The sequence below is a fragment of the Astatotilapia calliptera genome, chromosome 2, assembly GCF_964374335.1.
Source record: "Astatotilapia calliptera chromosome 2, fAstCal68.1, whole genome shotgun sequence".
NCBI lineage: Eukaryota > Metazoa > Chordata > Actinopteri > Cichliformes > Cichlidae > Astatotilapia > Astatotilapia calliptera.
In genome coordinates, this window is record NC_137423.1 from 7,123,262 (window position 1) to 7,267,440 (window position 144,179).

General features: G+C 38.9%; 3 protein-coding genes and 2 long non-coding RNA genes across 17 annotated transcripts; 3 read left to right on the forward strand and 2 right to left on the reverse strand.

The window, feature by feature from the left end:
- The first annotated feature begins 13,920 nt into the window (after positions 1–13,920).
- On the forward strand, positions 13,921–17,247 carry phox2bb (paired like homeobox 2Bb). The gene is made up of 3 exons (XM_026179189.2): positions 13,921–14,388; positions 15,025–15,212; positions 15,549–17,247. The coding sequence occupies exons 1-3, from the start codon at positions 14,148–14,150 to the stop codon at positions 15,975–15,977; spliced, it is 858 nt and encodes a 285-aa protein (XP_026034974.1). The 5' UTR covers positions 13,921–14,147; the 3' UTR covers positions 15,978–17,247.
- Positions 17,248–18,498: 1,251 nt separating this feature from the next.
- Positions 18,499–102,504, reverse strand: LOC113031261 (LIM and calponin homology domains-containing protein 1). Of its 13 annotated transcripts, none has more exons than XM_080304915.1 (29): positions 102,172–102,493; positions 66,739–66,809; positions 64,388–64,457; positions 57,784–57,890; positions 53,447–53,477; positions 50,214–50,324; positions 48,625–48,823; positions 42,274–42,532; positions 40,762–41,034; positions 37,992–38,384; positions 36,679–36,714; positions 34,402–34,528; positions 33,986–34,143; positions 33,048–33,534; positions 31,081–31,410; positions 30,645–30,750; positions 30,436–30,527; positions 29,949–30,054; positions 29,275–29,349; positions 27,781–27,809; positions 27,061–27,174; positions 25,413–25,505; positions 25,062–25,229; positions 24,509–24,603; positions 23,920–24,072; positions 23,104–23,199; positions 22,086–22,194; positions 21,352–21,454; positions 18,499–20,446 (listed from the first exon to the last, which is right to left on the reverse strand). In XM_080304915.1, exons 1-29 carry the CDS (start codon positions 102,271–102,273, stop codon positions 20,421–20,423), a joined length of 4,119 nt encoding a protein of 1,372 aa, XP_080161041.1. In that variant the 5' UTR covers positions 102,274–102,493; the 3' UTR covers positions 18,499–20,420. The 13 variants fall into 13 exon arrangements, with proteins under 13 accessions (XP_080161041.1, XP_026039087.2, XP_080161065.1 ...); XM_026183302.2 differs by having other exon boundaries at positions 30,642–30,750; positions 102,172–102,468; XM_080304939.1 differs by lacking the exon at positions 23,104–23,199 and having other exon boundaries at positions 30,642–30,750; positions 102,172–102,504.
- On the forward strand, positions 85,228–86,232 carry LOC145420456 (uncharacterized). Its single transcript, XR_013901768.1, has 2 exons — positions 85,228–85,370; positions 85,583–86,232. It is a non-coding gene; the product is annotated as an uncharacterized LOC145420456 (long non-coding RNA).
- A 1,780-nt stretch (positions 102,505–104,284) lies between the features above and the next one.
- LOC113028769 (catechol O-methyltransferase-like) lies at positions 104,285–106,761 on the forward strand. The gene is made up of 5 exons (XM_080289965.1): positions 104,285–104,375; positions 104,506–104,567; positions 104,653–104,749; positions 106,032–106,228; positions 106,314–106,761. Exons 1-5 carry the CDS (start codon positions 104,285–104,287, stop codon positions 106,338–106,340), a joined length of 474 nt encoding a protein of 157 aa, XP_080146091.1. The 3' UTR covers positions 106,341–106,761.
- Positions 106,762–138,989: 32,228 nt separating this feature from the next.
- On the reverse strand, positions 138,990–139,415 carry LOC145430251 (uncharacterized). The gene is made up of 2 exons (XR_013910720.1): positions 139,275–139,415; positions 138,990–139,071 (listed from the first exon to the last, which is right to left on the reverse strand). It is a non-coding gene; the product is annotated as an uncharacterized LOC145430251 (long non-coding RNA).
- Between the last annotated feature and the right edge of the window lie 4,764 nt (positions 139,416–144,179).

The following is a 144,179-nucleotide window of genomic DNA, read 5'->3' on the forward strand; positions in this document are numbered from 1 at the left end:
ATTCCCCATCAAATTGTACATCAATGCAAACACAACCAGCAAAGACACTTCAGTCATGCTAATAAATGCCTGTAGGAGTGGCCTTGGTTTGCTGACTGATTGGCTTTGCTGAAGACATGGTAAACACATTTATGGCTATAATGTTGACAGTACTGAGCAAATAAGGCCAGATATTTTCATGAGAATTTGGAATTGGAATCAGGAAGTCCTTTCACCTACACAGCAGAGTTGGTCGATTGCCTGTGGTGCCCAGAACAGCTAATATTAGTTTGCAGATTTGCTCATGCCTCATTAGGATGGACAGTCAGTTGAGGTAGAATAAGAAGCAACTAAGTCCTCGTTTAAAGCAAGCAAAAGTGTTGAGGGACCGATACAGTCCGAAGAGAACTTTCATCTAGGAGACTGACGTTTGTATCCAGTGCGTGACCATTATATTTAAAGTGTAGGTTTTTACATTTAAACTGCTTGGTTAGGTTTAGAAAAAGACAGTGTAGGTTGTGGCTAAAATCCACCATGATACGTTTTTAATCACATGTTCGAACCTTTTCCACCCCACCTAATATATAACTGCCAAAAAGAATGAATAGACTCCATAGCTTTCCTAAAAAAGTTATTTTTATTGATGCAAGACGTAAACTTAAACCTCCATAAAACCCCAACCAGGATTGTTTTACTTGTTAAGATTTACAGCTGTTTTCTGAATTCTACCTGAGAATTCATGCAGAATATTAAGATTAGCTTAAAGTAAAGACTGGAATTAAAGGGAGAAAGTTAAAATCCATCTGAACTTGATTAGTTAGTCCTTGCTAGCACTGGATTGAACCTAAAAAGAATAAGGAACATTTTTCCAGTCCTCTATTGTCAAATTTTGTAGAGCCCATACAATTTGCGGCCTAAATTTCCTGTTATTACCCCACAGGAGTGGGACCCAGAGTGGTCTTCTGATGCTGTAGCGCTTCTGCTTCAAGGTTGCGCAATCAGAGATGCTCTTTTGCATACTTTGGTTAAAACAAGTGGCTATTTTTGTTCTTATTACCTTCTTATCAGCTCACAGCAGCCTGGTTATTCTCCTCTGAGAACCACGGAGAACATGTCCACAGATTTTCTTTCCACGTTTATAACAGAGCATGAAAAACAACATTAACAACCCTCAGCTGAAACTAGTGAAACCTGCTTTTTAACTGAATTCACTTCAAATGCATCAACCAACCATTAAGAAATTCAGTTAAAGTTTGTGTCAACTTTGCTAGTGTCTGGGATGTTATTCATATATAAGCCTATCTCAGCAAGTCTGCCAATGCAATTTACCTCATGAACACATATTGCCTATCAATTTCATATCCAACACATGAGTAGTAGTGGTTTAGGGCTACTTTGCTTCTGCTCTCAGAAAATCCAATAGAAACTTCATCATGCTGTCACCTCTACCAGGGCCTGCAAACCCAGATTTCAGGGGTATGGCTTTCATTCCACCTCTATTCAGAGAGCCATTTTCTTTGATCACATTAGCTTTATTGCTCTTCTTATGGTTCCCTCTGTCTTCTCACTGCTACTCTATATCAGCCCAGGGCTATTGGTTTTCATTCTGTGGCTTCAATCTGGACCTGGACCAGGCCAAGCTAGACCAGCTTACAGTGACGTTAATTCATATAAAAGCTATATGAACAGCCAAGTTCAACTCCTGACTTCCCAAGCTCACTCCATCAATGGGGCATTACAACTGACAGAGTACATTAAAAGGTAAATATACAGTAATAGTAATTTGTTGATGAATGTAGCTTTTCTCAAATCCCTCAAAGCAATAAGGGTAAATTGATGTTCTTCCTCTGGTACTTTTTTATATTAAGGTTTGCTTGATGTCATATTCATTTCTATAAAATGCCAAAACATACAAAAAATCTGATCACAATACCATGTAGAAAAAAGATGGTTGTTTTCAGTGATGCTCTGCATCGATCTTTATTTATCTCAGAGCTACTGTGCAGTTTATTTGTGTCTAATCTCACCTTTGTTTTTACCAAATGAGCTGAAAAGCTCTAATTTCTCTGTAAACTATCTGCAAACCCCAGCTGATTAAAGAGGAGTCATCATTTGCTCTCTTTGACAAGGTTTCCTGGAACCCATGGGATCCAGGAAGAAGGCTCAATTCATCGCCAGTCAGTGGAATCCCAGACCAGAGATTTGTCTGAGAGGCAATTTACTGTCATTTGCCAGAGAGCGCTGGGCTGATGCATAAACATCGTTCCTAATATGCCAATTCATCATCAGGCAGCCAGGGGATTCTGGGTGTGTTCTGATCAAATTTGCACCCAGCGATGATGAGGGGCATGTTGGTTTTGCTGCAGAAAAGTGCAGATCCAGCTATTTGTCACGTCAAGCTACCAAAGGGGAGGCAGAGGAGGGAAGATGCACTGCACAGAAATAATATACTGCAAAAGGGAAGGAAGCTCAAAGGTGTATCACGGCACTCTGTTTATACTCAGCTAACATATGCATTTTTAGCCTTGTAGTTTGGGCTGATCTAACACTTTAGTCTAAAATAAAAACGGTAGATTGTCTGAAATGTTTTACAGGCCTACTGACATTAGTGATCCCTTTACATGATGCCTTTCAACTATAGTTGAGACTATAGGCCAAATTACTTATTATACAGGATACCTCATTCAAAACGTTCTCGTCTGTGTTGGGCATTGTTTACAAATGTAGATACATTTTTAAATCTAACAATAATAATAATAATAATAATAATAATAATAATAATAATACATCACCGTATGACAATAGCCAGTGGTTTCAAGATTTCATTTTGGAAACTGTGTTCCCTCTCTTGCACATCACAGGAGGTCTTTACTCACAACTGGCTCCAAAAATAATGGATATTCCCTACAAATCATTATCATTTTGTAATGTATACTCATATGTCACTAGATTGTCTGTGACTGGGGTAGGGATTTCTTTGCATCTATTGAATATTTGATATGAAATTGGGTACAAATATATTCACACATTCTCAGCATGCTTTTAAATAAGTAACATTGACATTTGACTATATGATTTCTTTTTTCAGTACTTGGTTATATAAAAAAAAGTAAAATCACAGTACCTGTATTTAGCAGGCATTATGAACAGTGAGGTCCCAGTTTTTGCTAAACATGACAATGTAATCATTTTCCAAAAGCAGTGCTGCAGTAGTCTCACAGAGAGCCTAGACTTCTCTATCTCTATCATACCTTCATAATATGGCCCCAAAGATCACCTGGGAAAGCTATTATTACAGTCTAGTTATGCATTAAAGTAAAGCAAACAGCAGGGGGCTGTGTTACTAAGTTCATGTAAAATGAGAGCTGTTGTCATCACCCTAATGTTAAAAATGAGCTTTCTGAGATGTGTCTTGTGTTGCAAGGTGTCTCTTTCAAACCAGTAATGTTTGGGTTTTGGTGCCTTAAATCAAAATGCAAATGAAAGAAAAGCTAACGACAGTAACAAAATATTCAAATTCCAGCCATCTGGTCAAATTCTGATATGCTACCTGCCTCTTAACATGAACTTTGTCACTCTAAGAGTAAAGTGGATGATTTCCAGCTCACTTCTAGCTCCCTGTGTTTATTCTTGAACTGGTGTAGCTTTGCATCATTACCCATTCAGAATAACTCTTACTTATCCTATAGTGGGCTTTGACATGACTCCTACTGCTAAATACAGGCACTATGAACATTGAGGTCCCAGTTTTTGCTAAACATGACAATGTAATCATTTTCCAAAAGCAGTGCTGCAGTAGTCTCACAGAGAGCCTAGACTTCTCTATCTCTATGAAACCTTCATAATATGGTGCCTTAAATTACAAAAAAAGAAGGAAAAAGAAAGAATATGATCAATTAGCAGTTTTCATTTGTGTAAATTTTACTATATCTGGCATTTTTGTGCAGTTGACTGCGTAAAATGCATTGTGCCATTTTTTAAAGCTTTGGGTAAATAAAATTAAAAAAAATCACAGTGATGATGCACATGTTCTTATAAATCCACAAGAATATGTATCATATATAATACAGTTTGTGTTAAAGGGTTAGTGCATGCTCAGTTGGTACTAAGGAGTCCAAAATCTGCCGCAAAGATTTTCCCCAATGCCATTACACCACCCTCAGCCTGAACTGTTTCATGTTGTTTACACCAAATTTGGACCCCACCATTCAGATGTTACAGCATCACTCATCAGACCAGGCAAGGTTTTTTCCAGTCTTCTGTTGTCCAATTGTGATGAGCACATGTGAATTAGCCTTAGTTTCCTGTTCTTATCTTTTAATCATTCTCTGTAAACCCTGGAGATGGTTGTATAGGACAGCCCCAGTAGGTCAGCAGTTTCTGAAAGACTCAGACAAACTTATCTGACAACAACATTCAAAGCCACTAAAATTATCCCCATTCTGATGCTCTGAACTTCAGTAGGTTATTTGTCTAAGATAATGCCATGGCTTATTGAACAGGTGTAGCCGAACTCACAAAGTGGCTGTTGAGTGTATTATAGCACGTTATTTCTGGACAATCTATGGATTGTCTCAGGCAGGCTTATTTGGCAGACTTGTTGTTCCATACAAAGTCATATATTTGATCATTTTTTCATGAGGTCCCTTTATATTTTTCTTACCCGCTTCATGTAGTGATTAGTTTGGTGTGCATGTGTTTTTTTTAAAGTTCTTTACCAACAAACAAACAAACTACAACAAAACTGCTGCTGAAAAGTCATTTAAAAAATAAAGCTGGTGTTATGGGTTTTGTTTTGTTTTTTCTCTGAGAAAATTTCATGAAAATTGCAAAAGCATCAACAGTAAATGGGTGAAAAATGTGTTTTTAAAAAGGCTGAAGCATTTCTTAAAATGATCAGGCATCATTATTAGTCAAGCTGGAGTAAATAGTGCATTTGCTATGGACTATTTTCAAATGCTGATCAATACACATTTTGTGCTTTACTATTTCCAGAAGCGGGAATGTTGGATGGACTCTAAACACCGCATCTATCCATCCTAATGAAGCAACAGGGTGGCTTTGCAATATTTTTAATTTGACAAAACAAATGAACAAGATTTTGGCTACAGAGAACATATCATAATGATCAAATCGTTGTGTTCTTTTGATTTGTTCATATTATGAAAAATACATAAGAAATTATGCCTGTATCTTCTAGTGACTTGATATGGGCTCTAATGATGAAGCCCACTAACAAGAGCCTCTGTGAAAACATTAGAAAACATTATAAATCAAAGCACCCTTTTTGTTTACCGACCAATTTGCCATCCGCATCTATTGATTTCAGCCAGAATGCCGAATCTTTGTCTTCCAGTTCTGTAGTGCAGCATCATCCTTCAGAGCCCAGACAGTGGCCTTCTGGGAACAGGAAGTGAATCAGAGTCTGCAGTGGACAGACTGACTCTGATGGCTCCCATCTGGCTGTTCTTTAAGGATTCCATCCAATCAAATTAGCTTTGATTGATCAACAAGTGCTGCCATTGGATGGTAGTCATGGCAATATAAATCACCCTCTCCCATCAATACGGATGGCTTCATTGAAGATGAGCAGTGGTGACAAAGTGTGCATGAATTTCGAGGAAGTTGACTTCCTCTTGTACAGTTTAGTAAATTTGAGGTTGCTGCTGGAGAGAAGAGAGATGATGGTATCAGGATCTTGCTGTTCAAAGATGGATGTGATTCAACATGAACTCTGGATTTACGCATGAAAAACTCATCACAGTTATCTTATAAAATGATTTTCTAGCATGCAAATGAGTGCGCTAATCATTACTTATTAACTGATTATAAAATTTCAAATACTATGCACTTACCAAGATACACGTACAACAAACACAGCTATACATTTTGTTTGGGAAGAAACCAAGGTTTGTTCAATTTAGCATCCATCTGGTATTCAACAATTAATTCACTAACAACTTTTTTTTAATGAGGAAACATTGCCAAATAGAGCTTCACAAATTGGATGTGGGACTCAATACCACTAAAATATTCAAAGTAATGCACAAACAGCAGTTGGAGTAGTAAGTGCTAGACTGAAACATGTCAAATCAACAAAAAATGAACAAGCAAATCAGTTAAAATGGTGGCATGGTCAATTAAAATAGATTTTATTCACTTCTCTAAATATCTTATCAATAGCTGTAGCCAAAAGCTCTAAACAGAGGCAGTTTAACTTATCAGTCACGACTGTACTGTACTGTTCTACTACCTAGCATTATGAAGCACAAGCGGTATGCTATGTGCTGCAGAATGCACCTCCATTGGTGAGTTTCTTGTTGTTTCAGCTTCTAAAGCCACTGAAAACAGTGACTTCAAATTTGGGCCTGGCAATTTTGTGCTAGCCATCCCAGTGCAAGCTTTTCGCCACTGCGTGTCAATGGAAAAGCATGGAACCAGTTTTAGATTGGGCTCTGGAACTGCTTTAGTGGAAAATAGATAGTGTGGTTATCTAATCTAAATCTAAAGTGAACTGAAGTTAAGTAACTTCTAGTGAAGAAGTAGCTCACAGGAGGAATGATGGTGGGCATGACAATGGAAAATAAATTAGAGCGCTAATTAACTAAAGTGATATGATCCTACTCCTTATTTATCATAATAGATTTTCATGTATTGAGAATTATAAAACTGCTATATCGTGATACCATCTTTATTATGGGTGATACTAATGGGAGCTACTGTAATGTCCACCCCATGTGGTAAACTTCTTCAACTGAGTAATTATAAAAAAATGTGGAAACAAACCATTGAGCACAGCTTCTTCAATATTTCCGCTGTTATGTTTAGCTTTCTTTGCATATAAGTTTAGATCTATTTGTTTTATTGTTATTTCAAAGCTTTTGTTTTAAAACTGAAAAAAAGGACTTTGTAAAATTAAAACTATATAGTACCTCATCTCAGTGGAAAAAGTGGAGAGAAACTTGCTTAAAAACACCAGCCATGGTAGATTTAGACTTTTTACTTTGCAGTAATAAACTTCAAACACTATTTGTGTATGAATGAATTGTAAAGTAGCCATTATAATTTAACCTACATGACTGTGGGGGTTTATAAGTATGGTGTCCATTAGTTGTTAATAAGGGTTGACTGAAGCTGTTCAGATTTCAGTCAAACACACCTGCACAATAAACTACCTCAAATCATCTGCATGATCAGGTGATGGCTGTACATCAGAGATGGGCAGTAACGCGTTACTTGTAATGCGTTACTGTAATCTGATTACTTTTTTCAAGTAACGAGTAAAGTAAGGGATTACTATTGCAAAAACGGTAATTAGATTACCGTTACTTTCCCGTAGGAACGCTGCGTTACTAAAACCGTGATTTTTTTGCGAGAATGTCTCTGTGTGCAGATCAACAATGGATCATATATCGATTGTGGGAGAGAGTATGTGCATGCAGCGTTTAAAGCGTGGAAGTACTGACCTTACTTTGAGTTTGATTCCATAAAAAGTGACAAAAACATTAGTGTCCTTGTGCGTGGGAAGAAAACTTATTTTTACAGTGAAAAAAAACCCTAAACAAGCACCGAGTGCGCAACTATGTAATGGGAATTTCACAGAGAAACTCGCGGATTCTTCAACTGACCGCGGCACACCTGCACCAGGGTAAACCTCCGCCTACCGCAGTCCTGCTTTACAGGTGAAAATAGAGCAAAAGGACCCAGTGTCTTTGACTTTCTTTATTTTCTGCTGTGTTTTACTTGCATCTATTTGAAAGACTGAGTGTAAACACAAAAAATATTTTATTTTATTTGCTGGAATGTGTAGAAAATAGGTTTAAATGTTAAACTAATTTATTCAAGTCAGAGAATGTTGCGTATAATTAAATTTTTGCTTGATGCATAAAGTTAAAAGATTAAAACTGATAAAACAAGTTAAAAAAAGAGACTTTTCCATTTGATTACATTTTGTATGATGGATTATGCAGAAAAAGTAGAATTGGGCTGAAAGATCTATCGCTTTAGTACCTATTCAGGTTGTAAATCGTGTTTTTAAAAAGTAACTAAGTAACTAAGTAATTAATTACTTTTGAAAATAAGTAATCAGTAAAGTAACGGGATTACTTTTTTGGGGAAGTCATCAGTAATTAGTTACGGATTACTTTTTTCAAGTAACTTGACCAACACTGCTGTACATCAGCTTAAATAAATGGTTATTTAATCTGTCTTACAAAATGTTTGTGAGAGACACTGTTTGAAGTTTTGTTACAGCAGTTCTGTTACAGCAGTAACAATATAGCACCCTGACAGCTTGTGATATTGATAAGTTCATTACCATTTGTACCATTTATACCAGATGTACAAGAAACAATAGATTTGAGAAGACCTGTTTTTGTGCATGCAGGGTTATTGTCTCTTGTTGGGACTCTTTTGACTATATGGAAATAATAATTCATATGAGCTGCCTGGTGATTTATGCAGATGGAGTCTGGGGGCAAAATAAAGAGTCTAATGTACAACTGGGGCCACGTGTTTAGTCTGAGCGCATCAAAAGAATATGAAATTGAGAACGGGGCACGAGGCTAAACAAATGAGCAGCTTTAGAAATTGATAGCAGGTGTTTACATGCGGCATTTTTGCATATTGTAATGTCGAAGCAGGGGTGTGTAATAAACATTACAAAGCGTTGTATAGTCTAATAATCAATATAACTCACAATGACCTTGACGTTTTATGATGGATTGGGAGACACGGCCTACTGTAATTGCTGCCCAGCCCTCCCTCCCTCTTTCCTTCCTTTCACCCTGCCGCCTCCGCTCCTTCTCTCTTCCCTTTTTTGACATTAAAAACCGCTCCATCATCCTCGATGCGCCGCCTTGTCGCCTGCCGCTCAGATGACCATTAATCGCTTAATTCCAGTAAACCTACGTGCGCACAAAAGGCCCCTGTCTGCTGCTTAATGCATGTGTGATTAAGCTTTTAGGCCGACCACACGGCATTATTAGCAAGCAGGTCCTTGTATAGAGAGCCAAATGCCTTCAGGGGGCCCGAGGGTGGTGTAGGATAGAGGAGGGGTGGGTGCGGAGGGTGAGAGGGGAGGCAAGTTAATGACACTGACCCTCACTTCCCCAACAGCTATTCAATTCAACAATAATAACGGGTCACGCAGCTGATTTATGAGGCTCAGGCTAATAATTGTCAATTGCTAATGCGGGGGTTGGAAGGGGGTTAATGCCAGTAGACTATGCTAAATAAAATATGCTTTGACCCCACTGGGGGGAAAAGCAGGAGGCCAGAAAAAAAATGACAGATGATTTTTCAGATTGCCCCCCTCCCCAAAAAAGCTTGTTGCAGTTTAACTGAGTCTAAATCATAACGTGGTTCGGCGTCTGTGACTTAAAACATTTATCTGGGACCTGACTCTGACTCTAAGCCTGACTCCGGCCTGCATACCCCATCCGTCCGCCTGCATGGCTGCAATAAATTAATAACAACCAAACAATGTGTCGTGGAGAGGCGGATTCAATTACCAAGTTTATTTACAGGGAAAATCTCATGAAGGCCATTGACCAACGTTAAACAGCGCGGGATGAAACGATGACAAGAGCTCCGATAAGAATTTAATTCCATCTCATTTCAGACGATTTTATGAATCAAATTCTTGAACACTGGCAAGAGATTTAATGATCACATCTTTGCGAAATCTTATTTCAGGACCGGTCGATGGCATTTCTCTGCGTTAATGTCGACTTAGAGGTTGGAGTAATTTAGTAATTGATTCCTTGCCTGGCTCTCGCCCGTGCCAAGGCCGCGTTTGAGGGTAATATGTTTCCTAATCTTATCCACTGGAATAAGATTTTTATGTTAATCCACTGGCTGGTCTCTTGGTCACTTGGGAAGAGCAGATAAAGGCTCAGAGGGGCCAGAGAGGCCAGAGGAGACGAGCTGTGCTCTGCTGGAGCTGGCTGCAGCATCTGGAAGACAGTTAACGTAAGATAAGAGGGAAAAATTACACACAACACAACCTGTAGTCCACGAATTCAAAACAGTTACATTCACAATTTATTACGTGATCATTATAAACCCATAAAGGCGAGATGAAATGGCGCTAAGTTGATTTTTCCCCCTCCCTTCTTCTCCTTTACTGTATCTGACGATCACCGTGACCTCTGGTGATCTTATTTCATAGATTTTAACAAGCTGTAAATGCACATAATATTTTCTCCATAAAAATACAAAATACACAAACAACAACACGAGACTGAGCCTGCTCGCAGCAGGCTGTATCCCTGGCGTCTTTTGTGCTGGCTGAACGTTTTTTTCTGCAGACATGGAGAAAGACACCAGCTTCTAATTGAATTTTGCCTCTTTCCCAGATGTCACTTTCCATCTGTGCGCTTGGAAACGCGATGCGCCTTTTACGCACCAGCCTGGAACACCTTAAAGTCTGATGTTTGATCCCCCCACTCCCCCCACCCCAACCCATCCTTTTGAGTTAACATATTTTGCGATGTTCAGTTTTACATGGTGAAAATATAGTACACCTAGACAAAATATCCAACACGAATGTGATTTATTACAGAATAATTGCCGCCCATTAATAATAACCCGAATTATTAGTGTAAAGATGTAGCAAAGCCTCCTTTCTCATCTTGTAATCGTTTTTCTCAGATATTTTTCACGCATTTTGCAACTAGAGGGAGACCTTCTATCCATCCCGTCAAATTGAGACATCAGACTAAATTGCCATGAGAAATCGTCCCCAAAATGAATTTTTTATCTGCTCCAGAGCCCCTCCCCTGCAACACGCGGCCTTATTAATAACCGTTTTGATAAGCGTAGGATTTCCTCGGGCGGAGGAGTGAGACATTGTAGGTGAAATGTGACAGCGGGATCCTCCCATCTTTCTCTCTCTCTCTTTATCCTCCTCTGTTACTTTGCCTTTTCAGGGGAGTGGATCCATCCAATCCATCCAGAGACAATGGCATTTTGTTCCACTTTTTGTCCCTCCTGTCGACCCGCATTCCTATATTGCTGAGCAACGATAGTGTGCACTAAATGGAGAGGAGTTCCTCCCATATCCCTTCTATTGTCCGGCACTTGCCAAGGGAATTTAAGGTCTTGCACACATCGCGTTTTCCTGATTTATTTAAGTGAATACATATGGTTGAGGCCCTTTATTTGCACCGTAATTACGAATTAAAGGACAATTATGTTAGTGTAAATCACTGTTTCTTCCTCACTCACGGTGTTTGGAAAAGGTGCTTTGTATGGAGAGTGTTTCAACCTGCAGCCAACAGACCCTGTGCATCCACATAAAAGCTGACTGCACGTCTTGCATCGTGCAAAATCTTTTCAAAAGTCATTGAAGTCAACTCACATTGCAGATTTTCTCCTTTCAGATTTTATATTCTCACATCAAAACAAAATCAAACTGCGGCTTTGGGTGCCAGCCGAACCAGCTGAAAGAATTAAAAGATGTTGAAACTATAAAAAAGGAGGCGTTTCAATAGCTGGTCTATGGCGGAGGGACTATAGACCACAAGAATAAAGAGCAGCTTCAGTGAAAGAAACCGATGGCTAAAAGCTATAATTGTATTTGCCTCGGCGAAATATCAGAAAAGACTTCTCGTTCCTTTGAGCGTTATTAGATTAATTCCCAGAGATGGTTTCTTTTCTCGCTGCCAGACGCGTGGAGGGAGGACGGTGAACCATTTGGCTCTTTGGTTTCAATAATCAAATTAACCATTTGGTACAACTTTTGGGTCCCAGCTCGTGTGTAGAAAGAGAAAATAAAAAAAGAAAACATTTACATAATAGGGACGGTTGTGTCAAGAAAGAATTAACTTTTTTCTGTTCTCATTGATCCCTGGGAAGACAATGTACACAAGGAAGAAAAGGGAGAAACACACTGCAACACGTCAGCAATTGTGGAGAAAAATAATTGATGGCAGAATGCAAGCAGGTTTTCTATTTTATTTTTTTATTTTTTTATTTAGCGGGAGCTGCACCTTGTTGTGTTCGGTGCCACATTCAGCCTCATATTCCCCCCTGTTTCAGTTTAAATAACAAAGCAAGTCAATATTTTTACTAAAAGGCAACAATTAAAAAAATAAAATCGTATATTTTATGTCATGGGGCTATAAATGGTGCACAGTCTATATATAGCTATAGAATATATAGGTAATATATCTTATTTTATTTAGTGCCGCTATTTAGAATATGAAATCTTTATGTCTGCTAGCATTTTTCCAGTAAACGTCTACATTGTTTTTATATCAGCCTACAAAAATTATTGTATATAAAACTCAATATTATGACAAAATCAAATATCTCCGAGGTACTACAGTTACAAGAAACAAAGATCCATAAAAATCTTATGATGACGTTTTATAGGTTTTAGATATTACAAAATTTTGTCTTAATGTCCAAGCTGATAGCCTCAATATAATAATAATAATAGAAAATACTAACATACTCTAGTCATCATTTTATCCTCAGATTATTATAAGAATATTATTGTAACACTTCGATGTAGGGCCACTACTCATATCAATCACCCAAACATGAACAGAATAATAAATTCAATAATCAAACACTTATGTGCTAAATTTAATAAATGCACCGTAATTGCTTTTTCTTCTTTTTGTGTTTCGATCATTTGAAAGGGAAAACTCGCTGCTTCAACAGAGGACTTGAACTCGGTCCAGTGGAAAAAAAAGAGGAAGAAGAAACGCATCGAGAGTGTAAGCGCCATACAAAATGGTTCACCTTATTACGCAAACCAAATTAACCACTCAGCCAATATTGTGAGCCTAAGAGGTCCGATGACTGCCTCGCCAGTTCGTTACTTTCATTAGAAAGATGTTATTTGCCAAATAAACGGAATAATGAAAGTAATAAAGACAATTACAAACTCATTTGAATCATAAAAATACACCCGGAAGTTTCGGGGAGATTATACTGCAGCTGAGCAGGAAAAGATTTGGAAAAATGTTGGCAGAAAAGGCAAAATTTAGTATGAAATCGAAGCCGGAAAATACGTTTATTACCGCGCATAAATTCCAACACGTTGGGCTTTGAGCCCATGGAGACAATTTCCACCTTTCTTTCTACCTCCCCCTTAATAACAGCAACAAAGTCGTGAACCACAAATGATACTGTCCGGATTTAAAATCGAGCTGTGTCTAAGAGTTTCGTGTTAAATAAAACCCGAAGAAATCCAGACAGGCGATACTGCGTGCAGGTAGCACACATTCGGTTTAAAAATCATATACGTGAATGCATATCTCGTTTCTTTTTCTCTAAAGTTGATACAAACAGGTAATTAAAAAATTAAACCAGGTGCTTTTGTAACAAATTGTTTACCCCCAATAAAAATATAGATGGTTATAAGAGATAAAAGCCGACACGTTTGGCTTCACTGCAGAAGACCAGAGTCAGGATCAGTGAAAATAGTCGGAGCAGACGGGCAGAAAGAAGAGGTAGAGGGGGAATACTATGTGAAATCCTGCCCAAGGTATACGGTCGCTTAAAAGGCTTAAAAGCTTGGAGAAAATTGGATCAGGGAGAATCGTCACCCAACTTTCATTATTTCCAAGTGGTGTGATTGAATTAAAGGGCAAGATGGTGGTTGGAGAGGAGTGGGGTGGATGGGTAGAGGGGTGGGCGGCGGCGGCGGTGGTGGTGGAGGGGTGCGTAATGGCGAGGTATTAAATTCTAATTAGAGATGCAGGGGATCAATGATAGGGAGGTTGGACAGCCCGGGCCCCCAGTGCCAGCCCAATAGACTGATGAGTTATTGTCATGTAAAAAAGCGCTAGCAATAAGACCAAACGCTTTGCTATTGTCCAAGCGGAAAGAGCCAAGTTTATTATGAGGACTATATGCTCTAGAGACCTCGGGCTAGGCGGCTCTTAGGGGGCTTTTCATAAAACAGGGCTAGGTTCCTATAAAGGAGGCCAGTTTTGGAGCAGGCGCTGAGCAGTGAACATCTACCCACCGTCCAGCCTTTTTTTCCCAATCAGTTCAAACCAAACAAGTAATCTTTCCCCCCAAACTCAGACCTCGCGTCCTCCTCATTTTTGTTTTTATTATTTTTTTCTTTCAAACCCATTTTTTGGGTGCTTTTGTTTGCCATTTTTTCCAGGGAAGTGCAGCTTTCTAACTCTACCGAGCCTTCTCAAATGTATAAAATGGAGTATTCTTACCTAAATTCCTCTGCCTACGAGTCATGTATGGCCGGGATGGACACTTCGAGCTTGGCATCGGCCTATGCGGACTTCAGTTCGTGCAGTCAAGCCAGTGGGTTTCAGTACAATCCCATCAGGACCACTTTTGGGGCCACCTCCGGCTGTCCGTCTCTCACGCCGGGGTCCTGCAGTCTGGGGACCCTGCGGGACCACCAGAGCAGCCCGTACGCCGCAGGTAAGCAGCGGCTCCAGAGCCTCAACCCGGTGTATTATAGGACGCCTTGATTGCATTTGAAAATGGAAATGTGTTTAGTATTTACGAAACGAAATTTGCTTACACAAATGAAAGAATTTATCACGTTAGAAGCGATTGCAGGCAAGCGGTAATTCGGTTACGGGGTTATACTATCCCAGTCACACCCAAAACCGCCAACAGAATTATCTTAAGCTGCCAAAATGATAGGCATAATTTATTTACTTTGCGATGAGACATAAAGCTTCGAAAATAATTAGATAACCAAAGACTAAAGCTCATTATTGACACCGAATTGGAGTTACAGTAGCAACAAGCGGGGCGGATGGGAACATTATGACAAGTTTTCAAACTTGAGCCTCAATCTGAGGAGAACAATTAGTTTAACATTACAATTAACCCCATCACAGGTCTGCAACGTTATCAGTTCTGAACTAATTCAAAGGTAATCAAAGGCATAATACAATTGGAAGCTTTAGCCCAGCGTCCTTAACCGGATTTTAAACAAAATATTGAATTTACTTCCATTTGACAACATCACATTTACACACCCTCATATCTCCCCATTACTGCACCGATAAGACCACTGCACGTGTAACCATGACATTTCATTCACAGTTCCATACAAACTCTTCACGGATCACGGGGGACTGAACGAGAAGAGAAAGCAGAGGCGCATCCGGACCACTTTCACCAGCGCACAGCTGAAGGAGCTGGAGCGGGTTTTTGCTGAAACACACTACCCGGACATCTACACTAGAGAGGAGCTGGCACTCAAAATCGATCTGACTGAAGCCAGAGTGCAGGTACATAACTACCGACTCCTTTTACTCACAGTTACGCACTGGTGGATGCAAATGAGAACTATTTCAAAATACTGGGTCTAATCAATCATTATCACTAGATTTTAAGCAAAAGTTGAACTGCTTTCACAATGTGAAGGGCTGAGTACTACTGCTGTGTACACATTGGCAAAATAGACAACGTCTTTCTTCTGAGGCTTTCAGATATTAAAACATCTTTATATGACTAAATTATTTAGAGAACTCAACTTTTCTGTCGCCCTTTGCTTTGTCAGTCTTCTAGAAATTTAAGTCACGGTCGTTAAACGTTTCTACTTCCACCTTTTCACAACTAAACAGGTATGGTTCCAAAACCGACGTGCCAAATTCCGCAAGCAGGAGCGGGCTGCAGCAGCGGCTGCAGCTGCAGCCAAGTCCAGTTCTGGAAAAAAGTCCGATTCGAGAGATGAAGACAGCAAAGAGACCAAAACCACCGACCCTGACAGCACAGGAGGACCGGGCCCGAACCCCGTGCCCACCTCCAACTGCGGCGGGCCGAGCCCTACTGCAGGCCAAGTCAACACCACCGGGAACGGACAAGCGGACCAAGTGAAGACCTCCGTGTCCACCGGCATGGGAGTGACAGCACCAAGCCAAGGCTGGGCCACCGCACCGGGGACCATCACCTCTATCCCGGACTCATTGGGCGGGCCCTTCGCCAGCGTACTGTCGTCTTTGCAAAGACAGAACGGAGCCAAAGCTACGTTAGTAAAGACCAGCATGTTCTAATGAAGCTTCACATCGGGGAAAGAGAAGCAGAGCAGGGGAAGAGAGATACGTTTCCTCCTTCTCTGGAGACTGAAAAGCAATCGCCCAAGACTGACTTAAGGACAACAAAAAGCAGTTAGGAAAAAAGATTACTACTGTTATCCTTTATTTTTACGCCTTGCGTCGTTTCTTGTGGCCAGTTGGCAGTTTGCGGCAAACATATCCATCTTGACAAGTCAGATCGTCTTATAATAATAATAATAATAAAAAGTTATTTTCTACAAACAAGTGCAAGTTGTGTAAAATCTTTTCAAGCATGTCTCGGGACGAAATACACTGAGAAATAAGACAGAAAAGGTCTTTTTCTACGTGCACCAATGTTATCTAAACAGCCATTATTCATGCATTAATTAAAAACACATTAAGCTTGAAATAAATACTTAAAATCGGCTCAATTGACTTGTTAAGATGAATATATTTTGGTCAGATTTGGAGCATAAACAAACGTCGCCGCGCTGGAAAGGCGTAGTGCCATCAGTGAGCAAAGGAGCCTCGTTAAGTCACATTAAATGTCAGTGTTCATCAGATGCTTTGTTTCGTTCAGAGACGTTGAATTTCCACGACTGAGGATGCTTTCCACAAACATGGTATGAAACAACCAATATCCAACAAGACGCTGACGCATTTTGCTGTTTTGTTCTCTGCAGACACAACCTGCTGTGTGGAAGTGGCCTCTTACAGCTGTGTTTTGGTTTCTAAGGCTGCTGAGAGTTTAGTTTCTTTAAATTATCGATATAAACACAATTATTTCCTCAAGAAAAAAGGCACAAACTTACTGCAATGTTCACCTCTGACAGGAAATCTGTATGTTTTGTGTGTCTTTCTACGGCAATGTTTTTGTGGCTCAAAATTGTATAGTGTTAATACGTATTATTGTCTCCTATAGTTGAACCATAGGCCATACTCCCTCGTAGATCGATCATACAAGTCTTTTTGATGTTTTACAAAATTCCCTCGGAAGAATTTATTTTGGGTAAAAAAGGGGAATGGATGCAAACATTGTATTTATTTCTATATAATTTGCATGTTGTCTCTTTGTCTGATTTTACAATGATTTCCCTCCCATTTTGTGAGCATTATGTAACATGTTTTGTCCAGGATCTGAAAGTTATTTATATGTAGGTAATGAATGCTTATATTTAAGAAGGAAATATTTCTACATGTGCACATAGTTTTCCAGGTGTACCATTGAAATGATTGTTGATGATAAAAAAAAAAAAATAATAGTCCATATTGTTTTGTCATGTTTTTCTTTGGGAAAGAAATCGTGGAAATGATCGGTTATTATTCTTTTTGTAGTATACGATTCTTGAACAATTTTGAAAAAACAAATTTTGTCACGGTGGTTTGAAAAGGGCGAAGATTTCAGCACCACGGACAGCACCGCGACGTTTCACAATTCGTTCTTTCCGATTGACTTTTGGGAAAAAGAAAAAGAATGAGAGAAGGTAATCGGCCTTTAGTTTAATTTATGAAACTAGGATGTTTCTTTAAAAACAAACAAACAGACAAACAAACAAACAGTCAGTCAATCTTTCTTCAAGAAACTAACTCTTATTAAAAGGCAATGTTTAAATTCGGGGGAAATATTGTATACGAACTTGAAATTAAACTACACTAAAATACACTAATTATTTTTCAAGAAATGAAACTCAATCAGGTTTATTTTTAAAATGGTAAATAAGGAGTTAAACAAACTGGCTGACACTTTTTCTTTTATTAAAAAACATCCGTGGAATCCAGTTTTTTGACTCAAGGCACAATTTGGGAATAATCGCTACCAGATTTTAGGTGAGATCAAAAATACGGAAATCCGTTAGTTGAACACAGAATTCGTTTCATGTATAAGCCAGAGAGTCCATCGAGGTAAAGGTTTTAATTTTATGAAGTCACATTTTAAAAAGGCACTCTAATAAAAAACTCAGGACCTTAATAGGCACCTCTTTGAATTTAAGGCCAAATAAATGTTCGGAGTCGTTATTCTCGGTTTATTCTGACCCAACTTGAGTATTATTTTAGTATCACCTGAAAACATCATTAGGCTACAGACGGGTTTTTTGTGTTTTATCATTAGAAATTTATGGTGCTGTCATAAAAACGCACATGAAAAAAAAAAAAAAAAGACGTTTCTATTCTCACTGGGTTAGAATGAGCTATTATATTATTTGATAGTTTATCAATAGGAAGACACATTTTAAACAATTTCTATGTAAATCTTTAAATAACACTCGAAAATTGGTTACGGTCAGCTTTTTGTTCTTGGAGTCACACGACACATAAAAAGGACAAAAACAAATACGCTGTGATTACAGGTGAAATGACTGAGCATAATATTTGTCCGTTTACTCATGATTCCAGACCTGAAGAGTTTCGCTTTGTGACACTTTTAACAAACAGGCATCTTACTAAATGTACATTTTAAAGCATTTATTTACTTTTCTTCTGTAATTTTATTGCAAAATGACCAGACAGAAGCAGGGCGTTAATGTATAACATTTTATTTATAAACATACAGTATGCTATAAATGCAAATGCATTTAAACATCAAATTAATCTATATTTCGCATAGTGCTCAGGTGAATATTACAATAAATACAGAACAGACGTAAAAGGTTTCATTCCCCAACTATCCTGCGATAAGAAGACCGTCTGAATATAGAGCTCCGTCTCAAAGATCCCGCTATAAGAGACTGGGCTTGACAATTATTCGTTAACTAAATTGAGAAAAAAAAATACACAATCATAACAGAAGTTTAAAAATACTGTAGATCAAGAGATGACCCCAGAGGGGAAGCTTGGCTATAGGACACAGTTCAGGAGGAGAAAAAGGAGGCTGTTTGCTAGTTTGCTTTCATACAGCAAATCATTTGGTTTTAGGCTTAAACGTGCACTTTTTTTCATTACATCCACAACACATAACAGGAAGAGCTCTTCTCATACACCTTAAAAAAGAAGCAAGTGACTGAAAATGTGCAGCCAGCGCCACAAATCTTTAGTTTTCATCCAACCAAATATTGCACAGGTGCAGCTGCTGCTGGTATATGTTTATAGTATTTTTGCTCTTTACCTAGTAATAACGTGTATTAGTGATTTTTTTTTAATTTTCAAGGTATAAATGAATTCTATCATTGAGCCATTATCAAAATTACCTCAATTAAAAGCATAGAGAAGTCTATATCACTCTAGAATAAAACATCCAAATTAAATGAAATTTTCCCCTGCAGTATACATAATCTGTCTTTTACCAAGTAGACATCACACGCTTTATTTCATTTTATTCCAGTCTTTGCATTTTTTATAGCACTGCAAACCACAGAGGAATGGAGGCGGGGGAATTATGAAATCAAATTTGAGTGAAAATAAACAGTACTTATCAACTAAAATAAAGCGTGATGTGAGGGAGAGCTGCCGCCTTCTTGTCTGCAGTTTAAAATTTGGCCAGATCCCTCCAACAAAATAAAATAAAACAACATAAAATAAAGGAGAAATAAAACACCATCATACAGCTGGTGTTTTTTCCTGCATCACCTTGCTTTCCTAAGGCACATTGAAGTCTTGACTTTCCAAGCTGATAGATTGGAAGAGGAACAACCTGCTGTGACCCAAAAGCACAAAACCAGCTTTTAAGTCCTGTTATTGCCCTAATGATGAACCTACATCCATACTATGTCTTTATACTCGAAGCTAATTTTATTCTGTAAAGAAAAAGAGACACTGGAGGTCACTGCAAGGGCCAAAGGATAAAAATAGTGGCTTGCTCTATATTGTATTTGAGTCTAAATAGTCACCTTTATTGCACTTTCTATATCTGTTTGCTGTAATTTATCACTTAACTGAAGGAGGATACATTTATTAATGTGTTTTGGATTAAACCTGTTTAGGCTCTCTGTCTGCCTAGCTGCCTTACCGCATAATCTATATTCTTTCCAGTTTTTGGATGCTTATCCCTCCAAATTAAGAAAATCTCTCTTAAACGATAAAAAGTGATATAATATACTGGCAATAATTCACATTTTTGAACACCTTGTTTGTTTTTGTGTGTTCATTCAGACAGTACAGGGCATCAACATAGTCTACCTGTGTTTGAAGCATCTGCAGATGTGTTTTCTTTTCAACATGGCTGCCGCCTCAGAGCAGTCTTTTTCTCGCTGCTGCGTGATGAAACACAGTCTGTGGTGGCATGAGGACCAATCAAATCCAGATTTCACTCATGCATCAGATGACACACATATGAAGATTTTTTTTTTTCCCACATTTGGGCCACATGATGAATCTTGAATGGTTATCGAACTGCAGAAGATGCAAAGATTCTGACACGCTGCGAAGGACGTGATTTGCAGATAATCAGGTTAAAACAGGGATGGGGGGGTTCTTCCTTTGAACCTTGTGCTTGTCAGTCGAGCGTCACAATGTGGTTGGCTGTCCGGCAGCTTGACAGGAAAGGAAAAGAGGGGAAAGAGAATCAAATTGGCAATTTTTATAAACCACAATTGTTTTTCTGGGACTTCATGTTCAAGGACATGGAGCTTTAATGAAAGAAGACCTTCTTAATTTGAGATAAAGACTCAGGAGTTTTCTGATAGAGGCCCTGATTTGATTTTGCGGTTTACTGATCCCCGAATGATAACGGCTGTTGAGAGGTTACTGAAACACGAGCTGTGTTGTTTGAAAAAGTTTTGCTGTTGTGCAGTAAAAGTGAAAGGGACAGAAAGTTACTGTCTTCCTCTTCTGAGTGCAACACCCCCATTTCCTCCTTCTGCCCGTTTCAGCTTCACTGCATCTGGTGCACCTGTATTAAGCTGCGCTGGCGAGGATTTTCATATTAAAATACACTTGTCCTATCAGCCTCACAGTTACGCTGCAATAAAGAGTCTAAGTTTTGAAACACACTGAAAAGTTTTAGCATAAAATAGTGTCAAGTTTACTTTGAAAACAATAAATCAAAATAAATTTGGTTTGTTTTTCTACCTGGTTCATGAGAGCCGTATTTACTGCTGCTGCTCACATTATTAAAATCTGCATTTATTCATCATTGAAAATAAGACATATGGCCAACATTAGCAAACAATAAGGGAGAAGAATACCTTTCCCTTTTTTTTTTCTTCTAATTTTCTACAAAGATTAAACTTTTTGTTTTGTGAGGATGATGCAAAAAGATAGTTATTTATTTCTGGTTATTTTTAGTTATTTATGGTGGTGTTGTTTTCTAATTCCGTACACCCTGACCACAGACGTAAACATTCCTTGTGAATGTTCCATTCTCCCTGGGAGACATAGATATAATGTAGGGGGAGACAGAGGAGGAAGACATAGGAGAGGGTTCAGGAGGACTCACAGCGGGAGCGGATGTAGCACTGGTGGCAGTTGAGGAGGCCGTTTTTTATTCGAACATCCGTCCCTGTGGTTGTATCGCCTAACTGTCCTTTACACACGCCACACTGAAGAGAGAGACAGAGGGAAATTGCAAATGTTGTTACCAACTGTTGTATCCTAAAGGAGAAGCCTGGTGTTCCCCTAAGAGTTTCTAAGTGTCAACAAATCCAGTGAAAGACTTCATTAAATCTTTTTGGCTTTCAAACCTTCACTTTCTGTGGTACTGAGACTCAAACCAATTATTTCTACTAAAAGGTGGACATTTTTAAAGACAGATCACATACAGATGGGTGACTGATTATTATTAAATCCTTTATTTATACAGGCTGTCCTTTTCCAAGTTCAGGAAGAATACGGAACACAGCTAATTTTAAAATGTCCTGTGACCTGTTATTGTAAGTGCTGTACATAAATTTAATCAAAGAGCAGAGGTAACCAGGCAGTCTTTGAAGCAAAGCCTTGTAGAGCCTCATCGATTCAACTGATACTCTTACACGTGTTTGATGATTTAAAAATTGTTTGCACTTGACTTGACCTGAAATATTTGTAGACTATTGTCTGAAGTAAAAAATGAAGAAAAACAACAATAATTTAACCACTCTTATCTTTTAACACTGCTACTCATTTTATCTAATCTAATCTGGATAATACACAAAACAGAGAATGACAAAGATGAGCACTCTCTCTTTCATCAACCTTAAAGCAGTGGATGTGGAAATAGAGGCTGAGGGTCTCTATGATCATGGCAGCCCCTTTCCCTAATGGCTGACCACAGCTGGAACACAGCTTCTTCCCACTGACAGACCTATAGGAGAGAGAGAGAGAGAAGTAGGAAGACACATAGATGGAAAATCACCAATATTAAGATAGAATCTGGTTTTCCACTCTTATGTTTTGTGGTGCTCTTTTTGACCCCTGCTAACTTGTGAGTCTGTATATTTAAAATATTGAAAATTCATTGATTAGTATGCTGACTTAGCTCCTGGGGAAAAGCTAATATTTCAGGGGTTTTTGGTGTAGCCAAGAAATCCAGACTCTCTGTTCCTTCTATCAGTCACTGTCTTTGAATGGAAACACATTTAAAAAAAACAACATTATCATCAGTCAGTAGATGTGTTTTCAGCAAATGCATCCCCTCTTTTGATCTCTACAAGGACTGCTCACCTGTGTGTAACTTAAGCCTGCTCAAACACGATTTGCCAATAAAACTGCAAACAGAAACCAGAAAGCCAGAAGTCTTATTCATTCCCTATAGATTCTGCAGGCAGTTATCTGTGGCAGAGATTCATGTACGTGCTGTCTTGTGCTTTCACTGATGTTCAGCAGAGGCTGTTTGCTGACATCATGGTGTACATGTATGTTTTTGGTCTCCTCTGCGTGCTGTTAACTGCATTTTAAAAACATGTTAACTGAAAGAAAACACAATTTCTTAAAGCTGGATAATGGATCATTTGGAGCAGTTTATGTGAATGTGCTCATTGTACGACGATGAAACATAAAAAAACAAAACTACATAAAATGAATGAATACACTGCTACTTCTCGACTCCACCATTCTTTGGTTCTATTCAAATACCATACAGGTTAGAGGGTAAATGCTGCTGGTACATGTTATGAGCTGGGTGGAGAAATGCAAGCAGCAAAGCAGAAAATGACAATGCAGAAGTGAATCACAAGCTCCCTTTCCTCCATGTGGGCCATTTGTGATGCAATACCTGTTGGGTGCTGGAGGCAGTGCGTCAGAGGGTGGTGGGCATGCTGCAGGGGTTTTTGATGAGCTGCGGCCCATGTTATTATCAATAGGGCCACTCCTGGAAATGGACAGCAACATGCAACATGACGATGACTCGCAGTTACAGCGACACTATTGGCTGTCAGAGACAGACACGAGCCAATCCAAGACAGAACAACAGTCAAATCTGCTCAGTGATGTTTGGATAGATCCAGCATTACTTCATCCATTAAAATGTATTGTTATGTGTTACTATAGTATATGATTCTGCTGATAAGGTTTATAACACTTCGGTCATGGCAAACAATGCTGCTTCAAGTACTGGAAGACTATGAAGCAAAATGCAGGTATAAGATGCCACCTGGTGGTCAAACAGCATAACAGGAGCTTTTACTCCAACACAATAGAAACCTGCTGGTTTCTGGTGTGATTTTTTTATATATATATATATATATATATATATATATATATATATATATATATATATATATATATATATATATATATATATATATATATATATATATATATATATATATATATATATATATATATATATATATATGTTTTAAACTGAAGACAATGGACATGAGAGGATAAAATAATGTTAAAGAATCACACTGCAACATGAACACATGGCATATTTGGAGATTATATGTGTCAGGGCAAGAAACTGCATTAATGTGCATGCTTTTAACCCACCTCTATTTAGAAGAGGAAAACAAATGGAAGCTATTAGAGAATAATATTCAGGAACTGTGGCAGAAGCTACACTGAAGCCTTGTTCTCTCTCACACACCTTCGTCCTCCTGGAGGTTTGCTGCCGTCTGCTGGGAGTTCTTGTTGTTTCTTGACTGGAGTTGAAGACTTGGCCAGTACCGGAGGAACCTTTTGGCCATTCTGTAGGCTGTGTCCAAATTTCTCCACCTGACTGCTGCTCTGACTCATTGAGCTGATGACAGCAGAGAGAGAAATGTGCTGAAATGATCGGTCAACTGTCAAAAATACACAGAATTCAGACAAAGACACAAAACAAAATACTGTCATGGCCATAGCCTGCAGGATTTGTTTCATCACACAGAAACAGGCGGATCAGTCTCACTGATCTCATTTTATCATTTAGTAGTTCATCATTTTAACCTGAGAGCAGTTCTCTTCTAAGCTGATTTACCTTTACCTAAAGTATCAAAATCAAAAGTGGCTCTCAATTTAAAACTGAACCTTTTAACTCATTTGCAAAAAAACAAAACAAAGAAAGCCCTCCTATTTATGACCAAATATAGAGCAGTATTCTAACATTTAAGCCTCATTAAGTGCTACTGTGGATTAAGAACTTATTATTTGAAAGAACATTGGAACATTTACTTAATGGAGACACCTTAACTAACCTTCTGGCTGTTTTCATGCTGTCATCAGCGGTGCTGATGTCACTAGTCCGGTCATTTTCTCTCCGTTTCAGATCCACGCTCTCTGTGCTCTCCCTCTGTGGCAGCAGGTAAGAAACAGCAAACTGTTAGCTGACCAGCCTCGATGTCCTCTTAAGTGACTTTCAAAAATAACTTGAGCCAGTTAAAAAGTAATGAATTTAGCAATAACTTATATTTATCATACTTATCATATATGCTATTAAAATCCAATGAAGTGCTCTATATGTGGTTGTGGCTTGTTTACAGCCACATATTGTCAAGACCAAATTAAATAATGTAATTTTGTGCATGCATCAAGGAGCATCATAAACATATTCATATATACACTATATTGTAAATTGCACCTTTTTTTTAACTTGAACTCAGCTAAACGAGGTAGCAAACGAAAATACTTTATTAACAAAACAAAACAAAAAACATGTCACATGCAGGTGTTCTGGCCACTGTTCATATGAGGGTGAATTTATACAGTGTGACGGTACACAGCTCATATTATGATCAATGCGCTATTCACCGATTGCCTCTCCAGCAGTTCCTGTTTACGTTCCCAGTCAGCAAGAGAACGAACGATAGTGTCCTGAGGATCAGTTGGGAGAGAGGAGAGTTCATCTCGACTGGGGGAGGGCAGGGCGGAAGAGCGGGGCGTCAGAGGCGTCACGGTTTCCTCCAGTATCCGACGCTCCTGTTTTAATATGAACATAGATGAATTTTAAACCATAATTTAGTGGCCAGCTGGGCAAAGGTTAGCTGAAATACTACGTTTAAACTTCAAATTCACACACACATATTACATGTAATTCAGTTGATATTGTTAAGCAGAAAAACCCATCACAGGTGCTGTCAAGCAAAAAACACACCCACACACCTCCTCGTGGTACTTCCTTTCCTCCTCTGCCACCTCCTTCTGTGCTTTCTCCCACTCCTCCTTCAGTTTCTCCTGCTCACGCTGGTACTTCTCCTGTTACCATGGCAACACAACACATGACATGCAGCACAGCAGAGAGGAAGACTAAACTGTCTGCAGTTGGAAAACAAAGGCAATGCGCAGACATATCCGACATCAACAGAGTACTGAGAGACTTTTCAAAAGGCCAACCAAATGCTAAAAATTCTCTGCTTGTGATAATGTTTTAACTTGGTCCAAGAAGACAGAGAGCTGCAATAACAGGCACACGCTACAACATTTCCATGCAGAATACCCTCATTATGCACTTTAACTATGTGAAACTTGATGTACAGACATATGTGAAGGCAAATTTAGCTTCCTATCCACTGCTATGCCTAAAAACAGATTTTATATCTGCTTGTTAGGAACAAAAAGCAAACAAAGGAGACCAAAAGCAGGCAGTGCAGACAAAAGCAGAAAGCGTATCATGCAGAAGCTCTCAAACAGTGGGTTCGTACACAATTTTCAAAACTCCATTTAAATGTTCTTTGGTTTGGAGTATGGTTTATAACTGCCTATATCCAATAAAAGCAGAAAAAACACAAACATATTTTCTCAGATTACCTTTTTAACCTTTTAGACTTGTGTAAGAACCCCAAAAAGAAGGCGCCATTTAAAGACAACACATAGACAACACAGACGCAGGGAGGCTAAAAGGAAGTAATGAGTACACTGATGCACCAGACATTCATCCATTTCAGCGCATCTCATCTCAAACCATCCTGCAACAACTGGAAAGAAGGGAAATCGGCTTTCATCACTGTTTCGTCTTTTTTCAAGATAACACTGTAGATGAGCTTGATAAATAACAGACACTGCAACTCCATTAAATGTTGACAAGTGTGTGGACTTGAGATGCACCTGTTATAAATTGAGGAGAGAGAGGGTGACTTGGGCAGCAGCAACAGCAGCAGCTTTGGACAGAGTCCTTGCCTCTGTCTGTGGCTTGAGATGGAGACAGTGAGGGAATAAAACCAAAACAGAGGTTCTTCCACTGCACAAAATCGCCACCTAATGGTTAAAGTGTGCACAGACGCAGCTTGGGGGGGATGGGGGTGAGTTTGCCTTTACAGGAGGATGTGTTCAATACAAAACAAATATGGAGGCAAGCTTTGCGAGCAGCAATGAAATGTGGTTAATACATCCGACTGTAAGAGGAGCAAGTCAGTGACTGTGCAGCTGTGCAGCAGTGTGGTCTGGATTCATGTTTAGTTCCAGTTACAAAAAAAAAAAAAAAGCTTTCCAGAAAATCATATTAGAAATAATCTTTAATAGCAAAATTCAGTAACAACACCTGCTTTCCACACCGGCTGCAATTTATTATTATTTTTGTTAAATCACCTCATTTGTAGAAATGAGTCTGAGGTCTCACAATTAAATGTCATTAAAACCTCAGGGGCCGAGACTGACCACAACCTGTTATGTCTTTCCACAAAACTGGTTTGTGCTGCTAAAACACAATATATCATTATAGCACACTGTAGGTATGTTGTTCTCTATAAGAAAGCTAACCCCTAACTTTGCAGCCTCATGCACCATGCTTGACTCTTTTAGGTATACTGTGTACCTGCAGCATGCGCTCCTGCTCTTGCTGCCACCTTTCCTGACGCTTTCGCTCCTCATCCGGGTCCCAAGACCAGCGGTCTCCCCGCTTGGCCTGGGGTAACACCGGAACTGACACCTGATAGACCCCAACACACACCCACACACACATATCACCATATACAAATATCCATGCACACATTCACATCCAACCACAACCCATTCACGCACAGATCAACACCAAAGTGCACACACATCCACCACAAAAAAAAGTAGAAGAAGAGAAGGGAGGAGACAGAAATAGTTGGTCTACCACAACAGCACTACTCCAATGCTAGCCAAAGGACTCCTACTAAGGAGAGAAGAGACAGAGAAAGAGAGAGATGAGCTTAAATGAAAATAAAATAAAAGCAGTCTCAGCCATCGACTACAGCATCATCATCTGGCATGCTACATAAACAGCTTTGTGTGTCCTATAATAATTAGCTGAGGCGCCTAAAATATGACAGTATGTGAGCACTGAATAATAAAACTGAAAGATTCACATGCAGTCATATTAATGGTTTTCTTGCTTTGCGTTTCTGTTAAAGTCTAAAACACCTTTTTCACTCTTACCTGTTGTATTTTGTGTATTCCCTCCCTTCCGCATAATTTTACTTTTACAACATTAAGCTAAACTACTGGTGTACCCATGGTACTGCAGGAGGGGATAAGCAGTAAAAAGGGTTTTTGTGAATTTACTCACATTTCCACGGTGATCCTTTTCCGCCTCTTCTACAGAGAAAGGAAACAGCGGTTAAAGCAAATGAGATATTTGGACACAGGGGATCAAACTAAGTCACTCGGATATTGAGGAAAAAGACAACACGCCAAGTGCTGATTTCCTGAGGAGTAAAATGGGGATGAAAGAAAACAAAGACAGAGCTGAGTCCACCAAGAGCAACAATCATAGTCAGTAAATTAATAATTTGTCAAAGGTTCAAAGGTTTTATTTTGTCTTTCTAGTTAGAAAAATGTTGATATAAATTGAAACTTTGCCTCTTACTAGGTCAGGTTTTGTAGGTTTAACCAGTGTGTGGAAAACAGCTGAACATTATCTTTTTTGACCTCGTCTGGCCAGGACTCTGCAGTCTATTTACACCTACAGGCCAGTGGACACTCTTTCAATGATGAGGATGTACACATCCTGGACAGGGAGGAACGCTGGTTTGAGCGTGGAGTCAAGGAGACCATTTACGTGAAAAGGGAACGACCTCTGAATCGAGGAGGGGGCCTAAGGGTACATCTTTCAGCATCTTACAATGCTGTGATTGCAGCCATTCCCCAACTCTTTGTGAATGGAACTCATGGCCATTGATCAGCGGTCTTTGATCAATGGTCATGAGAATTTGCATAATTATGATGAAGGAACTGACCTCCCAGCCCTTTGTTCCTTCAGTGGGCTGGTTTCAGTCATTATGCAAATATACTGTTTATAAGATTTGGGGAAACCTGCAGTCAGCTGAGACTGAAGACGTCACTTGGATGAGTGACGAAACGTTTCTCCCACAAAACGCTACGTCCAGATGAACAGAATCAACTTTTGGAGATTATTTTTTTGAAATTCACACTTGCATGCAGAAAGACTGCTACGCAAAAGGAGTCCACAACAACTTATAAATAACAGTCAAATGTTCGAATGATCAAAACAACAGATAAACCTTACACAATTAAATAAATTTCTGTTAGTTACAGGCTGTAACTACAGTTCTGTGAGAATATATTTCTCCCCTACCCAACATCTGGCTTTCCCACTGCAGTGGGTACTGAGTAATGCTGATCACAACTTTAATAGAGCTCTAATACACACCAGATGTTAGAGCTTTTGGTGGAAAAGCCCCCATAATGTGAAGCACACTGAGGCAAGCATGAAACTAAAAGTTAAGCAGGTCAAAAATGTGTATAATCTTCTTTTAATACATTGTCAAAGGGCACTTCTTCTCATTAAGAGCTTCTGTAAACATGATGAGAACATCTTTTACAACAACAAGACACTGATGAGCCAGTAATACTAAGAATGAGAAACTTCAAAACACATTTAAAACACAGAAAACGTCACTGTTCATTCACAAAAACATTGGAAATGAAGGAATAAACAAGAGATGGGTCTGGGGTCTAGCCCTTGGAGAAACGGCAGGGAAGCCCTGTGCACCAGCACTCAAGGGCGGAAATGTGATCGCCACGAGTGGAGGGAGTTTACCTTGCGGAGCGAAGAACTCCCAGCGTAATTTAGGGCTGCTGGTTGCCAACGAAGACCTGACACTGTTTGCAAGCTCTATAGCGAAATAAAATAAAAATGTGCAGGTGGAAGGAAAAGAGGGAATTAGGGGAGAAAGGGAAAGAAAGGAGGAAAGAATAAGGGATAGATGTCAAAACCAGGAGGTGGAGAGGGTGCAGATTGCAGCATTCCTCCTGTGATACTGTAAGTGGAAACTGGAAAACTGGTATAAAAAAAACCTAAAATTAAAATAAAATTTTTTAAAAAAAAACCCTTAAAGAGCAACACTTTTTCCCCACATAAAAATTAATTCCAGTTTGGTTATACAAATTATGAATAAAAACAAATAAGAAAAAAAAAACAATAAAGCAAGGCAGATTTTTTGATTGATGTTTTGTTGGATTGCATGTCCATCTCCCTTATGAAATAAAATGGGATATACTACAGCGATATGATAAGTGAGTCGAGGCTTTGCTAAAACAAGTCTCATCATGATCGCAAACCTTTGAATGCCCCTTTAATCATAGCAGCAAAGCAAAGTGACATATTGGAAGGCAAAAAGAAAAACAGGCACTAACAGGGATTTGCTGATCAAGCATCTAAAACAATAAGTATGGTAAATAAGCCAGATGTCTGGGTGTTAAACATGTACATACCTGCTTTTGTTTCCCATTGCTGGTGATAACCAGATGATCCTGGTGGAGCTGAGCTTGATGACATCTCTGACCTCTGTAAGAGCTCCCGGGAGCAGGGATCATTGGCCTGCAGGTAGATTTAAGATTATAGAATAGAACACCTTTTATTGTCAGTATACACATGTACAATGAGATACAGAGCATCTCCTACACAGTGCAGATATGTAGGAAAAGAAAGGGGGGTGAGGTGCACAGGTCTGCAGCACTATATACATACGAACAGTATTCAAAATTTAAAATGTACAAATATAAAAATCGGGAAAAATAAATAAATAAATATTGTTATAAATTTACAAATTAAGGATTGCACCGTGGTGATGGTAGTTGTGTAGTCTGTGTATAGAGGGAAGTCCTTGGATTGGGGGGTGGAACTGTGTTATGAGTGCATGTTATCCACTAGACATCTACTAGACAGATGGCTCATAATTTGAGTTTTGATATCACCTACTGGCTGATATGACTGTATATCAACCCCAGACTGGACAAGATTAGAGAGGTCTTCACTAGATGGTTTGGACATTTCTTGTTCTTGTTTGGCTTCTGAAAAAAGACATACAAGAAGTTTAAAATCTACTAATATAGTTGCACAGTGTTGCATGAACTTCAGTAACACGTGTTTGTTCTAAAAGTAACCACAAGGTGTCAGCATACTACTACCTGCAGGTGGGTTTTGATAAGCTACAGCATTTGGCTTTTCTTCCTCTGAAGCAGCTGCTGTCTGGTTTCCAGTCTTTCCAAAGCTTTCCTGTGGCTTCTGCAGCTCCTGTAGGGGTCACATATGGATTTCTTTCTGAATGCTAAACTAAATTCTGCAGATCAAAGGGCCTATGTTGTGTAAGAAGTACAAACGAAACATGATATTTCAGACTTGAAGAGTTCAATCTCAACTAAATTTGGGCAAAATCATTGCAAGATGCATGATATAATGCATGGCAAGGAACAGAATACAGGGCAAGTATTCAATATACGGCATTATTGAGAGAGGCAAAATACTCTGCACCCAGAAAACTGGGCTTGGAGTAAAATACCCACTAACCATGCTTCTTTAAAAGACAAAAAAATGTAAATAACTATAAAACATCGGAATTCTCACTGATGGGAGTGAGGTGGGCCGGCTGGGTGGTGTTGACTCAGTGACTTTCTCCTCCTGGACCTCCTGAGTGTCCTCAGAAGCTATCTCTGTAACATCTTGTGTCTCCTTTGCCTTTGTTGACACTGGACTTCCTTCCCTAGAAGAGGTGTGGGTACTGTGAGGGAGTGAGGTTTCTGACAAGGGAACATCTACAGCACCATCTACAGTGCTGTTTTTGCTTTGGGAAGGGGATGCCTGAAAATGGGGAGGCGAGTCCCTCCCTTGACTCTCAGGTGTGGTGGGAACATCGTCACTTCCAACGTCACCATTTACTCGCAGCAAACCATCCACCTAGGTAAAAAGAGAAAAAGTTTAATGTTTAATTTTCTGTGTGTAGTGTTTATACCCTTCGCTTTTCAATAAATGGCTTCAACATGCATTAATGTTAAGAAAGCAAGCTGAACGATATGGCTATACCATTCAATTTTATTTATTTTGCTCTAAATCATAACATATGCAATTTCAAGGTAAGATTACAGTATTGAACCACTCATTTCTAGATAAGGTGCTTATTGTCCAATTTATTCTTCATTCATTACATGGATAAATATAGAAATCCTGAACAACACTGACTGCGAATAAAAATGTAAAATAAACCACGCCAAAAAACCCAGTGGCCTCATTTGTGGTCATTATGAACCTCTCTTCTCAGTTAGTAATTAGCTATTCATCCAGCTCACAAGACCACACTGCCCTCTATGAACAAGAGGCACTAATATATGTGCGAAGAGCTCCTAGTGAGCGGTAACTCAAGACACGGTGGTAAAGATGGGTGAATGCAGGCTCAGTCTCCCCCTCTCTGCCTCCACCTTCTCATCCCTCTCCTTGCAGCCTGTGTGGGCTCTCTTTGTCCGTCGGGAGCCCACTTCACATTGAGAGGGTCCTACTTGTCAACTTCTTAAGTCAATAGGGAACAGAGGGCTCCATTGAAGCCCAGGCTTTGCTCAGACTCCTGACAAGGAATTCCAGAAGAGTGCTTTGTTCCATTTGGTCTGATAATAATCTTACCCTCCCTCTTTTCCACACCAAAACATAAGATCTCATCATGAAAATTCCCATTTTGTAATTTTTTTCTAGAAGAAAAGGAAATGGATCCCGTTGAGAGTACTTCGAGCTAAATTGAAACATTACATGCTTCTTCAGGGAGGGGATGTCTTACATTTTCCTACAAACCAGCCAGCTCATCACCATGGCAGTTCTGTGGTATTCTAATGTAAATGCCAAGAGACCCGGAGAGGAATTTACCCACAAGGAGGGAAACCGACACTTGCAAGTAACCACATTTGAAATGGTCAAGGCCTTAATCACCGTTAGACTAACAAGATCTTATCTTCTTTTTTGTATATAGGAATAAAGCTTTAGAATCACTGTGTACACAACCTGAACAAGAAGCACCATACTGTATATCCACAGCAGCCCTGAAGCTTCCTGTGACAATACCTGCAGGCAGTGCAAATGTTGAAAGCAGCTGGATTGTCAGCTGCTTAGTGCATAGTCATAGTCCAATATGTTCATGTACATGTTCGATGAACAGACACTAAGAAAGTGGGAGTCATATGCACTTCCTTCTATACCCAGGCAGCATCCTAGCCTAAACCAAACTGGGTATATCTAATAGTGAGAACAGATCACACATGAATGGGATTATTTCCTGCTGTGTCCCACGTGTGAGAGAGGGTAACATCTGCCAATGTTTTGGACTGAACCTCCTGATATTGTTCATGTGCAAAAACAGCTAAAAACAGGACTCAGTATTTGGAGTAGACAACTATGAACATTTTAATTGTTGTCACCTTAATCCTTAATCTTAAATGTTTCCATGTGTGAATTGTGGTGCAATGAAAAAAATATACTGACATCTGTGTTCTCACATTCAGATATATCTAGGTAAGTCAATATCTGACCTCCTTCGCCTGAGTCAATCATACCTTGTTGTTCCAAGTTTCACCTCCTGCAGGTCGGGCCTGGAAATAAGGCTTGGGCATCAGCAAAGGCACCGGTTTGGGTGACAGGGCTCGGGTTGATGGCGGTTCAGAGGAGCGAGAGCGTATCTGAGACCGCTGGTGTGAGGACGGTTCTTTGGGAAACTCCTCGATTCGCGCCTCAAATGTAGAAGTAAACTTTGGAGTCGGGGCAGACTGCTGGCGCAGATACCTCATGGGCCCATTGAAGTCAGAATCGAAAGGGTCTGGTGTCGTGGGAGAGGCTGACAGGGAGAGGGAGAGCGGGAAAGGTGAGATGGGGAAGGAGGGGTCAGCGGATATGCTGCGGTCCAACAACTTTGGCAGCTGCAGGCGTTCGAGGACTGTTTCGCTTATGGAGAAACGCTGGGCGTAACGTTGGAGAATGGCAGTCGCCTCCTCAGGAGTTTTGGCTTTCTTGTATGCCTGCCGTAGATCCTCCTCACGACGCTCCCTTAGAAAGAAGAGAAAGCATAGCAGAGGTAAAGCAGTTGATATAACAATTATTTGAACCTACTCTTGCTTTAGCCAAGCTTTGTCTAAAAAGACAGATACAGAAATCAGTTGTAATTGCTACCAAAGGCTGATTGGTTGCTGTCAAACTCAAGAGACCTTTTTTTTTCTTCACTGCAAAAGATCAGTTTCTTCTAGTCATTTCACAATCACTCACACAATCTGCTCTTCCTTTTAATTTCTGAAGGAGACCTATTTAAAGTGAACTCCAGGAGGAGCTGCATTCACCTCTGTGCCCGCTGACAGCAATGACAGGGGACATATAATTCTCTTCTCTGAGAATGACCCAGTTTTTCTTTACTTCTGATATCATACTGAGCAAAGAGCTATTGGCTTTCCTGTGGTATACTCATTAAAGCAGTTCTCAGTAGGTTGTCGTGGATGTAACTTACTTGTCCTCTACTATCTCCCTATAGGTCTTGATGCTTCTTCTCCTCTGAGAGGTATAAGTGTCTCCTGACATCAGGCGCTCCATCATCTTCCTTTCCTCCTCCTTTTTGATCAGATCCTGGGAAATACTCCTCCTCCGACTTTTCCATCGGGCCAGGTCCTGACACCCATACAGACAGATTCAAAGTATGTCCTGGTTCAGCAGCACTTTGAGCTCCCTGTTATTTTACTGGGGCACAGCTAAAATGACTTTAGAAGACGCTTGTATAACAGGCCACAGGCAGTAAAACCATAGCAGTTAAAAAGGAATAATGAAAGTAATGCAAAGATGTAACAAACTGCATACAAATAAATGTCAGTCCCATAAAACAAAGACCGAAAGATACAGAGTGAGCGACCTAATGTCTGAGAAACTCACATCCTGCCAGTGGTCCTCCTCTTCCTTCATTTTGTTGTACTGGTTATGCATCCGCTCATGACGCACCTGACTGTGCGGCTGTAACGTGGCTTCTTCCTCACCACGCATGTCGATCATACTCACACTCCTGCAGGCAAGGGGAAAAAACAAGCAGTAATTATTTAAATCAAACTGGGCTTATTAGTTATACTACTAGTGATTCTATAGTACATGATGTACTACTACTGTAATGGTGTTTTCATTTTGTCACTGGAACACAATATAAAAAAAAACTGCTTTAACATATTCTATACTTTCAATGCAACTTTGAAGAAGTAACATGTTTAATGTTGAATAAAAGCTACTTTTGACTGCTCACTTAATCATAAGATGTCACCATAGCAAGTAGGTCTACATGTTTGATCTGGCAGATTTCTTTTTACACCAGATGCCCTTCCTGAAGCAACCCAAAAGGGATTTCTCCCTCTTCCCGTAAAACTGGGATTTTTCTTTGCTTATAAGGCGAGTGTGTAATCCACTATACTACTGGAGCCACTGAAATGGTTAATGTCAAATAAACACAGAAAATTAGCTTTACCATGTATACCATGGAACAGTCCAAACAGAATGTATCAAACAAACCACATCATTCAAAAACTACGTCAATTTATCATAATGAGGAAAAGGTAAATAAACTGGTCCCAGTGTCTCAGAGAGATACCAAAAATAAAATCATTGTTCCATGGAAACATGTTTTTAAAGGAAACTTCATGCTTGCTTAGTAAGCAGAACTAAGATTTTATCCAGCCCATTGTTCCCTCGGAAGATCAAACAAAGATTTCTGCGTCTTTGCTCTTTGGATGGATTCGATATGTTTCAAAACACATTTAAATACATTTAATATCAGTTTCAATCTGAGTTCATCAGATGCAACAATCAGTATGATCTTCATACAATCATTGACTCATTAAAGGCAGTTTACATTTCTCTTTACATTTGTTCTGCAATGGCGAAACAGTTTTACATTACAGATGAGACAGAAAGTACAGCTTTATTGTTAGAGGCATGCAGCAACAATGCATGTTGATCACAGAATTAGAAAGCCTAAGAGCAATGACAACTGTCTTAACTATGTGAATATAGCACCTGTCTATTTTTAGTACTTTTATGTGCTGGCAACAGGTAATTTTCAAAGGTATCGCTTGGCTTACAGTCATAAGTTACAAAAGAGTGGCACTTAGATGGTACTCACTCACAAATGCTTTTTGGTTCTCACTGAGCAGTGTGTGCATTAAAGAACATTGCAGCAGTACAGTATTTTCACACCAAGGGGCAACTGCACTTAAGCAATCCCCTGTCATCATGCTGCACTTTTAGCTGTTGTGTATGGGATTAAAGGGACTGGTTGTTGGCAGGCTGGTAGAAATGGCTGCTTTACATGACACATGCAGCTGGCTCGCAGAAGCACTGAGGATGAGTTTAGCAAGTCCTCTCCACATCCTTGGCAGCAGGCACGTTGAATAAATTTGAGAGGAATGGATTGTTGCCAGGCAAAGGCAAAAAAGCACTAGGTTTATTGAAGCCATATTTTCCATGATAAGCCTAAGAGCCAGGGACACTGTTTGACACTGTTGAAGCACACAGCCAAAAATGTCCACCACAAATCATTTAACTGCAAGCAGGAAAATCTGCTTATTTGTGAGACATTTATGTTTTCCATGCAGAAAAAAGTCGTCACATAAGATCGCCTTGTAACAAATGCTGTCATACATCAGCACCGACTGGCTGCACTGATTCCCACTAATACCTCTACGAAAACAGAAATCAGATAAATTACTGTCATTGCAGAAAGCATTTTGGTTCCATTCCACATTTCTGTAGACTATGTGGTGTTTAACATGTCATGTCAAAATTGCCCCAAAAGATGAATTAAAGGAATGATTTATGACATTAGGGTATCAATTCCAGTAAAGTTTGAGGTTCTATGGGCCACTTCACATGATCCATACCCTGGTAAGAGCATATTATGGTTAAATGACAGCATAATGCAGCATTTTTTTCCAACACAAGATTGTCAATATGAAATTAATAAAGGAAAAAATAGAACTTTTATAAATATAAATTGCTGTCAGTGGCGACATTTTTCTAAATTCCTTCAATTTCTGGCAGATTTCCCCACTTCCCTGACCTATTTCCAACAATGAACAAATGATTTAATGACTTATTGAGCCAGCTCTATTTTGTACTGCAGAGCAATGCCAGGCAGCTGAGCCTGTGAGGGGTAAAAAGACAACTTACTGCGGATCATCTGACACACAATCTGTGTGGCTGAATCTACAGAAGTCAGAAAGCATGGAGGGAAAACACAATCACAAATGAACACAACACTCTGAAGAGAGAAACATCTCATCCACGCGTGCAAATATTAAAAAGCCATGTTTGCAGCTGATAATGAGTTAGTTTGTGACTACGCACCAGCTTAATTTAATTACTAATGCTTGAAACAAATATGTGTGGTGATCTTTGGTTGTGTTAGCTCCTAGGTTAAATGACAAACCTCAAGCCAGACACAAGGGGGCAGTCTTATCCAGAACACAAATTTACTGCAGCACTAAAAGCACTGCTGGCATAAAATAAAAATAATTTTAAAAAACACATTATATGGCCATGATCTTAGAATGCAGTTGACACTAAACTATTGAAAAAAGAAAGAAAAAAAAAAAAGGAAATGCATGTTTTATTAGACAGCACAAGGGTAACATCAAGGATGCAGCTGTCTTTGTGTCTGTGACCACCACTTGTAGGTTTGGCCTTAACCACAAAGGTCTTCATACAGAGCTGTCTCTGTGATGTTGGAGGGGTGTGAGAGACAGTGTGGCCTGTGGTTTGAATCTCACAAGATGGGAAAAAAAAGACTAAATCAAGACCAGGCAGATTGTTTGCTAAAAATGGTATTTGTCATATGGTATGTCCTAGTAAAACATCTATTTGCCATATGTTTTGGGGTAGATAGATGTGTGGCTGGGAATATGCTTTAAAGTCAGCTTTACTATAGAATTTCATTGGCACACTTTGAACTATCACTGTGTGATTGCCAATCTAGATTTGGATTCAAAGATATAGACTGAAGAATTACTTATCGATTTTGGTTCAAACTGGATCAAATTTACTTCAGAATGCAAGTTGTTTCCTAATTTGAAATCCCTGAACAGCTCAAAAGCTGCCAACTAAAGTCATGCACAGTTAATCAAAAAGCACATTCTCAAATGTTTCTACTTTCACAAATTAATCAGTCACAAAAAAGCAAGGATAAGAGAAAAAGTCAACTTTTCAGACTTTCCATGCAGCCCTTTTCAACAACAGATTTTAGCTGGCACTATCAATTTGCCTTCATGTAAAACAGGTAAAAAAGGTCATGCAGTCTTCAGATAGTGACATTCATCATCCACAGAGAAGCACTGCAGTCTCACGTCAAGATCACATGCTGATATAGAAAATTCAAAGGGATCATGGAAATAGAAGATCCCTTCACTTTGAAGTGAATTAAGCCGTTTTAGCTTAATGCAGCAAAGTTTCATTAAATAACAGTGTAGCTGTTGGAGTGAGCTCACTTTGCTGGAAGACTGCTGTCCACCCAAGACGTGCCTTCATCCATTTCAGTCTGTGGCTTTCCCTTCTGCCGGCACGTATCAGTTGTTTCTGTTGATGCGGTTGCCATGGCAGTGGGCACAGGAAGGAAGCTAGACGGACTCAGGGTGACGATACATTTGGGTGAGGTCGGTATTTGACAAGCCTGTTTATCATCTCCTTTTGCATCTGCATCTGCAGCTACCAGAGAACCAGGAACTCCTTTCCTTATTGCGACATCCTCCTGGTGTGTCACAGGTGAATGCTTCCCAGCTGTGTTGATGGGGCTCGTTTGAAACACGGAGGCGGCCGTGGCATTTGCTGCTAGGGTCGACGAATGGTGGAAGAATTCCTCTGAGCACGAGCGAGCTGGAGTACTGCAGAAAGCAAAGCAAACTAAACCGTTTTGCTGCCTGGTTATTATCCTACATCATAAGACAGCATTCCTCTGGAGAAGCCTAGTTTTTTTTAAAGACATAAATCTATGAAAATAGCGCATGGTCACAAATTCCTTCAGAGCAGACAAAGTCAAAGCAAAATTCACAAAACAGTCTGCTGTTTGTCATCCTGTGATGAACAGCTACTTTCTGGGAGGCTTATTATTGGACTGTAAATTCCCAGAATACATGGTAGGGAGGGAGAGACTGGCCAGCTGCCGGCAGTGAAAAGGCCAGGCTTCAGTCCCAGCCTGCTCAGGGTCAGGGAAGGAAGAAGGCCTCATTTCCTTACATCCTGAGGGTGGGTCGAATGTTCATGTTCTCTGTGAATGTTTGTTTGTGTGTGGACACATACAGTACATTCTTGTGTGCATCCATATTATATATACATATATGTGTATATTTCTGTGTGTCCATGTTTCAGTTGTGCATGCAGCTTTGCTCCTAGCATATGATTGCAGATTTGATAGAAATATATTGTGATATAACTGGAAAGCAACCACTTGGTTCTTTTGTTCTCCCTTTCACTTGATCAAAATTTATGTTTGATTGAAAAAAATCTAGAGAACAACAGATTTCTGATACTTTAGATGTCAAACAGATTTGGTCATTACTGCAACTACAAAAACAGCTAAAAAAAACATGGCACTGGGTATCTGCTCTACTCAACTAATTGAGTGAAACAGCAAAAGCTCTTAAAAAGGATGTGTCAACATTGCAAAAACCAATTAGCTGAAATTGAAAAAAAATTCTAGCCTTGGCTTTATTCAGGAAATATGCAAGATGGGGAAATCCATATAAAATATCCTACAAATCCCCTTTGTCTCGGACAACCATCCGATTTCTATTGAGGATTCACTCCCTTAACATTCTCAATATTCAATCAATGTCACAACATCTGTGCCAGAAGATAATGCTGGAAACTGGAGGCATGACTCTCCAACAGCACTGTGAACGAAACGTCGGTTTGACTAGGAAATAACACCGGATAAGGCCGGACTGCGAAATTACATAAGAGACCTAAACTGACATTTTTCAAGGAGCACTGCAATCACATTGGATTTGTGTGAGCTGTAAAATATACAATGGCATTGTTCTTTGACAGCTCATAATCCTCACCTTGTTTCCTGACACCAAATGTATAATTTGAGACTTTGGGCTGTCCTGCTGCGTACAGACTTTCTGAAATATATAAGCAAAAGGCTGCAAGTGCATTACAGTCTGAAACTGGTTTAAATAAGATGTGACCCTCTTGCTAACTTACTGTTACCCAAGACTGGATAAAAGGAGCAGTGGAAAAGATGATCTGATAAAAGCAATGCCAAAAAGAAAAATTAAACATCAGCTGGAAAAGTTTTCTACCATGGAAACTGTCTTGAAGAAAACAGTTCTTAGAGATGTTTGTTGAGTATCGTGACTATCACAAACATTGGTTTTGGACAGGTACGCTACAGCTGAAATAAGCAAGATCAATTTTTCAGTGTTTTCTGTGGCATTCAAGAGGATTAGAGTCAAATATATCAAAACTTGCACATGAAACACGGCAAAATACCACTTGATGTAGAATAAGTTAACCTTTTAAAAAACAAAAGTTCAGCTGAAATATTACTGCTGACTCTACTCATGACCAACAATAATAAAGATCTCTACACACTGAGCACTAAACTCTTCTATCATGGACTTGCAAAGTTTCTTCCTGCAAAAACCAATTGTTGGCATTCACCAGGAGGTTTTAGGCAGAGCCAAAAGAAAAATCATCAGTATTGAAAAAACAATTTAAATTTTGCTCATTTGGTGATTGATTTTCCAAACATAGCAGGAATAACTGTCAAATGGTCAGATTTTTACAGAAAACGTATACATTTCTATCAAATCTGTCAGAAAATCCATACCATCCATAACGTTATTGCACTACCACCCAAAATGCCTATTCTAACCCCAAACAACTCCAAATACTGTTTATATATTATTATCAAACTGGAGTGTAGAATAACAACATGCTATTAGTTTTTCATTTACCTTGGAGCTGTTAGCTTAAAGCAGATATGGATAGTGGTGTGGTAATTTTACTTTATTTACTTTTCTGACCTCCCCCCCACCTTAGCTGTGACACTGCACAGAGCTCTCTGCAGCCACCTAAAAACTTTACACATATAAAATAAATTTTTGCTTAAAAATCAGAGAAACAATGTGTAAAAGCACAAAAATAAACTTGACGGGTTAAATTAAAAAAACAAAAACATAAAAAATAGTAATTACAAAAAGGAATGGGGATGTTGATATCTGGTATTGAGAAAATATGAGTGAAGGTTAAAACCTTTGCTCAGAGGTGACCATCAGATGAATTACAGTCTCTCTTGGGGGCTCTGCTTGGGGCTGGGGGAGACTACTGGGCAGAGGCTCACTTCTCCTTCTTTTGCCTGCTGTATGGATCTCAATGCAAGGCGGAGATGCAGACTGCCTCCCTTCGTGCTTGTCCTTTTTAATGTGGTTCTCCTTTTGAATCTGTGTACAGGGTTTAAGGGGCAGGGTGGGGGATGGACTAGGGGATTCTCCAGGAGGGATTTCTAAGCTACAGACCTCATTTAGACTGAGGCATCACCCATTCATGCAACACACACACAGGACAGGAATACGTAATCACATTGGGAGTAAAATTAGTCACATGAGGATAATCACAACATGATGGTCATAAGACATGAAGCACAAACAGATGTAGGGAGGATTGGGGAAAGAACGAGTGAAGGACACACCATGACATAAAATAATAAGAGGTGAAGTAAAGAGATGGAGAAGGAGGGAAAGAGGAAAAGAATAAATGCAAAATCAATATGTGAGCTTTGATGGATGAAAAAAATAGGGAAATAACCAATTGGGTAGCAAAACTTTTGCGAGATCCCGAGTTTGTTTTGCGAGATCTCGCAAAAGTCCGTCTTAATTTTTTTTTCCTCCCATGTCCCCTGCGGGGCTCCGTACTAAACACCAAACTCAATCTAGTCAATAGCAAACAAGCAACATCGGAAGCTACAAGAGACAATCAAAGCACATCAAGGAATCTGCTGAGCAAGCAGAAATCTGAAACTTGTGATGAAATTTGCATGGTGTCATGCCAGACTATTTCAAAAAGACCTTTTGTTTTAAATCTGCTTCAGACATTGTCAGAATTAGAGCCAATGAAAACCCACATCTGGCCTCTATTAGCCACTCACATCTGTACAATACTAGAAAAATAATCAAAAGCTGAGAGGTTTTATTACAGACATATGCAATTTGACATAACACCTAATCTTGCCAATTACTGTAAAAAAAACTCAAACAAACAAACCCCCCTTAAACATCACTCACACACAAAACATTTTAAAACATTGAAAAATCTCCAACAGCTGATTTGTTTTATCAGTTCTGTATTAAAGTAATTACTTTAAATTATTTCATGGTCTACATCCATATCTACTAATCTCAGCCATCATCTTCAGGCTTATTAACAGGATTTCTGGGCAGTCAAACTTCTTCCATCAGCACCATGAACTGTGCGCTTTCAGCCAGAACTTTTTAAACAAGCTTTAAAAGGGTTTATCTGCACCAATCAGTGTCAAGCCACAGTGGTGTAACATGTACCCCTGATAATCTGTTCATTAAGCTATTAAACTTCTTTGTTTCTTATTTTGGATTGTGCCCAACTTAACAACAATTGTATATATCGACACACAAACAACAGACACCTTTTAGTATTCCATACATATAATATTATATGATATTTTCAGTTAGGCTAAACTAAATGCCTTTTTGATAGCCAAGTCACAAGAGCACTCTCTAGTGTTACACCTACCTAAGAGGTCTGTCACCCCCTACAGGTGAAGTGGCGGTACTCCAGCTCTTGCGTCCTCCCTCCTCTTTGTCGTTGCTCTTTTTGCGTAGTGGCGTTGGCAGATATCCACTCTGGTTGCTCTTGTTGGGCAGGTACTGGTTAAAGGGTACGGCGGTTCGTGGCTCGCTGACAGACGTCCGTCGTGCCAACATGTCATCCTTACGAACGTCTGGCATCTTCCGGTGAGGAGCGCCGTCAGACTCCGAGTCGCTGCCACGGCCTAATGAGACGAACAGAAGTGTTCACTGGCACCAGAGGACACATTTTTCATCAAAATTGTATTTTTTAACCCATATGGAAGAAACAGACTATACTACATGTTATATATGCACTGTGTGTCTTTAGAGACTACACAGCGATGTCTCTCAAAAAGTATTTTGCATGAGAAAAACATAACCACTTTTTTTGCATTGGTCATGGTATGATGCTGTACATCTTGATATGATATGACAGAAACACTGATTAAAAGTTCTGAAATTAAGCAAAATGGCAGGAACAATGCTACCTGCTAATACTGATTTCCTTTACCTCAATGCTAAGAAAAAATAAGCTAAAAACAACAAAACTCAAAGTGTGATAGAAGTAATCAGAAACTCAGATATACTCTACAAAGCACCCAGTTCTCAGCCCATTTACACTTGTGACAAATCATGTAAACACAAGTATGTGTTATATTAAAGCCCCTTTTCAATCGCAATGTGTTCAAAAAACGATAAAAAACGACTTCATTTTAAGTATCCTACACAGCAAGAAAACTGTATCTTGCTGAGTCATTGCAAGAGAGAGACAGAGGGAGAACAAGAGGGAGACATAAGAGATTAAACCCAAAAATAAGATCAGAGGAAAAACTGTTGATTGAGGAGTCTTGTGGCAGAAAGCCCAGATTTATTTCTTTAAACCTTCATATACGCATAACAAAATTACAGTGGTCTAATAGTGTTATTAGACCACTGTGCATTCTTGCCACAGAGCATAAATCAGATGCAAGCCCGTTTTTATGAAACAAAGCAGGTGACATAAATCATCACTAAATTTGCATTGTGCAGCTTGTGCTGACTAAATATTAGCACGCAGTTAGACACGGAGTAAATTCTTCCTGTGTGAATCAGATTTTAAACATAATGTTAGCTTTGTAATATCAGTGGTAACACCTGGCTTTGCAGAAGTTTATTACTTAAGGACTTTCCCTACTTGGGGTCCTAAATTCCTCTGTGCGATGGCCCACTGTGATCCTCTAAAAACATATAGAAGAAAGAAATGAAACTCAGTCTCATTCAGCAGGTCACATGTTTATAGTTCCAGTGATTTACTGAAGATATACCAGTCACATCCACGATTACTTGGCAATGTTTTGCAAACCAAAGCCTAGATATGTTAAAACCCGCAGCAAACAGATAACTGCAGCCTTGCTTTATTCAAGGTCGCTAAAAATTCCTCTCAAAGATGTTCAGCACATGTGCTACTGTCCCCTCCCTTTGAGTGCATGTGTACTTAGACTATGACCTATAAATTTATGACTCAATGTATATATATTCAGAGTACAAACCAAGAATTTTAACCAGATCTAAGTCATAAAATCTTCCCTTAGTTTTGTGGACATACACGTGGAAGCAGCTGTCACATTTGAACTTGTGAAAAGCTTCTTTTTCTATCAAAAGGCTTTTTATGTGGTTTCAAAGATTGACAGATCAAGGTCCAAAAAAAGACTTCGAGAAATCTGCACTTCTAACAACGAAGGGTTCAATTATGGCTCTTAACCCATGCAATGGAAACATGAGGGACTCTGCCATCCAAGTCGATCCATCTTTAAGGAACAACATATGTTTTTTACAGGATGATGTGCTCCCTCTGCACACATGGTAATAGTGAAGCTTGAGAGAAAATGTATCATGGGTCAGGTCCATAGTGTACCAAGATTTTAGAAAAATATAGTGACATCAATAGTCATCATCATCATCTAGTTATACTGCATTACGAAAGAAAAAGTTACAAAGTGTAGTTCAATAATGATCGCAGTAACTGAAAAGTTGTAACGAATGTCCAAAACACCAAGTATGAAAAGACAAAATGTAAGAACAATGTGAGAAATAATTAATTCAACAATGTGTTGCTAACTACAAATACGTAGCATTTATTATAACTGTACAATGCAAAAAGAAAAACTGGAAGAAATAACACAAATGTACTACTATTAATACCAATAGTAGTAAATAAGTAACTAATACGTAGTATGTATTATTTCCAGTGCATGGAAGCACATCAGTTGCTGATGAAAGTGCATCATCATTAAGACATCCAATGAATGTGAACAAACGTCAGCTTTGTTATATTCATCTGTGAGTCCGCTATTGTCTGAGTGACTTTTATCATCAGATGGTGAGTGCGAGTGTCCATGTGGGTGTCTGTGCACATGCTTGTTTTTCTGACCACTCGAATGTGATCAGAAACACTGACCACATACACCGTACACTGCTGAGACTTTACATTATAATGCACCAACTATCCAGACATCCGAGGCACAAGCATTCAAGGGAACTTCAAAGAAGAACAACAGGAATGACTACTGAGCTGCCGGGTCCCCAGCTATACGTGTCCGTACAAGCGTTAGTTACACTCTACATTTTAGTTTACAAAATTAACAGTTGTTGCCTTTATATAAGATCATTTTCACTTCTATGCAAACTAAAATGAAAACAAATTAAAAAAAGATTCCAAGTTTGAATACAGACAATATCATTCTTACAATCGTAAACTGTTTATGTGGCAGTACGAGAAAAAAAGCTATGCTTTCAGTTTATGATGATTTTTCATTGATTATGTATGAAGCCAGGAGTCTGAAAACATATAGTTTTCAGACACTTTGGAGAGATATTTTCTACAAGACCTTTAAAACTATCTCAATTACATCATTCAATCATTCTTTCAAACGGCTTTTGACTGGCAGTGGGCGCTGCCCTGTAAACAGAGAAAGTGAGAAGGACAATTTTACTATAGAAGCCCACAAAAGTGCCTCATTTATCCAAACCGTATCCATCTCCACACATAGCCCAAACAAAAGGGCATTGCCAATATTGAATTTCTCGATTGAATCAAAGTTCCTAATTTCTGTCAGGGTGAAGTCAGTTTTCAGTGCTGAACAGAGAAAGGGCTTTGTCTAAAGGTCAGGGCAGGGAAAACCTGCTGGAGTCAAGTTTGTATGGATGTTAACAAAAGGATTCTTTTTTAACCCAGGGGGCTAGATGTACTCAAAGCCCCCTGGGTTAAAAATATCTAGTTTGTACCTGTGGGTCTCATTTGATCACTGATATTTTGATAACCAGGAATAATAAATATCACAAGATTGTGATGTTAAATATGTAGCTTTTGAAAGCATGTATGCATCACAAAGTGCTTCTGAAATAAAATAAACTTATCAAAACTTAAAAGGAAATTCCACCACAGGTAGCGGTATGCTAAACTTCAATCTGCCTCCTCAGTTCATCAGCTATCAACTCTCTTCGTTCTTTTCAATCTTTGGATGATATGTAGGTGTCAGCAGGTTGACAGTGTGACTAATCAGCTGTGAGTTACATGTGTCGGTGGAAAAATTGATTAGGTAATGCTTCTGTAGTATAAACAAGAGAGGTTGAAAGAATGTTTGTGGCAGCTTTTTTCGAGGCTATTTTTAAGAAAACAGAGCCCATTTATTCCATCAAGTTTCTTTTTGCGTAATAGTGGAATACCCTTGAAAAGCTAATTTTGGGTCACTGCCGGAAAAACTTGAGTTATTGTCAGATTTGGGGGTTGTCAGGCTGGTGTTGCTTATTGTATGTTTAATTCCCACTTCAAGCATGAAGAGAACGTAGCAGTTTCTTTTTAGGGCTCTATTAAAAGTATATAGTGACTTGTGGGACACCCTGTATAGCGATATCTTGCCTACCTTTATTAGCAAACATGAGTAGACAGACAACAACAATAAACATTTGCCTGGTTTTCTTAACTCTTTCAAGCTGCATGTGCATGTGTGTGCATGTGGTTAACAAGATCGCTAATAAAAGGTTTTCTACCCGCCTGGCACCCCACCAAGCCTACACAGTCCATATTTTTTAATAGACAAAATGACAGCAGGCAGTGCAACCTACGTTAAACTTGAAAAAAAGGTTTAAAAAAAAATAAAGAGAAACATGGTAAGGGGCCAACTTTCAGTAGACTGGCTAAAACTTGTTCATTGGCCCATATTTAGGATGTTTTGGATACCATCATCCTAGCACTTTTTTAAAAAAAATAGCGAATATTGCTTCTACAACCAAAAATGAAAGCTACTTATCTACAACAATAAAGTAAACACTTAAAAAAAACCACAAAAAAAAAAACCCACAGGATACATTGCGGATTTTTCCTTAAAGCACTATAGTTTGACTGTTGATGACAACAAGGGACAACAGTTTCCTTTTGCACTTCCCTCAAAACAAAAACATAATCAGACAGGATGCTTTTCCTCAGTTTTTCCCACATTCAGCACAGCAATGACAAGTACATTACACTGTGTGACGAACGCAGTAATCTTTTTTATAGTCTACCATTAAAATTTTATACCTTCAAATCCGCAAACAGTCTAGCAATTAGCAGCTTTCAATGAAAGCATGTGGCCAGTTTGGCATTATAAAATACTCATGTGAGACCAAAATGTATTTTTAACTCAATTTCTGACATCAGCCCAAAGCCACTTCAAAGGTTTTGCAGCTTATGCTGGTCTTGCAAGTGCCATGCTACCATGTCGGATGTCTTAAACTGCACATATACAGTAGTAAGCATTTTTCGTAATAAACAACAAAGCAATGTAAACACGTTGAGGGAAATCTAGAGACAAAGACAGAAATTAATGTGACAAATTTAAAAGTATACATATTTAATCTCTATTTGATGCCTTCCAAATAATTACAAAGACCATATTTTTACATATATACATACATTATATGTAACAATATCTTCTGTTCTCAAAACCTGTTAGAGCTGTTAGTTTCATAATCCTTGACATACCAGTCAAGTGTCAGATCAAAACCACTGAAAGCTCCTTCATGAAACCACAACTCTTCCTCTTCTTTGTCTCACATACTGTATAGAGATAGGTCATACCTTCCTTAGTCTTTGGTGCTGTCACTCATCTGAGTGCACACTTAAAGAAACGCATCAAAAAGCCGTAACTAAGGACAAAAGGTTCAAACATCAAGCACAGAGATACTTTTGTGCAGATGTCAATGGTATGAGGAATGGTACAAACACCTTAAGACTGCGAGCTGGGACAAGTATGATAGCTGAGACTATTTTCATTCATACTAGATTTAATTAGATAAGCAACAGAGTTAATAAAGAAATAGAGTTATAAAATAAATCTACTGCATTGTGCATTTTTAGGGGAATTAAGGACTAAGATTTCATAGAGCTTTCCCTGAATAAGCAGGGTTTAAGTGTTTCACTGTTTAAACTACAGCTTAAAGTCTCCCTGCTTACTTCTTCATAAGGACAGGCTCTAATTTGTACTGTAACAAGAAGTACTTTTCAAAATTTCTAAACAAAAAGAAAGGACAAAACAGAAGCTGTGTGGCTGTTGCTGCCTTGCCAACTTCATCTTTTCATAAATTTTGAATTTTCCCTTCCAAAAAGATGAATAAATGAAATGCCTTTGGTGTTACATCACCTGCTTGTTGGAGCATATGTTAATATTACATAACTGAAATGTGTTTGAAACCAAACCAAATGTGGACAGATTTGTTATTGAAACTAGACTCTAGGATGTTTTCTGACACTGCAGATTGACGTCAGATAAGGTGAAGAACACAGAGAGCTTTAATACGGTGCGATTGTAGCCCTTGGTCTAAGAGAGGTAACAGACACTGGAACTGAGCCCAGCCACTACTGAATTCCTTTTACAATGTACATTACCATGGCTTAAATATAACAAGAGCCATAAATTGACTTCAAAACAGTACAGAGATTATTCATGTTATTCTCTCAAACAGCCTTTGACTTGAACTGGGCGTTGTCCTGCAAAAACACAGCCAGAACAACAAGCCTTCATACAGTAGCATTCAAAGCACAATAAACCTCATTTATCTATATGTTGCATCTGTGCACCTTGCCCAACCTGCACAAAGACTTACTTCTCACTCACAGGAAAAACAGCTATAGCTAAAACAACACAATGGCTACTGAACATATTTAACCTGCAAATTGTGATTTAAAGGGTGGCCATTGTAACCAGTCTTTCACAGTCAACTAAAACTAGCAGTTCAGTGTGAATCGAAGAGTGTATAGACTAAATTTTTTTCCTACCATCACTGCTGCCGCGGGCGACCAGGACGTCTGGTGACGGGGTTTGTCTTGAGCGTGATCCGAAGGAGTCCAGGCTGTCGAATGAATCCTCGCGCCCGTGGCGTGGCGGAGAGAGAGAGTCGCTGCGCTCAGAGTCCCAGCAGTCAATGTAGCCACTGTCCCGGATGCTGCGTTTAGGGCTCTCTGCCTCTTCTGTCTCCTGAGAATGCATACACACATTTTACAAAATGCATGAGCACAAAAAAAAAGAGTGATAACAAATGGTGGAGAGTAATGAAAGTAATCAAACACCCTAAAATGAATTAGGAATTTTCGCTGCATATTCCATAAGTCGTCACTGAAGTCCCCCAAACTTGTGTTGTTTGGCCTTTGTGTCCACTACAGCTGTCATGCTGCAAGTCTCCACTCTGCCCACATCTATTTTTCCAATAACCTCTCTCTTCTTCTACCTACATCACTCTTCATCATTTTCTCTTCACCTTAGTGACCCCTCCCTTTCTCTGTCCACAGCTTTAATGTGTTGTTGCAGCTAATGGAAGGTGGGGAAAGGCCTTTCCTGTCTACCAAAAGACTTCCTGCCCATGACCCCTCTACCATCTGTTATGCAACTCCCAAACTCTCCTAAATGTCTTTGTTATGCTTATAAAACAGGCTCTACAGCAGCAGAAGTCATGTGTGATTTGTTTCTTTCACTTTTACACAATTTAAACCAATATATTATAACTTATATACCACTATACCAGTTAAGTAAGAAAATATGCATCTCCCTCGTAACTCACCCTTTAAAACAAGCACTTAAACTAAGTTTTTTACAAAAAGTAAATAAGAGCGCAGCTGAGCTCACATTTACCTGCTTAGTGCTTTTCAATCATCAGTTTTGGTAAGGTCCAGCTTCCATTTAGTAACTGTTGGAAGTGTGGCGGGAAGTGAATAGTCACTCTGGAATTTCATGCACCTGCACATGATGAGCTTTCCTTCATTTTATCAAAGTTTTTTTTGCTTTGTGGAATTATGGCTTTGTGTTGTCCGTCTGCAACGTGTGAACATCTGGGAAAGTATTTTTGCTGAATTGGCAGCAATTTCCCAGTTTTACAGAATAGCAAAAGGACGTCACATAGTGGAATAAATTGCACAGAACTGACATCATGGCTACGAATGACGGTCACAGAGGGTGTATGCATGTATGTGTCTTGAGGGTTTGCCATTTCTAACTTTTCTCCTTTTTCTTGGGTCATTAAAAAGGTAAAAGGTAGGTTAAATTCAATTTTCTTGACTGGAACTCGGGTGAAAGGTGTTTTCTCAGAAATGTTAGTACAGCGAACAAACACACATTTTCTGAATCTCAGTTCCAAAATAAGTGATTCTGCAGAAGCTGTGTGTCATGCCTCAGGTCACTTTGGCTGTAGAAATGAATTACTGCAGGGATCAAATATTTAATATAGCATATGGTCTCCCTACCTATTACACTTGATAGCTCTGGTTACTAAGAGAGACATAATGGGGGGGAAAAGCAAGTGCTGACTATATTATCCATGTACTTGAGATTTCCATTATATTTTTATCGCTGGCATAAACATGAGCTATCCAACCTTTCGCATCTGTGACAGCAGGCCCTCAAACTCTTTCAGGTCCAACGTGGGCCCGTTGTAGGATGTACAGCTATTGGCAGCACGACCCAACCAGTAGATAGTAATTAAAACCTGAAGAAAAGAAGAAATGCAGACAAAAATCATGAAAAAATATCAGCTGATCTTTCCAATAAAAGAAAAGCATGAAACAAATTAACCTTTTAAAACTAAAGAGCTACTTGATCACATTTCAATACCAACTCAAAGCACTCTGTCTTAATTCCAGTCGGCCTTACATCACCTTAAACAAATTGTACAGTCCAACAATATTAAACTTATTAATTTAGAAAAATAACATTAAAAATTAGTTTTCAAATCCTAATCGTCACTAGCAGAGAAAAAGCAGTCTGGGCAGCAGCCTCACAGGCCACTGGCATCCCAAGTCTTCAAAATGATAACCTGGATTCACACTGTTCATTAGCCTGTCAACTCAAAATATGCTACACGGGTGTATCTCTGGTATGTTCATGCAGCAAAGCAGTCAAATAGCTATAAATAATATTGGATGCATTGAAGGAAAAAGAAAAAAACAAAGAAAAAACTACAACAAAACACCCACTCTCTTGCTTTCACTTTTCCCTTTTTTGTAAAACAGTGCCAGCTAGTTTCCTGGTAATTGCAGCCCAGCCTCTTCCAAAGAAGTGATAAGTTAGCAAACGCAGCTGGAAGAAACACAACAACACTGAGGCACTGTTCAGACACCGAAACTGGTCACAGGCACTTCTCTTGCTGACATATAGCCACCTTTCTGTGGTCACAGTGATTTATAATTGCCTGTTAGCTAGCTTAGTGCTGAGTATATCAGTTACCCGGTCATTCTTAACTCTCTGAAACACATTAACAGCAGCTGAATGAGCAGCTGAAAGAGCCTCTACTTTTGTTTTGGCACCACTGGTTGTAACAAATGCCCCAACGTAACTGACTGTGGTTGAGGAACCAACGAACTGAAGTTCTTTTGTCAGCTAAATGTCTAAAATGTAAAATTTACACACCGACTCCAGCCAAAGGGAAATCACACAGAGCTGCACCTTTAACACTGTTGGCAAAGAGCTCCCAGCTATATTTACTGTGTCCATGTCAACGAGCTGTCCACAGGGAGCGCTTTGATAAGAAAGCTCAGCAAGGCTTAATGTGTTTATTTCAGTCATACTGTCAGTGTAAACAACTTCTGCCATTCAAGCGCAGTTGGAGGGAGTGCAAAAGAACCAGTCTGCTGATCAGAATAAGCACAAAGCTAAATGAGACCTTTTATGTGAAGCTGTGTTGGACGATGAAGATAAGTTAAACTTTTAGCCTTATTAAAGGGTGAAACATGATTGAGCTGCAACTGGGGACAGTTCCATCGATCAATCATTGACTCTAACTATTATACAATTTTAGTTTCATAAGCCATATTTTCAGAACCACATGAGATTTTTTATCTAATATCCTGACACTACAGAGGTGAAGCTGTGACAACACAGCTGCTGAGGTTTAGCTTCATTAGCTGCATACTGCAGCTCTCTCAGCAGCAGAATATGGAGTTTCTGTGTCACCACAATAGCAGATTCATGCCAACTCCCACTGGAACTGGGTCAGCACCAAATGTGTTTCACTTGCTTACTATTGTGCTGTAAACACACCCTTATCAATCCCAAACTCCACAATCACATTCCAAAACTCTGTCTGTATGATTTACACATGCAGCACTAAACCAACCAATACTTAACGAAGAGCATTCTTAAAGAATTTCAAAGGCAAACTTTAAGTACATGTCAGCGGAGTTTCGACAGTCAGGAATGAAAATAAACGACGTGACAGCAGAATAATGCATAGCGTCACACATGCTTTGCCTTGTCAATTTCAGCAGCTGCCTGTCAGTGCACACGTGGACAGACCTGTCAAGGAAGTTCCACTGGAAAACAACATTCACCTTTTTGGTTCATGTGCAAACACACTTAAAGTCACACACTGCAGGGTCATGAACGAAGCCAAAATTCCACCTATTATGTCAGGACCTCAGCACTATCCAGTGCATGCAGACATGCATACAGATACAGATTTTGTTTTGTTACCTCACAGTCATCACTATGCATAATCAGGCCTTCTTCTTCACACCTTTACCGGCTAAATAACAGTCTCATGAACACAGCAGATTCAGCAGTATCTTATCCAGGCATACCTCTTTTAAAAATGGTAACGTCCCATCTGCTGTTTGCTAAACAACACCTTTGTCATCACATCAGCAAATTCCTCTCGATGCAGTTTCGTCACCACTCAATATTTGATGTGTTGCAGAGACAGCTGCTGTCAAATCCTAGTCCTTAGTCCTGAATCTACAGAACATCACAGCAGAAGGTTCCTTGCAAAAGTGTTGGCTGCTGGGAATATGTTAGCCATTTGCCACCGCTGCAAATGCTGGAGTCCCCCATGTTTAGTCAGCTAAATGAGCTAACAGGCCTGACCAGTGCTGCAGTTCGACACTTTAACTTGTACAGTGCACAGCAGCATCACAGAGAGAGGAGGGGAGGACAGAGACATAGCGAGAGAGAGAGAGAGCGCGAGTAGAACTGCTTTGACTGCAGAGTAGGCAGGGCCAGCATTGTGTGTTCTACTTCTTAAAGCGGCATTATTAGAAAAAGGATAGGAAGGTGCTGATTTGAGCAGACAGTGACTATAACGGGCTTCTAAATAATTAAAAGGCTGTAAGAGAGGCAAGAATAAAGACGCCTGATATCAATCTAGACTCACAGAATATGTAGAAATAGTTGACTTCGAAGGTGCAAGAAAACACTAAGCAAAAAATATGAAAAACCAACATACCATCTAAAACAAACAAAGTAAGATGCATGAACAGATGCACATAAACAGGGTAAAGTGGAAAGGTAATAAAGGATAATACAGACAGAATAGAAACTAGATATTTAACACCATTTCATAGTAAGAGTTGTGTCAAGGTACTTTATGTAAAGGTAAATGCCCCACAATATAGAGAAAGAACCCCAGTGATCCAGGCCCAGGGACAAGAACGTAGAAAAGAGGAACAACTTTTTAACAGGAAAACACAGAGGTGGATCACGGATTAGTAAGAGCCATTGAAATCATGGATAGTGAAAGCAAAAAGAGAAACACAGCACCAGAATAACACTTTCTTTCCAAACATGTATTTAGCACACAAACAAATTATCCCACTGTAACCTGACAGTATCACTTACATTCTTGAGCTTTCGACTGCCGTCACTTCCCCTGGAGAATGAAACACAGAGAGAGACAGACAGAGGGGGTAGTGAGACTTCTGGTTCTATTCAGTGAAGTGCCTTACATAAAGATAACAGCAGACAACTTCAAGATGTGCCATCTCCCACATATCTATGTGAAACAGCAGAAAAAACTAAACTTTGTGAAATATAAGAATCTGCAGTGACTGTAGCCCACGCACAGAAAGCTAACATTTTGGCAAAACCTTTCGTTAACAGTCTTGGCAACTGAATAACTGCTGAAATAGAAAGGAAAGAAACACTAAAATTAAAATGGTAAGTCCAGAATTCACAAAGAGAAATACTTTTGTAGTAGATAGAAGAGACACGTGCTATAGTGGTAGCCTAGTGAGTTGACTGCCAACTGATCTCTGGGAGGTGGAGCGTCTCTAAGAGAACACCACAGCGGAGGCCACTTAGCACCACAGACGCTGCCAAAATGAAATGATGTGAATCTTGCGGATTACCACGTGAGCTATAAATGGGAAGTGGAATGAAGCAATTGTAAACCTGACTAAAATGCACTCATGTTGTAGAAATACAAATTTCTAGGCTGAGAGGTGAAAAACAAAGACAGAGAAAACAAAGGCTAAAACACAGACGCATACAAGTGTGAGACTTTGTTTTCTTAAATAGTCTCAATCACATAAAATCCACAATCTGCCTTTTCTTAAGCTGTGAAAGACACGTGAAGCCTGATGAATGGCAAAATAAAAATAAAAATCTAACAATGGATAAAATATTTTTTTTCTTTTTGATAACAAAAAGAAAAAAAAAGGCAACAAAAACATTTAAAGTATTCTTAAACTAGAGTTGATTGCAATTATGTCCTGCCACAATCTTTGTATCTGGATCAGCGCAGCATGAGAGGATCACAGGATCAATAAATTGTTAAAATTGATACTTGATTAAACATTAGCGACTTGGGAAAAGCCAGAATAGTTATTATATCTTAGTATCAAGGTCAATAAAAATAACTAATGTATATCATACCAGCATAAGGTCATTTCACAACATTTTACTTTTTTTTTTAAAAAATATCTTTATGGACAATGTATAAAAGGTCAACTTAAAAACAATTAATTATGGGAAACTCATATTTAGCTTAAATGTTACAGTTTTTTAAAATTAAGAATAATAACCTTTAATTTGGAAAAAAAAAGCATAATGGATGGGAGGGATACCAGGAAACTATGTATAGCCAAGAGGTGAACACGAATTAGACTGGAATTATCTTTTGCTGGGCTGCTTATAGGCAAATGTAGAGGAGTTCAACCAGAGATGCTTGCGCACTTTTTCTTTTCATGTAGTACACTTGTTTTCATCTACAGTACATTTCCCAAGACTCCAAAGACTGCTGAACCAACCCATTTGTTTGATGTATAAATGCACACAGCAGTTTTATTTTTTTATTTGGTGCCTTCGTAAACATCTTTACGAAGGCTCTCAGCTTAACATGTCCTTATTATATATATATATTGTACTTCCAGGGATTCAAAAAGAAAAGATAAACAAGGACACGAAATAGCTTATCTTGTACTTATATACAGGATTTTCTTATGTGGGGATTTCAATGTTACAGGTACAGAACACAACTATTTTATGCCATAATTCACACAACACATCCTGAGACTCTGCTCAACTTAGGCCAACTCATTCAACATGCAAGTGACACTCAAAGTTGGGCTTTGAATGGCAGCAGGTACAAGAGAAACAAATAAAGGTGGAGAAGGTGAAATGAGCTTGAGAGCATGAACAGCAACCCCTCCCTCATCATCCTCTCATTCTGTCAGTTGACTAAATAAACATGGAGACAAGTACCTTTTCTCTGCTGTTAGCTAGTAAGTTCACAATCAAAGGACAAATACACATTCCACAAGGTATTAGATCATATTAAGAGGCCCAAGCTAATGTAAACAGCTCTCATATTCTTACATTTTTTTCCTGCATGTTTGTCTTTGTCGTTTAAATGACAAAATGTATTTAATGTAAAGGCTAAAAACAGATAAACTAGTAATGATATTGCTGCTTATTCTTTTCTCTTACATATGTCAAATGTATATTAAGCATGGGTATATACAGTAGTTTAATATCAAATTTGTAAAAACTGATATAAAGTAACTTATGGCTGAAAACAAACATTTGAAAAAGCCTTTACAAATTGGCTATAGTTATTTCTGAAAAAATTCTCTCATGTGATTAGATTTTATAATCTGGCTTTGAAAGTCATAATTTATTATTTACACTATATTTTTTTGTTAAACATAACTACCAAGACATTTCCCTCTATTAGCTCTATGTTATGTGATGATAGTAACATTATTCTTTCTGCTTATGAGTTAATGTTTATTTATTTTTGATGAAAGCTTTAAATGGTTTCCATAATTACTGCCAGTGGCATTAACTTAGCCATAATCAGTATATTTATGGATAATGCAACTGAGGTAAAGATTTAACCTGTGTTTTATATTTTACAGCATTTCAAAATTTTCTGTGAAATCCACTAGACTGCTGAACAGAAACACAGCTGTCATCTCCTCTCATCTCCACTACCTGGCAAACCATTGCTTATCCTGGAAAATGAGCCATGACCATCAACAGGAACAGTAGATATTCTTTTCCTCAGCTCACAGTGCACTACAATCTGTTTGTCTGAGCCCTAGCTGTCCAAAGTTTTCTAGAAGAGTAAAGGTGTAGGAAATAACCTTCTATATGTGAGAGAGTTACATAAGCACCAGATGAAGTGCAGGGCTACTTGAACAATGAAAGCAAAGTTCAATTTTAACATGTCAATAGAAGCAATGGTGTATTGAGTAAATATGAATCCAGATTGCATCATTTTTAATATACTACTGCCTGCATGTTTTTGGAGATGCTATTAAACAATCAATGACAGAAAGAGAAAAAAAATCACCCCGTGGCATATTAGGTACAGGCTCACTATGAATGCTAATGAGTCGCCCAACTTAATTGTGTTGTTACCCAAGGCTCTATCCTGGGCCCCTGTTCTTTGTTTCGATATATACCTACATTTTTCTTTTTTACCACATCACTCAAAACCAGTTGTAAACAGTGTTATGAAAATGACACAATTATATGTCCCTCTTCATCTAACAATCTTGATTGGCAATATTAGATCTTTCTTACATTAACTAAATTATTATACTTGTAGATATGTGCACATGCTGAATCAAGAATAAATAAACAGAGACGCAAACAAAATAGAGATGCATTGCCCCATCTCCAAAAGCACCTTTAAAACCCTTCTGTGAATGAAACCTTGGTAATACACAGCCAGCAGACAGTGCATGCCAAAGACAGTGAAACACCCACATATTCACACAAACACATATACAGTATGAAAAGCTAGATGCAGTTGGCTTTGTTACCAAGCAACAAAGTAGGAGTCATGGTTCAGTGTGTGATGCACACCCTTGTGTTTTATTTGGACAGAGACCAATTGTGTCTCACAGATATGTCATTGTTGCTTCACTGGCACAGGCTCATGCAAACTTCCATTGACTCCCGTCTACTTATTTGTGTTTCAGTGAACTGCTTGATTGTCTGATGCAGAGAATGACAGACGGGTTACTGACAAAGTGAGACAAAGAAATGCACAACCAGTGTTTGAGACAAGCAGGCTAAAAGTGTTCACCATCACCATCTAGTGATATAGAGCATTTCCAACAAAGAATTTTAGGAAATACAGTTTTTTTTGTCTTTTTTGTTTGAAAATTTAAACCTCAATTTAAATGTGATAAGAATAATTTAAAAAGTTTAAACATCTGTCCTATAACAACAGAGAAAAATATCTCCAAAGGTAAATGTGGAGATATTTACCTTCTGAAGCAGAGAAACATTTAGGAAAATTCCATTCACCAAAGCTTCACTTTACTATGAAAGAACAGCACCCTCACTGTTTTGTAGAGAGATAAAAGTTAGAGTCTTGTGTAAATAAATGTCAAAGCTATAAATAATTTAAAGCTCACATTAGTAAGTTTTATTTTAAAACTGTCACCTTTAGTTAGTGCCACAGTAACAGTGTCAACAGAGCGCAAAAAACAGTAAATTCTAAGACATTCACAAACTAAGCAAACTGATTAAAATTCATCAACTAACTTTTAGGCTCTTTTTTGTCATCCATGTATCTATGTTTTACCATCTGGAAAGCATCACATTAGACTTTTCTACATACAGTATATATGGTCAAATCTACACAGTCAACTCTGCAGGACTCGACTTGTTCAAATGGTAGATATTATCTGTGGAACATAACTCAAGTGGTCGAGTCTTACTTGGCCGTGGGGCGTGTTGATGTGTCCTGCAGGTCTCCAGGGTCAAAGAGCTGGGAGCCCTTCAGTCCTAACTCCTCACAGCCACGCAAAAACACACTGAGGTTGTCCTGTAGAGCGAAAGCACAATTTCATTGGGATAAATACTAGGAGACAGAAAGAAAAGCTACATCAGATAAACCATGCAAGACCTCAACTAATATACACTTTCTATTATAATTACAGAATTGTATTATTCTATTATTCTATTCTAAATGCAAACTCTGCAAGAAGGACCATATCATTTAACATGAATATACACTGAACTACTCGAAACATGCGAGTCACACAGGTGAGACAGATCACTTATTGACTTAAACATTTAAATCAACATGTTGCCTGGCTCATTATTTCATCAAATCAAAGTTCATCTAAAAAATAAAGGGAATGAATATACAAACCAATATTAACTGCTAAAAGTGATTCTGTTGACACAGTTCTAGCCCTTCTGAGTATGTCTACTTCATTTATTTTCATTGGCGTAGTAATCTTCCCCCCCCACCCCAATTTTATATTTTCTTTTCGATTAAATAGACTGAACTCCTGGTAGAAACATCTTTGCACACTAACAGCTAAAGAGAGAAAATGTCAACATTCTCTTAAATTATCCCACATGAACCATGTCCCACAAACATTTCCAAGGTCTCTGTCAGCCAAACAAACTGAAATGACCAGATACTTTCTTTCCTGCACAGAAACACACACAAACAAGGAGTCTCGCCATAAAAATCAGGATACCTGCTCAACAGAAATGTGACACCATCAGGTTTTGTGCCCAGCTTTCGTACATCTCATCTCTCAGATTACTCCAGCTTTCGCTCTTGACGGGTTCCTCTGTTCAAATATTTCCTGCTTCTTGTTTATCGGCTTCTTCTCGAATCCTTCCTTCCTTCTCTCCTCAATGTTTTATTCTGCCCATCGTCTTAGTCCTTCTCCCTCACTCTCCTTTGCTCTCTGACAAACTCTTTGTTGGACGCAACCTGAGCCAGGCTCTCCTCTCCAGTTCCCAGGTTCTCCCGCTCTCTTTGTTTCTATGTCTCTCAGTCTTTCAGAGGGCCACAACCTAAACTCTTTTCTCCCTTTCTCTCTCTCAGGGTGTCACCATTTCCTCTCCACCCCAATTGTCCCAAACACAGTCTCTCCCTCTCACATGCCAAACACAAGCACACTGTGCTTGTATACATGCGCTTGCACAAAATGCTGCTTTAAATAAACTCTTTTTGGAATATTCAGACACATAAAACTTGGAGTGTTATTTATATGTACACACTACCAAGTATAAAATAAAAAAAAAAAAACCTGGGTAAAGCATGGGTACAATGACAAACATGCACACTTGTTCTCACGATCCTTTTCCAACTGTAGCAAACTACCCCTCCAAATCCACCCTGCACCTTCCTGTGTTTTTGGGACAGTGCCATCTCTGCTCTCCTGGTGAGGCAACCCCACCCAAAGATATACACACTTATGCTAGGATATCTCTCTAACAGGACCAGCAAGGTCTTTTTGAGAAATTTTACTTCTGAAATGACACACCTGCCACAGGATTAAGCTGATCATGGTCATATTAAACTTCAAAACAAAGGGTTTTCACATCAGCTGCATTCAATTAATACTAGTATTTATTTTCCAGATAGTAGAAATGAGTTAACACTTGGAACAAGGAATCCTCCAACTCACAAAGGAGGAGGATTAGAATTTTTGTGAAACATACTCTAAGAATATGATCATCATACTGATGTAACACAGGGAAGGCAACATGGTTTGTTTTTCCCACACAAAAACTTGGATCAAATAATATCTTTAAGCAGACATAATGAGTCTACTTTGAGCTGTTGCCTAACATCTGAAATTGCAGAAAGTTGAATATGAGACCAAATACAATACAGATTTAAAGAAAAAAAAAAAAGAACTAAGAAGCATACATAGATATGATTAATTATCACCTTTATAATAATTAACAACGACAAACATTGTAATATCCTTTGCTAGATTTAGATATGATAAACTGAGCTGAATAAACAATGATTGCATTATCCAACTCAAGTAAATCACAAGATAAACTGTTGCATAGACACAAAAAGCTTTGCAAACAAAGGAAGTGTACAACTACTTGACTAGATGTTGCTGTGCTTGCAAGTTGGCAGCATAGAAAGTGGCTAAAATAATTATCAACATTTTACCCATGTACTTTCAGGTTGACAGTTGGTTCTGCAATGTTTTTATAAAGCTGCAGCCAGAGCAGAGAGCTCACTTGCTCACAAACAAGATGGAAAAAAGACAGCTCAGAAAAATCACAGCAGTTATGCATTATTTTTGTAGGCTGTATCACCCTAACCTGCTGAATGACCCTTTGACTAGAGGAATGCATAATCACATTTTTCACAGGTGTGTGTTAACCTATAAGCAAAGATAATGGCTGCTGCAAGCACTGCTTATGGTACTCCCACTTGGCAAGTAAACTGTAGATTTGTGACTTCAATGTTGTGCATAACACAAAGTAACACACATTTCTGCTGCAGGTGAAATGTTTTGGTTACAGAATAATGTAATTAATGATTTAACTTGGTTGGTAAATATAGACACATACATACACAGTATTTCTATAAACCGTGGCTCATCTTGTCAATAATCTATCTATAGTCCATCCATCTATAGTCAGGGGCGGCAGGGGATATGGTAGTGTGAAAGAGGAACTTAATCTTGTTTCCAATTAAGCAGTTTCATCCCACATTTTCTCTGTTTAGTTCTAATATCATGTAGTCTGGAACCAGAATAAATAACAATAACAAAAGGGGATTTATCTGGCGCATTTGTTAGCAACTAACATGATAGATAAAGGGGTAATTTAGTGGGTATTTGGAAAGAGTGTGTGTGTGCGTTTTTAAGGAAGGGAGTATAACTTTGTTCTGATATGCAGGTCCTTGCCACAGGAAACTGGGTGTCTACCACAAAGAAATGACTGACAGCTGAATGTGTTTGGAGGAGGACTTGATGTCTGGAGGTAGACTCAGAAATAAAGCCCCTGTCCACTCTGTCCATTCTCAAAATTTCAGCATTGTGGTGAAATTAGCATGAATTAGAATGGAATGTAAATTAATTTTACAAACATCAGAACATATGTTCTTTAGTTAACACATTGGTCACATATTCCGAGACGTAAAGGTCAAATTAGTTTTATATGTTTGGATTTCTTCAGACTTAACCTTCACTGGAATTTGATTAATGTCCTAATTAGAACAACAACTTTCTCAGGGAAGCAGGTCAGAGTTTAAGGCCTGATGTTGGACAATTGTTTTTGTCCCTTTCAAGAAAAACACTGCAAAAGACTTGGTAAGCCACCCACAGATCACCTCAGATATCCAAATATGAAATGGATTTTTCAGAGCTATCAGTCATATAAATTATTCTAACGGTGCAAAGTTTAATATGGCTCAATTTTTACTGCAGTGGTGAATCAGGTTTACAGATATTCTAATGACAACAGGATAATTAATTTTGCTTCAAACTGAAAAAAAGAAAGTCTTCAACTTGATCAAGATTAAATTTTGAGTTGACAGCAAACACTTTTATATTTTTTTCAAAAATGAGTCATAGAATTTTTAAAATTGATATGCAAAATATGTAAAGTTCAAATTGGAAGGCATTTATGTAACATACCAGTGTTTATTATTAAAAATAATATAAAACACTTGATCTAATAAATGTCATGTCTAATGAAACATCTATTCAAGCAGATTAATTACTACTATTCATATTAATTAATTACCACTACTCGTCTTGCCAGGAGATCACCGTTGCATGTCTATTAACACACTATAAGACATGAGCATGCCAGTCAACCCAGAGATGCCTGGGATAAGAATCTGCCACAACCAGCGAACACTGACCTATACAGCTCGACCTGCCAAAACACTGAGGTAGCTGCTGTGATTATAAAACAGCCTAAACTCCACAGAGACTCGTTTTCGCATTAGCCCCCAAACAGGAAGAGGAAGGGGGAGTAGGCTATGTTTTATTACGATGGTCCAGATAACAGCAGTCCCCTTGTTTATGTATTTCTCACCTCACTAATCAAATCCAAGAGGAAGAAAAATCCCTGCAAGGCCACAGGAACTTAAAAGCTATGAAACTTTGTAAGTATAACGAGTCACTTTATTCAGAACATCCAGCCGCTTATTTTGTTTTCTTGTTTCAACTTTTATTATATATTATCCTCTAGCTACTAGTATAAACAGGCAGTCAATGGGTTACTGATTGTCCCTTTGAGCTAATTAGTAATGGTTGTGCTGTGTTTTTTGACCTTTAAGTGTCTACACCTGAGGCTAATTAGATTTCTTTTTATTTATAACTTTGGGACATGGAGTAGCCACTAGTGGACACAGTGATGCAACAGTTCTAGCTATAGCATCACCATGCCACCAGAGATACACTATGTGGACAAAAGTAATGGGCAACACCTCTTTAGCTGTTTGTACAAACAGTCTCAATTAGAGCCTGCTATTGAAACTCCTTCTTCTAAGTATTCCACAATAAACTACGAGTTATGTTATTGCAAAGTGGAAGAAATCTTCAGATTACAGATTGTGGTTTATATCATCAAAAAGGCGTCAAATAAGCTTAAAAATGCTCATTTATAATATCCCTTGTGTTACAGCTTTGTTTCCTGTTCACTGTTGAGAAAAATAAGACAGGAAATGAAAAGTAAAAACTCCATCATCAGATACTGTTGGTTTGATGCTCAGCAGAAAAGCATCTTTGGACCCTGAAAAAAAACAACCATGAGCTGAGTGGATAAAATATATCTACTCTGCTGAAGTAATGCAACAATGATCCAAGTACAAAGGTTTGAAAAGTCTATTACTTTATGGTAGAAAACATATAGTGAAGACAGCGTAATTATCCAACGCTCTTTAAAAGTCAGAGCACTCAATGGCGGCTATTAGTGGCACAGTGAGACAAGAGTAGCCATTCTGCCCAGACCACGGCCTCCATCCCTCATCTGTGATGTTGTGATCTAAATAATTACATATTTTTTGTTGCTGAAGTACCAGAACTTCTGCTCTAAACTGCTATCATCGACAATCATCACATTTAATTCAGAAATTCCATTTTATTAAGGAAACATTCTGCCAGAGTAGTTTTCTTTGCTAAAACACATCAGTGTAAAGTACAGTTAAATAACTGATGATGCAAAGCTTTCACAATGACACAAAACAGGGCAAAGCATCAGTTGTTTTCTTATCAATACAAGAATAGACTGCCTATTTCTTAAATACAGTGATATTTGCCAAAGGATCAAAATAAGTCATGCATTTTCAGAATGACTAATAAAATATAGTTTTAATTGTCACTTTTTTAAAACTTTTACTTCTTGGTGTTCTATGTTTACAAAAAAAGGTGTTAAATTAAACGTGAATATGAAAAAAATTACAAAGACAGCCTGAAGTTATACACTGACAAGCTATTCATGAAGAGAAGAGAGATGGAAGTACATGCTATCAACTTTCACTATGACTATGTTTACATGCGAGTGCTGGTCCTGAAAGGCCACTTCATCCAGATTAAGGTCTAAGGTCGTTATGAAAGAACTCTACTGTATTGCACTGTACTCAGCTGGAAAGTATCAGTGTCCGGATCAACTTCAATTCACAGAATTTCATTCAAAGCAAGACCCAAACTTGGGATTCTTCAGTAAAACCACAGACAACAATGAACAACTTCCATGTGAGGTTTTGGGAGCAGGAATAGGTTTCTATCATCTACATCTTTGAAAAATCCTTTTGGTTTTGATGCACCTCACCAATAATAATGTTGAGGCAGTAAATGACTTTGGGACATATAAAATCCTCAAGTGGATTTTTTGTGTTCCTGCAGTGATCCAGTATATTTCATAGCCAAGGGCTCTCAAGATTATCTGGTTCACTGCAGAACTGTACAATAAGTAAGCTTTTAAGTGCTGAGTGTTACACGCGACTGCTAATGCACACTTTGCCTGTTGTGCACCACAGCAACAAACATAATCACCATCTTAATACAAACCAAAGAAACAGCTTAATGTAACATAAACTTCATCTAATTCACATCCATAACTTTAGGATACTGAATTCTACTACTACTGCTACTCAGCAACTTTTGAAAAGCAGACTTAACAACACGTTTTTCCCTGAGAGATTGTATCAGCTCACCCAAATTCCACAATGACACAACAGTACTTGGGGTGATGAATGGAAGAAAAGCCATTTTCTTACAAGCTGTTATTTTACGGAAAATGTGTTTCATATCTTTACTTTAATCAGCAAAGTGGGTGGCAGAGTGTTTAGTGGTAACTGTGGCCTACCCCAGCTTCCTCTTGAAACATATGGAAAAAAGTGATGTATGAATGTATAATTAAATGTGGCCTGTAGTCTAAAGACTTTGAATATGACAGCAACTTTTGATATTAGACAGCTTTGAATCATAGTATGACAGTGTGACAATGAAAGAAAAAGGAGCAAACTATAAAATGGTCTTCAGTTTTGGTTAAAATGCTGTAAAGCAGTCTAAAGAATGATTCCAAAACACTTACTAGGCCAGCAATCGGTGTTGGAAGTCTATTGATTTTCTTCACCAGTCCAGGTCTAATTGAGCTCAGCAACCTGACAAAAGACGCATAAAAAAGAAGAGTTGTGGCTTTAAAACTTCTTTTACTGACATGTTGACTTCAATACTTCAAAGCATGCATTTCAAAGATGAAACGTCGCTAGAGCAGAATGAAATAACTGCAGGCAAAATACATGAATAGGTTTAAACTGTGGGTGTCTCTACAGAGAAAAGAAAGGGGAATTTAAAGGGATAAAGAAACATTTCTAAAACTCCCCTGTGGCGTCTGGAACATCTATAACGACGACGCATCCTAAATCACAGTGGAGAATCGTTTCTGCTCCTTTCACCCACTGGGACCTGTTAACTAGTTCCAGTAAATGTTATATCACAGGGAAGCACACATGAGTAGGTTTGTCTTGGTGCTGTCATCTCTCATCAGACCCACGCCGATGCAAAACCTTTTGGCGGGAAGTGTACAGTACATTGCATTCCTCAAACTCTGCCCGCTTATCAGCCATGAACAAGCAGTTTCAGCATTCCCGCCTCTCTCTCCCTTCCTCTCTGTCTCCAGTTTCATCTTTTGTGCATGTTTTCATCAGAGGAAGCGCTGTAATGATTCTCCTCTAAAAAGGAAAAATCCGCCCTTGGATACGAGGTATTAGATATCAACAGTCTTATGGTGTTCATAGTATTTCAGCAGGTATTTTGAGATGAAGTGCTGTAATTTACCTTTTCAGTGAACTCTCTTTCCCTCAGCATGCCTCATGTACTCCTACGTTAAGTTGAAGATTTCCTGCTACACTGTATATTTCCAAGAATAATTCTGAACAACCCCAGGAGAAGGCAGTTCTTAATCCTACCTACATGCCAATATATTAAGATGTGTAGGTGGGGAGAATGAGTAATGGCATCAGAGAAGACAATATTTTCACTCTGAAAATTGCCTGGAATGTGAATGTTTGTCTGCTTTTTTAAAATGTAAGACTTTGTTTATAAACATGTTTTGGGGGAAATGGTTTTCAAATCCCACTGTGGCTTTGATGGAATTATTCAAACTTATATGCTGGGAAAAGAGGCCCACTTGTGTCTCCTGAAAATTTCACTTTCAGCCATTAACATGGTTGAACTGTGAGAGACATGTCATCTATTATCAAAACAAAGGCACAGTCAAAAGAAATCTAGACGCATAAACAAATAATCTTATGAGTGTGTACAGGGACATTTCCTAATTCTTTGAATATCAGGAAAATGAGGAAGAGGTTGGAGAGCATTTAAACTGATTCAATCAGGTCTCCTCTCTACCTGAATTATATGTAAATGAATTACTTGACTGGTTGTGCAGTTTTGGGGCCAAGAGGATGTCATATGCTCCAGTAACCAAGGACTCACAATTTTGATCACAGCTCTTGCCAATGACCTCTATAAATGCACTGTTTCAATGATCCCCAGTCTGTAATCAATCTGCTACAGTGGCTACAGTCAATCTGTAGCCATTTACTCACAAGATTATCCCGGACATTGCACGACTTTCCATTTCTCCGACAGCATCTGTCACTTTATCTCAGGACTTAATAGGGAAATCTTATGATGCCATAGCAATACTTGCATTGCCACTTTTAATCCAGCACAAATGGCTAAATTAGTCTTTATTTACTTGGTTGTAATTTCCCCCCCTTTTGTCAGTCACTTAGAAAGCAATGAAGGGCTTTTATTTTTGAGACTTACAGTACTACTGCACGTCTAAATATTCCATGATTTCCCAGAAATCCCCAAACCAGTGGGCACACTGGTAAATTGGCTCTGATATCTGTATTCACAATAAAGACAGCACAAACGCTGGGTTTGTTCAGCACTGGCAGCAACTGGGACGTGGAAGAGGAAAGCGCAAGTGCATGTGAGTGTTTTCAGTCTCGTTTCAGCACCTCGACTCAATATGAGTGGGTATACCAGTTCAAGAGTCAAACTAGACGACAATTGAACCGGACACCAGTCGTTTTGATCACTGGACCACACTTCAAAGTACTTGAAACAAAAACCTGCTTGACTGCTAAAGTTCTTTCTATTCACTTTAAATAATGTGTGATTATTTTACGTTTACCAACCAGAGCATTATGATACTGAAACAAATACAGTACCACTATAAGTATTAAACCAAACAGCATATGTACAATTAAATTACAAAAACATTACAATGAATTGGTAAGATGACTAATCATTGAAAACTATTCAAGAATAATAAACGTACAAACCAGAGATGTGTAACATTCTGCAACTAGATTACAAGAAAAAAACAAAACAACAACAACAACAATAACAAATATAGTCACAACTTACTCGCACAGTAGTATTCCATTCTCTAAACCTCCTCGGAAATCCTTCTCACCAAAACATCTTCCTGTCACAGCCTGCAGATGGGAGTAAAAGGATTGAGTTAGCAACATATAACATGTAAAGAGGGCTTCAGGTTAAAAGAAAAATTAAGAATGAAAAAAAAAGTGCACCAAAAATTGTGTTTAGTGGCATTCACTGCTGAAAACCAAAAAGCAACACTTATCAGCACACCTTTTAAATCTTTCTTTGAACTGGATAGATTGTGTGGAGAGGTGCACAAAGACTTCTCGGACATATATCAAGTCCCTCTCAAGTCAACAACGCTAAACGCTAACAAGCTTGACATAAGCTGCAGTCATCCCAGCCAAGTGGCTCTGGCAGGCTAATGTGGTGGGACAGGGGATTTATCGGGTAATAGTTGGTCAGACCCTCTGAGGAAAAAAAGCTGCCAGCTTGCATGTGAACAACTACTGTTCATCATAAAACATGCATTTACTTGGACAAATATTGCACCAGATATGTATGAATCTCAGATGTGACATTTAGTTTCAGTTACTGTGAGGATGGTTGTTCCTTACTGCAAGAGATTCTGGATTCTATTTTAAAGCTCTTAAGTTTTTTGAGCTACTTTTATGTGTAAAACTGGTCAAGGACAAACACATGCGTGCATTTTGCACAGACAGACAAATAGACAGATAGATAAAATACAAGCAATCTTTAGTGCAACTCCAGTGTTGAAATAATTACCTCCAAAAATCTGCTGTTGCGAGACTTTTAGGACCAAGCCTACTTAAAATCTATTTATTCCCACAAACGCTGGCAGACAGTTGGTGTAAAATGAGGAGACCTCTTTAGAATGCTCTTTTAAAAGCCAAAACAATTACAAGATTAAATTTCCTGAGAATTTCTTTCACATTTGTTTGCACAGCTGTGGGGAAAAGAAAAAGCGTGGAGATGTAGAGTATCTGGCCTGGCTGGATCTTTCTGTCAGCTTCTTGGCTAGTTTGGGAACCTGGACCTCTTACAAAAGAAATGGACTGCTGTGTGTCAATGAGTGGGCCGACAGTAGGCCTCATTTCTACGAGAGGCGTGATGTTTGGTGTTCAGGAGAGGCAGATAAAGAGATAAGCAGTGAAAGGAAAGTGGCAGAGAATTTATCACTTTGCTGACATTTAGCTATTCACTGCCACTATTCCATACTGCAGCAGCACTTATGAACAGGCCATTGTGTGTCTGGTGTTGACAGCACAAAAGCAATGAGTGAAGCCTGAGTGTGAGGCCTAAAAGTCTGCCTTACAGTGCAAACAGATGGTTCACAAACCCACACTGCAACGGACCTGCTCTGCACAAAGAACTAATATTTCTTGAATTAAACATGAATCGGACAAAGGTCTATTCTAAGAGTTAAAAGTTTTTTTCTAAAACATGTGTTGTGCCTAGACCCTCTTTACAGACATACAATGCAGGGTAGGGATGCATAAAATGCAGGATTATGTGCCAGGAGACCAAAATTTGGACCTTGGTTTTACTTTTTCTCCCCCACTCACTGTTTGATGTCGTTTTTACTCGCAGGTTAGGATTAGTCACTAACATCTACTTGGTAAGGTTTAGAAAAAAATTACAACATGTTCCTTTAAAAGCGTAATTCCTCTTGTGCAAGTTGTGTAAGTGAGACACAGGGAAACTCAATCTTAAACTTAATCTGCAAGCAGGGAATAGAGCCAGTTTGTTATATTTTATTTGATTAACCTGCACAATAGCTGATGTGCAATATGCAGACTTGTATTTGCATTATTTTTCTTACAAATACCTAACAAATAAAAAAAATTGTGGGAAAATGGCACCCCACAATAGTGTTCATGGGTTGGATGTCATTATCTTTAAACTTAATTTGCACTGCTGTATAGTTTATGGACATACAGACAAAAAGAGCAGCCAGTGTGCACCTGTGTGTTTATGCACCAGTGTGCATAGATGTGTCTAGGACCACACTGTGTCATAATGACATGCCCGCACACACGCACACTGCGATAACAATCCCATAAATGGTCTTGCAGTTGGAAACAAGATACAACATGTTATAGAATGAGGTTCTGTGATCCTCCTACATGCATTTTGTTCCCTCTATATACAGCCAGGCTAGCTATTTCTCCCTGTTTCCAATATTGATTATTATCTGTTATAAAATTTACAGAAATTAGAGTGTTTAGAATGGTCACATCTAACTCAGGAATAAATCAAATAATTCCCCAAATGTTAATTGGTTTAGTCAAGCAGACGACTATCGATGTACATTTTCTTCATTGACTGCCAGTAGTAGTTGGAGTCACTTTGATTCAGGGTAAAGTTACCTTGCCAGAAAATTGTCTTGGCTCTTCGTGCTCATGCTTAACTTAAACAGTAAGATTAAATCTATTCCAAAACCACACCAAATAAATATTTTATAACACAAAAGATTCTTTTGTGAGAGATTTTACAACTAGAGGACAGCTAAATGATCCCACTATTAGCTAATGGCGTTTTCATCCTTTATACAGTTGAGAATGAAATTTCCAGGTCTTACAATACTTTGTAACATACTGTAGTGTTGTGCATGAGAGATTATCCTTCCCAGGGGATTAGCGTTACTGAATAGCAATCCCAGGTTTCAGCACATTAAAAATAGCATTCCCTGGTTTGGTTCAAGACAGCAACATTTCATGGTCAGTGGACTAGACAGACAAAAACAACACAGGCCATTATTCTTTAAAATAAAATTTAAAAATAACTTTCTATGCTGACTTATAATGTCCTTACAGGTGGTATTTTAGGATTTCAGTGGAATACACATAAACTATCATAATTTCATGAAAAAAAGAAACAATGAAAAAAATGTTTAGAACTGTACGTGAATATTAAGCTTTTTTGCCAAATCCAATAAATCCCATATTTCATTTTATTGGCCTTTAGTAGGTCAAAAATCCTCGGTGGAAACCAGTGTCTCCAAGGGTAAATCAATTAATATATTGCCTTTTGGGGTTCATGCACATTAATATCAATTACATGTTTGACTTCTTGCTACAGAAAGTTCCGAACTGTAGAAAATGTAAAGGGTTTGGTATCCTCATTATCCTGCTTTTCAGTTTGGCAGTGTCTGCACACAAGCCAAGGACTTTGATTCATGCACATCTGTGGCACATCTGTTAGAAGACACTCCTAACTCCTCTGTGACCCAAGGGAATTCTTGACTATACCATTTGAGCAAAATGCAAAATCAAATGGACATATTAGGTAAAATACTTGTTGATAATGGGCATACCAGTGGTGACATTAAAAATAAATATCATTATTTATAATAAGGGGCTAGCTACCTGCGTGGCCTTGCATCTCTGTTGCATCAGCTATTAAAATGTTATTACCTGCAGGTTAAATATAAAGACAGAAATCTACAAAAGAAAATTTCAAGTGGGCAATAAAGATTTCAACAAAAACATTACTTACAGCAACTATAATGGAAAGACTAATACCACAAAAACTATTTCCTGATCACAAAAACAAATATTCCGATGAGAACATTTCAAATTTAAAAGCTGTCAACGCAAAGATAAAGCTGTAAAGACCTGGAAGGTTCTGGATATGAATGTGTTTTCTAACCCCTTCAGGGTCATGTGAGGGTATTCAATTAAAAAGAGGAATTTGTTGCCTTTGTTGTTTTCAGTGGAATGTCGCCCACATTGTTTCACACACAATTGAATGTTGTTGATTGGCTTTACTTTCCTTCTTTTCACTTCCTTTTCCTTCAGAAGCCCTTCATGTGTCCAGACCAAACTAATTCTCATGGATTCATGTCTAGAGCACCCATTACTATTATTCTTACATCAACAAATAAAAGAAGTCCCCGTTGGTTTGGAAATGCATGAATGAAGCTTGCAGAGTCAAACTTTTGCCAAATCAAGTATCCCTGAGGGAGCATTGGTGTGTGTGAATCTATTTTTTACTTTAATGAAACGATTTCTGAAAACGAATACCCAATAAAAGGCTAGCATGGAAACTCCAAAGAGACTTTGCTTTCATGTTCTGAGAGATAAAACATGTGAAGTTAGGAGTCTCCTCCACAGTTAAATCATATCTGACGGTGGACCACAATTTCAAAACAATTTACTAAAAAAATATCGCCAAGAAAAATGAAAAACTAGGAACGGCAGTCATAACAACAGCTATATCAAAGAGCCTTCCATCAAACCATTGAGTCTAAGACCATCAGTGTTGGCTCCCTGTCTGAACCAGATAACTGCAATCCTTCCACTGTGACTGTCATCCAATGAAAACAAAGCCATTGCAGTAATCTCAGAGGCCTTGCTTTGGACCACTACCTGTCCCAAATTATCAAGTAATAGCTCAAGATTTAAAGAGAAGCTGTTTTTTGTGACTTGTAAAAGTAAAACATTACTTACATCAGGACCCTTGGGCAAAGTGTTATCGGCCTGTTAAAGAGCTGAAAGCTGCTAGCTCAGGGGCTGGTGAACATAAACAGAGACGTGCTTCCAACCCACAGACTGCTTTATAACCACATGCCTCCTTTGTAGTCAAACACATTCTGCTTCACAGGATGTTGCCTTAAGTGTGTTGCATAATCCTGGTGGAATCCAACACTGTGTGTTCAGGTCCAAGAACACATGTAAATACGTCTTCTGGCCTAGGGCCGGTAATCTTGTTAATTCAACTGGGCAGGAATCTATCCTAATCTGTAAATGCTTCTGATTAACAGAACAAAGGCAAGAGTATGTAACCTAGCAATTCACTAAGAAGTGCGGGAGGAACAGAAATAAACAATGCTGCTGCGTGATTTGTGAAGTCGAGTGTCTTTTCAAAGCAAGCGACACAATAAAACCACTCAATGTGTTCAGTACTGGAGAATCTACAGTAAATCAACTTTCCAGTTCAAGACAAAACACCATCTTGGCACAGAAATGGAGCGTAAACTGCCAAGTTTTTAATATCATAAAAAGATAAAATCTTGCCTCTGGCTTTTTTGAAAATAAAGGACTTGATAAAAAAGGGAGATTTCCAAAGACAATAAATAAATAAATACATTAAAAAGGAGTGAAATTACAAACAAATGACTGTTCATAAGAGGAGACTCTCTGGCCGGAGGTACCCAGTCTTATGGAGCCTCAAGAAGTTCACCCAAATATAAGGAGTGGTATCTATCTATGATTAGTCATCCAGACCTTTTCAGTGCCTCCCGCCACTGCCACCATCACAGGGATCCTTCATTGTGACTACAGAGCCTTCACTCTGTGCACAGTGTGTTGGCGTTTGTATAAATGGGAAAGAAAAGGAACTGGGAAGTTGATCTGGGGTCGGGTTGATCTGAGCAAGCTAGGTTAATTTCTCAATAAGCACTTTTACTTATGTCAAATGAGATGAGTCAGCATTTGTGTATATTTTTGTGCACTGTTTATCCAATGGAGCACAATATGTGAGTTTTTTTAAATTGTGAAAATTATGTTGAATGAACTCTGAACTTCATACTTTCAAACAAAAAACAAAACATGTCTTTAGCATTGAGCCAACAGTTAGCTGACAGTTGGAACATATTTTATCCCACATAAAAGACATTTTGGACTAGCTTCTAAGACAAGAGATTATAACTACATAAAGTATTATCTAGAAAAACCATCTGTTGTATTTAAGAGAATGAAGTTCAAGTTTTATGTGACAAAGTATGGAAAGAAAATCTATTTATCAACATATCATTAGGGATTTGCTAGAAACCACCATTTTTCAGTGTAAGAATGAGCTCCAAATCCTGTAACAAAGTAATTTCCAGTTAGCAAACTGAGGTACTTAAGGTATTTGGGGCCCATGTGAATCTGGAAAACGGAATACCGTGTCCATCTTTGAGCCCCATGCCTAATCTTTAGCATACATCATGAGGTTTCTATGAGTTGGCAGAGGTTTTATAAGATTTGGGATAATATTGGATCTTGCCTCTGAAGTTGACATGGCAGCTCCCCATTAAATCACAACAATCATCAGCACATCCAGCCTTTCTTCATGTTAGACTGATCTGGAGACAGCATCACCAGATCCAGTTTGCAGAGCAAAAACAGCCAGAGGGATGATCAAACAAGCATGTTCGCACAATCTAGCCCTAAATGCCAGTGACTAACAACAGTTTATCAACTGACACAAACACAGAGACCCCTATTGGACAAGACATCAAAAAGCATTCAGTGACCCAGGCTTCTACAAACCCATCAGTATATGTATTTGATGTCAGCATGTGTTTACAGGATGTAAACACCAAAGTTCTTTTTCCTTCTTTTTGGCAGGAGTTAAGACAAATGGCTTTGAGGAAGTGGCTAAAGTTTTTAAGTCAATTGAGCAAAGTTGGAACGGCAGTAGTGCTGCTGCCCAGCCTGGAGACAATGAACAAAAGAGTATTATGAAACAGGTATTAAGCAAGCAATGACAGTTAATAGAAACTAATTGGCATGTTATTATAGGAAATAGTAGAATCAGCACTGGAGTGCAACAGTCCAATCACAGAGCAGGAATGCTCAGTTTATCTGATAGATGAGTGAGTTTTATAGAGTAAAACTTGTGAAAGGCTGAACTGAACAAATGCAATAAAGACTGCTGTCAGAAGGAAAGCATTTAGGTACAAAACATCATTTAATTTTCAATCTCAAAGATAAAACAGAAAAAAATATGTGTGGGACAGCATGTTATGCAAGACCTTTGTACCACACGCCGTAGGCAGCAGCAATGAATTATGTTTATTTATAGTCATGCAGAGCACAATAAAGAGGGAAAGGAAGGAATAAATAAAGTGTGCAGTTCAAGAGAAGGAAAGGAAAAAAAACACTGAAACAGACTAGTTAAACAGAATAGTTTCAAAAGTGGTAGGAATCACCAGACACACCACAATATGATAATATCACAATACTTCATCCATAATATGACATAAAAACAATTTGCTGAGTTATCACCTTTTTTCAAATTCTGTCCTTAAAAGTTAAACTTTGTCAGTATTGTTTGTATCTAATAAGAAAGTCATATCACTTCAGTTATTTATTTTTTGCTGCAAAATTATATTGTTAAGAATACCAACACTGGCACTAAAACTTGTCATAAATATTGTTATAAGATAGAGTTTATAAACGCAAAGAGGTTGCGGTCCTATTTTTACTCAATGCGAATGTGCCTTTAGATTGGTCTGAATTGGAAGGTAGCTTTGTCAAGCTAAGTGTGTACACTGTTGGATGTTTTTTCAGTTGAGTCAATTCAATTTCAGATTTATTTATCTAAATATCAATACCCTGAATTGGATAAGTGGAAGAGGATGGATGGACGGATGGATGGGTGGAAATATTAAATATTTGGTGTCCCTGTATGGATACATTTTTTCCACCCCCCCCCACCCCCACCCCACCCCCAGTATGCAATAGATTTCCTTTTAAAACACAAACACTCTCAGCAGTACTGTCACATTTCAGTCCAAAGAGCACAAATGTTTCCAGGCACATGGTGGATCCTGTGAGAGTCATCTGGCGTGGGAAACCTACAAAACCAATGCTTAGTCATGTACTGCTCCTACTCAGCAAGACACACTGGTTTTCTCTGAGAAGAAGTTTCATCACATTAACATGTTAGACTGGAGCTGTCAACTGACACTCGAAGAGCAATCGTGGTCCAGATAAATATTTAACTACAAAACTAGTTGGTTAAAAATAAAAAAAAAATGTGGTCAATCTCATGCTAAAGTGGAAACAGTAAAATGAAAGCTCACTCTGAATCCGAGAAAGACATTTTCTTGTGGTGGAGCTATAGCTACAGTTATAATAAAGTTTAATTCATGAATGAGGAGCATTTTTCTTTTTAACACAAATGGACAAACAAAACAATAAAAATTAACTACCAAAGACTGAAACTGCACATGAAACCAAAAATATATAGAGATCAAGGATTGACAAAAATGTACTGAAGAAAACCCAAGAGCCACATCTCATTTAGCATGTTTAATTTTGAATTTCTTGAGTACAATAAGTACAATTACAAAAAGACTGAACAAGTGTGGAACAAGCCTCTTCTCTCTAAAAAGAAGATGGCAGCATGGCTTAAGCTTGCAAAGTAGTCTGAGCTGAATAAAACCTTTCTCTGTCCTTTGGACAAAGGAGAACTTGGACATAATGCAAAGGACAATCTTTGGTGAAAGGTCCAACACAGCATATTAGCACAAACAACTCATACTGTACTTTTCAAGTACAGTGGTGAAGGGGCGATAATTTTGGCTTATTTTTCAGCCACAGGACCAGGGCAGCTTGAAGTTACCAAGTTGACCGTCTATGTATAAGAACTCTAGAGTTAAATTTAAGGCCATATGTCTGATAACTAAAGCTTGTCTGAGACTGTGTCATACAGCACGATCCTACCACAAACACCAAATCTAAAATAGTATGATTCATCTCTTTTGTTAGCCAAAGGGTCGCAAAGCCCAGTCAAAGTCCAGACCTCAACCTAACTGAAAAGCTGTGGTGGGCCCTTAAGACAGCTGTGCATACAGTGGGGCAAAAAAGTATTTAGTCAGCCACCGATTGTGCAAGTTCCCCCACCTAAAATGATGACAGAGGTCAGTAATTTGCACCAGAGGTACACTTCAACTGTGAGAGAGAGAATGTGAAAAAAAAAAAAAATCCATGAATCCACATGGTAGGATTTGTAAAGAATTTATTCGGAAATTAGGGTGGAAAATAAGTATTTGGTCAATAACAAAAATACAACTCAATACTTTGTAACATAACCTTTGTTGGCAATAACAGAGGTCAAACGTTTACTATAGGTCTTTACCAGGTTTGCACACACAGTAGCTGGTATTTTGGCCCATTCCTCCATGCAGATCTTCTCGAGAGCAGTGATGTTTTGGGGCTGTCGCTGAGCAACACGAACTTTCAACTCCCGCCACAGATTTTCTATGGGGTTGAGGTCTGGAGACTGGCTAGGCAACTCCAGGACTTTCAAATGCTTCTTACGGAGCCACTCCTTTGTTGCCCGGGCGGTGTGTTTTGGATCATTGTCATGTTGGAAGACCCAGCCTCGTTTCATCTTCTAAGTTCTCATTGATGGAAGGAGGTTTTGGCCAAAATCTCACGATACATGGCCCCATTCATTCTGTCCTTAACACGGATCAGTCGTCCTGTCCCCTTGGCAGAAAAACAGCCCCATAGCATGATGTTTCCACCCCCATGCTTCACAGTAGGCATGGTGTTCTTGGGATGCAACTCAGTATTCTTCGTCCTCCAAACACGACGAGTTGAGTTTATACCAAAAAGTTCTACTTTGGTTTCATCTGACCACATGACATTCTCCCAATCCTCTGCTGTATCATCCATGTGCTCTCTGGCAAACTTCAGACGGGCCTGGACATGCACTGGCTTCAGCAGCGGAACACGTCTGGCACTGCGGGATTTGATTCCCTGCCGTTGTAGTGTGTTACTGATGGTGACCTTTGTTACTTTGGTCCCAGCTCTCTGCAGGTCATTCACCAGGTCCCCCCGTGTGGTTCTGGGATCTTTGCTCACCGTTCTCATGATCATTTTGACCCCACGGGATGAGATCTTGCGTGGAGCCCCAGATGGAGGGAGATTATCAGTGGTCTTGTATGTCTTCCATTTTCTGATGATTGCTCCCACAGTTGATTTTTTCACACCAAGCTGCTTGCCTATTGTAGATTCACTCTTCCCAGTCTGGTGCAGGTCTACAATACTTTTCCTGGTGTCCTTCGAAAGCTCTTTGGTCTTGGCCATGGCGGAGTTTGGAGTCTGACTGTTTGAGGCTGTGGACAGGTGTCTTTTATACAGATGATGAGTTCAAACAGGTGCCATTCATACAGGTAACGAGTGGGGGACAGAAAAGCTTCTTACAGAAGACGTTACAGGTCTGTGAGAGCCAGAGATTTTCCTTGTTTGAGGTGACCAAATACTTATTTTCCACCCTGATTTACGAATAAATTCTTTACAAATCCTACCATGTGGATTCATGGATTTTTTTTTCACATTCTGTCTCTCACAGTTGAAGTGTACCTCTGGTGCAAATTACTGACCTCTGTCATCATTTTAAGTGGGGGAACTTGCACAATCGGTGGCTGACTAAATACTTTTTTGCCCCACTGTACATTATTGCTGGCAAACCTCACTGAAGATAAGCGATGATATAAGGAAAAGTGGGCCAACAATGTGAGATACCGATAAAGTAAGTAATTCACAATATTGCTGCTACTGAATCATAGGGTGTCTTAGTTTTTCACAGGATTGCTTAGAATCCTTAAATAACTTTCCTAAAACTGCACATGCAAAGTGCTGACTCATTTAAAGGTAATTGATAAGTCTTATTGTTATGAATTGTAATATTGTAAAAAGGGTTTATAATCCTGATTACATTATGACAGAAGTTTTTGATATTAACATTTGTTAGTCATCACTGTAAAAACACCGCAGCTCTTTAAAGACTGCAGTTATTCTGATTTTTATGGAGATACGTAATGCTGGACACACAGAAGTCAGTTAACTGGAGGCCCTAGTTTTAAGATATCATAATTGAAATGTCAGAATATAAAACACATGTCCTGTTTGGTTCTTTCCAAATGCAACCAGGCTTTTTTCTGTCTTGCTGATTTTTTTTCTTTGGTTTTCAGTGAGTAGAAAGTGACTCTCTCACTCAAAGGTAAAACCGCTTTTAAGTTGAAAGGTTTTCTCGTGTTATGACCTTCATGTTTTTCTTTTTTCTTTTTAACTGTACCTGAGTGCTGAGTGCCCCATGTTGGTGGTGATGCTGCTACATGTTACTCGTAATACAAATAATTTTCTACTCTTGAGACACTGGTCAACACGACTGTCAGTTTTAATAGTAACCACTTCTCCTTTTCACCCTTGCATACAAGCGTGCAAGTGCCCAACCGCTTGTCACCTGGTTTCAATTAGCAGGAAAAAGACAGACAAACACAGTCACACACACCAAATCTGTTACATTCAGCTAAACACCCTGTGACAGTAATTCCCAAAGACTAGTAGGTGAACTTGGAGTGTAGCAAGTTTTCCACACTTGGCTCAACTTTTGCATCTCTCTTCAACAGAGCAATGAATCAACTCCCACTCATGAGAGAGGTGACACATATGGCACAATATTAACAAAGTTAAGTTCACAGTTTAAACTAACATTTAATCTGTTGCCACTACCTTGTTAAGGGAGTATTCAAAAACTACTTTTAATTTACTAGTTGCACATGTCATCCAAGTTAGTTTACTTTTCAAAGGGTGCTTGCAAAAGATGCAGTCTTAGCCTTTCCTGCATCCATAAATCTTTAAATATATGGTGTCAATAGATATCATTGGGAGTTAAACTCATAATGTCAACTGGAAACCATGCAAGCTGTGGCCTCTTGCAAAGTAAACACGTTGTCATCACATTTTAAACAGGTACATTAAGTAGGATTTTCCCTTTAAATTTTGAATATTTTCCATGGATCATGATAGAAATGTGGGCAATGCCAATGCAGCTGTTCATTTAATACCCCATAATGGTGTAAACAACGGTGTATAACAGCACAGGTTTTTTCATTTAATAACCAATGACATTAAAAAGTATTATACTATTTTTTATATGGATCTTTTTAAATTCAACAGCCATTATTATATAAAACTAAGCATTTTAACCCATTAATCCCATTAGGACACGAGCAAGGAGAAAACTCGCCATTTTGTTTTTGTTAGTTCTTTAAATTTGGCCGTAAAAGCCGTTCTTTGTCATTTCCTTTCACATCAAAGATGAAATGCTGGATGAAAAGATGGCTCAGCATTCACATAAACATATCTTTTGATGAAGCTTGACACTAAACAAGAAGGTCAAATTTCAAACATCTCAAGAATAAAGCATTGGCATTTAATATGAAAAAAAAAAAACAAAGAAAGAAAGAAGGAAAGAAAAAAAAGAACTGCAGATACCGTATTATGTTAAAGTAAGGGCTGAAGTACTACACAACACTGGAGAAATTGCAGAATAAATCGTTTGTGTAGCAAATTGTAAAGCTGTATGTGAGCGCAGTAGGAGAAATTTGGATTGGGAAAAGATTTCTAACCAAGAGAGCAGAAAACAATTATGCTATAGAATAGAATAGAATAGAATAATCCTTTGATTGTCCCACAAGGGGACAATCAGCAGAAGAAAATAGTTGCTAGATAGCTAGATATTTGATGGTTAATATACTTTCTTTACTTGATTTGTTTTTTTCATATTCTGAATTAACTATTCAAACATGGCTTTGAACAAGCCGGAAGAACAGGAGGAATGCAAACAAAATATGTTGTATTAATTAGGTTTGTAAAAACTGTTTCATTGAACTCTAACCTACACCATCAAAAGGTTTCTTTTTACAAATTAATCTCTCTCATTGTGATTATTACTCAATGAGGAAAAAACAGCTTACCAAGTGTGCCACACACTCCCACACACCATTCACACACAATACAGTTCCTTTTCTACTCAGGCATGCCCAGTGCTATTGTATATTTAGCTGTGAATAACAACAAGGGGGCTTTTCAAAGTGCTACAGTGTTTAAAATACCTAAAATTCTATTTAGCTTGTTACTCTGCTAACCCTTTAGACTATAGCAGTATAACATACATTCAAACTATACACCTTGAATTAGAGCAGAGGAGACAGCTCTCTTCCAAACATGTTTTCCTAAGAGCTTTAACTGTCTGAATTCCAATGCCCAGTTCTCTTCTTTATGCCTCCCTTTTCCCTCAACTCTGGATAAGCCCCCTCTGATTAAACATGCCAAATTTCCTGCAAGTAAAATGGCAGCGCTGTGAGCTAAATGTTAGTATTCCAGCCAGTCCGTCCCATTTCCACCCAGATTAGATGATGGAACAATGTTTGGGTTGTGGATTAACTGAAGTCCTGGCCCCCAAAGATGCTCACTTCCACCCCAACTCCCTCCAGTGTTTTCTCCTCCAATACTCTTCTATGCTTGGTGGGTCTTTGAGTCGACATGAGGGGAAGATATTTTTGTCCTGGGAATGACTTGGCAATTGTCAGGGTAAAAGACAAAAAAGAAGAGGGGACTAAAATGGACGATGGAGTACAGTCCAAGGTGAGGTATATTATGAGATGACAGGCAGGTTTAAGTTGATTAAAATGTCCTGTTTTAGCTGCAAGGTGATGCTTATATTTTTGGGTTGGTTGCCAGCTTCAGAAAGGTGCATGTGGCGAGTGTGTTTACACAGGAACAGGGATGAAACCGTTGTGTGACACTTCCTAAATCAATATTTAATTGTGTTCACGGTAGTCTAGTGGGCAATAGGCAGACTAATGCAACAACACTTTTGAATGAAAGACGTTATGGTGATCCATTTGAGCTGACACTTAAAGAACATATAGTATACACTTATGGATGATTTGTCTAAAGGCCTCACACACAACTGAACGATGTGAGACCAAATTTATTGCTGAATTGTAAAGAAATCAGTCAAAATTCTTTACCAATACATCCATTAAGCGAAAGTAAAACTCTAATATCAATCCTACCAGTTTACAGTGTTGCTGCAAAGAGAAATGTCCCAACTGAGGGCAAGCAGACTCACTTTAATGCACTTATTAAAGAGATAGCACATGACAGCTAAATACTGGTCCCACAAACGAGGTCCTTAGAGGACAACACAGGTGTGGGTGCTATAACTGACATTTGATATCTGTATATTGACTCACAAATATTTGTTCAACTGTGCCATTAAAGTGCTTGGGAGAACAAAAAACACTGACAGCAGTAGAGGCCTATTTGCTACTTTTGCAAGGCTGCTCGCATGGAAATTTTTAAGATAAGAGGGGGTTATATGTCTTTTTTTGTCTTAAAACAATGTATCTTTGTTAGGTACAAAATTATGAATGTGAAACCTGCTTTTGATTTTTTTTATAACTACAATTGAGAATTTAATATATTTCTATATTTGCATTTAGCCTTTTGGGTAGGACAGGGGCATACAAGCCCTTAACTGTCACCCCCAAACTGGCTTTATGGGATGAACATGAGTGAGAATAAACCTTCAAACCCCCCTCTACTCAGGAAATACTCTAGGGGCTTTTGAATTCCTCTCAGTGGCACAGATTCTGGCTCTTCAATTTAGCTGCTACAAATCCCCATTCTACTAACCCAGATCATGTTACACACATGTTGAGTGAAGTTAGACACAGCAAGCGAAAGGGTGAATTCATTTATAAAAGACAACTTTGTGAAGGGGAAAAAAAAATGATGAAGAAATGGCGTTCCAGTTTGACACAGACCCCACAAAGTTGCTCACAATGAATGACAAGAGTGATATGACCTTTGAGCTATAGTCTAGCCTTTTTAGGGCCAAGTCCTCTGGATACAATACAGATAAAAAAAACAACCCAATAATGATGGTTACTGAGGTTAAACATTAACCATCTCATGCAGAGCCATGCCTTACCATACCATGCATACCATACCTAGCTGAATTTAACTGACTGCTCCCCACAGCTCTGTAGGATCAGAAACAAAGAACCTCCGTGTCTATACTGGCCGTCTGACCTAAGCTTTGCAAGCGCGCAGGTTTTTACAGGGGCCTCTCCTAGTCTCCAATATCCTGCCTGCTACAGTTTTCCTGTGAATGACGGAAACATCTATCCAGTAGCCACACTGGAAGCTGTAGTAAAATAGACAGCCACTTCGGTCTTGGTCTAGCTGGATGGACATCTTGACGCCAGTGTTAGATCGAACAGGTTTAAATAGGTGCTTTTATTGAAACAGAGGGCCATTTAAGCTACCAAGTAAACACATCTCCAATAGCTACTGAAAGACTTGACTCAGTGGTTAAATGTACAAAGACAGCGTGGTAAAGGCCTAAAACACTTTAAAATAGTTTAGATGTATTACTAGTCCAAACATAATGAGTTCCTTCATTATATTAGCAAGTTTTATAAGTTAACTCCTAGTTGTGTTTTCTCTATATTTTTATTAGCAAGTACAGAAACCACAACAAGATAACACAAAAACCTTGTTACTGGGAGTATGATTTAGAGCTTGTACAGTTTTAATTCTGTACTGATCTTAAACAACCTAATGTCCAAGCTAATAATAACCCTATGAAAAAAAGGTCTTAAGCTTTAAGTAAAGACATTATGACAGAAAATGTCAAACTGGAAACCAAAATTTTGCAGAACGCACATTAAAAGCACCATCCTTCAGACAGTATCCAGGCAACAGATCTTACTGCTAGAAACAAGTAAGAAGATAATGATTACATTCATCTTCATGCTTTAATATTAAAAGGGGGCCTGTATCACAGCCAAGGCAAACCAAAACACTTCTAAATTTCTATTTTAGAACTAGATTTTGGTTTAAGCTGTTTGCGTGTCTCAACATGCTCTTCTTTAGTCTCATTATTAAGCTCTGTCCTCAGAAGGACTGAACAAATTGGGAGCTTTGCTGAAACACTGTATCAACACGAGATCAGTCGGAGATAATCAGCCTGTTTACTGTGACTTCTGCTGTTGGACGTTTGAGACGCGCTTTGTTCAACAGTGTAATTATGATGAAGCATTACAATGTTTGAGTTAAACATGACCAAAAGCTTACAAAATTAATGTAAACATATGGTTAAGAAATTGCTCTAAGCCACAACCACAGGCTACACACTTGTTTTGAGACAGTTGGTTTTTTTCCACCTGCTCTGAAGTCCCACCCATCTGCTGTTCAAACCTTCTGTTTATAATGGGCAACCAAATAAAAGAAAGTCGTCTTACAAGGAAGGGAGCTAAAAACTGGCTGTTTCAGACAGTCTTAACTGAAAGGCTGTACAAATAAGAATTTAAACTGTGAATCGTGCAATGCCATTTTTAGCAGATCTAAAAATACAGATCTATATGATGATATGATTTTAACAGGGCCCCTTTAATACAACTTAAATTCATTTTGAATGTTGAACTACACTTTTAAAAAAATATATCCAGCTAAATATATGCCTACACCCCCTAAGACTACCCAAACACAGATGAGCACTTAACACAAAGCATCAAAGACTACAAAATTCACAGATGCCACTCACTCTCCCATGTCAAGGAATCAAACTTTCAATAGGTAACTGGAAGGTAATGGAATCCCTGTTCCCTGACAGATTCCCAAAGCTAAGTGCTTTTTTTCACCCTAGGGAACCATGGATGTTTGTCATTCCAAGTTAGCAGTGAGCTTCCACTAGGAAAATGAAACACTGAAGCCAAGCTTTCCTTTCCCAAAATGCACAGAAATCCTGCCATTGTACCTCTCCCCAGGGGTTCAGGGTGTTTTTAAGAAAGAATCCCTGGACCAATACTGTAGCGTTCAAAGAGCAAAATAATGGACTATACTTCCAAAATTCTTTTTTCAAAGCAGTAGGGCTGAAAGCATTGTGGCTGTAATGTTCTCTTAAATATCAAAAATAACAAGAAATAGCAAAAAAAAGAAAGAAGTCTTATATGGGTCAATTCTGCTGTTGATATAACACAGACAGACAAAATGTTGGAGATAACACATCTCAGATTTATCTTTTTGGCACTATAGTCATTCCATGAATTGGATGACTAGCTCAGCCACATTTGAGTAAATTACTAAAGTTAATCATGTTGAGCTGCGGGTGGGTCAGTCCCTCAAAAGAAAAAAGTAGCAAACAAAAACAAAAGACTATAACTGTATCTGTAATATTACAAGATATGGAAATCATCTGTTTTAAGAAAATGTAGATGTTTGTGCCAGATCAGAGACAAATATTATGCTTGGAGAAAAGAAGAAGCTGTGTGACTCATTGACAGATTCCCAGAACTGATGGGCACAATGTGGAGTAGAAATGCTGCTCTCTTCAGGTAATTGTTGTGATGTAATGGAGCAATCTACCAGTGGAAATGCTGAAAACAGTTAGAGGAGCCATCATTTCAATGTCAAAGGTTTGAACTGTTCAAAAGCTGGTGTAACAATTGCAAACCAAGAACCGAGAGTCCCTAAGCAGAAAACTACGGACCTACCTATCATTCTGTGTGGGCAAACATCTTCTACATGGTGAAATGTCAATAAAAATAAAATAAAGAAAAAGACATTTCTACGATAGCACTCTGGTGGCATATTGTAAACTAATTTGTAATTAGGAGGTAAACTCTTAAAATGCTCAAATAACCTGTAAGTAACAACTTCTTTAAAGGAATTTTCCATGAAAGGATCATGTAAACCGACAGCCCACACTCTATTACATAGAGTTTGTATTACTTACTGTTTATACACAAGCCTGCATACTGTCAGCAATCTGATACTGTATGGACTGGTGACAGATCCGGTTGTTTCTACTCCTGCTGCAGTAGGATTAACATGGAACTGAGCTCTGAAGTACATGCTGTGAAAATGAATATTAAGTTTAAAGCATCTCTGCCCTGTGCTGCCCCGGGGGAAATAGTTTAAAAGGCAAGTAACATATGATCTTGACAGTTCGCTTATATCATAGGGTATCATGAGTCAATATTCCCTGTACTCAGAGCTATAGATCTATCAGAGAAAAACAAATCCAGGATAAAAATTTCATTTAATAACTCAGTTCACAACATCACACTACACCACATGCAGATAAGCTTCTTGTTTTCATATAACGATGGTGTCAAAGTTGGTCTAAAGCCAAGTGGGGGGAGCTGTCAAGCTAGCCCCCAAAGAAGGGAGGTGCAGCTGGCTAGATTAGTCAAGATTAGAGTTTATCTTCTGTTACAAGCAAGCTGATGGGGATAACATCACTCAAGACCGGTACTGTAAGCTAAGCTACTCCACTGCAGGTATTAAGTTGACATTGTTACCAAGACGGACTCGGGGTGGGAGCCAGTAGTGTTCTGAGCAAGAAAACTAGAGATATTGCATAATGATTGTTGCACTATCAAACTAAATGAGCAGTGTGTTAGTTGGTTTCTAAAAGGTGACATGACATGAAAGAGTAGCAAAACACCCCAGCCTACAATCACTGTTAGTTCCTAATGTAGCTCATTCAAAATATATATACACTCAGTCATATTCTTGAATGTTGGTCTCTAAAATATTGCAGATTTTAAGTAACAAACAGTATTTATACCAGTTGTATAAAAGTATCACCTATTGTAAGTGTAGCCCTGTCTGCAATTATTCGGGCTTGCAGTATAAAGAAAAAGTGTACTGTAATAAAAAATGGTTAAACTATAAATAGTTGATAAAACGTTTAAAAATCATATGCTTTGGTACAAATGTATTTCATTTACAGTTAAGAGTCCAATAAGTAAAAGGGTTTCATGATTTAGAGTTCATTTTCTGTGCACACTAAATATGTTGGGGTGTAACCTAAGGTTATTTACCCATCTAGTGTCAGTTATCTCAATATGGTATTGTCATTGGTTGTTGTGCAGTCAATGTCACTCTTCTCTGTTATGGGGGCGGGACAAGTGGTAAGGTTTGTGTGAATCTGTGGGAGCGGACACAGAAGCTAAGTCTGAAGAGAGAGATGTCGTAAGGCAAACGTGGTGTGGATTTTGCATCTAAGTGTATCATTGAGGTCGACTACCCGTGGTCCTTATATTACTTATTTGTGATCTGCAAGAGGTAAATGAGACTGTGTGCCTTGACATTTGTACTGTAACTATTCGTTATAGTGATGCTAACTAGCGGCTTGCTAATTAGCGCAGCTTACCGCGTTATGTGCTGTGATGCCATGCTGTATGTTTAGCTCTGTGATTTTCAGTCAAAGCATGCTAATGCTAAATCGTTATGTGATAGCATTTGGTATTGTAGCTCAAGTGTTTAAATATGTTTAGAAGCCGAGGGACGCTCTGAAAGGAGAGGGAGAGAGAGGTTTCTGCCCGGATGGACCCTGCTGTTTTCTCACCCCTGGCCGTTTCCTCGCCCCTGACTGTTTTCTTACCCCTGACTGTCTTCACTACTGGTGAACTAACTGCCCGTTTCTGATTGCCCCACTAACAAACTCATTGGACTCGTGAGTACTAACTGGAACTAAAGTGCACGTATTTTGTTTATGGCTCAGTTTGAGTGAAGCGGCCATCAGTTTTAGGCCTCACCGCACCCGAACTTCGAATCAGGCCTGCATCAAGCACCGTGCTACAGGTGTAGTGTGGACAGGTTAAAGTGTATGTGTGTGTGTGTGTGTGTGGGCCCACTGTTACACAATCGGTTTAAATTGAGTAAGTGTGTAGTTGATCAAAGTTATTGTCAAAGGTTGAAATTCATCCATGTTAAAGGTGTGAGCTGTTGTAGCTGAAATAACAGTTGAAATACCTAAAAAGGAGGTATTTTGGGTTGATAATCTTTTATTTAAAATCCATGTAGTCATTTTTACAGTATTTTTGTTTGTTTATTTGAATTCAATCCATTTTATTAAAGTAACTCTTTATTTTATTCATTTCTTTTGTCTAAATAAATACCCGGTGAGGGATAAATTTGTGTAAAATACAGTTGTGGTGGTCCTTATTATAGCAAATTAGAGGGTATCAGGTATCATTATTAGTAGCACTACGAACCCAGGCCCAGTCTCATTGTACTATATACTCTAGCTTTACCATAGCTACGTGGGACCTGGGTTACATAAGGGTGCTATTTGGCTTTGAATAATATATTTTGTTTTTTAAATGTCACAATGCCAATTTAGAACAACAGTGAATGCACAAGTCCACCGGTCTATACAAGAGAGGTTTTAGCAGTCTGGTAGTAATTTAGTCAGTTTAATTAATATCAGTGTGTATGTGAATACAATACAACTTTATTTGTATAGCACATTTAAAACCAGCGGTACACCAAAGTGCTTTACAGTAATGCAATAATTTAGAGAAAGAAACATTAACAGGGTATAAATACACCAACAGGTGGAGAGCACCAATTAGCCGCAGCGCAGTGAAAATATGCAAAAGAAAATACAAACACAACTCGACTAAGAGATTATTCAGCAATAAAATAGAATAAAATTATTAAAACTACATAAAAAACATTTGCAGGATACAGACACTAACTAGGGAAGGCTAGATTGAATAAATGGGTTTTCAACTGCGATTTAAAAGATTGAACCGATTCAGATATGCGAATAGCAGTAGGAAGATTATTCCAGAGTTTGGGTGCAGCTATGGCAAAAGTGCAATCACCTCTGCTCTTCAGCCGTGACCTAGGTTGCACAAAGAGCAGTTGGCCTGTTGATCTCAGTGCTCTCCCAGGAGTGTACAAGCTGAGAGGTTCAACAAGATAGCTGGGAGCAATGTTATTTATAATTTTATAGGTAAGCAATAGAATTTTAAAATCAATACGGTATTTGATGGGAAGCCAATGCAGGTCAGCGACGATAGGGGTAATAGAGTCAAACCTGCCAATTCCAGTTAAGAGGTGTGCCTCTCATTTTGAACAAGCTGCAGTCTGCAGTGAAGGGTAGATTGGAGGCCAATATAGAGGGAGTTACAGTATCTGGTCAATTGAGGGCTTCATATACAATATTTCTAGCAGAGCTTGCCTTTGCCAATCTTGGGTACAGTAAATACCCTGCCAAAATTAAATTGTTGCCAACTTGTAACAAACAGGCTCCCTGAATTGAAGGGCTGGCTTTGGTCCAGCTCCTCTGCCTGCTGCTGTCGTTACACAGAGGCTGACCTGCTGCAGTCAGAGAAAACAGGGCTCCTACTGTACAAGCTAAACACATGCCATCTAGCGCAAACTTTTATCCCCTTCACTACAGTGACTGCTTGTATCTTCAGCATGGCTGGGCCCAGGGGAAATCTGAACTTTTTACCCTGCTAGTAGCAGCGCCAATGAGATACTAACAACAGGCAACTGTCAGAGTTTAGGATTGGTTTTCTTTTCTTTTTGTAGTAAACTGCTGTAATTAAGCAGATGTACACGAATTCATGATCAGCATATAGGTTTTGCCATGTTTGTGTAAAACATTGTTTGAATTTATAAAATGTGATAATTCATTTCAAGATTTGTTTACTTCAACAGCACTTAGTCATAGCACAGTAGCTCACTGTTTCATCTTCCCTGCTTAAGAGAAGAATGACTATGTATCTATTAATGTAGGTGCAAGATATGCTATTAGAATAATTTGCCAGACTGTTACAGCTTGTTACAGTAACATCTGCTGACAGTATATTTGTGTGGCCCTGGTTCTCATCTTGCCAATTAAACTTCATGCTCGGTGATGAGATCCAAATGGGTGAAAGGAAATCACCACAATATGCCACTATTAGCTGGACCACCTAGAGTTTTCAATCTTCCAATAAATTCCGATTTCTCAACACAAACTGAGAAGTGAGGATCTATGTTTACACAGACAGCCAGCCAAATATTCCACAGTTGTATTTATTTCTCTAAGACTACGTGTGAATCAATAGATGTTTCAAATTCACCACCAGGACCCCTCTTGCTGTCTCAGGAGCTGACAAACACAGCTTTTCATTCAAATCCAAAAGAAAAGCAAATATAAAAAAAAGAGAAAGAGAGACTCTGAAACTTATTCTAAAGCAAATATGAGTTAATAGGTTGAACTGAACACCAAATAATAATAATCAATCAAATAAACTTAATGTTTGCACTGAGGGATACAAACAGATGTTATCTAGCAAGCATTATGTTCTTCTGTTACAAACTGAAGGTTTTGCCTCTCCCATACAGCTTCTTGGACCTGAAAGTATGGGAAAACAAGAACAACTGAAAAAAAAAAAATCCCACTACAAAAGGAATATTGTTTAGGAGTCATTTAATAGTGAGTTTCTCTGAGCAAAGAGAAATTTCCGCAATTAGTTGTTAGCAGATGTAGCTGCAAGAATTTCTAACCAGGCATTTAACCCTTCAAGTGAGAAATCTAAATCAACTTATGTAGACTGTAACTACACGGAAAGATCTTTTATAGACTAAACAAACATTCACTGATATAGCAGAAAAACACTGACATGCTGTATCATGCAGGCTAGTTCAGACAAATGCCAGTCAGCTGAGGCACAATTGTGTCACTTTCCAGATTTTGGTGACAGCATGCATTGTTGTTGGGGGGTTACCAATATGTGTGTAACTGTGTGTGTGTGTGTGTGTGTGTGTGTGTGTGTACGCTGGTGTCTGAATGGGATGGGGACTGAGGGGGTTAGGAATGTTGGGGTGAGTGGGAACGGAGTCATGTGTACAACGCTGTGTGCGAGACAATGAAAACCATCCCACTCAGTATTAAAAGCCTCCATTCATGGTGAACCTGAGTCATCTTGATACCTCCAGTGAAACAAGACTAACAGTTTTACCTTTCGCTTTAAACAACAGAAAGATGTTTTATAAGAGACTGAAGCGGATGATTCTAGTTGATTCAAGAATTCCAGAACATTTATGCTGAATTAAAACTGAATACCATCAGCAACTACCTACAACAACTAAATATTAACTCTAGTTAAAATGTAAATGTCAACTCTGTCTAACATTTAGTGGTTTTAGCTGTAAGTTGTACAAAGGGGCAATGCAAGCATGTTGATGTTTAGTCATTAAAACATTTACCTACATGAAAAACGTTCTCAAGCATGTTGCTTTCAGTGGGTTTCATCTGGGTGCTGTGGTTTCCTCCCGTAGTCCAAATACACGCAAGCAACGTTAATTAAAAACTACTTTAAACTTTTTCAGATCCAGATAACTTTATTAATCCCATAAAGTAGATTTGTTTGCAGTGAACCTATAAAACCTATTCACAGAGTGAAACTCAAACTACGGTCCTTAAACACTAATCACAATCAGTGTTGTGTGCCAAGGCACCGATCAGCAAATATAGACTTATTATTATACAAAAATAAATAAATAAAATCAATGAATCAATAAATAGAAAAGCAAGAACATGTGTAAAATTAAACAATCATAGAAAGAAAATGTATCCAAATGTCGCCAGTCAAAGTTAGGTGACTTAATAACTGAGAGGATTTTAAGTATCTATTTGTTTTACACTGTGGTATAAGGTAGCAGCGACCTGCTCCCTTATTCATGAGACATTGCCACAGTGGGACTTTTATGCTGGGTGCCCTTCCTGACACAAGCCCCCCCTCCCAGAATAAAAATCTTTCGCTTGTCAGGCAAATGCGTAAACCACTGTACTCTGGAGCCACCATGCTAGTAAGGTTACTGCTAATTATGTCTATATTTGAAATTGTCTCTCTGTGTAAGCCCTGTGATGATGAACTTGTAGTCTGCCCACAGGCAAAAGCAGCCACCATAACTAATTGGTTAGTGGCGTCCAACTGTGAAACCACAAGCTGAGTGTTACCTGTGGATGTCTTACTGCAATAAACGGCAACAAAAAAAGAATGCAGCTTCAAAGCGCTTGGCCATCATCCTCATACAGAGTCTATGAGTGCGTCTTATCGCTCACCGTGTCACCTGAATTAGGCTCCAGCAGGTTGGTTAAAAAAAAAAAAAAAAGGGAAAAAAAAAAAAAGAAAAAAAACAAGGCCGGGAATCAAACCACCAGCTCTGCGATAAACACTCCGATGCCCAACAAACACTGCTGTGACAAGAGCCAAGGCATGATCTTCAGCCAATCATGTACATCAAAACATAGCAAGCCTAAAGCAAAAGGAAGGGAACTTGAGCATAGTCTTTTTATATAAAGCAGCCTGAAACTGTTGCTATGTGACTGTGACTGTCAGTCAGCCATGCAGCACAGGTCACACTTGCTCCCTTGATAGTCAGAAAGAGTCCAGCTCCCCAGCGCCTCAACTAAGAAAACTAGGAAACCAGCTCATGACCCAATTAGAAACATCCCTGGACAGTGCAGAAACATCATTCTGCCTGATCTATCAAATAGTTCCAATTACTGCATACAGAAAGAAATCCTGGTAACAATTCTTGTAAAGCCTTAATATTAATTAACATGTTTTATTGTAGTTTAATTATAGCCTTGAAAGCTGCCTATTGCACAACAAATCTGCATTTTGTACATCACTCAGTAGGTTCCAGAAGATGTTGAGAGAGGTCAGCACATGACCCAAAGAGAGATCTTTACAAGTATCTCTTGGAGAGCGTTGAACATTTGCAAATGTTTGCCAGTCTAAGGCCACGTCAAAAATCAACAGAGCAGTAAATAAATTCGAGTTAAACGGATGCATGCAAAGTGACCCACTTTGCCTTTGAATAAGGGCAATCAATAGAGCAATGGGAGATTGCATGAAAGAGGTATGGCCTGTAATTATAGATAACGATTAGAGGACACGCTTGTGACGCTTTGATCTGTGAGAGCTTTGATAATATCTCATAATATTCCCAATATATTGCAGATCCTTTCAGAGCAGTAGTGATGGCAGTACTGTCTGTACAGGCCATACTTCACATGTAACTTTGTTCTCCCTTTATCTTCTACACAAAGCAAGTGCTGAATATTTTAAATTAACCTAAATAATTTGACAGACTATACTTTTGCACGGCTGCACAGATCCCTGTCATTTTTGAACTTCATCTCACATTTAATGAGAAGAAAAGCAAAACCTTCAAGTAAACTTTAAATGTTTTCATTTTATGGGGTATTACAAAGAAAATTATTAACTCTAGCTGTGGGTTTCATGAGGAAGTACAGCAAATTACAAGACAACTGCATAACAGTATCTACTTCAAGAGTGCCTTCGAGTGGTTTTCCTTTTCCTTTAAAAATATTAATAAAAATGTTTTACAGTTCCTGTACTTGATGTTGATGCTAAATGTCAGCCATGCACAAGTACTGAGCTGAACAACGATCAAAATGTTCTTTTGTAGTTTCATTTTGAATTTGGCCTTTCTTAGAGAAAAAAGAAAGTTTAAAAAAAAAAAAAAGGGCTGTGACTCATCAGTCCAAACAACAAAATTGGCAAGGCTGATGTGGAATATTAAAGCACGCCCGCCCAGGCTGTGGAGCTGGTTATCAAAGATAACTGAACATTTTTTGGAACGAGCAGCTGTCTATCCTTACATTCAGCTATCTGTCTCCTGGAAACTAGAGAAAAGAACAAAAAGGAAAGTTTCTCTGCCTGCTTGGCTTTTATGTTACTCCTGAAAACTCACAATCCTTCTACAATGAACATTAAGTGTTTTTAGAGAGTTCAGACTTAACACTTCATCAGGGTGCTGAGTGTCTGACTTTGTACTTGCCACAAGCCAACTTTCTTGGTAGGTCACGCAACAGCAGATGCTGCAAAATAGAATAGAAATGTGAGTGAAAATGGGGACTTATGCAAGAAGACACTGGAAATGATCGTATTATAGGGATGGTGAAAGCTATGATTACTGGCTTTCTAATGTCAGTCTCTATTAGGGCACTCTAGATACTTTAAGTATACTCTAAAGTGCTTGATGTTCACAGTAAGATGCTGTTATTATGTCAGTTATGTTTCTTGTCAGAGTGAGTGTGGTAAGTAACAACAGTTACCAACAGCTTCCCTGCAGAGGGTGGCTGTTCAGCCCTGGCACACAGCCGGCTGTCACTTCTTCACAGTGGTCCTTATTGTCTGTGAATGTGTATGTGTGTGTCACACTGCAGTTTAAGTGCCAGGCTGCCTTGATCTCTCCTCCTTTCTCTTTCAGTGCATGAACACACAGCGCTGACAGCTGAACAAGATGAGTATGTTCACCTTGTCATAGGCAGACATGCCCCATCAGGCAAAATAAACATACACAGAAAGCCAAAGACATCCCAAGGTAGCAGCAGATATTCTCATTGCTGGATTCTAGATGGCTGTTTAATAATTCTAACCAATTTTAATTAATATGCACTTCATTATAGGTTGCAGTGGACTAATGTCTCTGCTAGAGTATACAGTATCTAGTGAGGAGATGAGCACACCCTGGATAGATGGACAGTGCATTACATAATTCTGGCATTAAGTTGGACACGTGAGCAGGTCATAAGACAGTCTCATCAAATGTGAATGTAACAAAGGTTAAAGAGGCCTTGAAACACTTTGGCATATTAAAATATTCTAAGAACTAAAACAACCTTAGTTTTTTCCCCCCATTAAGAGCCAAGAAGCTGATTCCTAAACCTAACTTGTCATTTCTCAGATGACCCACTAGCTATTAATGCTTGGAAAAAAAAAAGAAAAAAAAAGACTAAACTAACTCCCAAAGGGTACACCAAGTAAAATATCAAAAAATAACAAACACTACATGGATACATGGAACAACAGCACCTTGAGGCGACTGTTGTTGTGATTTGGCGCTGTATAAATAAAATTGAATTGAACTGAATTGAATTGAACTGAACAGAGCAGAGCCAGCTCAACAAGACGATGCTAAGCTGTAAATCTGCACCTAAAATACCCTCTTTCAAGGACACTCCTGTTAAAATTTTGAACAGGGGGACAGGAACAGCTGGCTTGACAGAGGAGCGATACATGTCTGTGTCCACCATGAAAAACCATCATTAAACAGAATTACACTCTTACCATTAGCACACACAGATTTACCTGTGAAACATCTTCACAAACCAGAAAGTCATTCAGTCGTTATAACTTTGATGCCTGAGAACCTATAAAGACACTGAGTAAATATAAGCTGCTATTGGTCAAACTGGATAATGCTGCTTTCACCAAGTGCAACGACTGACATTATTTGAATATATTTGGCTGTGCAAATGAAGTACCTGCAGATTTTAATAGATAAGCTGAACCTCTCTGCATCACATCAGCACGTTTCTTGTGTAAGTCTGCTCTGGTAGATACAGCCTTAAATATCCACTATGGAAATTTATGGAAGTCCATGTGAGAATGGAAAATTATCCATAATGTTAAAATAATGATTAAAAAAAAAAAAAGTAGTATCTACTTGTGGGGGGAAAAAACGAAAGAACAAAAACAGAACACACAAAATTGAATTGACAGAAATAATACATGCGAGAGAAAATGATTGTTATACCAACAAAAAAGAAAAACTCGTTGAGTTGTGGCTGCAGAAGCATGTTTTTATGATGTGTCCTCCAGCTGTTATCATGACTAAGCCAAGGGGGGGTGGCATGGAGTCCAACAGCAGAGGAATAACAGTTATCTTGGCCCCGATTCAGTAGATATCAAACAGCCTACATATTCTTGATGTCCTACCCAAGTTTATTTGATTAATATGGCAGTGTCTGGTTTTCAGCTAACCTGAAACCTCAGCATGCGTAGCCACTTTTACAACAATATGAGAACAAATATACAGGGATTCAGACACACTGAAATGGAAAGGGGGTTAATCTGTCATCTAGTTGAGTAAACCATCATGTGATCACCTCCCACTCTAAACGTGCATGTGTTTATAAAGACCAATCTGTACCCAGACTGACAGGCATTTGCTGAGAACATTATAATTTCATTACCATCTGGATTTTTGTTTAAAAGGTATACATGTTTTTGCTAACAGTCCATACTTACGGATATATACTGCACAAATCCACATGAAAGCTAGTGATTATATCTAAAAACACTATAGTCAAAAGATACACCTTTCCATTCATAAGTGTGAATGGAAAAGCCATCAGTCAACCGCTTTCAAATGTGTAATTCCTGCTACTTCCTCTTTCACTAATGTCACCATGTCAACACACCAGTTCTCAGAAGGCTTTGGCTGTGGTTAAGAAGATCATAACCACAGGATTAGAGATCGATTAGCATCTTACCGACAGGGATTTCTCATTTGTGTCAGTGACCGAAGCGACTGCATTAAACTGTCAACACTACAGAATCCAATCTTGTATGGGAGTAGTAACAGCCATAGCTCAGTGCTGCATGTTAATTATGTTGTGACTAGCTTAATCAGTGGCATTTCTAATGCTTCTCTGTAAGCAGTGTAGGCAGTGTCTCTTTGACCGTTTAAAACACTGTATACTACAAGCAGTATTCACCCATTTGTACAGCATTTTTTTCTGCCCAACAACACTTCAACAAATGCACTGGAAGACCTGGAGATTGAACCATAAGCGGTAATGCCCCTAAATGATTATTAAAACCTCCTTAACAAGAATTCTGAAAATGTTCATGCAACTACTTCATGTAACAAAGACTTGGTTGAGTTTTCTTCTATATCTCTGCCCTGATAGTTTCATGAAAATTGTTCAAAACAGCACATTTTTTTTAATGTAAAAACTTCTGTGTGATGACAGTGACTAGCATCTTGAAAAGGCTGTATGTATGCATGCCTTGTGCATGCTTCACTTAGACCTTTTACTCCATGTCAAAAGGATATAAGCTTTGACTCTTTCCACTTGGGAATCTGTCTGTAATAATACTTGCACTTGAAAACAGCTGGCCTATAATGGCCTTTAATTTCCTTACATTTAATTGAAAGGCCATAAAGGATAATAAAATTAAAGCAACGGTTTAACTTCTGTCTTATCTATGATTACTGATTATGATTTTCTTAGTACATTTTATCAAATTGGAAAAAACAAACTTTATTATCCTCCTGAAATAACACCTCATCATTTAAGCTTTACAGTTAGCAGGTCATGTGGTAGACTGTCATATCCTTAAGGTAAGTGATGAAAGGTACTTCCTCAATATAGCCTGAATCCTTCTCTAACAGAATACTTCCTTCCAAAATTACATTCCTGCATAGCTTGTAGTCATAGTAATGCATGGCAGGTACTGCAAAAAAAGTGACAAGAAAACTAAACATATCTCAGTCTGTTTTGCAGGAAAGAATGACAATGACCACAAACTGGGAATGACATCATGGAATGATACAGGAGAGTACAGACCTTTGTCAGGCAGCCTTTCAAAACAGCCTGGGGCCACAGAAAGAAGATACTTGGATCAAAATGCCTAAAAATGCCAACAGCCTCTGGGAGGCCAGATTCAAAGGATTTCCATCTTATAGTTCAGACAGAAGAAGAGAGAGCGGGACTTAATAAGAGCTTTTTGTCACTATGAAAGACAATGATGGCTTCTCCATGTGTACCTATCAATAGCGTTTGTGTAGCAAAAAAACAAAACACTCTGAAGTGGCTAATCCAGACTGCAAAGAAATCCAAATAATGATGAATAACAACTGGAACTTCGATATGCATCAGTCTTAAATAGCTCTCAACTGCCTCTCTTCTATCAGCCTGTGCTGGCACTGCAACTAAGCTTCTGCCTTGGTTCCTTTTGAGATCAGGCCCACATTTAATAATCAGTCCTAAAACCTGTTGATTATGTAGTGTTACAAGCACATGTTGATGTTCAGTGGCAAAATAATCATGGCTGGCTGTATCTGCAAAAAAGGGTTAAATTCCAACTTCGGGCTGAGCAATTTTGTGGTGTCACCTTTGGCACCAGTACCAGCTTTCTTTGGTGGCAATATATTGAACTACTTCCAGACAGGACACTTGCAGCAGCACTGCATCAATGGAAAAGGTGTAAGAGATGCAGCAACACTGTTCCCAAATTTAAGATGTTCCATTGATTACTTTATCAACATATTGTATAACTCAACAGAAGCCATTTCTTTGGGTCTACAAAAAAGTTATGCTGCCCTGGTAAACATTCTTATATCATGCTATCACACCATAGGCTCTTTCATTTTATTGGATGGGATAAATATTAATTTGGTTCACTTTAAAAACACCTTTTGGCTGTTTTGTTCCACAGAGTACTCAGAATTTCATTCAAATCTTTAACAGTCTTACAAGCTAAATGTTTTTTTATTCAACACTACCATCATAGTCTAAAAAATAATCTTCTGAAAATTTGAATGATCCTCATAGCAAGTTAGGCATCTTAAGAAGTGTGTAGAGACTGTTCTCAGAGGGCACGATCATCAGTATTTAAAACTCTTTAACAATTATAACGTTCTTTTTCCCCGCCACTGTCTTGTTTCATGTTTTCCTTGCTGTTTAACTCAACTTTTCCGTAGCAAACACCAAGAGCTGTCATCAAGTCTGGTCCCGTTTGGCATTTTAACTTGATATACGGCATCCCATTCCAGTAGGATTAGTTTGGCTCTCGTTGTCAATCAGTCACTATGTAAACATGTTTGCAGTCTAGTCTGTATTGGATGCCTTCCATTGAACCTTTGCACAGGACTTATCATGCCTTTGCAAAATCTTTTGTTATCATTTCAAAGAACACCACCATAGATACTTGTTCTAGCTGAATGATATTTTGCAATTTTGTGCAGGTTTGTTGAATAGCATAACAATGAATGCATTAAAAAAAACAAAAAAACCCACTTTCATCCAAGTTCCAAGGTAAAATACCACTGCAGATACATACTGCAGATAGTTGGTTAGGATTAAATCTCCACTGATGTAATATCTATACTGTAAAGATGTTCTGAGGACATTGATTAGACTGCTGATTTGTCTGACCCAGTAGCATTTTCCCAATTCCATTTCACAATGGAATTTTATTATTCTCAACTGCTTAAACATGTTATGACTTAGGCAGTAGACAAGAGAGAAGAGACTCTAAACAAGTTGAGACAAGTGCTTGGAAAAATACCCAACAAGCACTTCATTAGTAACACCACATGCATACATCTAATCAGCCAATGACATGGCAGTTACTTAGTGAATTTAGGCAAGTAGACATGGTCAAGCCAACCTGCTGAAAAATATCCAGTGAGTAGCAGTTCTCTGGGTGAAAAATCCTAGCTGTTTGAGCTAATAGGAAGGCAACATTAATCAAATAACCACTTGTCACAACTAAGGTATGCAGAAGATCATCTGTGAAGCAACAACATGTCAAATCTACTGCTGTAGCAGATGGGTGAAAGCACCAGGGGCCATTCCTGTCAACAGTGGATACAAAACTGAGGCCACAATTCATGAGGACTCATGAAAACAGGATAATAAATGATTGGAAAAATGTTGCCCGTCTGTTGAATCTCAATTTCTGCTGTGACATTTGGATGGCAGGTTCAGAATTCGGTGTAAACAATATGGAACCATAGAACCATCCAGCCTTGAATCAATATATGGGAGATATTTTCTTGGCAGACTTTGCGCCCACTGTTATCCGATGAGCACTTATTAAAAACTACAACCTACCTGAGAATGTACATATGTTCTGATGGGTGTATCCAGAGTCCAGGATTATGTGGTGTGATGATTGGAAACCAGTTTTAAATCATCCAAAATGCATGATTTTACCATGTCAATATGATCACAAACTCTCAGGAATGTTTCCAGCACTGTGTTGAATCTATGCCATGAAGAATTAAAGCAGTTCTGAAATCAAATGAGATGCCAACCCAGTAAATGTCAATGTAAAGTCCATGTTGGCCTTCCAAGTTTTGCAAATATGTGGACCCAGCTGTCTTTCCAGTTTATGCAGGTTTTGTGCTAAACAGTACAAGACAAGCTCTCAGGTGATGAGGGGTAATTGCCAGTTTACATAGATTACTACGAATTTTTTACTGTGTCTAACACCTCAAGAAAAACCACCCACCACCACAAAAAAGAATCAGTGAGATAATCTAAAGCACTTGGATTATTACACTCCATCTGCCAAAGTAAGCTTTCTTTTCTTGGCAACTTTTTATTTATTTTTTCCTCAAATTGTTCCAGTGGACACTCTTCATGTTCATTTATCAGCTGAATGTTTGTCTTCAAACATAAGGAGAGTGATGGAATTACGCAACTCTGGTATTCACTCATAGTTACACTTTGTTTTGAATTTGCCAGCAGCAAAGTACTCCTCAAACACTGTTAACAAGGAAGCAAATTAATCAAACTAAAAAGAGGCCTCCGAGAAAAAGACCCAGTCAGATAATATCATCGGGGCTCCATTCACACAAACAGCCTGTGGCTACATGACAGAAATCAATCAACTTAACCAACTGAAAGCTTTCGCCCTCATCAAAGGGCTCGTCAGTCTTCTGAAGTTCAGAGAAGCTTAAACACCATTATTGGCAACGGCGTTACTGACAGATGGTGAGAGGCTGCCACTTTCAAGGAAACAATAAGTGCAGGTGTGAATGCTTCTTTAAGATGTTGGATTTTTACTCTTGGATGCCATCTGATAGGACTTCGTTGAAGACGCGCTAAAATTGAACAATACAGATTTGCTGCTTTGAAAAAAAAAGAAAAAAAAATCTAAATTATGCCTCCCTCCCAGTTAAACATTGCCTTTGAGCATAACTGTGATTGAAAAATATACTTCAAAATATACGTCTGCTCGTGTTTTTTCAGGCATGTCGCCACTGCTGTTCGAAATTGTTGAGCGTGAACTCAAGAAAACATGTGACAACATGATTCATTAATCTTCCCTTAAAACATTTTCTAACACAAATGTGTTCATTAAATATTTACATGTATCACAATTGATTTATTTTCTTTTACTACAAAAGACTGTTTTGTTTTCTATCTAGCAAAATAATTGCCAGTGCAAGCTCTCCCATGTCACAACATGCAGGAAACATTAATTTAAGTATACAATAAATGCACAACATGGTCATGGTGCTTGCATCAGCAATCAACAGAGTAAAACCCAACACTGAGCTATAAATCAGTTTACTGTTAATGCATTTTTGGTGGGACCAGCAGAACAGGCTGACACAGAGGCATAAATCTGGAATTCAACAGCAGTTTCAAGGACCTCTGTATGCTTATCTAGTGCAAAGATTTTAAAATAATCTCATTGGCTAAAACAAACCACACTTGAATACAGCTGCTCTACAACATAAGAAAATAAATAAAAGTATATCACTCTATATATTTGGACCTAAAATAGTACAAGGAGGATATTAAGAGCTCTGCAAGACAAGTCTATCATCTGGTCTAACAATGAATGGCATTGTTAAACAGGGTTTACTGGTGGAATTTCATGCCTTCTTAATGGGACTATCGGTTATGTTGTGCAGAAGTCAGGTTGGGACACAGCTGACGTCCCTATTTGACACCTGTTAGAATTAATATTATTGCAAGAACCAATCAGCTAAGTAAAGAGAAATGACAGTCCATCATTACTTTAAGAACTGAAGGTCAGTCAGTCTGGAAAACTCCAAAAACTTTGAATGTGTCTCCAAGTGCAGTCGTAAAAACCATCAAGTGCTATGACGAAACTGGCTAACATGAGGACAGCCCCAGAAAAGGAAGACCAAGACAAATTCATCAGAGTCACCAGCCTCAGAAACCGCAAGTTAACCTCAGATCAGAGCCCAGATAAATGCCACACAGAGTTCCAGTAGCAGACACATGTCTACATCAACTGTTCAGAGGAGACTGTGGGAATCAGGCCTTTATGGTTGGTCCCATCATTTATTTCTTAAACAGGACAGTGACCCCAAAAACACCTCCAGGCTGTGTAAGGGGTATTTGACCAACAAGGAAAGTGATGAAGTACTACGCCAGATGACCTAGCCATGGGATGAGATGGAATCGCAGAACAAGTACTTGTGATCTCTGGTAACTCCTTCAAGACTGTTAGAAAACCATTTCAGGTGACTACCTCTTGAAGCTCATCGAGAGGATGCTAAGCGTGTACAAAGCAGTAATCAAAGCGAGTGGTGGCTATTTTGAAGAATCTAAAATATAAAACATGTTGAGTTATTTCACACTTTTTGTTTACTACATAATTCCATATGTGTTCATTCATAGTTCTGATGCCTTCAGTGAGAATCTACAATGTAAATAGTCATGAAAATAAAGAAAAACCATTAAATGAAATGATGTGTCCAACCTTTTGACTGGTAGTGTATATATACAAAAATTATAAAAAACAAAAAGCAAAAGCTTAGTTTCTAAACAGTGGTGAGTGGTTGCAAAGGTGCACAAAACAAAAACCACAGGTCTTAACAGTCCCTTTGCTTTTTTAAAAATTTCTATCTGACAATTCATGTCAAACAGAAAACCTTTTTTACAACCTCTAGCCTCAGGCTCGGATATTATATAGGACACAGCAGTTGAATATGAGCAGTTATTAGAATCTGGACTGAGGTTTTGTGTTGCTGTTTTCACTCTGGATCTAGTGAGTGGTCTCTTGTTCCTTGAGGTTACTTAAGGACTGTCACAGGTGTATGTGGATAATCAGTCCCCATGGGGAAAGGGTGAAAGAGAAAAAATGCAGGAGTGGTGTCACTTCACTCTCACCTTTTCAGCTTTTGCCCCTAATCCACCTTGGAAATTCTAGGTCAATAGTGGCTTTTTAAAGATGTGATTTGAGCCTCTGAGGACTTTGGAACTATTAAATAGGCCTGTAATGGCGCCTGACACGCTTAAAGAGGATCTGTCACTTTTAATGAAGTCAATGACATACGCAGGTTAGTCAGTGTATTAAAATACCAACGGGCACAGAAGTAGTAAAAAAGGAAGTTTCACTTCATATTACTTCCTATTAACTATGAGAAACATTACCACTAACTTTTGTGCTGTTTTGTGTGTTTCAGGTAGTTTTTCGTTGTTTAATTCAAATGTTAATCTGAAATTTAAATCTGGTATTATTGGCCTTAAGGACCAACACAAAGGTGCTTTAAGAAACTGATGTGATCATTCCAAAAAAACAAACAAAAACACTGATGCCCTTCAGAAAAAATGTTTAAAAAAAAGAAAAGAAAATCACAAATCATATCATCAGCACTGACAAAAATGTTGTATAGAGGCCCCATAATCCCAGTCTACACCCCTGCTACCCTGAATCACAAACTTTAGAAAAAGCGCTGTGCCACTCCGAACTGTTATCCCTTTATGGAAACACACAAAGTCACGCCTGCACTCGACCAACATGCAAATTATAACCACCCAGTCATCAGTGTTTTGAAGCCTGACAGGAGGACAGCTCACTGCATGATGACAAAGTCAAACGCAATGGGGGCAGGCAAGTGTCGTGATTGAAATTCTCTCAGAACAAAACCTCGTTTGTGTGATTATTGTTCACCGGGCTCGCAATGAGGCAAAAATCCATTCCACATGATGCATTCATTGTTTGCAGCCAAACACGCACCAGGCCTCATAGCGACCAAAGCTACTGTACACAGGCCCTCACCAAAAAACAACAGAAAGCCTTCTTCAACATTTAGGAAGGTCTGGTGAAAATGCGCACAAAATAAATAGCCAGTGTCACTTGGAAGAATTCTGTATTATTGCAGATAGGAATGAATTATCTTTTTCCATTTTATTTTGAGGACAGTTATTTTAACTCATATGTACTGATAATTGTTAACATAATAATAATTTAAACAGCTCATACTGACATAATATGCACACCTGCAAGGGAACTCTAACCCATCCCGGGGACTTCACAGGAACACAGTGACGATGTGTTTTTAGGATCTGAGTCAAATTACTGTCACCTTTCAACAGGTGACGAAGCAATAAAATAAACTGCCTTTTAAAGGGGCAGACGCTGCAGGTACAAACCAGTAACTAGGGCCATGCGATGACAACGAAACACCTGCGCGAAAGGGAAGGAAAGTGGTGGAGAGGTGACACAGCGTTTGGGCTCGCTGCTGGTACTCCGTGACTCACCTCTATCCATTTCTGCGCCTCCAGAAACGCGGACTGTGCGGCCGACTCGTTCACGGGGTGATGCTGATGAGACTGTCCTATGTCTGCAACCGGACTTGCCATTGGCGAAGAAGCTGTGTCCTGCAGATATGTATGAAAGCAGCTTGGTGCAGCGTTATTCCACCGAAATTGGTCGTCAAATGCGTCGGCCAGTCTGTTTTCCCCTGATTGTAGAAGGTGCTGTAGCAGCAGCAGCACCGGTAAGACGGACGAACCAGTTGCTGCTCCCGTATCGCTCCTGTTAAGAGTATGTGGGCAAACAACCAGCTTCCAAGCCAGAGAGAGTCGTCAAACACAGGAATTCCGGTGGGAAATCTCAGAATAAAAGCTTTAGTGGATGACCAGGAAATTCAAATTTATCAAAAATAATAATACAGTCCAGTAAATTGAGCATAAACCCACCATCAAATTGCATTATTTATCGCTATTAGAATTATGTATTTATATTCCAGCCTACTTCTTTTCAATGCTGCAAGAAAATGAACATTGTTTCTGAGAGTAATCACAAACTGATATGATTGACAAATATCTCACTTTTAACCAGGCTTAAAGGGAGAACTCTGTTTATGCCTGTCCTGTAACTGTTCAGTCATAATTTCTACATCCCACCTTTGGCTGACAGAGTTCAGTGCTACACTACAGTCATTCAGGGTAAGGTAGCATGTGTTTCTCAAAGATAAATATCCAGTTACATAGATTGATTCACCATATACTAACCCAGCTTTTGAAATTAAATTAAGTAAAAAAAAAGTCGCAGTCCTCTTTCTTAAGAAACATAATGGCAATCAGAAGTAAACATTATTTCATTATCATTATTTTGGCAATGCAAACCCAAAAAGTACATATTTATTTACGTATGTATGATTTACACATCATACATATGATGCATATGATCATATGATACAATGTTTCATTTTGATAGCATTAATGGTTCAACAATATGTTGCCAAGTATGTTTCATTTCTTTCTAGAGCTGGTCATCTCCATGGTTACAGCCTTCCATCCACGCTATGTTGTGTTTGCTCTTATTTTGATGGCACCGTGCTTTGCTTCCGGTTATAATCCAGCAGTTCTAGGTCAGCTTGATTCCGCTGGACTGATGGACTTGCACACTGCAGTATGATTAGCTCCAACGACCAAAAATACACAGAGCAGCGCCGCTTCACCGGCAGCCAACGAGGGCAGCAGCACGCTGGGGAGCTCACACCCACTTTCATTATGTGGGGCAACTTAGAAAAGAGGAAGTGCACAGATTTCGAGCAAAGGCGCCTGAAACTGAGGGCCAACATTAAACTCCAGATGCTCATCCATTAACATAATTTTCCATTAACAAAACTCTACAGGCTCTATGATATAATGTATTCATATTTATCAGTTTAATTCTGTTACAGACTTCTGAGAATTGTGTTAGTCTTTAAAAAAAAAAAAGAACACTTTTGTAAATATAAGCAAACGAAAGTTCAGCAATGTTTCCACGCTTTTGCAACTGTTGGGTTATTCTCTTTTCACCTATTTTATCTGTTTGTCAGAGTTTTCCTTAAGGCAGTTCTACTTCTGCCATATCAGTGTTTGAAATGGAAGTTGTAACTGCTCAGTACTACCAGCTGTCCACCTGGAGCCAAAACAACCAGCAATGAGTGAAATACCCATCGGGAAATTATTTATTCGTCAAATGGCAGATTCCGCACAAAAACATTTGGAGTCGCATCCCATGCCTTGTATACTTTGAGACTTGTCAGTTCCACGACGACCCTTGAAACTTTTCAAAGCCCCACAGACTCTTTTTTCCAAATGATTGCTGGCATTCTTAACCTTCATCTCTGCTGACCTCTTGTGGAAAAAAGCAGTGGTGCAGACAGAGAGGAGGAGGAGTTTCCCAGACAGCACCATCGATTGTATGTTCTTTTTGTAGTTTAGGTGCACTCACCACGCCTGCTTCATGGATGCCACCAAACAGTGTTGTCTTTCGGACTTTAGTCATACAGAGAGTCTGTAAGAGAGAGAAAAAGTGATCCGTTTATGCTGACCACCTGCTTGACTTCCACAAGAGGCAAGATGACCTGTGTTTGACAGGATGGACTCTGATCCTGGACGAGCAATATTGAAATTTGGCGAGTACTGCTTTATCCATTCATTCATCAGTTTTCTATCCGTTATCCAGGAGGGTAAGCAGGGGTGCCAAGACCTTCCTGTCTTCGGCTTTCCCTGGGGGTATTATCCCCGAATGGTTTTACAAACCAGGGAGCGTGTATAATACATACATATAAATACAAACGTGCATACTCTATCCAGCAGCGTGTCTCTGTTTGTGTCCCAAGCCTGAAAAACCTGACCAGGGATTGGGAGGCGTCCACAAGGTATCCTATACAGGTAGCCGAAGCATCTCAACTGACTTATTTACTCCGAGTTGAATGAGCTCCTTACCTAAGATCATACAACCAGACACCCAGCAGCAGAAGAACCTCATTTCTGCTGCTTATCCTCACGGCCTGCTTTAATGCAAGCAACCTGTGGGCAGGTTTGAAGTGGAACGGTCAAGGTGAGTGTACGGACATAGGTCTACCATTTAATACTATTTTTTTACTCATTTTGGATGAACAAATGGATTTTATTTCATTACTTAAAATGCTATTTCACAAATTTTAATTAGCTGCGTTAATAGTTTCAAGGACTTTAAAAACTGAACTAAAAAAAAGAACACATGTTTATGGATGTGATAATGGTTATCATTAAATATAATGAATAAAGAATGTAGGCTGTACTCATTTATTTGTTTATTTTTATGCAATGATGCAGTAGGCTACAATTATCGAATAAGGCCTCTAATAAAGATGATATTTTTGCAAAAAAGTTTGTGAATGCTCGCGTTAATAAATAAGATGCAGTCTCTTTTATTTAGATATACAATTACATTTGCAACTTGATGGTAAAATAATAAAGGTTGTGTAATTTATTTACATGATAATGACATCAAGACCCCGTGGGGCCCATTGCCTTTTCTTTTAAGACTTCTGAAAAATATTTCTTTTTTTTTTTCATGCTTTTGGATATTTTCCACTTCTGTCAGAGGAAAACAATAAAAAGTAGCAGTCATTAGCTCAGTTTCTACAAACTATGTTGCTTTTGCAGATGTTACGTCCCTCTGCAGCCCCTAATCATCTCAATGTTTTCAGCTGGTGCTAATTGGCCACACCTAGTCAGGTGTGGATAAAAGCATACTGAGGCAAGTTCCCTAGGAGCTCACTTGTCTTTGCCTTGGTGGCACCAGCCATTTTAGCCAACCTGGTATTCCATTATAAGATAAAACCTCTTCTCACTAACACTCTGGTATTAATCTCTTTTTTTTATGTTGCGGTCTTTGAGCCGGGTCGTAACAGCAGAGCATTTCATACCACAACATCTTGCAATTTTACCCAACTTGCTTATGCTTTTTTCCACAAAAGTCAGAAATATAACACCTTTCTTTGAACACTGAGCATTTAGCAATGCAATGGTAAATCGTGAACTTGCTTTAAACCATTTGATTTATTTAATTTTCTTTCATTTACTAAACATTATTAGTCTGCAATTACTATATTTTGCTAAAAAGCAAGTTTGGCTGAAATGGCAGCAGGTACCTACCTTTGGTTTAGTAACCATTCCCTTAATTTATTATGTAATACATTTTTGTATTTTATATTCATTAATATAAGTTATTGTAATGTAACTTATTTATTGGTTGCATATGTTCTACATTCCACAATGTCAAAATGTTCCAAAATGTCAACTATACTCCCTGGTGTGTGCAAAGGAAATAAAGTTTGTTGTTCCTGTGGATTCAGGTGAGATACTGGATGACGTAGTGAAAAGTGTCCGCCCTTTGTGGGTGCTGGAGCTCAGAATGCACTGTGGCTACAGCTCTGGCCGTCTGCTTCGTCTGCTGCCCCATGGAGGCAGACTGATCACAGTGGTGCTGGACCCAGTCACAGCAGATCTTGGAGAAGAAATCATCCTGGTGGCAGGCTTCAAGCAATCCCAGGTACAGTGAGGACTCTAAACCAGAATATGATTAAAATATCTCTAAAAGATAACTCTCTATTACTCACTTTTCCAAACCTCCTCAGTTCCAGGTTTTTACCCAGCTCAGCTGAGGCCATCCCAACATTAAATTCTTTCAGTGATGGCATAAATCTGGTGCTAATGGACCACGATTCCCAGCAGTACCTTTTAGATCTGCTGGCCTTGGAGAGAGAGGAGCTCCTCTGCCCATCTGGCTGCACTGTGCTGTTGAATAGAGGAATCAAAGAGCCGACGATCTCAGAGGAGTCCTGGATCACACCAGAGGAAGAGTCGATTCCTACTGCATCAAAACTGAGCATCCATTTATGATGGAGATTTTTTACAGGAAGGGAAGTACAAAGGAAGTCTGCAATGGCAAAGTTTAGCTAAGATGTGGGTGTATTTTGGGGGTGTTAAATATTTCATAATCTCTAGTATGACTCATAAGGCAAAGAACTGCAATTTTGAGAAAATTTTATTATAAATAAAAAAGTGATATTAATCATCCTATAAGTCTGTCTGTTCTCAGTATTTCAAAGTCTCCAAAGATATTACAGTTTCCTTTGTGGCAGAAATAAGAAGCATTTGTTATATACTTTAAATATGATCTACTTTACTTAAGCTTATTACTTCTCTTCATTTATTTCTTTTCCACATCATAGCCCCCAAAAGACAAATGACTACCTCCTATTGTTTAGCACATCCCTAAAAAATTCTTAAGGTGCTTACACAACCGCCTCGCCTCAACAAAAGAAACAAAGAGAAGACATTACCTGATGTACTGCACAGACTTACCACTTGGTGGCACTCCTGCCTTAAAAAGATAACAACCTAGACCCTGAACTGTGTTTGTTATGGAAAGCGTTTAAAGGTGAATGCCACCCATTTTGTTGTAAATACATGCATATTTATTTTGCTTTAAATTGGAAATTTAAGCCTGGCATTAATACATCCACTTTATCTTTAGTGGGGGTTTTTTTGTTTCATGCGTTTTGACACATATTTCCTCCGTTGATGAGCTGAATTTCTGTGAAAATTTAAGCAAAAACAAACAAGAAAATGAACTCGGTTGTTCTTTTCCTCCCTTTTCTGCTAAGTGACTCTAACGTCTATCAAGATTAACTGTTCCACCAAACATCTTAGATGAGGGGATTCAGTGTTTTTTCTTCTGTGTAGAACTCAGGTGGACTTTAATGAATTTGTCTGTAATGATGTTACTGAGGCTTTCAACGCAGCTGGAAAGCCATTACATGGTTTAGAGACAATTTAGTGCCTGATATAAATAAATAATATTTGTGCAATAACGATTTAATTAAATGCAATATTTCCCACAGCCTCAGGGAGGGTCTAGATTCTAGGTCGCAACTGTTGCACAAGAGAATAATGAATGTCGCAATATGTAAAATTATAAGAAGAGAGCTTACTGCAGTTAAAGAGAGACAGAAAATGAGAGTCAGGGGAAGAGCAGTGAATGAAACTACTATTATGCTACCCGTGTTCCTCTCACCCTAACTGGTTGAAACCAAAGCCCTAAGCTCTATCCAGTTTAACTGTTCACTCTTAATACCGAGAAAGAGCAAAACAGGTAATCGGGCAAGCCTCATTAATACTTAATAACCTCATACATAGATGATACTTTTCTTTATACCACAGGAAAAGTCATGATTGCGTTTGCGGATTTAGACTTTAAGGAAAAACACAGATTTTCAGGAAACTCTGACAGCTTGCAGATTAATAAATGTTTCTTCATCTTTACTATTGTGCATTATTTATCAGTTTAATGTTCTCTGGTTAACATGGGTACAACTATTGTTATTATTTAGCATCCTGTTGCTTCGGGCACACCATCAGCCAAAACACTGACTGAGAGACCGGCATGTTTTATACCTTAAGTATAAATATTTGACAACAATGGTGAACATTTGATGAATGCTGCAAAAATTACACATATCTGGTTATTTCCTTTTGCCTTGCATTGCTCTTGGCTAGGGCTGTAGAAAGTGGTATATACCCTTACTTTGTACAAGTAAATAATTTATTGACGGCTCAAATGAAAACGATTTGTAAGTACCGTGGATTGAAAAAATGGCATTTCATTGGCTGAAGTAATATAAAAACAATAATCTAACTTGCCCGTCAGATCAGACCCTGTTGTTTATCCACTAAAGCGAGTGTTTTGCTGTGCTATATATTGTACTGTTCATTAGTTCAAGCTAACTCTAGCCTCTCTAAGCCAGAAGACAGCAATCTTAGGGTGAGTTTTACATCCTGAAATGAAACTCCGTCCATGAATGCTCCGACCTGCTGATGTTGACTGCAAGTTTTGCCCTGATGTCGGTCCCATTTCGGCTTTGCTAGATAAAACAAGTTATCTTCTTGATAAGATCAAGTCCAATTTGGCACTTGTGCAAGTGAGCAAACTGACAAATTTATCTGGGATCAAATAATTATTTTCTCCACTGTAAATAATAACAAACAAATGAAATGGTCATTCCCCCCCTAATTCATGTACACCCTTTTGGGCCTTATGCAGATACCATAGAGTCACAAACTGGTGGATTTGCAAACCTACATTTGTATTTTGCATTTTAGTCTTTTAAGTTGATATTTGCACATTGGCTCTTTTTCCCTTAACAGCCCATAATGCACAAAGAGATAGTGGTTTTCTTCATACTAGGAAGGATTTTTGAGTCACTTACAAACATATCGATGTGTTTTCAAATGTCATGTTTATGCATGTAACTACACAAAATAGACAATGTGTAAGGCTCACTTATTAGCTTCCAGCAACTTCTCAGCACAGAAAGCCTCCTTACTTCCCATAAGACAAGTGTAAGAGCCAAGAAGCGGTCAATTTCTCAGCTGTCAGAAGTGATTTAACATTTCCTTGCCTTGCTTACAGAGTAACACTAGTGTACATAGTGATGTACAGCCAGATGTAAACACCAGGCTCTATGACCACTCCAGCTTACACCCCTTCCTCCAACTTCCCCCCAAAATTCTCTTTTTAATGGGTTCAATTTTCTGGTCTCCTCTGTCACCAGGCTATGAACTGCACTCTGTGCTGTGGTGGCTGGAGAGCGGATGTAAACACAGCTTTCAATTATAAATCAAACCCTAAAAGAGCCATGTTCTGCTGCCCTCAGGCTCTATGCACAAAGGCCCAGCCTTCATAGCAAAACGCTTCACATTGCACTGATGGGAACTTCTGCCCTTCTATTTACCAGGATAAATTCAAAACAGAAACTTGTTCAGTGTCTGTGAGTGTCAAAGTTACTCAGAGGATGTTATGCTGATCTTTTGCACTGGCTTGCCTACTACTGTGTGACATCTATGATTTTATACGACACTATTAAACATGACCGAATGTAAGATTGCACCTTAAACATCACAGTTTATTATAATATGTAGATTACAACACTGTAAGTCAAACCAAATAGTAGTGTGCAGTGTATTTTCACAAGCTGCTGCAAACATCAACATATTATATCATGACCTAAGGAGATGTACAGCATATCCTAAAAGTATTAGCCTCAAGTATTTAGACATAGAGCAACCGAGGGCTTCAAATTTAAGCCAATCATTACATTAGATCACTGTTTTACTCTGATGGAGTCGTACTTGCCACAATACACAGGTCATTGTCAGCTAACTGTGAACAGCAAAAGGCAAAAGTGCAAAATGGAAATGATATTTTAGATAAAATATCAAAACAAAGATTTGAGTTGTCAGTGTAAACAAAAGTTATATATATATATATATATATATATATATATATATATATATATATATATATATATATATATATATATATATATATTAGAAAACAAAAAAAACACCCAGCACGCCCCTGCGGGCGGTTTATCCTTCAAGCTCGGGTCCTCTACCAGAGGCCTGGGAGCTTGAGGGTCCTGCGCAGTATCTTAGCTGTTCCCAGGACTGCACTCTTCTGGACAGAGATCTCCGATGTTGTTCCCGGGATCTGCTGGAGCCACTCGCCTAGCTTGGGAGTCACCGCACCTAGTGCTCCGATTACCACGGGGACCACCGTTACCTTCACCCTCCACATCCTCTCGAGCTCTTCTCTGAGCCCTTGGTATTTGTCCAGCTTCTCGTGTTCCTTCTTCCTGATATTACTGTCATTCGGAACCGCTACATCGATCACTACGGCCGTCTTCTTCTGTTTGTCTACCACCACTATGTCCGGTTGGTTAGCCACCACCATTTTGTCCGTCTGTATCTGGAAGTCCCACAGGATCTTAGCTCGGTCATTCTCCACCACCCTTGGGGGCATCTCCCATTTTGACCTCGGGACTTCCAGGTTATACTCGGCACAGATGTTCCTGTACACTATGCCGGCCACTTGGTTATGGCGTTCCATGTATGCCTTGCCTGCTAGCATTTTGCACCCTGCTGTTATGTGCTGGATTGTCTCTGGGGCATCTTTACACAGCCTGCACCTGGGGTCTTGCCTGGTGTGATAGACCCCAGCCTCTATGTATCTTGTGCTCAGAGCTTGTTCTTGTGCTGCCATGATTAGTGCCTCTGTGCTGTCTTTCAGTCCAGCTTTGTCCAGCCACTGGTAGGATTTCTGGATATCAGCCACCTCCTCTATCTGCCGGTGGTACATACCGTGCAGGGGCCTGTCCTTCCATGATGGTTCCTCGTCTCCCTCCTCTTTCTTGGGTTTCTGCTGCCTGAGGTATTCACTGAGCACTCGGTCAGTTGGGGCCATCTTCCCAATGTATTCTTGGATGTTCGTTGTCTCATCCTGGACTGTGGTGCTGACACTCACCAGTCCCCGGCCCCCTTCCTTCCGCTTAGCGTACAGCCTCAGGGTGCTGGACTTGGGGTGAAACCCTCCATGCATGGTAAGGAGCTTTCTTGTCTTTATGTCAGTGGCTTCTATCTCCTCCTTTGGCCAGCCTATTACCCCAGCACGGTACCTGATCACGGGCAGGGCGTACGTGTTGATGGCCCGGATCTTGTTCTTACCATTCAGCTGACTCCTCAGGACTTGCCTGACCCTCTGCAGGTACTTGGTGGTTGCAGCTTTTCTAGCGGCCTCTTCATGGTTCCCATTCGCCTGCGGGATCCCCAGGTACTTGTAACTGTCCTCTATGTCTGCAATGTTGCCTTCTGGTAGTTCAATCCCCTCAGTTCTGACTACCTTCCCTCTCTTTGTTACCATCCGACTACACTTCTCCAGTCCGAACGACATTCCAATGTCATTGCTGTATAGCCTGGTAGTGTGGATCAGTGAATCGATGTCTCGTTCACTCTTGGCATACAGCTTGATGTCATCCATGTACAGGAGGTGGCTGACAACTGCTCCGTTCCGTAGTCGGTATCCGTAGCCAGTCTTGTTAATGATCTCACTGAGGGGGTTCAGGCCTATGCAGAACAGCAGTGGGGACAGAGCATCTCCTTGGTAGATCCCGCACTTGATGGTGACTTGTGTTATGGGCTTGGAGTTGGCCTCTAGTATTGTACGCCACATCCCCATTGAGTTCCTGATGAAGGCACTGATCTTATACAATTCTAGGAATTCCAGTATCCAGCTGTGGGGCATTGAGTCATAGGCCTTCTTGTAATCAATCCAGGCAGTGCACAGGTTGGTCAGTCTGGTCTTGCAGTCTCGGCTGATTGTTCTGTCTACCAGTCTACCTATTCATGTAGCCCCTTCCGCCGGGGTTACTTGCGTAGTAGCATTCCAACAACGCCCTGTTTTCGTCTCTTGCCCACCGATGCCTTCTTGTTCCAGTAGCTCACTTTTTGTCAGGGTGCCCTGGTTCCTCAACACCTGACGCGGACCTTGTTGATCGGGGCGACGTCCGAGCCAGCATGCCTTCATATTTATCTGTCTCGCTCATGTCTGCGGTAGGCTTGCTTAGCATAGGGGGTCTAGCCTTAGGACCCTTACTGGATACAGACTCCCCAGGCAGGAATGGAACCTGCGATCCTCTGTTCCAAAGGCCTGTAGTCTGACCACTACGCTATCCAGCTGCTCCACTACGCTATCCAGCTGCTATGGATATATATATATATATATATATAGGAACAAGAAGGCATCGGTGGGCAAGAGACGAAAACAGGGCGTTGTTGGAATGCTACTACGCAAGTAACCCCGGCGGAAGGGGCTACATGAATAGGATGAGGGACCTATGGATTCTTCGATACCCAACATCCACAATGACGGCGAAACAACTAGTAGCTCGGTGTTCCAACATTCGAAAGAAGGGACTGCTCTCACAGCTAGAGATTGACGAGGTACAACAAACATGCTACGGCAAGGAGGAGTCAGGACGCCAGGTCAGGGGGGAGATATCATCACCCCCACCCGAGATTGGGTACATAGCCCCAAGTGCGATAGGAGAAGAGGAACTGACCTGAAAAATAGGATCATGGCCAAGCTTGAAACCTGGATCCCCCGTAGCCGGTTACCAAGATTACGTGAAGTACCCTCAGAAGGTCTGCTAGATGATGTTAATGCAGCACTACGGGCAATACCTACAACCACGATTACCGACACTAACAAGCTGATCTACAATACGGCAGCAGTGATCAGTGAGATGCTTGGCTACAAGTTGAACAGCGACAAGGGGCAGTACCCTCCATGGAGAAGGAGGCTAGAGGGCAAGATCAAAGTAGCACGGAGGGAGGTTAGCCAACTAACGGAGTTGCAGAAAGGTGCGACAAATAAGGTGCCTAAGAAATGCAGCAAGCTGTCCATACCTGAGGCCTTGGAAACTGCCAAGCAAAGACTCACAGCCTTGGCCAGCCGCTTGAGGAGGTACACCAGAGAGATAGAAGGCAGGAGAATAAACCAGCTGTTCTCCACAGAACCAGCAAAGGTGTACTCTCAGTGGCAAGGGAACAATAAGAGAACAGCACCACCAAGGCTGGAGACGGAGCAATACTGGAAGAGCATATGGGAGAAGGATGCAACCCATAACGGCAATGCTCAGTGGCTAGAGGATCTGAGGGCTGACCACAGCGACCTCCCTGAACAGGGTCCAGTAACCATCACAGTGGCAGATATCCAAGAAAGGGTCTCCAGTATGAAGAGTTGGACAGCACCAGGGCCCGACATGGTTCACGCCTACTGGCTGAAGAAGCTGACTGCACTCCACGAGCGTCTGGCAGCACAAATGAACCAGCTGCTAGTTAACGAGAGACACCCGGAAACGCTAACTGAAGGCCGGACGGTCCTGATCCCCAAGGACCCCAAGAAGGGACCGGTCCCCTCCAACTACCGACCAATAACCTGCCTTAGTACTACATGGAAGCTCCTGTCAGGCATCATATCGGCTAAGATGAACAGGCACATGGGTCAATACATGAGCGGGACACAGAAAGGAATTGGCAAGAATACCAGAGGCGCAAAACACCAGCTACTGGTAGACAGAACAATCAGCCGAGACTGCAAGACCAGACTGACCAACCTGTGCACTGCCTGGATTGATTACAAGAAGGCCTATGACTCAATGCCCCACAGCTGGATACTGGAATACCTAGAATTGTACAAGATCAATGGGACCCTAAGAGCCTTCATCAGGAACTCAATGGGGATGTGGCGTACAATACTAGAGGCCAACTCCAAGCCCATAACACAAGTCACCATCAAGTGCGGGATCTACCAAGGAGATGCTCTGTCCCCACTGCTGTTCTGCATAGGCCTGAACCCCCTCAGTGAGATCATTAACAAGACTGGCTACGGATACCGACTACGGAACGGAGCAGTTGTCAGCCACCTCCTGTACATGGATGACATCAAGCTGTATGCCAAGAGTGAACGAGACATCGATTCACTGATCCACACTACCAGGCTATACAGCAATGACATTGGAATGTCGTTCGGACTGGAGAAGTGTAGTCGGATGGTAACAAAGAGAGGGAAGGTAGTCAGAACTGAGGGGATTGAAATACCAGAAGGCAACATTGCAGACATAGAGGACAGTTACAAGTACTTGGGGATCCCACAGGCGAATGGGAACCATAAAGAGGCCGCTAGAAAAGCTGCAACCACCAAGTACCTGCAGAGGGTCAGGCAAGTCCTGAGGAGTCAGCTGAATGGTAAGAACAAGATCCGGGCCATCAACACGTACGCCCTGCCCGTGATCAGGTACCCTGCTGGGGTAATAGGCTGGCCAAAGGAGGAGATAGAAGCCACTGACATAAAGACAAGAAAGCTCCTTACCATGCATGGAGGGTTTCACCCCAAATCCAGCACCCTGAGGCTGTACGCTAAGCGGAAGGAAGGGAGCCGGGGACTGGTGAGTGTCAGCACCACAGTCCAGGATGAGACAACGAACATCCAAGAATACATTGGGAAGATGGCCCCAACTGACCGAGTGCTCAGTGAATACCTCAGGCAGCAGAAACCCAAGAAAGAGGAGGGAGACGAGGAACCATCATGGAAGGACAGGCCCCTGCACGGTATGTACCACCGGCAGATAGAGGAGGTGGCTGATATCCAGAAATCCTACCAGTGGCTGGACAAAGCTGGACTGAAAGACAGCACAGAGGCACTAATCATGGCAGCACAAGAACAAGCTCTGAGCACAAGATCATAGAGGCTGGGGTCTATCACACCAGGCAAGACCCCAGGTGCAGGCTGTGTAAAGATGCCCCAGAGACAATCCAACACATAACAGCAGGGTGCAAGATGCTAGCAGGCAAGGCATACATGGAACGCCATAACCAAGTGGCCGGCATAGTGTACAGGAACATCTGTGCCGAGTATAACCTGGAAGTCCCGAGGTCAAAATGGGAGATGCCCCCAAGGGTGGTGGAGAATGACCGAGCTAAGATCCTGTGGGACTTCCAGATACAGACGGACAAAATGGTGGTGGCTAACCAACCGGACATAGTGGTGGTAGACAAACAGAAGAAGATGGCCGTAGTGATCGATGTAGTGGTTCCGAATGACAGCAATATCAGGAAGAAGGAACACGAGAAGCTGGAGAAATACCAAGGGCTCAGAGAAGAGCTCGAGAGGATGTGGAGGGTGAAGGTAACGGTGGTCCCCGTGGTAATCGGAGCACTAGGTGCGGTGACTCCCAAGCTAGGCGAGTGGCTCCAGCAGATCCCGGGAACAACATCGGAGATCTCTGTCCAGAAGAGCGCAGTCCTGGGAACAGCTAAGATACTGCGCAGGACCCTCAAGCTCCCAGGCCTCTGGTAGAGGACCCGAGCTTGAAGGATAAACCGCCCGCAGGGGTGTGCTGGGTGTTGTTTTTATATATATATATATATATATATATATATATATATATATATATATATATATATATATATATATATATATATATATATATATAATATTAGGCCTAGCTCATCTATTTCACAACCAAGGTGGTTTATGCCTGCACCAAAACAACCTACATCTACAATATGGTCACGGGATTATTTTCATCTTAACATCAGCATGGGTGCTTTTTAAATTCACGCCATGTTTCTTCTCAGGCAGTGAGGGAAAAAAAAAGCTTTGCCCTTTGTGCTTAGTTCATCAACTGGAGTGGGCAGAGCAAAAGAAGAGTGAGTGTCTTGATGGTCTCTCCTGAGACCAAGTGACTTCTATATTTGGTACGCTGTGATAGCTCGTGATCCCGGCTCACGGGCCACCACCATCACACACAAACCAGCCTGCTCACTCTTCACCTTGGGGTTGTGAAATGGTGCTGTGACACAAGCTTAAATTTAGACTGTCCTGCTCTTTTGAGATATTAGAGTGAGTTTACAGTAAGAGAATACAACAGTCTTAGGGTTTGTTACTTTACTTTTGAAAATGAACTAAATTATTACACATTTTTTTCAACTTATTAATATTAAAATATCTCTGGCAATTGTGCTAAAACCCAAAGAGATGTTTTAGAAGGTAACATGCTTATTTAAAGTTCATCTGAATAAATAAAAGAAAGATTTGCTTTGAGATAAATATTTTACCTGGATCATCGAAGCCACAATAAGAGGAGTTCTGTGTTACCTGTTCCTTTACTTCCTATCATTTCGATAAGTGTCAGCGATTGAAGAATGAAAACACTTGAATTCTCTCTTATAATCTGTAGAGGGATCTGATAATGTGAAGTGACTCTGCCACCCGCCTTTGGCCCAGACTTTAACCTACACACATACACTGCACACACACACACATGAATTCAACCTTCCCTGTGGTGAGAGGGAAGATTGAGAGAAAATAGACCTCCTACTGTGTGGTGTCTTAAGAGGACTGAAGCCTCTCAGAATGCACTTTGTCTGTTGAAAGACCTCCTACGCTTGGGATTTTATTTTTTTTTAGTGAAAAGCAACACACATTGTCCATCTCTTGCTTGTAATTCAAATTTGTTGAGGGAAGATGTCATCAGACATTTTCACCAAAATGATGGCAATATTTCTTCTTTAGAAATATAAAACAGACGGCATTTTGTCAACATATCATCTCACCTGTTTTGACTACATTGTGAATTTGTATAAATGCAAATGTTACTACAATTAATGAAAATCTGGATTTTATACATTAAGATGGGAGAAAATCAATGTTTTACACAGTATTGAAAATAACAAGCTTATCTCCTTGATGGTTGCTAGCTATATACGTTACCTCGTTTAATGCATTGCTAATTACTTGGAAAATTGCCTAATTAAGCAGCAACTGAATAATGTAGCACAATGCCCTTGGTTTGTCACTGAGGGCCTTTGTTGTGTGTCAACACCCTCCCCTCCCCCACAGTTTCTGTCAGTTGCCAAACAAAGACAATAAAACGCCTCCTCATTTTAATGAACTTAATTATAGCCTTTATACATTAAAGATTTCAATGCTTACCAATGTTGATGTTTGTGAAGCTGATATTAAAACTAAACCTCTCAGAGACATAGCAGAAAGATGCACAGCTACGTTCACCACCAAAAAAGTAACCATCAGATTGTTATAAATAAATACTCTCATTCATCATTATAGTTGCATATATTGTAGGTTGGCACTATTATAAGCCTGCATTAGGAGATTTTAAATTGACAAAACTGCTTTGTTTCTGTGTATGTTTAGTAGTTTGCTTTGGTAGTCTTCATGCCGTTATGCCATTTATAGAATATGAACTATTATAAAAGCATATAATCAGAATAAGACATGAGAAGCTTTTGGCCGGTTATTTTTGTGTGGCTCAGCCCATAAAGGAAAAAGAAAGGAAGAGATGGGACATTAAGGGAAGGTCGATGAGGGAGGTAGATTGGAAATACTCTTGGTGAAGAGAGGGAACAAGTGCAATTAGTTCAATAAGTGTACATTGGCGGGACATCTCATTATCATTGACCTTTTATGTATTATTCAAGCATTTGCTTGGTCCACCAGGGTCAAGAAATAATTTGTGTGACTATAGTGTGTGTTTGTGTGTGTGTGTGTGTTTGTGTGTGCACGCATCCTTGAATGCATGTAGTAGGCCGCAGTGTTCACTCTCTTGCTCAGTATGGATTGAGCTCAACAGTTTTATTAATGGATCAATTGTGTTTCTGCATCATCAACCTTTTAAAGCTCACTAAGGGTGTATTGATTTCAGCACAAAAATACACACAAAAAAGGTGGGCTGGAAAAATGTGAATCCATTCATCTATAAGTTACTGGGGAAATGAGAGATGAATAGGCACTAAAAAGTTCTCAAAGGAGGATTATATAAAACTGACAGTGCATACTCCATACTCTGTAGAAGACAAATTAAAGGAAAAGATGAATTCTCTTAGTGTCACGGTTCTGGGTCCGTTGGACCCAGTATTTTGAGTTCATTATGTTTTGGTACTTTTGCATCATGGATTTTCCTTTATGTTTCTCTGGTACTTGGTGTTTCAGTTATCTTGGTGTTTTTCTATATTATGATTTATGATCTGATACTGTTGTGATTATGATTATCATTTAGTAGCCTTTGGTCAGTGTCAAGTCTGTCTCTGTCTAGTCTGTGTCTTAGTAAAGTGTGTTTTGTTTCCTGTTTTACTTTGAAGGTTCTTGTTCCTGTCTGATGTTAGTATGTGCAGCTTTGTTCCCCCTGTCTCGTTAGCCCTGATCTCTCCCAGCTGTGTCTCCCTCCTGTTGCCGATTTCCCCGTTACTACCCTGTGTATATAAGCCCTGTGTTTTCCCATGCTCAGTGTCGTGTCGTACCATCAGTTTATGCCTGTGTGTCCTTGGTCTCAGTGTTCCGTCCTCACTTCATGTTTGTTTTCCTGCCAGCAATAAAGCTGAGGTTTTTTGAGTTACATTCCATTTTCCGAGTCCTGCATTTGGATCCTCATCTCTGCCTGCCCGCACACAGAGCCCTGACACTTAGAGTATTAGACCACTGCATGCCTCCAGGACAGGTTCAATGCACCTTGGGATTGATTCTTCAAATCTCTGGATATTTGCTGAAAGAATGAAACACCAAAAGATTTTCCCTCATCTAGAACAATGTTACATTTATAAATAAACCAACACAGGTGAAGCTAGTGAGGCTGGACAATCACGAAGGAATGAAAGGAACAAAGGCAGGAAGTAAAATCAAAACAAGAGCCAAAAGAAAACGAATCTTAACTGTAAAAAAGTAAATGAGACATGACGAGTAACCCTAAACATGATGACGTGATGAAAAGCAAAACGATCGAGGCCAACAACCACACCAAACCTGAAACAATAGCACAAGGCTTCAGGAATTACACTTAATTTATCCAAATTTCAAAAAGCTGTAATAAATACTTCATGAAACAGAAACATGATTAGCTGAAATGAGAAATCCTACACATCAAAGTTCACATCAAAAAAGTCATCACTTAGAACTCACAGAAAATGATAAGAATTAGTTAATGAGTAAAAAGTGATAGAAAACAAAACTGTTGTTGAACACAGTAATGTCATTTCTTGGATATACTGCAAAATCTGCTCAACTCTTTAGACTAAAATAATGATTTAAATTAATACAGTGTTTTGATATTAGATTTGATATTCAATAAAAAAAAAAACCTGGTAGATCTACTTTTAAAACCACACGTTGTTTGCATTAGTGAAACCTAGTATGATTGTTTCAGTGTTATTTGGTTTGGCTAACTGAAGAAACCAATGCTGTAGCACTGGAGGTCAGTTAGTGTTGAAACACAAAGATAGAATTACAAGCTCTGTTTTAAGTGTGTGCAGTTTACAACTGGATGTTTGTTTCACACTCAAATGCTTAACAAGGTGAGTTTAATTGTATTGTGGCAACTTTGTTAGCAGATCAGTTGAAAACAGAATTGCTGTTTTGTTTCTTTTGTCTCTTCTTTCAAAAAAGGAGAAAACCTCCAGCCTTATGGTGATATTAGTCAGAAATCTGGGAATTAACAAACTCATTAGGAATAATCTTCCTTGGAATATGATGAAAAAATGCATTCTTATTTATAGTCACCAGTATTTTAGCATGGGCCCAAAGGACAGATTAAAGGACAGCCTGAAGCTGCTTTCATGCACACACTGCAGCCTTGAACTGTCAAAGGCACTACTCAGCAGTTGGATCAGACATTAAGCTACTTTTAACCTGCCAGATCCTTAATTCAGAATCGGTGTGATGTCTGATTACCCCCATGTGAGAATAGCCAAGGCAATTATCCAGCAAATTCACAGCGAGTGAATGATTCTCTTAACATCGTCCAGAGTTCATGTGAGAAAATTGCTTTCCATTAGCATCCTGAAAGTGACACTACCGGCTAAAAACCTGTGAATGTTGCCAGAAATGATCATCAGTATATGTTTCAATAATCTTAATGTCTATTTTATCTTAAAATAGCAATTCAGTCAGAATGAGCCATCACCAAATTAAATGAATGTTAAATTCTTAAATCTGGCAAATGGTAAAAAAAATAACCTCACGTAAGCCACAGATGTTCCATCAAGCCCCACAAAAACCCAGCCTATAATGACCCTATTTCAAAATGGAGAGTAATTCCAACAAACTGCCATGGGTGAAGCAGAAACGGTTATGGAACTGCTGAGTTTATTTCCCATGAGTCTATAACTGTTGTAGTAGCCATAGATATATTAAGCCTTGAAGCAGAAAGAGCACCATGTGATCTAAGGCATGTTTTAAAGATATTTGGTAGCGGCACACCATAATATCAAATTTAAATTGTATTATTATTTTCCCTGATCGGCACACCTGAATTGAGGCTATTTCTGTGGATCCCTAATGGAATAAACTCACTTCCAGAGACCTGGATTTTTTTTTTAATATTGTCTAACCTATTTGCTCCAATAGTTTCTGTTGAGATTCCCCTGCATACAGCTGCTAATGGCTGCAGTGAATGTCTAATCTGATGCATCACTTTGGTCTTTTGCATTTTATTTGAAAATAGAGGACAAGTGTTCCTCAATCCCCTTGTGCAGAACCTCATTTTATAAGGCCACATAAGAGGAGGAGGCAACATTACTTGCCATCCAAATGGACTTTTCATTAGGACACGGAATGGGTTTGGGTCACAGCGGCAGCAGCAGAGATGATCAAATCTCAAACAATGGAGCTGCTGGCTCTGCTCCAGGTCTTTGTTTACTGATGTGATTCCAGGTGTGTGTGTGTGTGTGTGTGTGTGTGTGTGTGTGTGTGTGTGTGTGTGTGTGTGTGTGTGTGTGTGTGTGTGCGCATGTTAATGCTGGCTTGATGTGGCCCTGCCTGTGAATATAAGCTGCAGTGTGATCTGTGATTTGGCAAATAATGCAGGATTCACAAGAACACAATTTGTGTCTTCTTTTCATGTTTTCAACATTTAATCCCAGTTTTTTACACATTGTTCAAACAATTCCTACTCACATAAAAAATTACTTTTGTGATTGTAGTAATCAAAGCTTAAAGAGATACTGCTGAAGGTTGGATCAGTGAACAAATGACATTCTCTTTCCAGTTAATTTAAGGCTACAGGTTATTGGTCACTGTCATTAGCTTAGATGACAGTAAATCATCAATAGGTTAAGCTGGCTCTGTTCAGAATTACAAAATACAAATTTTAGAGCAAAAGTGAAATTTAAAAAACAGCATGCTGTTCTGCTGAAAGTTATGTAATGAAATTTATTTGTACAGCTATATTTGGATGACTCTCTGGAAGTCCAGCTCTAAACCACTGCCATTTCACAACAGACCTTAAACCTCAGAGAGCAAACATCTGCTTTTGTGCCAAACTGAGCTGGGTCTCCAGACTAAAGCAGTTTTAGTGGAAGAACCTGGAGTAAACAAGCCTAAAGGCTGCTCATCATATTACCAGCAGCATGGTTGTCTCAATTTTGGACATTCACATTTATGACATATTTTTACTCCATAAATGTGATCCAAAGATTATGCCTGTCATTAATAAACTCTATACTGTAACGTTTTGAAGGGTTTGAGGAATTCAATACAGATGACCATACAGTTATGCTATCCTGCACTTGCTTTCAATACATTCAGGGCAGGAGTATCTTTGTTGCACTAACAATCATTGCTCACTATCTACTCTGCAGGTCTGCACCACATTTGTCTCCCTTTGACTTTTGTCTTTTCCATCAAATGAAATTCAAATTCAAGGGTTGCTTTCTTGACTCAGTGGAGAAGAGTCACCACACATCAGAAATTGCTTGAGCTCTGTAGGTGTAAGCAGTAGAGCACTCAAATATAGTCACATTCATTAACATAACCTTACAGTGTGCACAAACTCAGCTTTCTAAATGTTTATTGGTTGAAAACAACAGTTTGAAAGGATATTTAACCATGATTCTCAGAAACATCACATGAAGTTAATCCATTCTCTTCTGCTTCTTATGTTTATCAGTGATGTGGGGGGTGAAATCGATTCCAGCTACCATAGGGTGAGAGGCTGGGACCCTGAAAGGCACATCATGTTAATCTCATACCAAAATAATGTTGTGCTCTCTCTACACTGTTCCTCACAGGGGTATCCCAAAAGTAGCAGTGCCATCTGGGGTGTGATTAAAAACTGCAGCATCCTTCCCCTCTGGCTACACACAAGTTAACCAGTAAGGTAAAATAGTTAGTAAAAAAAAACCCCAGAGAAGCTAATAAATTGATTATTACCTTTGGACAAAGCTACAAAGACTAGAATCCATCATTTCACATTTCAGTTTTTTTGGTAATGTATTCTGTAGCTTGTAATTCCACTACCTGTAAATTAGCTGCCAATGTTCAAAGACAAGGTAACTGCCAGGTATCAAATGTAAAAAAAAAAAGTCCTTAGACCAGCACATCATGATGCTGTATGTCAGGCTGTCTCTCTTTCTGTCTTTTTGACCTGGGAGCAGAAAGGAAAAGAATGAAATGCATCCCCATCCTCTTCTCTCAATAGATTTATTGTAGATGTTTGATAGAAAAACAAATGGCTATATGATGTGAATGTGGCGCTGGGACATTAAGTGGTTAGAGGTTGTAAATCAGACACTGATTAAATTTGTCTAGGCCAGAGCTGTCCATTTGCCTTGAGTGCAAAACTGACCTGATTTGGGATATTTTCCTGACAGGTCTATATATCACTTGCTGCGTAATTGCATAGTGGTGCATTTTGTGCCATTAAAGCTATCCGTAGCTATTATACTTCAGAGGTACAACATCCTCAATAGCACTTCTATGATTCTGTGAAAATGTTCAACTCTAAATGCATCAAATCTCTTAGGCTGCATTTTGGCAGGATAAAGAGAAAGTGGGAGATTCTGTCGTGTTATTTCCACTTCCTATGGCGTTGTTTAAGAAAAATAAGAGTGTCGTTTTTTCCCTCTTGCTGAGTTTTTATGTTTTGTAAAACACAATTTTAACTAAAACATAAAAACGTATATACACTTTGATCTGTTCTCTCTTGCAGCATTTCATCAGATAGGTGCTTTTTCTTCTTTCTGAAAAGACAAATCTGTCAGAGCCAGTTTAAAACTGAATACCTTTCCTCCTCTTTTTCCTTTCCTTTGTGTTCAGGTAGACAGAAGGTCATCACGCTCCAATGCAACAAAGAAATGGTTTATTACTGGTTCAGAGTAAATTGTATTTTGTTTTAAGTAACAGTGAACACTTTTCTCAGCATATTCACACTTTAGTTGGTAATCTGCACTTGAGAAAAAAACTGTTTTAACATTACAAACTATAAATTGGCAGATCTTAAACTCAAAACTCAATAAGTACACTTGACTAACTAGAGTAGCAGAATAGAACAGAATAGAATAGCTCTTTATTGTCGCTGTACATGTACAACGAAATTCTAGGTGCTCCACACCAACTGTGCAGGAATAAAATATAAATAGCGAGACAGCAGGAATAAATAACAAACATGAGAAATATATACAATCAAGGGGGATATATACAAAACAAGAGAAAGGCACACTTATTGAGCATTTCAGCAATTTGTACGATTCTGTTTTCTGGCTGCGTGAGCAGTATATGGTGGACAGATGCTGTAAGATAAAAAGACAATATTAGCTACAAATGTAACTTAATATCATGTGGTTGGGGAAAAAGTTTGGTTAAATGTATTTGTGCAATAATTGTGAATAAGGGTGCTGATTTTAGTACAAGTGGATTTATGCTTTGGCAAAATCTCACCTGTTTTCTCCTCTGTCCTCTCCAGGGTGTTTGGGTTAATGTGTCCTTGGGGCTCTGAACATGATTTAAAGATTTCAGGATACACCAAAAATAAGATATCTGTGAGTTTCTGACAAATGACTATTGAGTAGTTAGGTTACAATCATTGCAGGCAGAGACAGGTGCAGACTGGCTTTTGTTATTTTTATTTATCAGACATTTATTTACAGAGATCAACTTGGCAGGTCTATGGGGCATCTGTGACCTATACTAACACCAACTCCTACCTTGTTGTCAGTAGCCTGTTATTGATGAGCCACACTTCTAACTTGACAGGAGTGCCGCCATGTTTCCCAAAGGGCAATTAAGCAATGTAACAACTGTAGGGGAGAGCGGGGTAAGTTGTCACACGGGTAAGTTGTCACACTGTTCATAACTCCAACACTAGAGGCTCTATCTCAAAAATGAAATAGCCACTTTGTGTGACTTCTTCTTCTATAGTCAACCTCCTGTTCACATGTAGTCAAGACTGCTCTAATCTGAGGTGAGCACATCTTTTTTTATTTTTTTGACCTAAAAGGAAAAATAAATCACTTTAAATTTTCGTCAGTACAACTTTGTTAGGTATAGATGTTACAAATTATTATTTTACACAAAATAGAGGAGACATTAACGTGTCTTTTGATACTTCAGCTGATGTGCTATGTTGAGCTAACCCTGACATTTAGCCAAAATTAGCATAAATGTCAGTTTGGGGCAAGTTGTCTCATTAACTTTGGGGCAAGTCGTCACATGTGACAACTTGCCCCAGTACAAATAAATGCTCCAAAAAATTGATATTGTAATTCATTTGTATTTGTAATAAGGTTTTTGAAGAAAGGAAGGAGAGGCAGGAATTAAGGAAGGAAGGAAGAAAGTAAGATGGTTCGAAATTATCAACGAAAGACAGAGCGTGGCAGAACACCACCTGACATTATGTTAAAGGCAGTCAGGCAGGTAAAGATGCAGAACAAATCAATCAGAAGTACAGCGAAGGATTTTGACATAAATTACCGTACTCTAACTCGGTATTGTCAAAAGATTACCAGAGAAGAAATTGAAAGTCAGACAGCCATGCCAACAACAATGGTTGGTTATACAACGCCAAGGAAGATTTTTTCCCCTGATTTGGAAAAGCAGCTTGTTGAGTATATTAGTAGGTCAGCTGACATTTATTTTGGTCTGTCACCAAGTGAGGTCAGAAAGCTTGCCTACCAGTTTGCTGTGGCACACGAACTGAAGTTTGTGCCTTTGTGGGCAGAAAAAGAAAAGGCCAGCAAATAGTGGTTTACAGGCTTTTTAAAGTGGCATACAACATTGTCACTGAGAAAGCCAGAAGCAACTAGCCTTGCCAGGGCAAGTAGCTTCAACAGAGCGAATGTCAATGCTTTCTTTGACAACTTAGAGAAAGTGTTATGCAAATATGAGTTTGGACCAGGAGACATTTGGAATGTTGATGAAACTGGGGTCACCACTGTACATAAACCAGACAAAGTGTTGGCCAGACGTGGATTCAAACAAGTAGGGTCATTGACCTCTGCTGAAAGGGGAACCCTTGTCACACTGGCCTGTGCTGTCTCAGCCATAGGGAATAGTTTACCTCCATACTTTATTTTCCCACGTGTCCACTTCCATGACCATTTCCTGATCAACGGGCCACCCGGCAGCAAAGGAGGGGCAAATTCCTCTGGATGGATGAAAGACACACACTTTGTTGACTTCCTGCAACATTTCAATGAACATACAAAGTGTTCAAAGGAGAAGCCCTGTTTACTCCTTTTGGACAACCACGAGTCTCATCTGTCCATTGATGGACTCAATTATGCCAAAGAAAATGGCATAATCATGCTGTCATTCCCACCGCACTGCTCACATCGGCTCCAACCATTAGACAGGTCTGTCTACGGGCCACTAAGAGGCACATCAACAGCACGTGTGATGCCTGGATGAGGAACAACCCTGGGAAGACAATGTCTATTTATGACATTCCTGGGATTGTGGCAATTGCATATCCTCTGGCTGCAACCCCATTGAACATTCAGGCTGGTTTTAGGGTGGCTGGGATTCAACCTTACAACAGAAATGTATTTCTGGAAGCCGAGTTTGCACCATCCTACATCACAGATCGCCCGATTCCGGACCCTGCCCTGCCAGGCCCCAGCACCAACTCTGACCTGCCAGGCCCCAGCACTACCTCTGCACTGCCAGGCCCCAGCACCAACTCTGAACTGCCAAGCTCCAGCACCATCTCTATCACGAGCTCACCCTTACCCAGCACTGCAATTACTGACAGCGGACTACCAACTCCAGAGGACATCCGGCCATATCCAAAAGCTGGCCGCCGAAAACCATCCAGCAAAGGAAGAAAACAACGCAAATCAGCAATTCTAACCGACACGCCAGTGAAGCAGCAACTAGAAAAAGAAAAGAATAAGGCTGAATCTAGCAAAAAGCTGTTTCAAAAGAGAGGGACGCGAGGGGGGGAAACATCTGGACCTATGAAGAACAACGCAGCTAAAAGAAGAAAAATAATTCAAGAGTCATCATCAGATGATGAAGAGTGCTTCTGCCTTGTCTGTGTGGAGCCATTTTCAAACAGTTGTCCAAAAGAGACCTGGGTAAAATGCGTAAAATGCAACAAATGGGCCCATGATGCTTGCACCTCAGGCGAGGCAATTTGTGTGTGCCAGAATTGTGACTCTGAAGTTGAGTCTGATTAATCAGAAATAAGGCATCTGTTTTGTTCAGAGGATAAACATGTTAAGTAAAGCAAGTTATTTGCAGCATTCCATTCATTTATGATGGATTTATGTGCAAGCCAGAGAACATTTGAGTTTAAAGTTCAAACTAAAGTTTTCTTTCTACTTAATGTTTTGATTAAAATGTGTATTGGATTGAAATAATTGTTTTTTTTCCAAATTCTCTTGGCATAATTGTTCAAATTTCCAGTTTTGGTTTGAATTTAACAATTAAAATCAATAATCACAATTAAGTATTTGTGTTCTTATTTTAAGATAATCTAGTGTGACAACTTACCTGCCGATGGGGCAAATTGTCACAAGTACACATTCTCCATTCAACAGTCTACAACTCCGTAATGAGATAAGATATGAAAATGTAATGAATACATCATATGTGCCCGAGACTTCCTTCTTTCATTTGGTGAAACATTTATTACGTTGTGATGTATGGTGCTCAGTAAGAGTTAGTCAGTGTGAAAAGTGTGACAACTTACCCCGCTCTCCCCTATATCATAGCGTACATTTTAAAAGTATCATCAGCCCTTTGGGAAATTTTTGAAGAGACTCAGAAAGAGCCATACTGAAGCAACCAATTAAGGATGACAAACTAATCAAATTCATGAAAAAGGTGAGAGGCCATCTAAAAAATGCCACTGTGTACATAAATAAGGACAACTGAGGAAGAAAAGAGTTTAGCTTTTACCCGAGAAGCCAAATTATTACACTGTAATTAAGATGAATTTAGCTTAGGGCTGTGCAATATGACCAAAATCTCATATCCCGTTATAAGAATTCTATCGTCCGATAACGATATAAATCACAAAAATCTAACATTTTCTGTAAATTCTGTGAATCGCGGGAAGTGTTTCCAGCTGCGTGTCATGTAGCTGGAGTCGAGTGTTTTAACCGATGCATGAAACGATACATTTTTAGACATAAGTTGTAACAGCCGCCGTTTTCTTTGTGAGTATTTATTACACGGTGTGCTGCGGGTAAAAGCCTGTTCTAACGTTTGAGTCTAAGGTTTATTTTTTAGCACCTGGCGGCTCTTTTTTTAATTCTCATCCGTAAATAATCTGCTCTTTCACATGATTCAGTTTATTTTGAAAAGCCTCAACAGGATCTTGAGCTTTATTGTGAAAGGTTTATGTGGAACATAAACAAGCGGACACCCGATGCTGTTACCGTCGTTGTTGCTAACCACAACGCATAAAAACAGGGGCTTGTCCGTCTGTAGTGTGGTTATATTAAATATAATAGAAAGAGAGAACTTTAAGAAATTAATATAGCCACTACAGTGACCATCAAAACGATGAAAAAAGTATTGCCGTAAACAGTTTATTTTGCGACACCACGAAACAAACGATAGCATAAAATGAAACATCCGATATATATCATTATGTCGAACAGCCCTAATTTAGCTCATTTTAAGACCAAAGAAAAACCTTGGCAGTCCTTTTTAAGGCCAATGATTAAATCTGTGCTGTTTGGAAATTATTTTACATAATATTTATCTTTTTGAATCACAGCGCTGTTGATGATACTGAGATTGCAATACAAGGGTATAGTATACTATAGACAGGTTAGAAATAAATGTGGTGGAAGTGTAGTGTTTTATGTTCAAGGTCATGTACCAGTCAAAATAAGAAGGTACACCTAACAGGGATGGAAGTATTGCAGTCCATTTACCTTATCTGAAACCTGTTTTATTGTTCTGATGTTATAGTATATATACAAGTTGTAATATACTGTACCTTGAGGCCATATGAACAATGTTACACTTAGTAACTGATACTGGCAGAGAGATACATTTTATTGAAGACCTTAATATTGACTGTTTCTTCTGTACCTGTATCTTGACGAAAAAATTAAATGACCTAGCTATTGTGTGTAATAAATCACCAAATGTAAATTTACTAGAATTAATATAAATTGTTATGAATGTCTTCAGCATGCATAGATCAGTGTTACTGATTAAGTACTAATTGTGTGGGCAAACGTACTCATAATGTACACATGTAACACATAAAACGTAAGTTTTATGTGTTACATGTGTAGGCCTCGGTGATCATATTATTGTTGTAGAAGGAAAACTGAGATCCCTAAAGCTGTAATACGTATATTAAAAAGAATGCAATGAAAACTTTTGTCAAAATGCATTCATTGAAGATAGGAAAAAGATACAGTGGTATATTTTGGAGAGTGAAAAAATGCAGACCAAAAAGCTGAATGAGGATCACAAGGATTACTAAGAACACTAGGGATACAAGGAAGTCACTAAGGGAGTAAGGAGGAAACAAGTAAGCAGACTACAAAAGTACAACATGACAAAGAAGAACAAAGAGGATTGGTGCTATTTATATAGTCATGGGCTAACAGAAAACAGGTGAGTAATGAGAACAGCTGAAAACAATCAGAAAATCAGGGAGAGCAGGCACGGGAAGTAAAGATACATCCGACTTTTTAAAGTAAAATACAGGAAGTAACTAAAGGAAACAGACACAGACAGAAATACAGACACTTAACAACAGCAACAAGAAAACATACTGAATGTGACAAAGCAGACTCACATTGCACATGAAGCCAGAGATGAGAAAACACAAAAAGATGCATCAATAACTTTGCACTAAGAATTGAAATCATCCTTTCATTAATGATCATGGACATAAATGATATAGATTACAATTAGCCCGTCCAGCAAATGCCACACGTGGAAGCAGGAGGTGGTGGCAGTGTCATAAGTTACAGTACGTTAAACTTACCATATCATTAGACTACAATATGAATCTCACACAAGGTCACTCTGCACACCTGAGTTTTACTTTGGTTGTCATTCACTATTTAGTTATAATAGATACAATAACAACTTGTTTTTGGAAAGATCATAGGTTAAAGTACAGTGATTACAAAGTGTTTCAGTAGGTCCTTTTCTGTGAAAATGCTAGCAACCTTTATATATGGCTCAAAACATGTATGAAACATACCTCCAATGAAATGCACAGCTTTAATTTGTCATAAAAGAAAGGGGACAATTTCTCATGACCTAATACATTAAATTTCATGTTTGGTCTGAGACCCTAAAGGCTATATAGTGTGTTAAAATGTGATGATGTCTTGACTAGATGCATGTATGCCAAAGAGGGAGAGAGACTGGGCTTTTCACATATCCCCCCCCCCCCCCCCCCAAGTGTAAGCTTTCTGGGAGTGGTGTTCTGTCAAGGCAAGAAAGACAAACAGTGCTTGGCTAGTAAATTCTAAAAATTGATAGCAATTAATTCATACCAAAGTAAACAGAATTGCTCTCTTTTAAGCTCAAATGTTAATGTTATAAAGCTGTTATAAAGTTGTCTTATGGCCGCAGCTGGCCATTGTCTCTGAAAGCAAAATTAACTCTGCTTGATGCTATGAGGCACTGGAACCTGTATTGGGCCAGCATTTGGTGAGCATGTATGTATCACCTTAACAATGGCTTTAGCTTGCCAAATTATTTTGTTTTTGTCAAGCTAGGAGGCCATGAGCTTTTTTCTGGTTGTTTGTCCATGGGCATTGTGGATAAATTTGTTGTCTGATAAGAAACCTATGAAAGACCAGTGTGGTAGGCAATGTAACCAGCTGTTCTGCTATACCACTTTCATTTTTATATGTGTTTTTAATATACATTTTTAAAAGAGGCTGTAGGCTTGTGCTTCTGGGCTGATTAACAGCTTTTAGAGATAACATATCTTCAGAGGACAGCCACACTACAAACATATTTTATAGAACACGATGTATTGTAGATTAACAATATGAAGTAAATGAGCTTAACCTTAAACATCAACAACAGTAACATTAATCCATAAAACACCAATTGTGAACATCTTTCTGAAGAAAAAGAACTTTTACTTTTGATTTTATGTGTAGTGAGGTGTTTTCATAATGTTTTATTGCTACCTTTACTAAAGAATAATTCTAAAAAATTCCACCACTCATCATTGTCAGGTAATAGTTAAATATTTAGATGATGAGTATAGAAGCAATATTTTTATGATCCTTCAGCTAGGAAGGACTGCAGAGAGGTGAAAATGTCTAGGAAGTGTGCAGCAAGCTGCAGGAGACTGTCAGCATCGTTGTCTCTGTTTTCCTTTCTGTAAATGTCACTGCTTTTTGACATTATGTGCTAATGCACACTGGCCATTCAGCACATGTCATGTGTTGTTCTTCGGTAATTCTTGAAAGGAAATTGTGAAAATGTGCTTGAGCTATGTGATTCACAGTGTATTTAGGATCAGTGTATCACTGCATAGTAAAATATAGGGCTTGACCTTGTTTTTCATACTGTTCACATTGCCATGTAGATACGTAGCTCTTCTTGTCAAATGCAGGGACCATTAAAATATGTGGACATTCAGTAAGACAGAATCTATTATAATTATACCAAATCTGCATGCATGCTGTGTGTTTTTAGCTGTTAGTGCTTATATTTAAGATGCAAATTGTATCCCACAATGTCTTAAGACTCACCTAATGAAGGTCTTAATGCAAGCTTTGATTGCATTTTGGTTGTCATAAAAAGTGATTTGAAAGCTCTGCTGTCTGCATTAAATCTCCATAATGAAGCGAGACAAAAATGCCATGGCCATTAGCACACGGATTGCAATTTTTAATATGTTGAAGTTCATTACGTTGAAGCTCATGTGCAGGAGGAAGATTATTCGGGGGAGACATTGCCATATTTAGTTTAATATCAGCCTACACATCTGCTGTTTACTAAAAGTAAATCAAAATGCTGCATGCTACATAGAGTTACATAGATTTAACTCAGTATAGTATGTAACTAGGTATAGTATAGAAAAAAGGATAATCTGATATAGCTGAAGTTCTTTATTAGATGAAAGATGACGATGAAAACACACGCACAAGGATGTTGAAAGAACATATTTTCTGTGTCAAGAAAGTCACCTTATTGTGCGACTGCTATACACAGAAAGCAACTGTACTGCAGGTGCATGCTGTAAAAGCTTCATTTTCAATTTAAACTTTTCTGTCAAGTTTCCTTTTTCTTTTTCATCCCTGAGCAGCAGCTGCAAATATAAAGCAGCAACACCAGCTGACCCTGTGGGTCTTGCTTCTTGACAGTGCTCTCTGTTTGTCTCTGTGTTATGCTATAAATACAAGATAAGGGCCATGGCAGATCCCATATGTAGTGTGTTAATTGAGACCTAGCCTTAGTGACCCTGGTGTATGCCCAAGCCCTCCACACTACCGCCTATCACTCATGCTAGGTAATTGGTAGCAGAGCAGCAGCAGAGAACTAACTCAAGGGCCATGACTGACAACAAATTGTTGAAGAGACTCTTGTGGACAAATGATGTGTTGCTTTTAGAGGGAGTTTCATTAAGAAAACTAGAAAGGGATCCAGGTGCTACTTTTGTGATGCATTTTTGAAAAGGTATTTGTTTATCTGCATGCAAAAAACTTCACTAGGCAACATCAAATCACAAAGTACTAAAGAAAATAGTACTCCATTTCGATGCACAACATAACTCTCACGGTGTATGAAAATTAAAAACCGTAGTCTCAGATGCTGCTCTTTTGTAACAGGGAAAGAGATTAATCAAAACCTAAGAGGTAAACACAAGCTCTCTAACAAACAACTCCATCAGAGACAGCTTCATGAGCTTTGTTCAAAATCCCCAACTTGTTTTCTGATTCAGTACTCTGTAAGTAATTGACACTCACAGTAGTATTCTATGTAATGATGTGAATATTTAAACAAATAATTTGTAATTACAGACGGATGTAGTCCTGATGTAGAGTATGTAATTTATGCAGGGGTTTTTTAAATTAGATTTTGTATATATCTTATTTTGAATATCTTACGTAATAAAACTTACCAACAGTAAAGCTTATTTTTTGTTTCTCCTTCTCAAAATGTAAAACAACAAGTTTAGCAGTTAAGACACTCAAACAAAGGATGAGCAGCAGTTTGCGGTCCACCATTTTTAATAAGTTTCTTCTGCTAAATCTAATTCTATAAAACAGCTTTAAATGTTAGCCTACTGTCTTTTCTTGATGCCTTTTGTACTATTATGCAATCAGTAAGTTGCCATTTTTTAGTCTTTACTGCTGATGCACATCAACGATACATGGTCACAATGCACCAAATTACAGAAATGGTAGGATCACACATAAACATTGTTAATTGTGTAGCATAGTTACATCTGCAGGAGTACCTCTTCATTGTGATTACATTGTTAGTCCAATTTTGGTTCAACCTATACAGTTGAACTTCAGGGTTTTGTTCCTAGCTGGCAGCTCTTAGAGGGCTATGCCTATATAGACTCTGTTACAGTATGTGTTTTAGCCTTATATTGACTGGGACAGCTAAACATTCGCAGCAAAGGGGCTTTCCACAGTGAAAAGAGTGGCAGAGCTATGTAGGCTGCAGTATTACAGAAACATATTTCTTGAACATTAATGCATCTGAAGTGCTACAAGGAAAAATAAAACTATGTACCCGTAAATGAGCCCTATGAGGACATTTTAAGGTGAAGGTTAGGGTCATGTTTAAACAAATAAAAGCAATCAACAATGACTTGCTGAACATGTTTCCAGATAAGTCTTTGTTCATGTTTAAACAGCATAAAACAATAAATACAGGTGACGTGAATGTTGCTAGTTAACATAATACAATGCAATTATTTTTCTTTTAAAAGGTACTGGGTAAAGCAAATATGGAACAGTATAAATAAGTATATTTCTCAGTAGATGAGATTGGCTTTTGATATCCAGACATTTTAAGTAATACTTATTATTAGTATTGTTTCAAAATGTCTGTGTATGAAGCTGTGCATGTCTCACACACAAAATCAAACATTTACAAAATTAGATATGAAAAAAAAAAAACATTCTGCCAGCATAACAGACAGCCTCCATACTCAATTGCATCCAATAATCATTGATCAATAGTTAATATCTTCCCTGTAGATCTCTACTCTCAATTGAGCATTGTGGATTTTTTTCTACATTCAATTAGCATGACCCCCAGAAGAATATGCTCTCCACTGTGACTGTGCTCAGTTCCATCCTTCCTGAATGCCATTTCCACCCATGGAAAAGGTGACACAATGAACAGCCGCAGGTATTTTTTCACCCGTCCTGAAAGAGGGGTGATGGTGGAGGGGGCTGTGAGTGTATCTTTGTATGTGTGCAGTGTGGAAATGGGGGTGCAATATCCCCAGGGGAGGGCAGCACAAATCCAAGGGAACAAAAACGCATCCATATTTGGCAGGGGGCTTTTGTCTCCCCTGACAGCTGAGTGTACCAAGGGGGGCCCGCAATAATGAATTGGATTAAACGCGAGAGTAACAAAGCATTGCTCCTCAAAGGCCAGGGTAGGGGGGAGAGAGGTGTGCAGTTGCAAAAGGTTTTGAAGGTGGATCAAAGATAAGTTTTTAAAAAGTTGGCTCACTAGAGGAGATTAGTGATATTAAAAAAACAATTTCCTATTTTTATGCTTGCTAAATGAGCTCTCTGGAAAGTGATTGCTTTCCAAAAGCAGCCAGCACTTCCCTTGTTGTTTCTTTTAGAGAAATGAGCAGAAAGGAATGAAAATCTCTCTCTAATGAGCAAAGATGAGCTCGGTACAGCAGTAAATCATACATATATGAACTGTGTAAATCACAGTCACACATAGCCCTCTAAACTGATTAAAACACCTGATGCCACACAGTATAGTGCCCAGCTAATTTAATCAGCATTCCTACTCATTCTATATTCCATTACTCTACACTCTTTCAACATGACCTTAAACCTCAGCAGATTCCTTTTATTGCCGCACTTTAATGTATAAATCTTCCAAAGAGAGAACTGCAGAGATTTTAATTTGCATTTTATTGAGCCTTAGATTGTTCTGGGATAATGATGAGATGTGGGGGCAGTGTTAATGCTGTAAATGTTGACCATCACCATACATTCTCTTTGTCTTCGCTGCGTAGTGTAATTGCTTTTAGATATCCAAAGCTTGGCTAAAATACAAGGCAGGTTGACCTCACTGACAAACGAAGAACACTCAGATATAAATAAAATGAATTTAGATGCAAACTCACATTACTGCAAGTGATTAATAATGCCGATGTTACAGGTACTTCCAATAACGTTTGAATCACATCATTTGTCAAAGTAATATAACAGTCAACATACAAGTAGGTTAGCTCTCTTTATGAGGCATGTAGATGAGTGAATAAATTCTTAGAAAAAATAACTGATAACTGTTATTTTAGCAGTAACTTACCTATATCAAATAGTTTCCCTTTTGAATGATAGTTCATGCCATTCATACTCAGTTTGCATTTACAGCATTATTATTATTTTTTCTATCTATGTGCCAAATTTCTAAATGCAACGTGTGAGCTGACCAATAATTTGCGTCATGTTATTGTCAACATCTTTTTTTCCTGATGATAACTAAACAAAACCTAACGCACAATGACAAAAATGACGATGACGATATTCTGGAGAGACGAGATCCAAAGAAGTAAAGTTTTGGGTTAGATTTGATCTGCCCCTGGTAAATGGTACAGCTTTGTTGGGGGAAATGGTAGAGCCAGCACCCATGCTCCCTGTTTCTCATCAAAATAATAACAACAGGTCAGTGCTTGAGAGGAAGCCACATTTTTTATGTCATTTTTGAACATTTTTGATGTAAAGTGTCTGGAGCAACTCTCACGGGTAAAAACATGACAAACTTGTAAATATTCTATTTTAGTCTTTAGATTTAGTCGTCTTTTATCTAGGAATGAAAGAATTACTTAGATTAAGATTAAAACTAACTGACATTTTAGTCAAAACTCTAAGACTAAAACTACATTTGAATTTGTAGGGAAATTTAACACAGCTGTCAAGACACTGGATTGCTCCTTCTTTCTTTTCTTCTAAGGAAGCAAACATACATGTACATAGGTCGCACCTGCAAACTTGTTTACTGGGGTAACTTTATTACCCCTGTCAGCACAGACTTCTTACATTACTGATTTACTGTCTGCTATTGGTTCTCCATCTCTCAATCGACTACTAGTTGCCCAGTTAAACTTTACTACTAATAAGCCTGATGTAAAAAATAAATAAATAAATAAAATAAAATAAAAAAAGGGCCAAGGTGGAACCACCGTCACAGAGAATAAAAGAAAATTCAGCCACCATCCAAAAGTCTAGTGTTTTTCCATACTTTAATGTTCTTTAATATACTATTACATTCTGGTGATGGTGTTTTGCAGCTATTTGAAACATATAGCTGTGATGTGTGAGCTCTGGTAGAGGCTGTGATCAGGTGACCCATTGCTGTTTGTGGATTTATGCAGCTCAATTCAACAACATGTAAGCAGATGTTTCATGAGCTATCTTGGCTGGTTTCCATTTCCTACACTAACAGTATATTGTATATTGCCTTTATACTAGACTGTATACAGTTGGCAATTCAGTGAATTAGCATCTAAGCATCATCACAAATAAATGCAAATTAGTCTACTACATTCAATGTAACCAAACACTCACCATAAGAACCACAGTAACTGTCCAGTGCACCAGTCCAACACAGCATAACTGTAAACTCACAGCAGTATGGCAGATAACTTTTTCTCTCCATGGAAATACAGCAGCTGGATTTAACAGCTGCAATAAAATACACACAAACAGTTTGGTTGTTTGCTGTTATTTGTTGAACTAATAGAAATATAGCATTTGAAATGAGCTGACGGTTAAATGTTACTTCCTTTATGCTCGCTCCTATTCAGTAGCACTAGCTTAATGCTAAAGTAGGTTTTTAAAAATGCAGGTAGTAAAAGTAAAAAGTTGTCAGAAAAATAAATCCCCAAGAAAAGTACAGATACATAAACATTTTATTTAAGTACACTAATGAACGTTACTTCCCACCTCTGCGAGTGGGGCCTCTTCTGTGTGAGGTTTGCATGTACTCCTTGTCCCTGTGTGAGCTTTCCATAGGTGTTCAGTTTTCCTTCCACTGTTTAGGAGTAGGTTATTTGGTGATTCGAAACTGATGGTGTGAGCGTGGATGGTTGTATGTCTCTGTGTTAGCCTTGTCCATGTCTGTCCATGGTGACCTGTGCTGCATGCCCAGCGTTTGATTGGATTCATGGTAAGCAGTCCTTAATGTTTAATATCTCCAAGTTGCAATTTCTTCTTTACTTGCATTTGCAAAATATATCATATTTTTTTCAGTTTTCACTGAAAAAGTATCGCAACAGAAACTTCGTCTAAATGAAATCACTGCCTAATGTTTCCTGCAATGAATCATCTTATTTTATGGAAGCTTCTTCTCATATTGTACTAGAATGAATGGCAGCTAACAACCTCTTGTGCAAGGAGGAAACAACTGCTGAGTTACAATATAAGTGATTGGCACTAACATAAAAAAGCACTCGCTTCACTTTTTATTGCTATCCATCACTTTGTCAGCCAAATGTCACATATATTAAATGCTTGTAAAAACAATAAGACGCCAATGTTTTATGAAACTGAGTAGAAGAGACAGAGTGCTTCAACAGAACCCGGAACCACCAACCCCAATAATATTACTATATTACAGGCTCATTCACAGTAAAAGGTGCTCTGCAGATTTATTCAAGTTATATAATGACAACAAAACAGAAATATGTTGCAGGCATTTTATGCTGTTGATTTAAGAAGTATAACCTGCAGGTGTGACTATATTGCTCTAAAGAACGCTATGAATCCATCAGTGTCTGCATTCCCAAAGTGACAAAAATAACCTGTTAAGCTCGTGGCCTTCTAAGTTTTGTTAGTCTGCTCATATTCAGTCATCTCAGTCTGTGCTGAGGGGTGAAATGGATCATAACTGAATATTAAACAACGTTAACTTCATACAATCTCTCATTTAGCATTTCTTTTATTAGTATTTGTGAAAACAGGAAACATGTTCCCCATGGGTTACTCCCACTCAGAGGCGGAGCCAGACATTTGAAACACCCGGGGCTTAGCCCAAAAGGATAGTATGCATGTGGGATTTTTTTTCCCTTGGGGGGGGGGGGGGGGGGGGGGGGGTAGAAATGACTGAAAGATTAATTGGCTCTGTTTTGAGTTTTGTTCAAAAAAGAATCAGAATCAGAATCAGAATACTTTATTGATCCCTGGGGGAAATTATTTTTTGTTACAGTGCTCCATTTTAAACCAACAAGAATGACTTCATATAGGGAAAAATATATATCACATGTGCAGAACACCTTAAACTAGTTTTTTAATTAAGCAGCAAGGCAGAACAAAATCAGGACTAAACCCCAATTCAACCAGACCAAGAACTGATCCAGAATTAAAACAGGACTACAACAGTTCAAAATCAGCACTACTTGGGACTTAACCAAGACAGAACCAGAATCAGAACTAGATGATAGTAGCACTAAAAATCATCATAGACCTGCACTACATTTATTTTTTAATTTTACCAAAGTACAATATTTAGATTGAGAAAGGTTTATATAATTATTTAGCCTTGTTGTGCAAACAAGCCTTCATAACTTAATAAATATAGAATTTGAAAAATAACAAACCTAAAAAGAAACACTAGGTATGAGATACATGAGTACCTATGATACGGTGATACTTTTGGTAAACAACCATTTGACTAACATGTGTGTCTCACCTGCTCTTGTTCATCTCTGTTCTGTCCTCATTCTCCATCTCCCTCTCTGTTCCTCTCTCCCTCTTTGTGCTGACAATCATCAAATATACAGATATTTACAAACTCTTCAGATAAAAACACAAACACTTTTTAATTGTAACATCAAATCAGACTAAATGTTTATTTTTTTAGATTGATAAATATAAAAAACATATTTGTTAACTTTAAGAGTAAAGAGAGAAATCGTCTGTATTTCTTAATTGCAAATGGCACCAAATTGTATTCAAAATTGAGCCACACTTATGGAGCTCCACAGTTCTTTTCCTGGTGTTTTGGTGACATCTCTTGATTTTCCCATGTCACAGAAACAGGCTCTGTGTTTTGCCTTATATGCATCCACAGGTGTGCCACCAATTTACTCACATGGACTCTACTAACCTATCAGAAGCTTCTTCAGCTCAGAATGGAATCGTCTGGAGTTTTCTTATTAATTAACAATAAACTTAGTGTACATGTACTCCTAAATTTGATGAAAGTGATAAAAAACAGAAAGCTCTGTCTCTCTTTATTGTGACATTTAACTAATTCAAAAGATATTTCAATATTTATCTAAAACAAAAGTTTACTCTAAATTGATGTTGTGCAGTAAAAATGTTTTATGTTTTCTCCCTAAAGTGTAAATATCTGGTTACAAATGTGAATATCCTGCTGTGTACTGAAATTCCTCTTGTTTTGCATACAAATATACTGAACAACATACAAAGCATAATATATAAAATAACATTTACCTGAGTTTTTCTTTGAAAGAACCCTCTAATGTCCATTCTTATATTTCAGTACATAACTGAAACCGATTTAGTCGGGGAGGGTAAGAACTGAAAATATGAAATAAACACACGTAAGCTAAGAATCTCTAAAAAAAAAATAGCATTTGTTCGGCTTTTCATTTCGCCATTTGTTGATTCACTTGAAGAGCAAGTAACGTAATATTGGTCAAGTGATCAGTTTGATATCAATCTTTCGTGATGCACCGTCATATTTACATTATTTGTACGGTACGAATGATTTGCTTTGGTACCTGGTCAAACTTAAGCTCTCCTTAGTATGGCTGGCTCCGTCTCTCCAACAGCGCACTGACGGGCAGCAGCTGCCCCGCCCCCTCGCTCAGTCGCTTAGTGCCTGAGCTTGGATCATACCAATATCAGGGGGGGATTCACGCACAGTCGTAAATTCCCACAGTGTGCACTATGTGCTTCGAATATTGTGTGTACTTTTTGTTTTATACAGTTGTCAGCCAGGCATCTAACTATGAAAAAATTGCACTCCAAAATACCCCGGGCTTCTGACAAAACAACCCGGGCTTAAGCCCAGTAAGCCACCCCCACGCTCCGCCCCTGCTCCCACTTCATCTAAATAAAAATAAATAACATGCCCATGTAGTGTTTTGTTTTTTTTTAATTTATATAAGCTCCAAGACATGCATGAAAGATTATATGCAGTAAATATTTCAGGGCATACTTGACTAAAACATGGCTTCAGACCGCTGGGTTTGTCATGTAGTCAAACCAAAGGGTCATCTTATGTCTTATGTTTCAAAAGAATTACATTATTTTTTAAAGAGATAGGTGAACCTGTACTTGTTGCTCTTCTTCCTCAGGACAGTTGCAAGTGTTTTTGCAACTTCTTTCATGTCAGTATGCTTCTGTTGTTAGCCAGAAGAATTCAGAAACGACTGTTTCATGTAACAGCTAGTGCTCCACCTAAAAAGATAAATGCTCATACACATCTTTGAACTTGGAGCATGATGTTTACATGCACAAAAACGAGATACTTCAAAAGCCCAAGATCCTCCAAAAATGGTTACGCTCATATCATGCTACCTGGTGCGGCTCTAACATCGCTAGTCTTAACGGCTGTATGATTAGAGCAAAATGTCTGTTCAACGTGTCTGTTTGTAACTGAAAAGACCTCTTTGTTCAAGTTCATTGGAAGTAATACCAGAAATGACACACTCAAGGCCTCCCTTGACACAGTTAAACTACACTGGAATTGCATGATATTACCCTCAGGCTGCAGCGCTCTTGAGAGCCCCGAGGGGTGCACCTGTCCTCTGTGAATTTTAAAGGTCGTGGCAGTTTTACTCTCTCCCCTTGTCTCTCTCTTATGGCTGAGAAAAGAACATGAGCTCATGGCCTATTGAGAATATTTTGTTCTATCTCCGAGCCCCTATAGTGCATTTCCAAAGCTGCCCTTGGAAATGTGTTGAAAGGCAGCTCACAGCATGGCAAAACACACAACACGTTCTTGTTGATGCCCTTGGTGCCTCTCAATATGCACACCACAGATAATGGCATTCACTGCACAGTTGGTACGGACTTTCTTGCCCATCTTTTGAATGGGTACACTGGCTCATGCTGTTCTTTGTCTTATACTCTCTTGATAAACAATGAGAGCTGCACTGACGCCACCGACAACATGGATCAAATCTAGACACCAGAATCCCCAGGGAGAATGGGCCTGTGTCTCTCTTAAGCAACAATATCATGAACACGCACACACACGTATATATATATATATAAGTGCAGGGACACACAGGAGACAGTTCGAATAGACTGAAGTTACATTGCCAGAGATAACAAGGTCTCCTTAAGCCTTGCTGTATCTCAGCAGAGGAAGCAAGATATCTTCCCAGTTTGTTGACAGTCAGGTGAAGTGATCGTTTTCAGTGAGCTAGCAAACAGATGGTGTCACACCAGGGAAACACTGTTGCACTGTGGAGAAATCTGCTTCCTAGTTTTGTTTATTTCCATTTATCTGAATCAAATAAGCAGTAAACAGAACACGAATAGAGTGAAAATGGGAGAACGGGTGGTTTAATCCGCTGGGATATGTACTCTTGTTTGTCGTTTCAGCTCGTGACTGATTGTAACGTGATCCTGCAGCTATGACTTCATGGGTTTTGTAGAATAGTATGAGTAAAAGTGGAGTGCATGATTATTCTGACAGTGTAAATATATTTCATGAAAGATAAAATGAAATGGAAAGTCTGCCTTTCGATTTCTAGCTCCCGTATCCTTGAGCAAGATACTGAACCCCAAGTTGCCCCTGAGGCATCCATGAGAGTGTCAATGTTAGGTAAAGCACTCAGGCATAGAAAAAAGTAATTGTGTGAATATGGCTTGTTGTAAGAAAGTTCTTTGAGAGCTCAAATTGAGTAGAAAAAGCACTATAATTGCAGTGTTTACAATCTCAGAAATTGGATTGATGTTGACAAGTTGACATTTCTATATATCTCATTCTTGTGAGTTGGGCAAAATTGCATCCAACTTGCAAAAGTTAAAATATAATAATGCTCTATGAACTCTTGCATGCTACATGTATATAACACTGCTTGAGAGACCTTTTTCACTCTGTAATGTTTTCAGGAGTCACTAGCTATAGCCGAAACAATAAACTGTATTGTTTATGCATTCGTACTGGTATCACTGCAGCTTCGCTGCAAGCAGGTCCTGGGGTTGCATCCACTTTATGACTGGGGCCTCTTTATGCTGAGTTTCCATGTTTTCCTTGTGCCTGCATGGGTTCTCTTTGAGTACTCTGTCTTCCTCCCACAATCTAAAGACATACTTGTTAGATTAATTCGTGATTTTAAATTGGGTGTAGGTGTGAATGTGAATGATTATCTGTCTCTGTATTTGCCCTCTGAAAGACTCACTCCAGGGTGTACCCCTCCTCTTTGACAGCCAGGATAGGCACCAGCCTCCCCACGACCCTGAATTAGATAAGTGGAAGAAAATGGACGGATAGATGGTTTCACCATTTGGGGGAGGCATTAAAAAAGTCAACCCTGATGGAAGCTTTTGGAGCATAATTATTTTGGCTCCATAATGGCCTTCATGGATAGCCTAGATACACATTGTTATACTTTTCCTTATCTGGAAAGTAGATGTAGGAGGGTTATATGAAACTCTGTGTGAGATAACGACTTCAGAATTGACCAGAATTGATCAGAAATGACCATATATGCTGTAACATTTTTTGTCCATCTGTTCTCCTTGATACCAAGTAATACGTGTATCTATATTTTATATTTTTTCAGTATGTCTACTAAGCAATAATTTCAGCATGTGGGTAATCCTTGTCCCACCATAATTTCAAAAACAGACACTTGGCAGAATTGGGAATTGTATGGATAGCTTTAAGTTTCTAAAAAATGTTAATTTTTTTTTGAGTTTGTGAACAAGCATAAACAAACATCAAAAAATAGCTATCAGATACTGTGAATCATTTTGCATCACATGGTCATGCACTTTTTCATGCCATATCACATCATGTAGGTACAATCACAGTAGTGTGTAGTAGAGCAGGGCGATATGACCAAAAATATTTATCACGATATACATTTGAAAATTTGCAATAACGATATAACTGACGATATAATTGACACTAGACAAAATACTTTACAACTCCACAACTTTATTAGTGCAAAAAAACCCCATCAATGTATTTTCACTTAAACAAGCAGCTGTTTTTTATGTGCATTACAGTGATATAAAAATTTAACAAATGCAAATTCCTTGCTGACAGTTTAACAAAAAGGCATTTTCAGTGGAAATTGGCCGACATATCCTCAGCGTAACCATGTATAATATCCACAAAACTTAAAGAGGTTATACACACACAATACGGTAATATTATGTTGAAGCACAGTACGTATCACTCCGCCAGGCTCCTGACTACGATAGCCGTAAAGCTCCGACAATCCTTCAAGCGGTGCGGGTTCGTAGCTTAGCAAAGTCATACTGAAACATTTGAGAGATTTTCGAGCGCCGTGTACGACATAAAATCATTTCGAGGTCAGTAAACACAACCAGAATTCATACATAAGGCATACGGGCAGTGTTGGGCAAGTTACTTTGAAAAAGTAATTAATTATAGTTACTAGTTACTTCTTCAAAAAAGTAACTGAGTTAGTAACTGAGTTACAATATTCTAAAAGTAATTAATTACTTGAAAAGTAACTACTTAAAAAAAAAAAAAACGTTTAACCCTCTGGGGTCCAGGGTATAATTGGCCATTTTTAACTACTTTTGATTTTCCCTCCACATTTTACCTTTAAAAACTATTTACTTTGCCTTGTTTGGTATCATACGGTGGCCCCGTACTCTACCTCCCATTTTACCTTTAATTGTTCTAGGAACCACAAATAAACCAGCAGCCTGAGAGACAAGTTCTCTGTTATAAGTGTAATAAGGTACTATGAAGTGGGGTCTGATTATTCAAGACCTTGCGTGTGATTAGCAGTGTTGGGTAAGTTACTTTAAATTAGTAACTTAGTTACATTACTAGTTACTTCTATCAAAAGTAACTCAGTTACTTCAATTTACACATTACTTTCAAAGTAACTAGTTACTAGGGAAAGTAACTTTGGTTTTACTCAAAATTCTCTTGTTAATGTGTTGCTTCCGTAACTGGATACCCAGCAAGAGTGCCAGTCTTGCTGGGTACCTGCTGGCCTCCACCACTTGCTAATGTTACTGAATCTGTGGAAGCTCCGTGATAGCCACCACATGAAGGAATAAATAACGACCCTATCTAAATCCCAGTAATAATTAGTTACCGTGCTCGTTACCACAATAATAACGTAGTTACTGTAACGTGTTACTTGATAACGCGTTAGTCCCTACACTGGTGATTAGAAAGATTTTCAATTTGATTCTTGATTTAACAGGGAGCCAATGAAGAGAAGGCAGTATGGGAGAAAAATGCTCAGAATAAACAATTTAAAAAAAGTCATTAGTGATGTGGTGGTATGTAATGCCATCTATATCTGCATCACAGGAGAACATTTTTTGACCCATAGTACTGGCCAAATTGTAATTAAAGCAGACCCTTAAACATACACAATACTAGCTAAAAGTAGAAGAGTGCATTCTTAACAGTTTAAGCAGCGTTCACATTTCCGTTTTTCATCCAGGCAGGT

Coding starts and splice junctions, on each gene's coding strand:
- phox2bb (XM_026179189.2), top strand. CDS start 14,148: ATGTATAAAATGGAGTATTCTTACCTAAATTCCTCTGCCTACGAGTCA. Junction 14,389..15,024: donor GAGCAGCCCGTACGCCGCAG/GTAAGCAGCGGC, acceptor TTTCATTCACAG/TTCCATACAAACTCTTCACG. Junction 15,213..15,548: donor TGACTGAAGCCAGAGTGCAG/GTACATAACTAC, acceptor ACAACTAAACAG/GTATGGTTCCAAAACCGACG.
- LOC113028769 (XM_080289965.1), top strand. CDS start 104,285: ATGGACTCTGATCCTGGACGAGCAATATTGAAATTTGGCGAGTACTGC. Junction 104,376..104,505: donor TCTATCCGTTATCCAGGAGG/GTAAGCAGGGGT, acceptor TCTATCCAGCAG/CGTGTCTCTGTTTGTGTCCC. Junction 104,750..106,031: donor TTTGAAGTGGAACGGTCAAG/GTGAGTGTACGG, acceptor CTGTGGATTCAG/GTGAGATACTGGATGACGTA.
- LOC113031261 (XM_026183302.2), bottom strand. CDS start 102,273: ATGGCAAGTCCGGTTGCAGACATAGGACAGTCTCATCAGCATCACCCC. Junction 57,891..64,387: donor CAACACCGATTGCTGGCCTA/GTAAGTGTTTTG, acceptor TTCGCTCTACAG/GACAACCTCAGTGTGTTTTT. Junction 34,144..34,401: donor AGGAGGACCACTGGCAGGAT/GTGAGTTTCTCA, acceptor TATGGGTGTCAG/GACCTGGCCCGATGGAAAAG.